General features: G+C 42.4%; 1 long non-coding RNA gene across 1 annotated transcript; it reads right to left on the minus strand.

Moving 5' to 3' along the window:
* Window positions 1-9643: 9643 nt before the first annotated feature.
* On the minus strand, window positions 9644-59556 carry LOC125484445. The gene is made up of 3 exons (XR_007263276.1): window positions 59475-59556; window positions 22011-22096; window positions 9644-11825 (listed from the first exon to the last, which is right to left on the minus strand). It is a non-coding gene; the product is annotated as an uncharacterized LOC125484445 (long non-coding RNA).
* Between the last annotated feature and the right edge of the window lie 84623 nt (window positions 59557-144179).

Raw genomic sequence — 144179 nt, forward strand, 5'->3', positions numbered from 1 at the left:
TTTCAGAAGGCTTTCAGTAAGGTTCCTGTCAGAAGATTTGAAAATTATATTAGTGCACATAAGACTGTGGGAAATATATGAGAATAAATGGAGAATTGGTTAAAAGACAGAGAGCAGAGTGTAAAGATAAACAGATCATTATCAGAATAGCACAATGTTACTATTGGGTAGCTACAAACATCAATGCTAGCTTCATAACTGTTCAAAATCTATAGAAATTATTTGGATGTGGGGACCATTTTTGGAAAATTCACCTAGCTGGGTGAAAATGTACATAGTAAAGAGAAAGTAAAAAGCGTCAAGATGACTTGGGCAGACTGGGACGTGGCAGATGGCATATAATTTGAATATATGTAAAGTTATTCACTATGTTAAAAACACAAAAAGATGGAATATTCTTCAATGGTATGTAACCCAAAAGGACCCAGGTGTCAGTGTTCTTGAGTCACTGAAAGTTACTTGGAATATTGTAAAATTTGTGGAGCCCTTGGGGTGGGGGTGGGGTGGAGAGTATTTTGGGCATCTAGAACCAAGGAACAGAGTCTCAGAATAAAGAATAATCCATTTAAAATTGAGATGAGGAGGAAGCTCTTCACTCAGAATCTTCAGACTTCTCTACGCAAAAAGAATGTGAAATTTCAGTCACTGAGTATGTTCAAGGCAGTGATAAGATTTTGAGTGATCAAGGGATATCACTGAAAAATGCATTGATGTGGATGATCACATATGACCTAGAAGGTAAAGTGCATTGAGAGACCTTCCTCTCTCATGTTCCTACATTCTATGGTTCTATGCCCTTTACACTTTTAGTATCCCGATCTTTACACAGATAACTAAAATCTAAAATCGTCCATTATAACTACACAATAATTCTTGCACCTTTCTGAAATTTCCTTAAAGTCTTATTCTTCTTCATCTTTCCCAGTAGTTGGTGGCCTCTGGACCACACTGAGTAATGTAAATATACTTTTTTTTCTGTAGCTCTAGCCAAATGGATTTTGTCCCTACACCTACGGGAGATACCCTCTCTCCAGCAATGCAATTTTCTTCTCAATCAATACTTGCAATTCTCCCTCTTTCCTATCTTTCCTGAACACCTTCTTTGGAGGAATATTCAATCTCCAGCCTTGTCCTTCTATGAACCAGCTCTCTGTTATCGACACATCATATTTCCATATTACAATCTGTGCCTGCAACTTACCAATTTCATTTCTCACACTCCATGCATGCACATAAATACACAACAACCCTATCTTAAAATTTAGTACTTTCCCTCGTACTCTGAATCGCTTTTGTCTTGATTCAGTAGGATAACACACCGAAAATCAGGACCCTCCATTTCCAAAATCATCATAAAAGTTAATGATTTTAAAATAAATATACAAAACATCACAATTTACCAGATTTTCAGACACAGGTTGATTGAAAGCACAGACCAGGTTTCTATATTTAGCACGAATTACTATTTATTACAAGAAATTAGACTCTAGCTATAAGCTACAAGATTGTGATGTGTGTGGTATGTAAAATGTGGGAGGTTTTGGATCACAGGACGTCCAGGACAGTCACATCTGCATGAAGTGCCAGAAGGCAGCAGGCCTTGAACAAAATGTGGCTGATTTGGAGCAGTGATTCTCTTCACTGCACACCACACAAGGAGAGAGGTTTCAAGAACAGTCATGCCAGAGGGTGGACACTCCACATCATGATAAGGAGGCAAGAATGAGTATACAGATGGCTGGAGAGTGGGTAACCATTTGCCAAAAGGAAAAGAGACACAGTCCAGGAAACTATTTATATAGGATATCTGGTCTGTTTCCATGCTATATATCTCTGTGACCCTATGACTCCTTGGATCTGTCTAAAAAGTATGAAATTTTAGATGTCTGTTTAGTGAGCAACACGACTGAGCAGGGGCAGATGACCGAGGGAAAACCACTGTACCATGGCCCCCAAGGCTACTCTGCCAAAAGAGAGGGGGACTGGCAGGCAGATTAGAAAAATGGTAGTAGTGGGTGACTCAGTAGTTTGAGGGACAGACAATATATTTTACAGCCGAGATTGTGAGTCCAATATTGATTTTTGCAACCTGGGTGCAAGAGTTTGGGACATAATGGAACAGCTGGATAAACTTCTGGAAAAGGAGGGTGAATAACCAGCGGTTATGATTGATATAGGAACCAAAGTCATAGGCAGAAGAAGTTTGGAAGTCTTGTGGGATCATTTTCAGGAGTAGGTTGAGATGCAGACCTCCAGGGTAGTAATCTCAGAAATACACCTGTGCCACGAATGTCATCATTTAGGCAAAGACAGATCAGGGAGGGATATGAGTGGTATGAAGGATGGTGCAGAAGGAGTTTAGATTTTGGACATTGAGATCACTTTTTGGAAAGGAGAAAGCTGTTCAGAAGAGGTCAGCTTCATCTACCCCTGCTCAACTAATCTCCTGGCTGACAGAGTAAATGGTGTATGCGGTGGATTTAAATTTGTAAGACAGTGGGGTAAGGTTTTGGAGTAGATTTGTAGCTTGGGGTTGTGGGTGTTGAGGTTGGTTGGCTCCCCGAGCTGGTTTGTTCCGCAGATGTTTCATTACCCTGCTGGGTAACATCATCAGTGCAGCCTCCGATGAAGCGTCGATGTGTTTTCCCACCTGGTTTTTAAACTCTGGAGTCCGTTGAGCTGGATTGCTTCACTTCCAGTTTTCCTTCATAGTGGAGTGTATGTGGGATCGAGTTCTATGTGTTTATTGATGGCTTTCTTCGTAGAGTACCAGGCTTCTAGGAATTTCCTTGCCTGTCTCTCCTTAGATTGTCCCAGGATCTTGGTGTTGTCCCAGTAAAATTGGTGGTTCTCTGTATCCATGTGGATTGAGATGAGTGAGTATTCGTCGTGCCCTTTTGTAGCCTGTTGGTGTTCGTGTACCCTTGTTGTTACTTTCCTTCCTGTTTGTCCCATGTAATGTTTCTCATAGTCTCTGCAGGGGATCTTATAGATGATATTGGTCCTGTCCATGGCGGGGAGTGGGTCTTTAGTTCGGGTGAGCAGTTGTCATAGGGTTGATGTGGGCTTGTGTGCCACTCTGATGCCCAGCAGTCGTAGGAGTCTTGTGGTTAGTTCCCATGTGTTCCTGATGTAGGGTAGTGTGATGAGTGTGTCAGGGCGTGTTGTTCACGCTACATCCCCACCTCCTTGGTCTGTCTGTCTTCTCTCCACCTATCTGCTCCTCCATCCACCTTCTATCATCGCCTCCCCCTCTATTTATTTGAGTCCCCTTCCCCTCCCCCATTTCTGAAGAAGGGTCCAGACCCGAAACATCAGTTTTCCTGTTCCTCTGATGCTGCCTGGCCTGCTGTGTTCATCCAGCCTACACCTTGTTACCTCAGACTCCAGCATCGGCAGTTCCTACTACCTCTGCGTTAAAAAGCGATCCTGTTCCAAGGAAAGGTCGCCGGAGCCGAAACATCAACTCTGTTTTTTCCCTTCACAGATGCTGCCAGACCTGCTGGGCTTTCCCAGCAACTTTGTTTTTGTTCCTAATTTACAGCATCCGCAGTTATTTTGGTTTTTAAAAAGGGAGATGGTGTGGCAGTCTTGATTAAATAGGGTTGTGATAGTTGGTGATTTCAATTATGTGAGGGTAGACTGGGAAAAAGACAGTGTGTGGAGTGCAGACAGGGAGAAATTCCTGCAATGCATGCAGGAGAACTTTTTTGGAACAGTATAATTCTAATCCTACCAGGGAGGAAGCTGGCTATACTAAATGAAACAAGCCAAAAAGAGAATGTCAGACTGACGGAGCATTGGGAAATAGCAATCATAATGCAGTAAAATTCAATATTATGTTGGTAAAGGATAAAAATCAGTCAAAGATTAAGATCCCAAATTGAAAAAGGATAGATTTTAGTGCTCTAAAAGTTGAACTGGAGCAGGTTGATTGCAAATGTATTTTGGTGGATTAAAAAAATAGACTTTCAAAAGAGAGGGTGCAAGCTAGGGTACATTCTCATGAGAATTAAATACCGGGTATCCAAAGCTAGAGTATCCTAATAACTAAGGGTATTGATGAGAAAATAATGAAGAAAAAGGAGGCATATGATCCATTTCATAATAATAATAATAGCAATAGAAATCAGTTGAGGATCTCAAATACAGGAGAGAGTCTAAGGCTGGAATAAGGAAGGCAAAGAGGAAGAATGAGGGAAGGATGGCAGGCTTGATATATATTAATAGTAAAAGATCAGTGCAGGATAGAGTGGGGCCCATATTGAACAAACAGGGGAAGTTTCTCACTGAAGCTAAGGGAATGCCAGAGATATTAAATGAGTACTTTGGCTTCTGTCTTTACCAAATTAGAAAATGGTGACATTAGCCCAGTTGAAAATGTAGGTGTTGAGCAACTGAACAGTACAGTGACAGAAAAAGAAGAGGTGCTAAAAAGGTATGGCAGTATTCCAGGTATAGAAGTTGCCAGGCCTGGTCAGGATGTATCCTACACTGATGAGAGACTTAAGAGAGCAAAGTGCAGAGACATGACAGAAATTTTCCTGGCCTCTCTGAATATAGAATTGGTCTCTGAGGACTGGAGAATTGCATTGTGATATTGTTGTTTAAGAAAGGGGCAAAGGATAACACAGTTTGGTATTATTGCTGGATTGTTAATGCAGAAACTCAGCTAATGTACTGGGGATATAAGTTCAAATTCTGCCATGGCAGACAGTGGAAATTGAATTCAACAAAGAATCTGGAATTAAGGATCTATTGATGACCATGAAACCAATGTTGATTGTCAGAAAAACCCACTGGTTCACTAAGATCCTTCAGGGAAGGAAAGTCATCCTTACCTGGTGTTACAGAGGGGGAATGGCCAAACCCCTCTGATAATTAAACCAAAACACAAGCCCTAATCTGTTATGACAGGAGTAGAGGTTCCCTTCTAATAACTTACCCCCCAAAAGCACCCAGAGAATTTTGCCTTTCTCCCATAATCTACTAAAAGAGTGGTTTAAACAAAGAAAATCGCTGATCCCCTTTATAGATAACAAGAAACAATTTATTTATTTAACCCTAACAATGAACAAATTAACAGAATTACTAACAAACTGAACAATTCCCTTCTAAGTACTAACTACACCCTAACTGGTCTAAATTCTACTGGAATGTTGTTCAAATAAACACAAGTTCCACTAATGTAAACCCCAATTAATAAGACAACAATAAATTGAAACCTAATCTCTGCAAGTTCGCACAGACTGTTTTCTGGAACTCTCTGCCTTGTCCAGCCTTTCCCCTGTCAATCTCACGTCACAAATGTCTTTCTTCCGCTGATTCTGCTGTCAGGGATGTTTTTCTGTTTAAATTGCTTCTGTGAGGACTTTTAGCTAGAAACGCCGTGTCAGCTTTTAATTAGACGGTGCTTTCTCTGAGAGCTAAAAGGTATTGTCACTTGGCAGTTGGCAGTTAGCTTTCCCCGATTTTCCAAATGCTCTCATCTTTCTATCCATGATGACATAACAATATTTCTTACATAGGATTGGTTTAATATTGTCAACACCCTCAGATTTAAATTTAATAGGTTTTTATTATCTAAGAGCTTGCTTTAACTTGATTGGCTAAATTTGAAAACTATTGTCTTAGTAAAAATGCTGCTTGGCTGTTCCATACAAAATGTTTCCATTTGGATGCTCTCTGTGTGCACCTGCTTGCAAACTTCCAAGCACAGACAAAGCACAATCTCTTAAAGGGATCACACACTGTTTTTCAATTTATGAGTATTCTACACAACTTTGTAACACTAGCTTGGCCTGCATGTGACTCCAGGCCCCCAGCAAAGTGGTTGACTCTTAACTGCCCTCTGGGCTATTAGAGATGGGCTATGAATATTGACTTAGTCAGTGAAGCCCACATCCCATGAATGAATAAAAAAAAGCCCAAAAGCCGAAACAACTAGGCCTGACATCAAATTGGCTAAACAGTTTCTGCAAGCAAAATCTGATGGAATGCAAAGAGGCCAACATCACCACAGATCAAAATAAGGACCAGTCCAGATCTGTCTTTTGTATTGAACAGGAGTCCTTGAAACTCATTATGAAGTACTCAGCCAGAACAATCAGGAAAGACATTACGCTTGTATATTCCCCAGTTTCCAACAGATCCCTTTGCATCATGGAGTAATCATATTTTGGAAAAGGGATGGGTATGCCTAAGATGCTTTGGCCTAACCTCATTGGGCCCTGTGATTCTTACCCTGCGGCTCTATTGGCTGAAGTCAGACAAGATTCCATAAGAAAGGGAGGATAACAAGGGATACTAGGTGGGCTTTCCCTCAGCAAAGACTCAGTTGACAAAAGGCGCCATGCAAGACCTACCTTCATATCAAGAAGACCTTGACTGCACCCATCGCCAGAGTTCTGTGAACTGAATCCAGCTGGCCAATCAAGCTCACCATAACAGTTGGTATATGTATTTTTCAGGCAGTCTAGTTTAGTGAAACATTTTTTTTGTATAGGGAGTTGTTTCTCTAACTTGCAAATGTTTTAATAAAACTAAATTTGAACCACAGTTCTTTGTTTGTCTCATGTAGTAAGAGCACCTGGGTAAATTCATTTCATTAGAAATAAACTGGTCGACTATCTGTTTAGGATATCTCACAGGCAACACTAGGAAGCTAAAGTCCTTTCAGCTTGACATCAATAGTGGGAAACTGATGGAGGCCATAATATGGGATATGATAAATATACATTTAGAGAAAAATAGCTTAATAATAGACAATCAACATGGCTTTGTCAAGGGCAAGTCACGTCTGACAAATTTAATTGAATTTTTTGACAAGGTGACACATTGGATGAAAGTAATGCTGTGGATGTTGTACACTTAAGACTTTCAGAAAGCATTTGATTTGGTGCCATATGGTAGATTGGTTATTACATTTGGGATTGATGGGTCCTTGGCAGCATTGATTAGAAGTTAATTAAAAGACAGCAATCAGAAAATTGGTAAAGATGGGCATTTCTCAGATGGGAGAGTTGAAAGTGGTGTGCCCCAGCAATCAGTGTAGGGACCCTTGCTTTTTCTGATTTATATAAACGATTTGGAGATAAGTATTGAGGGGAAAATCTGGAAGTTTTCAGATGAAACTAAGCTAGGGAGAATATTGAATTGTGAGGATGGCTCTGAGCAACATCAGAGGGACACTGACAACTATTCAACTTATCTGGTCACCTTCAGAGAATTATACACTTGAACCCTGGCGACCCTCTGCTCCAGTACTTTCTTTCAAAGTGTTGAACCTGTATTGTCTGTCCATGCTTCTCCTACTGACAAGTTACTTTAAGTGCTCTCTACCAGCACTAGTAAATTGCACAAAAAAGTGGCCCCAGCTCTGTTAAATGAAAACCTGTCTAGCTGATATGTTACACCTTCCCCAGAACCAGATTTCAAGCTCCAATGCATCAAAAGCCCTCCATACTGTACCAGCTTTCCAGCCAAATATTCATTTGCTTTATCATTTTATTTCTGTACCCACTTTTGCATGGAACTGGTTGTAATCCAGAGGTTACCCTAACCCTATCACTCATAAAGTTCGCAGCCTTGTACGTGCACCATGGTGATGCCATCTGCTGCTGAGCTTCAAAGCTCAGAGCTCAGGTTGCTGCCACTATTTTTTCATTATTCTTTCATGAGTTGTGGGCATTGCTGTTAAGGCCAGTCTTGTTGCTAATCCCTAATTTCCTTTGAGAGGGTGCTATGTCATTTTCGATGACTGTTAGGAGTCATTCATGTTGCTGTGGATCTGAAATCACATACGAATCAGATCAAGTAGGGAAGTGAGATTTCCCTACAGCGAACCAGATGTGTTGTTAAAACAATCAATGATAGCATCATCATCGCTATTCCTGAGACTATTTTCCAATTCTAGGTTAATTAATTGAATTTGAAATTCCACCAGCTGCCATTCCATCCCATGAAAATTAGCCTGGTTTTCAGGCCTACTCGTCGAATGACATCACCATGTAGTACCATCTCTCTAAAATGACAATGCTTCTTATACAAACATGGAAGTCCTACATGGCACAGGATGTGCACTCTAGAGGTTAGAGCAGCAATTTCTCATAGAAATCACAGAATTTGTACAGTGTGGAAACAGGCCATTCAGCCCATCAAGTCCACACTGACTCTCTGAAGAGCATGCCATCAGACACACCCCTACCTTATCCCTGTAACTCTGCATTTCCAATAGCTAATCCACCTAGCCTACACATCACTGGATACTGTGGGACAATTTAGTATGGCCTATCCACCTAACCTGCACATTTTTGGACAGTGTGAGGACTGTGCAAATTCCAACAGTCGCATGAGGGTGGAATCAAACCTAGGTCCCTGGTGCTGTGAAGTAGTAATGCTAACCACTGAGCCCCTCTGCTGTCCTCTATCCATTAGATAATAAACCTTCAGTTTATTTGGTGGATTTGAACTTGAATCTTGCTGAAAATTGAAACATATTACCGAAGATTTCTGCTTTGTACTCAGCAGAACAAATACAGGAATGCCAAATTTCAACATAGCAGAAAAAAATTATATTTTAACAGAAGTACAGCTGATTAGGTGGCAAGGTGACATTGACTGGCCAAGCCTTGTAGTGGAGAAAGTAATGGGAGCTTTTAAAAAGACGTCTTGAAAATATTACTTATTTTTAAAAAGAGAACCAGCCCCTGTACAAATGCATATTGCTTTTTGCAATTGTAAATTGCATGTTATGAGTTTGACTGATTATCTTAAATTGATTATGTATCAGTTAACATAGTGGGGATTGTTGAACAAGTAAATTCAGAATCACAGCTAACAGTGGATGTTTTAATTTGGGTTTTACAAACGCAAGCTAGTTGAGCAAGGTCTGTATTCTGCCTCTGATGAACAATCAAAGGAACATGGGTTTTGATTTGATCGAAAAGAGTGAGAAACTGACCTACTTAATGAGGGTGGAAGTGAGGATTCAACGAGTGAGAGCAGAGTGAGAAATGAGTCTATCCAATGATGGGGGAATGAGAACCTGGCACACCAAATGTTGGGGCCAGGGGGGTTTGTGAAAACCCGGCACACCACACTCAGTGAGGAGGGAGTGAGAACACAGTACACACAGTGAGAAGGGAGTGAAAACCTGAACCACCCAATGAGAAAGTGGGGGGAGTGCGAAACTTAGCCCACCCACCAAGCCAGGGAGCAATAAACAAGCCCACCCCAGACAGGGTGACTGAGAAACGAAGAGTTGGGTGTGGAATGTATATACAGGATATATATTCTGCATACCGAGCATCACATCAGCATTGAGACTACTACATAATCGAATGCCCCAGAATGCTGCCACTCCTGCTTCTCTACAGGTGATAGGCCCCGCACCAGGCATTCAATTTATTTTTTCCCTGATGTTCTGAATATCTTCTAGTCTGCTGTTGTTGTACCTGTCTCTTTCTACAGTTATTTGAAAGCCAATTAGCTCATGCCTTTTTGTGATGCCACAGTTTGATTTTATTCAATTTTATACTTGGTGTCCAATGCTCTTCAGAAAATATCAGGTCAAGGGATGTGAAATCCTAATACAGTATGCATCAACACATGAATGCAGATCAGTATTAAGTGTGCAAATGTCTTTTTTTTATTTCAAAAATATGCTTTATTTATGAAATATACATATATATATATAAATACATAGCTGCAAAAGCAGTTTAGTTCTGTACAGTAGCATGAACAGCACTGGAGTTTCACTCTATCAAACAAACCAAAGTCATCTATTACTTCCTCAAGATCAGATTTACATATATTTGAGGTATGGGAGGGTCTGTTAACTGAACAGACCCCCTTTTAACTTCAGCAGAAAGACCTCACACAGTGGTCTTTCCCTACTGTGCCTTGGCAGCAGCTGCCCCAAGCTTTAGTGTGTCCCTCAGCACATAGCCTTGGACCTTGGAATGTGCCAGTCTGCAACATTCCGTCAGGGTCAACTCCATGCTCTGGAAAGACCAACAAGTTTCGGCCAGAGCAAAGAGCATTTTTCTCTGAATTGATGGTCGTCCAAGCACAGTCGATGTTTATCTTGGTGTGCATCCTAGGGAACAAACTGTAGAGCGCAGAGTCCTGCATCATGGAGGTGCTTGGAATGAACTCGACAAAAACCACTGCATCTTTCTCCAGACAGTCTCTATCACTTGCAGCCACTTCAAGGGCGATGTGCGGGTGGTGCAGACAGACCAGGTGCAGAAGAAGGATCTTACAGGTAGTGCCCCTCTCACCATCAGTCATGCGATATCTTGGTGCTTGTTGGAAAGTTCTGGTGATGAGGCATTCTGCCAAATGACTTTAACAGTCTGCTCATGAACCATGTGACAAGATCCATCCTCTCCTTTCCCCTCAGGGTCTCAAGGATGCTACGTGCTGACCACTTCCTGATGGACATATGGCCAAAGGCGGATTTCTTTGCAAACATCTCCATGAGGGACAGATGACACAGAAAGGTCCAACTATTTGCAGCATTCCGCAGCAATGAGGCCAGTCCCATCCTTTACAACTGTGCATACAGGTAGAATCTCAGTACGTAGTGGCACTTGGTGTTTGCATATCGAGGATCCACACACAGCTTGTGAAAATGTCTTTTGTCAGCAGAACGTGAACTAAATGCTATCATGCAGGGATTGAGCAAGTTATGGAAGGTGTCGGGTGGAACTACAATACGGTAAATGTGACTGAATAATGCATTTGGATAGTTCTGTATCAATATTGGGTATAAGAAGCAATAATCTCAAACTCATCATATTGCAACACATAAAATCTGGAGGACAAAAAGATAAGTGCTTCAAAATTATGTAATTAACTATTCATGCTTAAGTATATTTGAGGAACTCGCCCTGTATTGATAAAGGTAATGTATACATCACACCACATGCAACCAGTGATACAGCACAGCAATTTTAGTTTCTCTGCAAGTTTGGACCATGATTAATTTTAAAACCATCACCTGTGATAGCTATGAATGGATTGAAAAGTTGAATTATAGTACTAAGGTTACAATGGACACAGTTTATATACCATTCATAAAAAAATTACAGCTTAATAAAGCTTTTGTTTATATAAAATTACAAAACTTATTATTTATATGTTTTAAAAAGAAATTTGTATAACTGGACTGATAAGGCAACCAGTCTTCGTTATCTGTTGCAAACCTCACAACCTTGTCTAAAAGTCAACTAAACACGCAATTCAATAATCAGTATTGCAATACAGTGAAAATAGAAATTTTATTCCTTTAATCATTTAGGAAATATGCACATCACTGACAAGGCACGATGGCTCTGTGGTTAGCACGAGGGACCCAGGTTTGATTCCACACTCAGACGACTGGCTACGTGGAGTTTGCACATTCTCCCTATATCTGCGTGGATTTCCTCAGGGTACTCTGGTTTGCTCCTACAGTCCGAAGATGTGCAGGCTGGGTGGAATTGGCTATGCTAAATTGCTCATAGCGCCGAGGGATGTGCAGGATAAGTGGATTAGCCATGGGAAACATAGGGTTGGGTCTGGTTGGGATGTTCTTTGGAGGTGTGCATTCGATGGGCCAAATGGCCTGCTTCCATTCTGTAGGGATTCTATGATCCCCAATTGTTCTTACATGGTTAGTGCCTTCTTAAATTGCTGTAGTCCATGTGGTGCAGACACACCCAAAGTATTATCAAGGAGTTGTTCCAAGATTTTAACACAGCAACAGTGAATATGACATATTTCTAAATCAGGATGGTGTGTGATACAGCAATTGTCAAAGGCAGAGGGCCAACATATAGCTGTGAAAGAACAAAAAAAAATTCCATATGATTTTAAAACATGCAGCAAATGAAGGCAGCAAACACAGAAAAGAATCTCTATTTCTTAGATAGGTTTAGTAACTGCTTCACTGCACACATTGCCAACATTATATTTTTTTAAAATTTACTCAAGGGATGCAGGTGTTACTGGCTAAGCCTGTATTTAATGCCCATCTCTAATTGCTCACAGGGCAGTTAAGAGTCAACCACATTGCTGTGGGTCTGGAGTCATATGTAAGTCAGACCAGATTTTTATTGAAATCAAATTCCACATCTGCCATTGCAGAATTTGAACCTGAGTCCCCAGAATGAGTTTTTAGATTAATAGTCTAGTGGTAATACCACTAAGTCATCACCTCTTCTTAGTCATGCGTATCTGTAGAAGAAGCTATAATTTAAATGGAATATTAGGGCTGAATCTTCATTGAGGCTTCAAGAAACCCAACCTGTGCATTTGCACAAGATGCAAACTACACAGACTGCACATGCATAACTTATAAAATCATAGAATTATAGTAGTTTACAGTGCAGGAGGCCATTTGACCTATTGTTTCTGTACCAGCTCCCAAAAGAGCTATGCAGTTATTTCTACTCTCCAGCCATATCTTCATAGCCCTCTAACTTCATCACTTCACATACCATTCTTGATTTTTCACAATAGATTCAGGTTAGCAGTGCAGTTTCAAGCAATGTTGGAGTGCATCAGCAGTGTGGGTGTAGAGGGCAGGTCAGAAGGCCCACCTCAATTATTCATAACATCATAAGAAATATGACATTTGGCCCCTCTAGCTTGCTCTACCATTCAATAGGATCATGATTGGATTGACATACCTCACATTCATTTTCTTGACCTTTCTCCTTAACCCTTGATTCCCTCACTGATCAAGAACCTATCTATCTTCGTCTTAAATTACGCATGGAATCTGCCCCGACAGCTCTCTGTGGTAAGGAATTACAAAGACTCAGGACCATCTGAGAGAAGAAATTTTTCCTCATCACAGTCTTAAATAGGTACCCCTTTATTCTGAGACTATATCCTCTGGTCCTAAACTCTCCCATGAGGGGAAACATCCTCTCAGGATTTACCCTGTCAAGCCTATTAAGAATCCTATATGTTTCAATGAGATCACCTCTCATTCTTCTCAACTCTAATGAGCAGAATTCCAACCTGTTTAATCTTTGCTCACAAGATGATCCTTCTATACCAAAGATCGCCTTAGTGAACCTTCTCTGAACTGCCTGCAATGAAATAACAGCTTTGCTTGAATAATGGGACCAAATAGTTCAGTTTTAATCTTCATGCACCTTGTACAATTTCAACAAGACTTTCCAACTCTTCTACTTCAACCCCTTAAAATAAGGGCCAACATTCCATTACAATAAATAACAAACTGCTAGACATCTGAGAAAAACACAGTTATTGCTGGAGAAACTCAGCAGGTCAGACAGCATCTGTAAGAAGAAAGTAAAGTTAATGTTTCAAGTCTGGTGACTCTTCAACAGAACTGTCAACAGCTCGGAAAAAAGTGGTATATTTCTCCCACAGATGCTGCCAGCCCTGCTGAACTTCCTCAGTAATTTTTGCTTTTGTTTCAACATTTTATTTGCCATTTCGATTAACTACTGCACTGTCAGAAGTCACATGACACCAGGTTACAGTCCAACAGGTTAATTTGAAATCACACAAGCTTTCGAAGTGCAGCCCCTTCATCAGGTGCAGTGAGCAAGGAGAGCACACAGACCCAGAGTTTATAGGCAGAGAGATCAAGGGCAGAGAGATCAAAAGATCATACAACTGGTGTAAGTGGAGTGTCAGATAATCCACTCTCATACACACACACACACACAAACACAAACACACGTGCGTGCGCGCAAATCTATGGGGTGAATCATTTGATCCAAGGTGTTTCTTTATTTGCAGATACATTCCATTTTGTTCAAAAAACACACAATTTATAGTCACAGTCAGTCAATGTGGGATCTTATAAATTCCTGCTTTCAGAATAAAGCCAGCCTGATTCCAGTTTAAAACTCTGAGACAGATTCTGAACAAGGCCTCACACCTACAATTCAGCGTCTGACCTGAGGTGTCACGTTCTGTATATTCCTATCGCTCTGCCTGATTATCATGACAGCACAATACTGACATTGACTTTATAAACACTTTACTCGCCATCTAACACTCTTGGTCACCTGCAGATTTATTATCTGACACCCACTCACACCAGTTGTATGATCTTTTGATCTCTCTACCCTTGATCTCTCTGGTGTCATGTGACTTCTAACTTTGTCCACTCCTGCCCAACACCGGCACACCCACATGATCGCTGCACCTGTATATTAGCTTTCCATGTTTCATGAAAAAGTACCTGAAAGTCCCTTTGTGTTGCAGCTTTCCTAAATTTATCTCCATTTAAATAATACCCTGTTCAGTTGTTCTCCATTCCAAAATGAACAACTTCACATTTTCCCACAGTAAACTCCATTTACCAACATTTTGCCCAGTCATTTAGCTGAGGAATATCTATCTATAAATTGTTTGTATCCCTCTCTCAATCTGCCTTTCCAATTATTTTTATGTCATCTGCAAATTTGGCTACAGTACATTTTCTTCCTTCTTCCAAATCATTAATATATATTGTAAACAGTTGCAGTCACAGCACTGATCTCTGTGGAACCCCACTGGTCACAGGTTCCAGGTCCCCAACCTGAGAAAGAATCCTTTATCCCCACTCCCTGGTTCCTGACCATTAGCCAATTCTCTACACATGTCAATATATCACCCAAAACACCATGGGCCCTAATGTTTGAACTTGACTTTTTATGAGGTACCCTTGTCAAGCACATTCTGGAAGTCCAAATATAGTACAACTACTATCCATTATCCTCTATTTCTATCTATCTCCATCTACCCTGGTTAAGACTTCCTCAAAAAATTCTAATAAATTAGTCAGACACAATTTTCTTTTAATGAAGTATGCTGACTCTGCTTGATTAGATTATGATTTTACAAATGTTCTATTATTATTTCCCTAATAATTAGATCAGAAGATCTAGGGGAAAATGTGGCCATTCTGCCCATTGAGTCTGCTCCGCCATTTGATCATGGTTGATATTTTTCTCAACCCATTTTCCTTCCTTCTCCCCATAACCCTTGATCACCTTACCAATCAAGAACCTATCTATCTCTGTCTTAAATGCACTCAATGACTTGGTCATCACAGTCCTCTGTGGCAATGAGTTCCACTGATTCGGCCACTCTCTGATTGATTGCAATACTTTGGTAATTGGCTTATAGTCATCCACTTTTTGATTCCCTCCCTTTTTGAATAGGCGTGTCATATTGGCAGTTATCAAATCCTCTCATCCAGAATTTAACGATTTTTGGGAAGTTACATCCAATGCATTCACTATCTCTGTAGTTACCTCTTTTAGAATCCTAGAATGCAAGCCATCAGGCCAGGAACATATCTGCCTTCAGTCCTATTAGTTTCTGTGATACATCTTCTTTAGGGATGGTGCTGGTACTTAAAACCACCCCCTTATTGTTTCGTATTGATGGGATGTTTGAAAGACTAATAAAGACTAATGAAAAATACCTGTTTAAATCCTCTGCCATTGCCTTGTTCCCCATAATCATCTCTGTAGAGTAATTGCCTGAGAGGCCTATGATCACTTTGACCTCATGCTTCCTTTTTATATATTTAAAGAAGCTCTGATTGTCTATTTTATATTTCTTACTAGTTTGTCCTCATATTACCTTTATTACCTTTTTAGTCTTTCTTTGCTGAATTTTGAATTTATCCCAGTCTTCTGCACTATCACTGACTTTGGCCTCCTTGTATACATTGTCTCTCAACTCAAGAGTCTCTGGAACTTTCTTGCTTAGCCATGGTTGGTTTATTCCTCTTTTAAAATCTTTCCTCCTTACTTGGTTACATGTTTGTTGAAAGTCATGAATTACCTGCTTAAATGTCGGCCAATACCTGATTACTGTCATTCCTGATAATCTATCCGGCAAATTCACATTAACCAACTCTAAATGTCATTTTATTGTAATTCCCTTTATTTAAATTAAACACAGTTGTTTCTGACCCACGTTTCTCATTTTTAAACTGAATATTGAATTCTATTATTTTATGATCACTATTTCCTTGGGGTTACTTCAGTCTGAGATCATTTCGCTTTATTACTCATTATTACATTCAAAATAACCTGGTTGACTTCATGGCATACTACTCCAGGAAACTGTCCCTAATGCAGTCAGTGAAATTATTGTTGTAGCTACCCTTTCTAATTTGATTAACCCAATCAATTATGAAGATTAAAGTCATCAATATGTAATCTGGAGATTATTACCTTTTTGGTTCTGCTTTATAATTTAGCCCTAGATGTCACATTCCCTCAGCAGAACCTCTTTCCTCCTCCAACCTATATCATTGATACTTACATGTATCACGACAACTGGTTCTTTCCCCCGTCACTCCAAATTCCTCTGCAGCTCAGATGAGATATCCTAAACTATGAACCAGCAGGCAACAAAGCCTCTGGGGCACTAGATTCTGCCTATGTTCTTGTCCATTCTATTCCCTCTTATAACCACATGTCTCTTTTCTCCCCACTTTTGACTGGCTTCCTGTTCCATGCTGCTGTGGTCCGTTTGCTCCCTATAGCCCCTACTGTCGACCACACAGGGAGCAAGAATCTCAAACCTGTTAGACAAGCTCAAGGGCTGAGGCTCCTGCAGCACTATCTCCTGGATCCCTCTACCTACCTCGCTTGTAGCCATGCACTTCTATCCCTGACCATTGAATGAATTTGAGATACTAATATAAGGGGTGTGGCTGCCTCCTGAAACACAGCATTCAGGTAAATTTCCCCCTTCCTTAATGTGTCACAGCATTCAAAACTCAGATTTCAACTAATCAACTCTGAGCCAGAGTTCCTCAAGCAACCAAAACTTGCTACAGATGTGCTCACTATCAACCACAACAGGGTCCACCAGCTCCCACATTATGCAGGTACAAGTCATCGCCTGGCCCTGCATCTCTATTTTATTTGTTTAGTTCTTAATTTTTTTTTAAATTTCCTATTGATCTTTTAGTTTTTATCTGTAAAACATTTCTCCAATTTACCTTTAATCTGAAAATAACTTTTCAAATTTTCAAATAAATAGCTGTTACTGACCAATGAAGTTACAGTTTTCCTGTGATGTCACTCAGATTTATGCTGGGACCCCACTCCTTGGCTTCAATTTACCATGTTAAAAGACTTTATAAATTATGAACCAAATAAAGCAATAAAAAAAAACCTCTTTCCCTCTGCACCAAATTCCCACACTGCTCCAAAATCCTGGAAATATATACTCACTCAAATTGTGCCTCATTCCAGATGTGAGCTCCCATAGCCCTAATTGTGCAAAGCCTGCTGATTGTGCGCTTTCAACAGCCACTCACGCAAATACAGCTGAGATGACAAGGATGTCTCAGAGCGGGTACAGAATATTCTGGAAGGGGAAAGTGACCAGCACAAGGTTGTTGTACATGTTGGTACCAATGATATGGTAAGGAAAGGAATGAAGTTCTGCATAGAGAATATAGGAAATTAGGCAGGAGGTTAAAATGTAGGTCTTCTGAAGGAGCTTCTGTAGTATCTGTACCAAGAAATAATATTTAGATTACCTGTGGTGCCATGTGTTGCGGAGAGTAGGAATAGGATAGGGCAAGTGAATGTGTAGCTAAGGATCTGGTGTAAGGGGCAAGGATTCACATTTCTGGACCATTGGGATTTCTTTTGATGTAGAACTGACCTGTATAAGAAGGATGGGTTGCACCTGCATTGGAAGGGACCAATATCATGGTGGGAAGATTTGCGAGTGCTACTCGAGAAGCTTTAAACTAGTGGGAGGGGGTTTGAGACCCAAAGAGATAGTGAGGAAAGAGATAAGTCTGAGGCTGGGACAAGAGCAAGATAAGAAGATAAGAAGAGCAGTTAAATAGTCAAAGCAGCCAAGAATACGGCAGAGAACGAGGTAAGACTGATAAATTAAACTATATTTGTTTCAATGCAAGAGGCTTGACAGGTACACAGATGAACTTAGAGCATGTTTGGGAACATGCGACTAGGATATCATAGCTACTACAGAAGCTTGGCTCAGGGAAGGGTAGGACTGGCAGCTTAATGTTCCAGGATGTAAAAGCTGCAAGAAGGAGAGAAAGGGGGGCAGGACAGGAGGGGGAGTGATGCTTTTGGTTAATAATGCAATTCTGGTTGTATAATTCCTGGGAGAAGGTCCAGTGAAGTTATATGGGTGGAACTGAGAAATAAGAAAGGGATAATCATCTTATTGAGATTACACTATAGTCGCCACCAACCCCGCTCCCCCCATAGTCAGCGGGAAATTGAGGAGCAAATATGTAAGGAAATCTCAGATATCTATAAGAATAATAGGGTTGTAATGGTAGGGGGTTTTAACTTTACAAACATAGACTGGGACTGCCATTGTGTTATGGGCTTAGGTGAAGAGGAAGTGTGTAAAAGAAAATTTTCTTATTGAATAAGTGCATGTATCTACCAGAGAAGGAACAAAACCTCACCCTATCTTGGGAAATAAAGCAGGGCAAGTGACCAATGTGTCAGTGGAGAAACACTTTGGGGCAAGTGATCATAATTGTACTAGTTGTAAAATTGTTATGGAAAAGGATAGACCTTATCTAAAAGTTAAAGTTCTAAATTAGAGCAAGGCAAATTTCGACAGAATTAGGCAGGAACTCTCAGAGGTTGATTGGGGATGCATGTTCACAGGTAAAAGGACGGTTGGAAGGTAGAAGGACTTCAAAACTGGGTTCAGAGACAGTATGTTCCTGTTACTGCACATGGCAAAGCTGGTAGGTGTAGTGGATGCTGGATAACTAGAAAAATTGAGGATCTGGTCAAGAAAAAGGAGGCATACATCAGGTACTGACAGGTGGGATTGAGTGAATCCATAGCGGAGTATTAAGGAAGTAGGAGTACGCTTAAGATGGAAATCAGGAGGGCAAAAAAAGGACATGATCTAGCTTTGGCAAATAGGGTTAAGGACAATCCAAAGAGAGTCTACAAATGCACTAAGGACAAAAGAGTAACTAGGGAGAGAACAGAGTACCTTAAAGATCAATGAGGCTGATAATGCGTGGAACCAAAGGAGATGGGTTAGTATTCACTGTGGAGAAGGATATGGAAGCTAGGGGACTTGGGGAAATAAATAGTGATGTCTTGAAAAGTGTCCATATTACAGAAGAGGTAATGCTGGAAATCTTAAAATGCATAAATGTAGGTTATGGGACTCCAGAAGCTGACCAGGTCTATCCCAGAATTTTGTGGGAAGCTAGGGAAATATTGCTGGGCCTTCTGCTGAGATATCTGTATCATCGATAGCCACGGGTAAAGTGCCAGAAGACTGGAGGGTGGCTAATGTGGTGTCATTATTTAAGAAAGATGGTAAGGAAAAGCCAGGGAACTACAGACCAGTGAGCCTGAAGTCAGTGATGGGTAAGTTGTTGAAGAAGATTCTTAGGGAGAGGACATACATGTATTTTGAAAGGCAAGGACTGATTGGGGACAGTCAGTATGACTTTGTGCATGGAAAATCACGTCTTACTAACTTGATTGAATTTTTTGAAGAGGTGACAAAGAAGATTGATGAAGGCAGAGCGGTAGACATTGTCTGTATGGACTTCAGCCAGGCCTTCAACAAGGTTCTGCATAGTAAGATGGGTTAGTAAGGTTCGATCACATGGAATCCAGGGCAAGCTAGCGAATTGGATACAAAATTGGCTTGAAGGTAGGAGACAGAGTGCATTAGTATAGAGCTGTTTCTCAGACTGGAGGCCTGTGACTAGCAGTGCACTGCAAAGATCGGTGCTGGGCTCATTGCTTTTTGTCATTTACATAAGTGATTTGGATATGAATATAGAAGGAGTGGTTAATAAGTTTGCACATGACACCAAAATTTGTGGTGTAGTGGCCAGTGAAGAAGGTTATCTCAGTGTAAGATGGGAACTTGATCAGATGGGCCGACGGGCCAACAAGCGGAAGATGAAGTTTAATTTAGATAAATGTGAGCTGCTGTATTTTGGTAAGGCAAACCAAGGCAGGACTTTTACAGGTGATGGTAGGCCTGGGGGTGCAGGTGCATAGCTCCTTGAAAGTAAAGAAGGCACTTGGCATGCTTGCCTTCATTGGTCACTGCACTGAGTATAGGAGATGGGATATCAAGTAACAGCTGTACAAGACATTGGTGAGGTCACTTTTGGAATACTGCATTCAATTCTGGTTTCCCTGCTATAGGAAAGATGGGTTATAGGGATAGAAGGGTTCAGAAAAGATTTACTAGGATGTTGCCGGGATCAGAGGGTTTGAGTTATAGGGAGAGGCTGAAAAGGCTGAGGCCTTTTTCCCTGGAGCATTGGAGGCTAAGAGGTGACCTTATAGAGGTTTTAAAAATCATGAGGGGCATGGATAGGGTGAATAGCCAAGTTTTTTTTTTCCCCCAGGATACGGGAGTCCAAACCTAGAGGGCAGAGGTTTAACGTGAGAGGATAAAGATTTAAAAGGGACATGAGGTGCAACTTTTTTCACGCAGAGCCAGGAGTGTGTGTGGAATGAGCTGGCCAAGGAGGTCGTGGAGGTGGGTACAGTTACAACATTTAAAAGGCATCTGGATGCATACATGACGAGGAAAGATTTAGAGGGATATGGGCCAAATTCAGGCAAATGGAACTTGATCAGTTTTGGATATCTGGTCGATATCGATGAATTGCACCAAAGGATCTGTTTCCGTGCTGTATAATGCTATGATTCTATGACTCATACTTGTTAAGTTTCAATACTAATCAACACCTATTAAGGCCTTGTTCAAGCTTTAGGTGATTGATTGATAACATAGTAGCCCAGCTCCTAATAGTGGTTAAAGGTCTCTTAAACTTCACCCCTTATCTCACAAACCCTTCAGCCCTACCAATGACTTGCCAGGTGGCATATGCCATCCTCTTCCACATTTATCCTCCATAGCCCCCCATATCACCCATTCCACTCCATGCCACTTCCAGGGCCTGTATGGCTATTCGGTATGTACTGTGCAGTGCTCAATTGCCATGAAGTTTGAACAGTACTGTAGTGATTGGAATGGGAGCCAAATGGATCTCATTGAATATGAGCTGCCTGATTGGGCTTGTTAACCTGGACCAATCAGGGAACCCTGGCTGACAAATATAAACAGATGTCTCAGAGATTCTCACTATTCTAGGGACTGGCTATGAGCTTGTTGGTCAGAGTCCATGTCCTGTGCACATGGTAATAAAGGGTGATTTGGTAACAGGATACTGGCCTCCGTGCAGTTATTCCAAGAACATATTTTACAACACTTTGGGGAGGAGAGCTCTAATAAAATGCTCCCAGTCATTGATAGCTACATTTAAAAAAATCTTGCCATGTAGAAAAACCTTGTAATCCCATTAACTTCTATAAACAAAACCCACATCAAAGGGGCAATTTGTTATTATAACTTTTTGTCATTTATACACAAATGCATGGAATACATTGCTTAAACACATTGTCAAGTGAAACCTAACTAAGCATTGATAATAGCCACAGCTGTCTACACAGTAAACTGCTCTCTGATGAAGGAAAAAACAAGAGTTCATTTCCATTTCAAAGAAAGGTACACATACAAAGTACATGGCAATTAATATACAGAGTCTGTGGTTATATTTTTTTAAGTGTCAAATCAAGTTTTTAAAAAAATAATCAGCCAGAGTCATTTTATAGATGCAGTTACAGGCTGACAGAACATTAATTTTTTTTCACTGCATTATGGTGCTTTCTCCATTGATAATAAATATTGTAATGCAGCTGAACGAATACATAAGTTTTGTCAATATAAAGATAAAATTACTTTTAAATGACAGATCCTTTGCACCACAAAAAGGTAAAAGTTGCTTTCCCCTTTTCTCTCTCATTGCTGCACTGCACATAGAACAGTGTAATAACCAGATGGTCTGTAAATTGTCTATTCAACAGCATTCAGGCATTGAGGTCATTCAACTTTTATCATTGATTTAATCTTCAAACTACCAGTATCTATGAGGAAAATATTACCAATTAGAAATAGATTACATGTTGTACCTGACACTTTCTGGTCTGGCAAACCTTGAGGGCCAGCACGCACAATCCTTCATGTTTTCTGAAGAATCTGTGGTGTTTCTGGTTTTCTGAAAAAGATGTGATTTAAAGTGCAGCAAGGAAGATTTCCAGGCATTTAACTGCTCCGAAAACGGTTTAGACACAGCAAGCAGAGTTTTGTGATTTAACTTTTGTAAAGGCAGTTCCCAGCATTTAAAGAGCAGCAAGCAAGAGTATTCAGCATTGATCAACTCAATGTAGGAGCAAATTACTGCAGATGCTGGAATCTGTACTGAAAACAAAGACAATAGAGATCACAGCGGGTCAAGCAGCATCCATGGAGAGAAAGCAAGTTCACATTTCAAGTCTAGATGACTCTTCATCAGAGCAGAAGTGAGTGATCAATTCAAAATGCAGTTCACAAATTTTAGAAATTTTAAAGAGCAGGCAGCAAACAAGAGCTCCCAGTACTGAATGCGTCAAAGTGCATTTTAAAGAGAGGCCATAAGCAACAGATAGTCATGGAGTTATACAGCTTGGAAACAGACCCTTCAGCCCAACTTGCCCGTGCCGACCTGATGTCTTAAACTGATTTAGTCCCATTTTCCAGCATTTGGAGCATATTCCTGTAAACCTTTCCTATTCATGCATCACCCAGATGCCTTTTAAATGTTGTAATTGTAATTGCATCCACCTCTTCCTCTGGCAGCTCATTCCATATTATGCACCACTCTTTGTGTGAAAAAGCTGCCTTTTATATCTTTCTCCTCTCACACTAAACCTATGCTGTCTAGTTTTAGACACCCCTATCCTGGGAAAAAGACCTTGGCTATTCTCCCCATCTGTGCCCCTCATGATTTAATAAACCTCTATAAAGTCACCTCTCAGCCTCTAACACTCCATGGAAAAAGGCCAAGCCTGTTCAGCCTCTCCCTATAGCTCAAACCCTCTGATCCCGGCAACATGCTTGTAAATCTTTTCTGAACCCTTCAAAGTTTAACAACAGCTTTCCAATAGCAGGGAGACTAGGATTGAACACAGTATTCTAAGAGTGGCCACATCAATGTCCTGTGCAGCCACAACGTGACATCCCAACATCTATACTCAATGTACTGACCAGTGAAAGTAAACGTGCGAAAGGCCTTCTTCACCACCCTGTCAACTTATGACTCCATTTTCAAGAAATTATGTACCTGCACCCCGAGGTCTCTTTGTTCATCAACACTCTCCAGGGCCCTACCTGTAAAGAGAAATCGGAGTTAACGTTACTGGTCAGAACTGGCAGTTCTGACGAAGGGTCATCGGACCCGAAACATTAACTCTGATTTCTCTTCACAGCTGCTGCCAGACCTGCTGAGCTTTTCTAGCAACTTCCATGTTTGTTTCTGATTTACAGCATCCTCAGTTAGAACATAGAATGTAGAACAAAAGTCCTGCCCTGGTTTGCCTTACCAAAATGCAACACATCACATTTATCTAAAATAAAATCTATATGCCACTTCTTGGCCCATTGGCCTATCTGATCAAAATCCCAGCACTGAACACCAAATGCATTTTAAAAATCAGACAGCAAGTGAGGGTTCTCAGCACTTAACACTTGTCACAGTTCCTGGCATCTAACAGTTTAAAATGACATTAAAGAGAGAAGGAAATCATAGACATGCGATTATCAAAACTGCAAAATGTTTATTTACTGAAAACACAAGACATGGGCACACAAGCACAGACCCTAAGTCTCATTAGTGGAGTATCCAAATGTGTGGTTTAAAGAAACAAAAGGGCAGGATTCTTAAGTTTTTTTTTACTAACAGTGAAAAATAAGTGATTTTGGTAGTGGACCCATGCATTGCTTTAGGCTTCATTGGAATTTTGAAATGACCATTTCTGGTGAGATGTTAATTTTCCAAGCAAAAATATTCCATGAAGACCTCAAACTGCATTATGTGTGAATATTCACTATAAAGGTTTAAGAACAGGTATGACATAATTCTGCAGTGTGCATAGTGAAAAAAGTGCAAATACTGAAGCAGCTGCCAAGTTCATGAAAGAATTTTCAGAATTACTTGGCACTGTGAAATGATCCCCTAAGCAGACATACAGTGTCGTCTGTTGATGTGTGTGTCTTACAAAATTTTAGCAACAGGGATTGAGGAGGTGCAAAATGCAGTGAAGGTATCAAAGAACAGTGTGATTGTTATTTGTTGTTGCAATGCTACAGGTAGCACAAATGCAAGCTCACTGTCATTTGCAAAAGTACAAACCCAAAGGCATTCTCAGTTATATATTATGGTAACAAGGAAGATTAAATGACCATTAAGTTATGTCTCAAATCGTTTGAGAAATATTTTGTACCAGAGGCTGTGGCGCACTGCACAAATATTGGGCCATATCCAACTTGCAAAATTTTGCTGATTCTTGATGATTTGTCTTCCCACACTGAGGCCAAACTGTTTACTAAAGACAATGTGGTGTGAATGTACTTAGCCCCTTACTATACCTCCCTGATTCAGCCATGTGATCATGTTACCTTATGATCTCTTAAGTCTATGTAAATTTATACACCAGTTGCATTTGGCAGTTAATACTAGGAGATTTGTGGTTACGTTTCAGGAAGAATTTAACATTAAGGATATGATTTGGACACTAGCTTCCACCTGGGAAAAGTGACACTGTATGCTCTCAAGGATGAGTGGCACAAACAGTGGCCAGCCTTAATGTTTGAGAACAGTATGGTATAGCTCAGGAGACTGACTTTGCTGGATTCAGGCTGTCTCAAGATGAACAAACAGATTTTCCACTGGTCAGACACTTCTGTTGAAATATATCAGGGTTGAGTAGGAGACGCTACATGATCCCCATCATAGCAGTCTCCTAAGGAATTGATTGGGAATTGACTTTTCTACTGGGCAATTCACTAAATCTACAATTTTACGGAAGTCTCTATAAAAATCAGATTTCAAATTATTCCAATGAAATTAAGTAAAATAATTACTCAAGAAAGTTAGACTCTTAAATATACAGTCTAACTCCTGACGAACTGTTAAACTGCCTCCATATTTACCTCACTTACAACCCCTAGACCCTTTACACACCAGATTCTGGCTCAACATCAATGAGGGAACCAATAATCTCCTCGGTGCCTTATATGAACCCACCTCATAACACAACACCCTTCATCCGCCTAGTAACCTGATATCCCCCTGCCCTAGAACCCAACATGCCCTCAAAAATGTCCCCTACCCTCCCACGCCCTCCCCTCTCCAACCTTGCTTGACACCCAAAACCTCTCGCTGCTGGCCCAACCCCTGCCACCAATATACTCTCCTAACCCACCTCCACCATGGGATCTGTGCCTTGTCCCTAGTGCCAGCACCACCAGACCCAATCCTCACTTGCACCCCCATCCTTGCCGGCAGACATGACCATCCTTTCCCCTCACCAGACCTAATTTGACTTGAATTCTCTCCCCTGACCAGACAGTCCCAGACCCAAATTTATCCCTCCCCACCCCCTACCAGACACTATTTTGCAACCCACCCCGAACTACCTTACAAACTTAACCGCTTCCTTGCCATCTTCATCCTACCCCCAATCAGCTGACACTCTACCTACCCTAGCTGGCAAATGAGCTAGTTGGCACTCTACTTACCTGGGTTCTACGCCCTTCTGATCAGACACCCTATTTACCTGGCACCCAACTCTCCCAGCACTCTAAAATCACACTTACCTTATGTACTTAGCCTTTTACAACAATTATCAAAATGGTTGTCAGGCCCTATACATTTCAGATTACAGCAGATGAATGCTGTGAAAAGAGAACATTGTTTGCCTTCCTCTGACAGCTCTATGCTACACAAGAATTGCTGAAATGAAATTACACCTCTGCATTTTTAAGGGAGCCCTGAGCAAAATCTCCTCTCAGGAGATGTGAAATGCAGAGGTAAGGGCACAACTGGAGTACTTTGCGCAGTTCTGGTCACCACATTACAGGAAGGACATAAGTGCTCTGCAGAGAAGTTTTAATTGAATGTTGCTATGGCTGGAGAATTGTAGTTACTAGGAGAGACTGGAGAGGCTGGGTTCTTTACCTTGGAACAGATAAGGCTGAGGGGCTACATGATTGAGGCATACAAAATTCTGAGAAGTAGAGTAGACAGGAGGAACCTGTTTCCAATGGCAGAAAGTTCAAAAACCAGGTGTCATAGATTCAAGCTCAGCAGCAGAAGGATTAGAGGGGATGTGAGGAAAAAAAGATTATGCAGATGGTGGTGGGTGTCTGGAATTTGTTGCTTGAGTTGGTGATTGAGGCAGTGACCCTAACCTCTTTCAAAAAGTACCTGGATCTGTTTAAAAGCTGCAGGTCTATGCACGCTATGCTATGTGTAGAAAGATGGGATTAGAAAGGGCATCTTGGTGATTTTAGGTTAGCACAGATAAGATGGGCCAAATGGCCCCATGCAGAACTCCCTTCTTTTTGTAAAAAGAGCTGGAATGGCAATCTGCTTGAGATTGCCACATGCTGGAAAATATGGCCCATTATTCCTAAATTGTTGGAGTATGGCAACAGTATATCCATCCCAAAAGTGCTTGAGGTGTTTAAAGATTTGAGAGAGGAGGATATACAGAACTGGATGGATGGTGACAATGATGTACCAATTGTCAATCAAATGATTGACGAAGAGATGTTGTGAATGGTATAGAATGGTGAAAATAAAAATTAAGAAGTCAGTGATGATGAAGATAATGAGACTGAAATTGCAAAAAAAAAGTTCAATTAATAAATGCATTCAGTTGGCCATAGATTTGATAAAATCATAAGAACCTAAGAAGTAGGAGCTGGAGTAGGCCATCTGGCCCGTTGGGCCTGCTTTGCCATTCAACGAGATTATGGGTAGTCTTTTCGTTGACTCAGCCCCACTTACCCACCTGCTCACCATAAACTGTAATTCTTTTTCAAATTCTGTTCAAAAATCTATCTTTGTCTTAAAAACATTCAATGACGTAGCCTTAACTGTTTCTCTAAGCAGGAAATTCCACAGATTCACAACCATTTGGGTGAAGAGGTTTCTCCTCAACTCAGTCCTAAATCTGCTCCCTCTTGTTTTGAGGCTATGCTCCCAAGTTCTAGTTTCACCCGCCAGTGGAAATAACCTCCCTGCTTCTACCTTGTCTATTCCCTTCATAATTTTATATGTTTCTATAAGATCCCCCCTCACTCTTCTAAATTCCAATGAGTATAGTCCCAGTCTACTCAATCTCTTCTCAAAAGCCAACCCTCTCAATTCCAAAACCTACTGAACCTCCTCTGCACACCCTCCAGTGCCACTATATCCTTTGTCAAGTAAGGAGACCAAAACTATACACAGTATTCCAGATGTGGCTTCACCATCACCCGACACAGCTACAGTATAACCTCCCCGTTTATTAAACTCCATCCTCTCGCAATGAAGGTCAAAATTCCATTTGCCTTCTTAATTACCTGCTGTCGCTGCAAGCCAACTTTTTGTGATCCACACACAGTGACACCTAAGTCCTTTTGCACAACAGCATGTTACAATTTTTCACCAATTAAATAATTGGTCAGGGTTAGTCAGCATGACTTTGTCAGAAGAGGGTCATGCCGAACAAATTTGATTTAATTTTTCAGAACATGACCAGGTATGTAGATGAAGGTGGTACAATTGATGTATTTTATATGGATTTCAGCAAAGCCTTTGACAAGGTCCCACATAGGAGACTTATCAAGAAGACAAATGCACATGGGATACAGGGTAATTTGATAAAGTGATTCAAAATTTGCTCAGTTGTAGGAGACGGAGGGTGATGACAGAAGACTGCTTTAATGACTGAAAGCCACTGTCCAGTGGCATACCACAAGGATCTGCACTATTATTTGTCATTTATATAAATGACATAGGTGACTGTGTGGGACGGTTGGATTACTAAGTTTGTGGATGACACAGAGATTGGTCAGGTGGTCAACAGTGAGGTTGTGTCTTGGGCTACAAGAAGATATAAACAGGATGGACAAATGGGCAGATAGTGGCAGATGGAACTTAACCCTGAAAAGTATAAAGTGGTGCACTTTGGAAGAAGTAATTTGACAAGGAAGTATTCAATGCATGACATGACACTAGAAAGTTCTGTGGAACAAGTGACCTTGAAGTGATTGTCCACAGATCTCTGAAAGCAGAAGGGCATGTTAGTAGGGTGGTGAAAATTGCATATTGAACACTTGCCTCGAGGCATAGATTACAAAAGCAGGGAAGTCATGTTGAAGTTCTATCTAACATTGGTGAGATCATAGCTAGAGTACTATGTGCAGTACTGGTCACAACATGACAGGAAAAATATGATTGCACTGGAGTGGGTGCTCCAGGATGCTGCCTGGGATAGAAAATTTAAGTTATAAAGAGAGGCTGTATAGGCTTGGGTCGCTTTCATTGGAGCAGAGGAGACTGAGGGGTGATCTGTTGGGTTATACAAGATTATGAGGGGCTGGACAGAGTGGATAAGGAGCAGTTTCACTCTCAGGCTGCGCTGTTGGATCCTCTTCTGAGTGGAAACATCTTCTCTATGTCCACTTAACTCAGCCCTCTCCGTATTCTGTAAGTTTCAATGACGTTCCCCCTCACTCTTCTGAACTCCACTGAGTACAGACCCAAAGTTCTCAACCGTTCCTCATTTGACAAGCCCTTCATTCCCAGGATCATTCTTGTGAACCTCCTCTAGACCTCCTTCAAGACCCGCACATCCTTCTTTCGACATAGGGCTCAAAGCTACTCGCAATATTCCAAATGTGGTCTGACCAGAGTCTTATACAGACTCAGCAATATATCACTGCTCTTGTATTCTAGCCCTCTCAAAATGAATGTGAATATTGCATGTGCTTCTGTAACTGCTAACTGAATCTGCATGTTAACCTTACAAGAAACCTGAACTAGTACTCCTAAATTCCTTTGTTCTTCAGATTTCTGAAGTTTTTTCCCCATTTAGAAAATAATCTATGCCTTTAGTCTTCCTTCCGAAGTGCATACCCTCATATTTTCCCACATTGTTTTCCATCTTCATTTTTTTTGCCCATCCTCTAAGCCTGTCCAAGTCTTTCTGCAGCCTCCCCACTTCCTTAACACTACCTGTCCCTCCACCTACCTTTGTGTCATCGGCAAACTTAGCAACAACGCCCTCAACTCCTTTGTACAGATCATTAATGTATAACGTGAATAGTTGTGGTCACAACATTGACCCCTGTGGAATTCCACTAATCATCAGCTGCCATCCTGAAAAAGACCCCATTTATGGCAACTCTCGGCCTTCTGACGGTCAGCCAATCCTTTATCTATGTCAGTACCTTGCCCCTAACACCACAGGCTTTCATCTTATGTAGCAGCTTCCTATGTGGTACCTTGTCAAGGTCTTCTGGAAATTCAAATACATTAAGTCCACGGCTCTCCTTTTGTCTGACTTGCTCAGTACCTCCTCAAAGAGTTCCAACAGATTTGTCAGGCACGATCTCCCCTTCACAAAGTAATGCTGACACAGCCCTATTTTACCATGCATGTCCAAGTATTCCGCAATCTCATCCTTAATAATGGACTCTAAAACGTTACCAATGACTAAGGTCAGGCTAACTGGCCTATAATTTCCCAACTTCTGCCTCCCTCCATTCTAAAGCAGGGGTGTTACATTAGCCATTTTCCAGTCAACTTCAGAAGAGTTCTGAGGAAGGATCACTCGACCCAAAACATTGACTGATTTCGCTTCACAGATGCTGCCAGATCTGCTGAAATTTTCCAGTAGTTTCTATTTTGGTCTGTTGCAATTCTATCAAATGCTATAAAGGTAAAAAATGGAATGAAGCTGGGTGGACCATCTGGCATCATCAAAGGCACTGAAAAAAACAACAGCAAACCCTGCAAAATCCTCCTTAATAACATCTGGGGGGCAAGTGCCAAAATTGAGAGACCTGTCTCATTGACTAGTTAAGCAGCAGCCTGCCAAAGGCATAGTCACGGACTCATACCTTACACATATTATCCCAGACAACACCATCTAACTGAGGTGACAGCACAGTGGTATACTGTGGTATTGATAAAGTTGGGATATGCCAGTCCAGGAGGTTGCAGTATGTGTTGCTGTTGTAATTTGGCCACTGCTGATGGCACATAGCACCTCATGACACCCAGTTTTGTTTGGTTTGGCCAGATCTATTCAAAGTCTATTCTTTTTCTTATAGTGATTGGGCCACATTGTTTTCAGTTCAATTCTAGGATCTGCAGTAATTTTCTCCTACCCAGAGTAAGACTGTGTTTAAGATCACAATCTGGCCACCTTGCATTATTCTAGTGGATGCACAAAACACTCAAACACCCTGTCAGTCAAGACTCTCAACTGCCCTCTGAAATGGCCGAGCAAGCCACTCAGTTGTACCAATCACTATAACGATTCAAAGAAACGAAACTGGACGGATCACCCGGCATCGACCTAGGCACCAGAAAAGACAATGGCAGAAACAGCCCTGTCGACCAGGCAAAGTCCTCCTCACTAGCATTTGGGGGTTAGTGCCAAAATTGGGAGTGCTGTCTCACAGACTACTTATAGTCATACTCACAGAACCATACGTTACAAACAATGTCCCAGGCACCACCATCACCATCCCTGGATATGTCCTGTCTCACCGGCAGGACAGACCCAGCAGAGGGGGTGGCACAGTGGGGTATAGTCGGGAGGGAGTTGCTCTAGGAGTCCTCAACATTGACTCTGGACCGCATGGCTTCAAGTTAAACATGGGCAAGGAAACCTCCTGCTGATTACACATACTGTCCTCCCTCAGCGGATGAATCAGTATTCCTCAATGTTGAACAACACTTGGAAGAAGCACTAAGGATGGCAAGGGCAGAAAATGTACTCTGGGTGGGTGATTTCAATGTCCACCACCAAGAGTGGCTCAGCAGCAGTGCTACTGATTGAGCTGTTCGGGTCCGAAAGGACATCCCTGCTAGACTGGGTCTGCGGCAGGTGGTGAGGGAACCAACAAGAGGGAGAAACATACTTGACCTCATCCTTACCAATCTGCATGCTGCAGTTGCATCTGTCCATGACAATTTCGGTAAGAGTGACCATTGCACAGTCCATGGAGACCAAGTCCCGCCTTCACATTGAGAACAACCTCCATTGTGTTGTGTGGCACTATCACCATGGTAAATGGGACAGATTTCGCACAGATCTAGCAACTCAAGACTGGGCATCCATGAGGCGCTGTGGGCCATCAACAGCAGCAGAATTGTACTCCAACACAATCTGTAACCTCATGGCCCGGCATATCCCCCACTCAACCATTACCCTCAAGCCGGGGGATAAACCCTGGTTCAATGAAGAGTGCAGGAGGGCATGCCAGGAGCGGCACCAGGCATACCTGAAGGTGAGGTATCAACCTGGTGAAGCCACCAAACAGGACTACTTGCACACCAAACTGCGAAAGCAGCAAGTAATAGACAGAGCTAAGCGATCCCACAACCAACGGATCAGATCTAAGCTCTGCAGTCCTGTCACATCCAGTCGGGAATGGTGGTGGACAACTAAGCAACTCGCTGGAGGAGGCTCCACAAATATCCCTATCCTCAATGATGGAAGAGCCCAGCACATCAGTGCAAAAGGTAAGGCTGAAGCATTCGCAGCAATCTTCAGCCAAAAGTGCCGAGTGGACGATCCATCTCAGCCTCCTCCAGTGGTCCCCAGCATTACAGATACCAGTCTTCAGCCAATTCGATTCAATCCACATGATATCAAGAAATGGTTGGAGACACTGGATACTGCAAAGGCTACGGGCCCTGACAACATTCCGGCAATAGTACTGAAGACTTGTGCTCCAGAACTTGCCAATCCCTTAGCCAAGCTGTTCCAGTACAGTTATAACACTGGTATCTGCCTGACAATGTAGAAAATTGCCGAAGTAAGTCCTGTACATAAAAAACAGGCCAAATCCAACCTGGCCAATTACCGCCCCATCAGTGTCCTCTCAATCATCAGTAAAGTGATGGTAGGTGTCATCAACAGTGCTAACAAGCAGCACCTGCTCAGAAATAATCTGTTCAGTGACGCCCAGTTTGGGGTCCACCAGGGCAACTCAGCTCCTGATCTCATTACAGCCTTGGTTCAAACATGAACAAAAGAGCTAAATTCCAGAGGTGAGGTGAGAGTGACAGCCCTTGATATCAAGGCTGCATTCGACCGAGTGTGGCATCAAGGAGCCCTAGCAAAACTGGAATGAATGGGTATCAGGGGGCTAGCGCTCCGGTGGTCGGAGTCATACCTGACACGTAGGAAGATGGTCGAGGTTGTGGGAGGTCAATCATCTCAGCTCCAGGACATCTCTGCAGGAGCTCCTCAGGGTAGTGTCCTAGGCCCAACCATCTTCAGCTGCTTCTTGAATGACTCTCCCTCCATCATAAGGTCAGAGGTGAGGATGTTCGCCGATGATTGCACAATGTTCGGCACCATTCATGACTCCTCAGATACTGAAGCAGTCCATGTTCACATGCAATATGATCTGGACAATATCCAGGTTTGGGCTGACAAGTGGCAAGTGACATTTGTGCTACACAAATGCCAGGCTATGACCATCACCAATAAGAGACAATCTAACCACCGCCCCTTGACATTCAATGGTGTTACCATCACTGAATCCCCCACTATCAACATCCTGGGGGTTACCATTGACCAGAAACTCAACTGGACTCACCACATTAACAGAGTGGCTACAAGAGCAGGCCAGAAGCTGGGAATACTGCGGCGAATAACTCATCTCCTGACTCCTCAAAACCTGTCCACCATCTACAAGGCACAAGTCAGGAATGTGATGGCATACTCCCCACTTGCCTGGATGAGTGCTGCCCCAACAACACTCAAGAAGCTTGACACCATCTAGGACAAAGCAGCCCGCTTGAGTGGCACTACACCCACAAGCATTCAATCCCTCCACTACCGACGCTCAGTCGCAGCAGCGTGTACTGTCTACAAGATGCACTGCAGAAATTCACCAAAGATCCTCAGACAGCACCTTCCAAACCCACGACCACTTCCATCTCGGAGGACCAGGGCAGCAGATATATGGGAACACCACCACCTCCAAGTTCCTTCCCAAGTCACTCAACATCCTGACTTGGAAATATATCGCCATTCCTTCACTGTCGCTAAGTCAAAATCCTGGAATTCCCTCCCTAATAGCATTGTGGGTCAACCCACAGCAGGAGGAATGCAGCGGTTCAAGAAGGCAGCTCACCACCACCTTCTCAAGGGCAACTAGGGATGGGCAAGAAATGCTGGCCAGCCAGCGACGCCCACATCCCACAAAATGAATAGAAAAAAATAAGACCAGTGATAATACCACTAGGCCATCACCTCCCCTATATCAGCTGCATATATCAGCACCCAACTTAGTACAACTTAGCATTGAAATGCAATTACATTTAGAATTCTGGACATTAGAGTGTAAGAGAGTTCAGTGGTGCAAAAAGAGAGAAGTATTTGAATATCAGCGCCGGTGTGATGCCAGATACACATGCCAACTGTCCCAAAGACTGGAAGATCACATCTAATGTTGTTCTTGCTTTTGAGCACCGCCTTTGCAGCTATAACCTTGTATGCCTCACTCTGTATAACCACCCTCTGATCTGTATGTCCTTGTATGTTATGATATGCCTGTACTGCTCACAAAACAAAACTTTTCACTGTACTGAGGTACATGTGGCAACAACAAATCAAATCAAACATCATATCCTTTTGGCTGTTTGCAGCAAGCAAGGTACTAATTGTACCCAACCTGCCCATGCTCGTAAAACTCAACAGAATGTCCAACATTAGATGAGATTCTCCAAGTCTACAACATTTGCTGGATAATCCTGAGTATGCAAATAATTATGCTGATATTGATTTTGGATTGTCAGTCAGCCTGACAGTCTGACGCACCTGCATGTACTCAGCAGACAGAAAGAACATATATACACAACACACTTGTTTCAACCCAAAAAAAAATGACAGCCATTCATTGGTTTATTTTTGAGGGAATCCTGTCACGAGTCAGAATCAAAATGCCTTGTTTAAAATTTAAACAAACCTGGCAGTTAAGTATCAATCAGCATTGATTGATGCAGTTTCCATGGTAACACATCTACGAATCAGAGTCCACTTGTCAAACAATCAGAACTCTACTGTCATGCAGTATAAATATTTGTTTATCCCTTGAATTGATATTCTTGTAAAAGTTGTGATAAGGGCAAGATGAAAAGCTCTTACAAAATGTGTCTTTTTTTTCAGCAATTTAACAAGATGTGTTGACCTTAATGTACTAATTCACACTTCTCCAAATATGAATACATTTATCCTGGTTTTTGTCTCCTGCTGTCAAAACTAAACTGATTGACCCATCATTGAAGTTTATCCCTCTCCCTGTTGGATAAGATCTTACAAAATTCTCGTACTCTTTATGTATTTCTTACTTAATTTGAACTAATAAGGAGCTGTGGTTTTGCAGAATAGTTTTCAGTCTGTGTTTGAAATCAAGAACATAAGAGTGCTTTTTCTCATTTCTGGTACAAAGTGCCCAAGGCAAAAAATGAATAAAAAGTACAGAGATTATGTCCCATATCCCCAATATCCTTGGTAATAAAAACCGAAAGAACTGCGGGTGCTGTAAATCAGAAACAAAAACAGAAATTGCTGGAAAAGCTCAGCAAATCTGGCAGCATCTGTGAAGAGAAATCAGAGTTAATGTTTCGGGTCTGGTGCAAGTTCTGAGGAAGGGTTACTAGACCCGAAACGTTAATTCTGATGTCTCTTCACAGATGCTGCCAGACCTGCTGAGCTTTTCCAGCAATCTCTAATTTTGAGCTTTGGTAATAATGTTGGGCTAGAACAATTCCCACAGGGAAAAGCATATTGTTCAAGAATTAGCAGTTAAATATGATGAGAATACTTGTAAGCCTGGAGAATGATAAAGTAGTCAACTTATTCAGCATGCTATAACAGTGATCTAAACTCAATGATTAGATTTCAGCCATGAAAATCCACTTTAGTATTGATTTGTAATGCATAACATTTAAAGTTATTGTTAGGGTTAATCTGTTCTGGTTAGAGAACTCCATATCCTGGAGTATAATGTATTCACACAAAAGATAGAGCTATTATGGCATCCTTAATGCAATGAATTACTGACTTAAAATGACTTTTACATTGCTTGGAGCAACTGAAGCATCTGCATCTGGATTAACAATTAGAACTCAATCCTTTCACTAACTAATAATATACTTCTAACAGTTTGAGAAAGCACTTGGATACAGCAAAACTTACATTTAACACTTGAAGTTATAGTGTATCACAGCCTGCAGTCAGTCATGCCTTCTTTCTGGGTGACTTTGTGGAGTTTGCATGTTCTCCCTGTGTCTGCTTAGGTTTCCTCCAGGTGCTCCGGTTTCCTCCCATTGTACAAAGACGTGCAGATTTAGGTGGATTGATCATGCTAAATTGCCCGTAATGTCCAGGGGTGTGCAGGCTAGCTGGATTAGCCATGGTAAATGCAGGGTTCTGGGGATGTTCTTCTGGGTGGGTTACTCTTTGGAGGGTCAGTGCAGGCTTGATGGGCTTAATGGCCACTTTCTGCACTGTAGGGCTTCCAGGATTCCGTGACGTTTCCTTGCCCATGTTTAACCTGAAGCCATAAGACTTAATGGGGTCTGGCTTCAATGTTGAGGGCTCCCAAGGCAACTCATTCCCTCCAATTGTATATATACAATTCTGCTGGGTCTTTCTTGTTGTTGGGACAGAACATATCCAGGGATGGTGGTGGCAGTGTCTGAAACCTTGTCGGTAAGGCACGGTTATGTGAGTATGACTGTGTCAGGCTGTTGCCTGAATAGTCAGTGAGACAGCTCTACCAATTTTGGCACTAGTCCCAGGTGTCAGGAAGGAAGTCTTTCAAATTTTTCCTCATAGCTCAGAAGTGTTAAAATGACATGGAAGCTTTTAAAGAACAAAACAATAAAGCCAATAACATGTGAAACACTCAAAACTGCTGAGAAATGAGATTGGTCAGTGGTTAATTGGGAATAAAATATGGCTGCAATACATCAGGTTAAGTAATTTCTGGAACACCAACTGCATAAAGAAAAACTGGACAGAATAAGCAGGAATGAAAGACACTGTTACTGATTAAAATAAAAATCAATGGAACTCCCAGGCAATTTTATGATCATGCGATGTGGAAGATTCAGCAAATTACCTATATTTTGTGAGACTCAAAGGCTCACTTGTTAGTGTAGATAATGTAGAAAAGGTTTAAAGGTTATTATTATTCTTTAGAAACTTGGATTTTAGAGTTAAAATGGTTTGATGATTTTCGTCCTGTGAAGGTGACTTGTGATTTTTTTTTAAAACGGTTGGAAAATAATTTTTAGAACAGGGAGTTTGAAACAAGCTTAACAACCAAGCACATAACTTGAGCGAAATGATGAGGAAGCTGACTAGATGGAGAGATAAATGCTGAAGTGTTTAAAAAGTTGACCTTTTATGATCTACAGAGACAGATGGATTTGGGCTAAAAACAAGGTGAATTTAGAAGAAAAGATCCATACCAAAAGAAGAGAGATAACAAGGTGTAGAACTGGATGAACACAGCAGGCCAAGCAGCATCAGAGGAGCAGGAAGGCTGACGTTTCGGGCCGAGACCTTTCTTCAGAAAGGGTCTTCCTGCTCCTTCCTGCTCCTCTGATGCTGCTTGGCCTGCTGTGTCCATCCAGCTCTACACCTTGTTATCTCAGATTCTCCAGCATCTGCAGTTCCTACTATCTCCCATACCAAAAGAAGAGCTGTTTTCATTTTGTCGAAGTTCCAGGCCTTCAGTGTTAGAAAGATGACTTAACCTGTCTTTAGCATTCAGTGAAAAAACTCAGTGTGTTAGTCTGCGTCTTGTGTGTCTCAGGAGATACTAATGGAACGCTTGAGATCTCATCAGTTGAAGAAGATATTTTAAAGCGAAGGCAGGAGTGATACTTTACTATGGTCCGCGGTAATGAATATAGCTGGGAAAAAGTGATGAATCTTTACTTCTGCTGTTTATACAATCTTTCAGACTTTTTTTCAGATTTTTGTGCGATAGACTTGGATTCTCAAAGTACATTGACGGCTTTGTGTGAATATATTCAGCAACTGACCGTCATGGTAACCAAATTGCAAAAATAAAACAGAAAGTCTGAAGGCAGCTGATCTTTTGCCATTATTTAAGAAAGGCTGCAAGATAAAGCCAGGGAACTACAGACTGGTGAACCTGATGTCAGTGGTGGGTAAGTTAGAAAATAGAACATAGAACAGTACAGCACAGTACAGGCCCTTCGGCCCACGATGTGGTGCCGAACTTTCACACTAAACCTAAGGTGTATCTAACCTTCACCCCTACCTTATACTATCATCCACGTGCCTATCTGATAGCCGCTTAAATGCCCCTAATGAGGCCGACTCCACTACCCTGTCCAGTAATGTATTCCACACCCCTACCACTCTCTGAGTAAAGAACCTACCTCTGACGTCTCTCCTATATCTGCCTCCACTCACTTTAAAACTATGCCCCCTCGTAATACCTATCTCTACCCGAGGAAAAAATCTCTGGCTGTCCACTCTATCTACACCTCTGATCATTTTGTACACCTCTATCAAGTCACCTCTCATCCTTCGTCGTTCTAAAAAGAAAAGCCCTAGCTCTCTCAACCTTTCCTCCATTCTTCTCTGCACCTTTTCCAATGCTTCCACATCTTTCCTGTAATGAGGTGACCAGAACTGGACACAATACTCCAGATGTGGCCAATCCAGGCTTTTGTATGGCTGGAGCATAACTTCACGGCTCTTGAACTCAATCCCTCTATTAATGAAAGCTAACACACCAATACACCTTCTAAACAACTCTATCCACCTGGATGGCAGCTTTCAGGGAACTGTGGACATGAACCCCCAGATCCCTCTGCTCCTCCACACTGCCAAGAATCTTTCGGTTAACCCTGTATTCTGCTTTCAAATTTGTCCTTCCAAAGTGAATCACCTCACACTTCTCAGGGTTAAACTTGATCTGCCACTTCTCAGCCCAGCTCTGCATCCTATCAATGTCCCTTTGTAACCTAAAACAGCCATCCGCACTGTCCACAACGCGACCCACCTTCGTATCGTCTGCGAACTTACTAATCCACCCTTCCACTCCTACATCCAAATCATTTACAAAAATCACAAATAGAAGAGGACCTCGAACAGATCTTTGTGGTACACCACTCGTAACTGAGCACCATGGTGAATATTTTCCGTCCACTACCACACTTTGTCTTCTAAGGGTCTTCTGAGGTAAATTGCTGGAGGATTCTGAGAGACAGGATCTACATGCATTTGGAAAGGCAAGGACTGCTTAGGGATAAGTCGGCATGGCTTTGTGCGTGAGAAATCATGCCTCACAAATTTGATTGAGTTTTCTGAAGAGGTCACCAGGAAGATTGATGAAGGCAGAGTGGTAGATGCTGTCTACATGGACTTTAACAAGGCCTTTGACAAGATTCTGCATGGTAGACTGGTTTGTAAGGTTAGATGACATGGGGTCCAGGGAGAGCTAGCCAATTGGATACAAAATTGGCTAGACAGTAGGAGACAGAGGATGGTGGAACACCCTTGTTGTTCAGACTGGAAGCCTGTGACCAATGAGGTGCCACAAGGATTGGTGCTGGGTTCAGACCTGAACGCCGGGAGGAGCCATGCCTTTGCTGCTGCTGCTGCACTTTCACCCTATTTACTGCTATTTTCCATGCCAGCATACTCTTTCTCTTGCTATCCCACAATGGCTATTGTTATCCAAAGAAGAATCCTGTGAGTCTGCCATATTCTCTTGCTTTGTAAGCCTATGTTTCCCCTCTCTCAAACCCTCCTTCCTTATAACTAGTTTAAATCCCTCTCTCCAGCCCGAGTTACTCAATTTGCCAGCACTCTGGTTCCAGCATGCTTCAAGTGAATCCCCATTGCAGCATGCTGAGGATAGTGAAGTGAGACTGTCCGTTCTTTCCAGTCTGGCAGTTCTGCCATTCTCACATTCCAATCACTTAATCTGAACTATCAACATCTTTTCTCCCCCAGCACCCCAACCTCCCCACTCCATGCTCCCCCTCAACAACTACTGCATAAATGCTGCCCCCTCCACACTTCACTTCAGCTCTGATAAAGAGTCATCTACATTTAAAACGTTGGCTTTCTTTCTCTCCATGGATGCTGCCTGACCATTGTGATCTCCAATATTTTTGTTTTCAGTCACAATCTAATGCATAAGCAGTTTTTATTTTACGAAAAGAGATATAATGCCACTGGAGACTTAAACACAAACCGAAGACATTTATTTAAAGACTTATTATTTCACTAGTCCTACTTGCCAATCAGTTTCTTTCCAAAGAATCACCAAAAATCTGCCCTAGTCCACCCAATTCGTTGCACAACAAGAAAGCACAATGCCTCTGCTTTCTCAGGAGGCTATGGAAATTCAGCATATCCACAAAGGCTCTTATCAATTTTTACAGATGCACCATAGAAAGCATCCTATCTCGATGCATCATAGTCTGGTACGGCAACTGCACTTCCTAAGATTGCAAGAAATTACAGAGATCCGTGAACACAGCCCTGTTTATCACGCAAACTAGCCTTCCATCTATTGACTCCATCTATACTTCCTGCTGCCTCCGGAGTGCAACCAAAGTAATCAAAGGCCCCTCCCACCCTCTTCCATTGGGCATACGATACAAAAGTTTCAATACACGTACAAACAGATTCTACAACAGTTTCTCCCCGCTGTTATCAAACTTTTGAATGGACTTCTCAAATGTTCATGTTGATTTCTCGCTCTGCACCTTCTCTGTGGCTGTAACCCTGCATTCTGCACTCTGTTCTGCTACCTGATGCACTTTGTATGATACGATTTGTCTGTCGTGCACACAAAACAACAATTTTCATTGTACCTCATTACATGTGACAACAATAAATCAAATCAAATCAAATTTTCTTTATGGAGAATTTACCTCTTGCAATAAACCTTAGTTAAAGCACCTCCACTCTCTTTTGGACCAAATTTCCACTTTGAACCAAATTTTCAACAAGAAAGAGAATCAGTAACTCACTCAGCTTTCGTCTCACTCTGTTTCAGTCCCACACTGACCATGCTCCTTATTAGAAACCTATTTGGTTTTCTAACGATCTTAAGAGAAGGAAATCTACTGCCCTTATCAAGGTTTTTTAAAATTCACTCAGGGGATCTGGTTTCATGGATGGGCCAAGATTTAATGCGCATTCCTAGTTGCCTTTGAGAGGGTGGTAGTGAGTCGACTCCAACTCCTGCAGTACATCAGGTGTAACTATACCCACCGTGCTGTGAGGGAAGGAATTCTAGGATTTTTACCCAGCATCAATGAAGTAAAATAATATAGTTCAAGTCAGAATGTTGAGTGCCTTGGAGGGCAACTTGCACATGGCGGTGCTCCCATGTATCTGCTGCCCTGGAGGGTTTGAGTAATAAGGAGTCACTGGATAGCTGGGATTTTTTTCACTGTAGTGTACAAGGTTGACAGGTGACCTTATAGAGGTTGAGAAAATAATGAAGGGTATAGATAAGGTAAATGACAGGTATCTTTTCCCTAGGATGGGGAATTTCAAGATAGAGGACATATTTTTAAGGTGAGAGGAGAAAGATTTAAAAAAGACCTGGGGGCAATTTTTTAACACAGTGAGTGGCTCGTGCATGGAATGACCTTTCAGAGGAAGTGGTGGATGCGGGTAGAGCTACAACATTTAAAAGACATTTAGATAAGTAAATGAAAAAGAAATATTTGGAGGGATATGGGCCAAGCGCAGGTAGGTTGAACTAGTTTAGTTTGGGATTATGGTCATCATGGACTGGTTGGACCGATGGGTCTGTTTCCATGCTGTATGACTCTCTAATGACGCTAGATTGTAGAACTCATAGGATTGAAAGCAATTGTCTAAGGAGCTTTGGTGAATTTCTGCAGTGAATCAAGTGATTGGTAAACACTGTATTTATAACGCGTGAAAAATGGAGGGTGTAAATATTTGAGGATATGGTTCCAAACAAGTGGGTTGCTTTGCTCTGGATGGCGTTGGATTTTTAGAGTTTTGTTGAAGCTGTACCCATCCAGGTAAGTGGAGAGTATTCCATACACTCCTGACTTGTGCCTTGTTGATGTAGGCATTGGGAAGAGAGGAGGTGCATTATTCTTCTGGATATCATCAAGATTTTGCTGTATAATGTTGCAAAGTTGGTGTGTGTAAAGTTGTAAAATGGGGGAAGCGTTGTGTTGTCCCTTTAAAAGATAGTGTTTTTTTTCGGTGCTTAGCGTTAAAATGGATGTCTGAACAGCAGCTTAAAGTGCAGGTGCACTTTGAAACATTTTGTATCGAACAGCCATGCAGTATTTGAACATGTCTTTTCAAATTTAGCCAATCAATTTAAACCAAGCCCTTAGGTACTAAAAACCTACCAAATTTAAATCTGATGGTGTTGACAATGTAGAACCAATCTGATTGTAAAGAAATTAATAGATCATTAAGGGTATAAAGATGAGAGCATTCGGAAAATAGGGGAGAGCCAACAGCTATCTGAAGCTCAAGAGTCCTCACAGAGGAAATTGTAGAGCAACAGCCATGACAGCACGATCAGCAGAAAAAAAACACTTGTGACTTGACATCATCAGAAGAAAGGCTGGAGAAGGCACAGTGTTCCAGAAGACACAGTCTGTGCGAACTCAGAGAGATGACGTTTTAATTTGTTCTTGACTTCTTAATTGAGTTTATATAAGTGGGACTTGTGTTTATTTGAACAGCATTCTAGCAAAATTTTGTTCAGTTAGGGAATAGTTAGGAATTAGCAAGGAATTGTTCAGTTTGTTCATAATTCTGTTAATTTGATCTTTGTTAGGGTTAAATAAATAAATTGTTACTTGTTATTTATGAAGTGAATAAGGGACTTTCTTTTAACCATTCTTTAGACAGATTATGAGGAGAAAGGCGAGCATCTCTGGGGTGTTTCAGTTTTAATTAGAAGGGAACCTCTACTCCCATCATAACAGATTGGGACTTGTGTTTTGGTTTAATTATCAGAGGGGCTCGACCTCCTCCTTCCTAACAAGGGGCACTGGCTGCTTTAATATTTGAAGAGTCATGAACAGCGGGCATTCATCAGCAAGCAACACCACTTCTTGCCTTATAACAAAGGGAAGGTCATTGATGAAGCAGCTGAAGATCATTCAGCATTGGCATATCCTTTGGTAAAGGGCTGTTGTCATACAGTGGTAGCATTTCTAACTCTAACCTAGGAAGCACAGTTTCAAGTCCCACATGACATGTATGAGCAGTTTGATTAGGAAATAGCAACTCCGAGGAAATCCTGTGGCAAAGACCTGGGAGTGTGATGACTGACCCCCAACAACCACTTTCCTTTGTGCAATGTATGATTCCAACCAGTTTCATTGTCAACCAATTCCATTTTCCACTGGATCCCCACTGACTACAGTTCTGCTACAACTCCCTACACTTGCTATTCAAGAGGAGGGAGAAACAATGTAGTTGTAATTGGGGATAGTATAGTCAGGGGAATACATAGTGTTCTTTGTTGCCAGAATTACAGCCCGAAGGCTGTGCTTGCCTGCCTGGTGCCCAGGTTCAGGATATGTCATCTGGGCTGCAAAGGAACTTGGAATAGCAGGGGAAAGATTTGATTTGATTTGATTTATTGTAGTCACATGCACCTAAGTACAGTGAAAAGCTTTGTTTTGTGAGCCGTACAGGCAGATCATAGAGATAGTAAGAACTGCTGATGCTGGAGTCTGAGATAACAACGTGTAAAGCTGGATGAACACAGCAGGCCAGGCAGCATCAGCGAAGCAGGAAAGCTGACGCTTCGGGTCTGGAACCTTCTTTAGACCCGAAACATCAGTTTTCCTGCTCCTCTGATGCTGCGTGACCTGCTGTGTTCATTCAGCTCTACACCTTGTTATCTCACACAGATCATAGGGTGCTTAGACAGAGCAAGGCATACAGGTTACAGCTGCACAGGAGGTGTGCAAACCAAGATCAACACGAGCAAGATTAACACTATTTGAAGTTAGAGAGAGTCTGATAACAGCAGGGAAGAAGCTGTTCTTGAACCTGCTGGTGCATGCGTTCAAGCTTCCATATCTTCTGCCTGATGGAAGAGGTTGTAGGAGAGCATTACCAGAGTGGGATGTTGGCAGCCTTTCTGGTACCAACAATACAGGCAGAAAGAGGGAAGAGGTTCTGCTGAGGGAATATAAGCAACAAGAGTCTAAATTAGAAAGCAGAATGAAAAAGGGAAAAATCATACATCACAAGCTAATTGGCACAGGGTCAACAAGATTAAAGAGGTAAATGTGTGGCTGAAAGATTGGCGTGGAAGAAACAAACTCAAATTCATGGGACATTGGCACCAGTACTGAGGAAGGTGAGAGCTTTTCAGAAGAGACAGGCTGCACCTGAATTATGCTGGAACCAGAACCCTGGTGATTTTTTTTTCCTGGTGTCACTGGCTAGGCAGCATTTATTGCCCAGAGGGCAGTTAAGAGTCAACCACATTGCTGTAGGTCTGGAGTCACATGTAGGCCAGACCAGGTAAGGATGGCAGTTTCCTTCCCTGAAGAATATGAGGGAACCAGGTGGGTTTCTCCCAACATTCGACAATGGATTCACAGTCATCATTAGGTTCTTAATTCCGAATATTTTATTGGATTCAAATTCCACGATTTGCCACGGTGGGATTCGAGCCCAGGTCCCCAGAACATTATCTGGATCTCTGGATTAACAGTCTAGCAATAATACCACGAGGCCATCGCCTCCCCTTAGAATCACGTAACTAGGGCTGTAGGTAAACTATAAGTAGTTCAGGGACAAGGGGGATTGCATGGAAAATTATGGGAAAATTAAAGGGGGTGGGGGGGAGGGCTTATCAGAGATTATTAAATTTTCCAGAACAAGTGATACAGCAGAGAGTATGGAAAGCAACAGGAATCTTATTTCAGGCACACCAGATAAGGGAACAACTATGAGGAGGGGGGCAGTCAATTCAGGACTGAGGGTGTTGTGCTCAAATGTAGTGTATGAAAGAAGGGAAATGAGCTTGTAGCGCAGTGAAATTGTCAGGCACCATGTTGTGGGTATCACAGACACATGGCTACAGGGGATCAGGGCTGGGAAATAAATATTCAAGGACACACATCCTATCAAAAGGACAGACAGATGGGCAGAGAGGGCAGATTTGCCTGATAATAAGAAACTAAATTAAATCAATAGCAAGAAGTTGGGAGGTGTAGAATCTGTGTGCAAAGGCAAAAAAGATCCTAGTGGGAGCTGTGTACAGGCCCCCTAGCAGTAGTCAGAATGTGGGAAAGAAAATAAATCAGGATATAGAAAAAGTATGTAAGAAATGACATACAATAATAATGGGACACTTAAATATGCAGGCTGACTGGGAAAATCAGGTTCGTAAGAATCTCAAGAAAAGGAATTCATGGAATGTCTACAAGATGTTTTTTTGAAGCAGCTTATGGTAGACCCCACTAGGGGGCAGGCAATTCTGGTTGGTGATGTGCAGTGAGGCAGACTTGATTGGTGAGTGTAAGGTAAAGGAACCCCTAGAGCCAATGACCATAATATGATAAACTGCAGGGTGAATTCTGAGATGGAGAAGGTAGAATTGGATGTAACATGTTACAACTGAGTAAAGGTAACTACAGATATCAGGGAACAGCAGGCAAGAGTTGATTGGAAGGGGAGCCTAGCAGGAAAGACAGTGGAGCAGCAATGGCAGGAGTTTGAGGGTAATTTGGGAAGCAGAGCAGAAATTCATCCCAAGGAAGAAGAAACATACTAAGGGGAAGATGAGGCAACTGTGGTGACCAGGGAAATCAGGGACAGCATAAAAGCAAAAGTAAAAGCAGATAATATGGTGAAGATTCATGGGAGGCCTGAGTTTTGGGAAGCCTTCAAAAAACAGCAAAGGATAATTAAAATAAGTAATAATGGGGGAGAAAATGAAAAATGAGGATGAACTAGCTAATAATGCAACAGAAAATTGCAAAAGATTTTTTAAGATATGTAAAAGGTAAGAGAGAGGCAAGAGTGGATATTGGAGTGCTGGAAAATGAGGCTGAAGTCGTCGTAATGGGAAAAAAGAAACAGCAGAGGAACTGAATAGGTACTTTATATCAGTTTTCACAGCGGAAGGCATCAGTAGCATATTAGAACTTCAAGAGAGTCAGGTGACAGAGGTAAGTGCAAGAGCCATCACTAAGGACAAGGTATTGAGGAAGCGGAGAGATCTGAAAAGGATAATTAACCCAGACCGGATGGACCACACCCCAGGGTCCTGAAGGAAATAGCTGAGGAGGTTATAGAAGCATTGGTGGTGATCTTTCAGGAATCACTGGAGTCAGGGAGGGTTCCAGAGGACTGGAAAATGGCTAATGTAACATCCCTGTTTAAGAAGGGAGGGAGGGAGAAGACTGGAAGCTATAGGCTGTTAATTCGATCATTGTAAAGATCGTAGAGTCCATTATTCAGGTGGAGATTGCGGAGTACTTGGATGTGCATGCTAAAATAAGGGCTGAGTCAACACGGCTTTGTCAAGGGGAGGTCATACTTGACAAATCTGTTTGAATTCTTTGATGAGGTGACAAACAAGTTAGACAAAGGAGAGTGAGTGAACGTGGTCTAATTGGAATTCCGGAAAGCCTTTGACAAGGTGCTGCACAGGAATGTGCTAAATAAGATAAAAACCCATGGTATTTGGGGCAAGCTACTGGCATGGATAAAGGAATGGCTGACTGGCAGAAGGCAGAGAGTCGGGATAAAGGCATTGTTACTGAATTTGCAGATGACACAAAAGAAGATGGAGGGACAGGTAGTGTTGAGGTAGCAGACAGGCTGCAAGAGGACTTGGACAGGCTAGGAGAATGGGCAAAGCTGACTGGCAGAAGGCAGAGAGTCGGGATAAAGGGATGGTGGTAGGTGACTAGTGGAGTTCCACAGAGGTCAGCGTTGTGATCATAACTGTTCATGTTATACATTACCAATCTGAATGAAGGAGCTGAGGGCATTGTTACTGAATTTGCAGATGACACAAAAAAAGATGGAGGGACAGACAGTGTTGAGGTAGCAGAGAGGCTGCAAGAGGACTTGCACAGACTAGGAGAATGTGCAAAGAGGTGGCAGATAGAATACAATGTGCGAAAATGTGAGGTTGGAAAATTAGAGGCATAGGCTATTTTTTAAATGGGAGAAGGTTTCGGAAATCTGAAGCACAAAGGGACTTTGGAGTCTGAGTTCAGGATTCTCTTAAAGTTAATGTGCAAATTCATTTGGCCATTAGGAAGGCAAATACAATGTTCACTTTCATTTCAAGAAGGCTAGAATACAAGAGCAGAGATGTACTGAAGTTATACCAGGCTCTGGTCAGACCACATTGAAATGCTGTAAGCAGTTTTGGGCCTCAAAGTGAAGGGGTGATCCTTTAGAACTGAGAGGAGGACAAATTTCTTCAGCCAGAGGGTAGTTAATTAGTGGAACTCATTGCATGTGTTTAAGACAGATAGTTTCTTGATTAGTAAAGGGATCAAGGGTTGTGGGGAGAAGGCAGGAAAATGGGTTTGAGTAACATAACAGCAACGATTGAATGGCGGAGCAGACACGATGGGCTGGATGGCCTAACTTTGTTCTTTTTTGTTTCATCTCATGTCTGTCTTATGTGGCTGAGTTGGAATCCTGGAATTCCCTGTCTGAAGGCATTGTGAGTCAACCTACAGCACGTGGACAGCAGCAGTTCAAGAGGGCAGCTTACCAGTACCTTCTCACTGGGGATGGGCAACGAATGCTGGCTGGCAAGGGATATCCACGTCCTATGTGTAAACAAATTTTTTTAAAAGTGCTGGAAAATGGATTTAGAATAGTTCAGCATTTACTTTTCTCTGGTGCGGACTGAATGACAGACCCAAACTGTCCAATCTTTCCTCATAAGATAACTGATTCCTGCAGTATAGGGGTTAAGTGAATTTTCTCTGAGCTGCTCATAATGCTACTCATCAAGGAAGATCAAAACTGTACAAAGTACTCCTGATGTGGTCTCAACAATTAATAATGAAAGCAATGTCAACTGATTTTTGTTTTGTCATTACATTAGTTAGATCACTTTTTAAGTGGCCATGAAAACCTAGTAACAAATGTACCCTGAAATATTTGATACATGCTTATGTGGAAATGGTTTGAACTACAAAGCAGAAATAGAAAGATGCTTGCAAGACCCTTTATTTCTTAAAACACAGATCAAACAACTGATAGACAAAAAAACATTTATTTTCCCAGAATCTTACTCCTAATGACAACCCCTGGGATCGAAATTAAGTGGATTCCACAGATGCAGAACTTCAGAGTGATTGCACTTCAGCAGTTATGCCGATATAATAAGGTGTTTGCACAGTATGAATCCAGAGTAAATATCTCTTGAATCCATATGTGAAGAGCTTCAAATATTTAGAGACGTCAACAAAAATGTAGGACTCCATCAGGTGCAATTTTTTCAACTAATTGCAGTTAATCATAGTGCACCAAATTCAGAGAACTCAAAACTTTGGTTTGGTGAAGTAGCCTACTCAAAGGTAATGCTATGGATATCTGTATGAATCCTAGATATGCCTGTCTCTTTGTAGGGTATGTGGAACATTTGTTCTTCTAGTCATACTCAGGATCCATCCTACAATTCTTTCTCCAGGACACTGATGATGTCACAAATGCTGCTTCCTTCTCTCACCTGGAACTGCAAAAAATCATCAATTTTGCTACCAATTTCAATCCTTCTCTCAACTTCAGCTGGTCCATTTCTGACTCTTCCCTTTCCTTCCTTGATTTCTTTGTTTTCATTTCCATCCACAGTTAGACTACAATTTTTCACACCGTGTTTCCTGTAAGAACTCCATCCCATTTTCCAAGATTCTCTGTGCCCATTGCATCTGTTCTGATTATGTCTACTTCCTGAAGGGTAGCTCTGACACACCCTCTTATTCCTGAATCTAGGATTCTCCCCCACTATGGTTGACAGAGGCCTTAACAATGTTTGACTCATTTCCCATACAACTGCCCCCATTCCTGTCTCCTTCCTCCAGAATAAGTAAATTCCCCTTGTCCACACTTTCTACCTCACTAAATTTCTTTGCCATTTCTGCTACCTCCGCAGGTATCCACATGCAATTGCAAAAACTGTAATACTTGCCCATTTACCTGCTTCCTGTTCACAGTCCAAGGCCCCAAATAACAGCTGTTGAAACAGCAGCTTATTTGTATTTCTTTCAATCTAGTCTGCTTTAATTCCTGCACACAACTTGGCCCCCTCTATATTGGTGAGACCAGATGCAGACTGAGTCACCACTTTGCAAAACACCTCCACTCAGTCCATAAGAGTCACCCCAACCTTCCAGTTGCTCGACATTTCAAAGAATCATTTTGCTCTCATGCTAACAGTTCAATCCGAGGCATGCTTTACTCTAGTGAAGCCCAACCCAAGCTGGACAAAAGATCTCTCTTTTTCTGCTTAGGAACTTTACGATTTTCAGGACTTAACATTCAATTCAACAACTTCAGGGCACGAACACTGTCCTCCACTTTGATTAAATTTCTTTCCACCCCAGATATCCAATGTTGCTCCCATGTCTTGTTTGAACAGATTTGATCTCGGCAAAGCTGACCTATTTTCTATGATTCACACATATCATTAACACCATTTTGCATCAACATCCTTCCTGTACTCTCGTTGGTATTTTACTCAAGGCACTTCTGTCCTTGGTGCCACTCGCAACTCCTGTCTCTTTGTCAATGGCAGAAAAATGCATCATTATCCGACTCCCTTCATTTCCAAAGAGGTCATATTGACTCCAAAAATTAAAACTGTTTCTTGTTCCACAGATGCTGTCAGACCTGCTGAGTTTCTGTAGCACTTTCTGTTTTTATTTCAGATATTTAGCAACTTCTATACCTATTTTTTATTATATTAAATCAAAATTCATAAGCAGTGATTTTAAAAAATGCTGCAATTAGCTTTCTATAAGACCATAAGGCATAGGAGCAGAAATTAGGCCATTTGGCCCATCGAGTCTGCTCTGCCATTCGATCATGGCTGATAAGTTCCTCAACCCTATTCTCCTGCTTTCTCCCCATAACCCTTGATCCCTTGATAATCAAGAACCTATCTATCTCAGTCTTAAATGTACTCAATGACCTGATCTCCACAGCCTTCTGTGACAGTGAATTCCATAGATTCACCACTCTCTGGCTGAAGAAATTTCTCCTTATCTCCATTCTAAAAGGTCTTCCCTTCACTCTGAGGCTGTGCCCTCAGGTCCTAGTCTCTCCTACCAATGGAAGCATCTTCCGAACAGCTACTCTGTCCAGGCCATTCAGTATTCTGTAAGTTTCAATTAGATCCCCCCTCATCCTTCCAAACTCCAATGAGTATAGTCCCAGAGGCCTCAAACGTTCCTCATGTGTTAAGCTTTTCATTCCTGGGACTATTCTCGCGAACCTCCTGTGAACACCCTCCAGGGCCAGTACATCCTTCCTGAGATATGGGGCCCAAAACTGTACACAATACTCCAAATGTGGCCTGACCAGAGCCTTATAAAGCCTCAGTAATACATCACTGCTTTTATATTCAAGTACTCTCAAAATAAATGCCAACATTGCATTTGTCTTCCTGACTACTGACTCAACCTGTAAGTTTACCTTGAGAGAATCCTGGACTAGAACTCCCAAGTCTCTTTGCACTTCAGACTTCTGAATTTTCTCCCCATTCAGAAAATAGTTTATGCTTTTATTCTTCTTACCAAAGTGCATGACCTCACACTTTCCCACGTTGTACTCCATCTGCCACTTCTTTGTCCACTTTCCTAACCTGTCCCAATCCTTCTGCAGCCTCCCTACTCCTCAATACTACCTGTCCCCCCACCTATCTTTGCATCATCTGCAACCTTAGCCAGAATGCCCACTGCTTCTTATTCTAGATCATTAATGTGTAAAGTGAAAAGCTGTGGTCCTAACACTGACCTTTGCGGAACACCATTGTCACCGGCTGCCATCCCGAGAAAGACCCTTTTATCCCCACTCTCTGCTTTCTGCCAGACAGCCAATCTTCTATCCATGCTAGCACTTTGCCTCTAACATCATGGGCCCTTATCTTACTCAGCAGCCTCCTGTGTGGCACCTTGTCAAAGGCCTTCCTGAAGTCCAGGTAGATAACATCCATTGGCTTTCCTTCATCTACACCCTGCTCATTACTTCCTCAAAGAATTCTAGCAGATTTGTCAGGCATGACCTTCCCTTGATGAAACCATGCTGACTTTGCCCTATTTTACCATACAATTCCAAATATTCAGAAATCTCATACTTTACAATGGACTCCAAAATCTTACCCATGACCGAGGTTGGGCTAATCAGCCTGTAATTTTCCGTCTTTTGCTTTACTCCCTTTTTAAACAGGGGTGTCACGTTAGTGATTTTCCAGTCCTCTGGGACCCTCCCTGACTCTAGCGATTCCTGAAAGATCACCACTAACGCTTCCACTATCTCTTCAGCTATCTCAAGTAGAACTCTGGGGTGTAGACCATCTGGTCCTGGTTATTTATCCACCTTCAGGCCAATCAGTTTTATTAGCACCTTCTCCTTGGTGATGGCCACCATACTCAGCTCTGCCCCCTGACTCTCTTGAATTTTTGGGAGATTACTCGTGTCTTCCACTGTGAAGAGTGACGTGAAGTAATTATTCAGTTCCTCAGCCATTTCTTTGTTCCCCACTACTATCTCTCCACCATCACTTTCCAGTGGTCCAATGTCCACTTTTGCCTCTCTTTTGCCCTTTATATACCTAAAGAAACTCTTAGTCTTCATTCATATTACTGGCTCCCTTCCCCTCATATTTAATCTTCTCCCTCCTTATTTTTTTTTGTTGCCCTCTGTTGGTCTTTGTAAGCTTCCCAGTCCTCTGGTTTCCCACTGCCCTTCGCCACATTATATGCTTTCTCTTTTGCTTTTATGCTATCCTTGACTTCCTTAGTCAGCCATGGTTGCCTCATCCTCCCTGTACCATGCTCCCTTTTCCGAGGGATGAATTTTTGCAGTGTGTCCTGAATTACTCCCAGAAACTCCATTGCTGTTCCACTGTCTTTCCTGCTCGGCTCCTCTTCCAGTCAATTCTGCCCAGCTCCTCCCTCATACCTCTGTAGTCGCCTTTATTCATCTGTAATACCGTTACCTCTGATTCTATCTTCTCCCTCTCAAATTGCAGAGTAAATTCTATCATCCTATGATCCCTGCCTCCTAAGGGTTCCTTTACCTTCTAGATGATATAAAGTTAAGTTACAATTAATGTTCAAGGTGGCATGGGGGTATTCAAGTATATAGATAAATGCCACAGGTAGAAACAGAAAATAATTAAGAAAGCTAATGGAATGCTGACCTTTATATCCAGAAAGGTTATACAAAAGCTTGGTTAGACATCACCTGGAGTAATATGAGCAGACCTCGGCACCGCATCTTAGGACGAATATATTGGGAAAGGTGTTAGAATTGATCATTAAGGAGGTTACAGTTGGGGACGAAGATATTCAGAAAGAGATTGCATGGTTTTGTGAAAGAGATATCACATTTAATCAATTTATTAGAATTATTTCAAGGAGTAATCTGGCACAGTTACAGTGGTCTAGTGGTGAGCATAGCTGTCTTCCAAGCAGGTTGACCTGGGTTCCATTCTTAGTTATTGCAATGTTCCAATTTTTAAGTCTTCAAAAGAAAAACCACCAAGGCAAAATTAATTAGATCAGTCACTGAAATGCTCCAAAATTAAAGTGCTCCAAACAAGTGTTTCAAAGAGTAACCTGCTGTGGATAAAGGAGAGCCTGTGGACAGTATTACGGTCCTGTTTTGAGAGATGTTGCCAGGTTTTCTTTGGTTTTAATGAAATGGTCTTTCACTGAAACACGGACAAGCAATGGTGCATGTTTGGTTTCAACAATATTTAGCCATGGGAAATACAGGGTTACAGGGAGAGAGTAGGGGGTTGGGTCTGGGTGGGATGCTTTCTAGAGGGGGTGTGTGGACTTGTTGGGCCAAATGGCCTGTTTCTACACTGTACATAGAACATAGAACAGTACAGCACAGTACAGGCCCTTCAACCCACGATATTGTGCCAACCTATTATCCTACTCGAAGATCAAACTACCCTGCATACCCTACATTTTACTATCATCCATGTGCCTATCCAGGAGTCGCTTAAATGTCCCTAAAGTATCTGACTCCACCACCACTGCCGGCAGCACATTCCACGCGCCCACCACTCTCTGTGTAAAGAACCTACCTCTGACATTTCCCCTATACCTTCCTCCAATCACCTTAAAATTATGCCCCCTCGTAATAGTCATTTCCGCCCTGGGAAAAAGTCTCTGGCTATCCACTATATCTATGCCTCTTAACATCTTGTACACCTCTATCAAGTCACCATTCATCATTCTTCAGTCCAAAGAGAAAAGCCCTAGGTCCCTCAACCTTTCCTCTTAAGACCTGCCGTCCAGTCCAGGCAGCATCCTGGTAAATCTCCTCTGCACCATCTCTTAAGCTTCCACATCCTTCCTAAAATGAGGCGACCAGAACTGAACACAATATTCCAAGTGTGGTCTAACCAGGTTTTTATAGAGCTGCAGCATAACCTCGCAGCTCTTAAACTCAATTCTCCTGCCAATGAAAGCCAACACACCATACTCCTTCTTAACAACCCTATCAACTTGGGTAGCAACTTTGAGGGATCTATGGACGTGGACCCCAAGATCCCTCTGTAGGGATTCTATGATATGATACAAACATCAGACATTTGTGTTTATTTTCTGCCATTGGTTAAAAACAATCTGTTTGTAATAAATAGCTGCTTTCTTATTAAGTACAGAAACCTGGCATTTTCTTTTAACGAGTTCATCAGTCTGAATTTGAGACAAAAAAAAAGAGTTGCTGGAAAAGCTCAGCAAGTCTGGCAGCATCTGTGAAGTAAAAAACAGAGTGAACGTTTCAGATCCGGTGACCCTTCCTCAGAATTTTGGGAAGTTTGATTGAATGTTTTCACATCTGTGATGATCTCAGTTTGATTTCCAGTGTATTACTGCAGTGACTCATGGCAGGGCTTTTACTTGCATGGTGCACACATATAGGTTACTAGCTATCTTTTACCAGCCAGGGAGTTCTCCATTCTAGCCTAGAGTTCAGGGTGTTCATTATTGTAAATATAATATTGAATTAAGCTGCATTGACATTCTGTTATTTCAAAACTGTATTGTTAAAAAGGTATTTAGGTGTAAATGTTGTTTGAATGCCTACAGCTTTGTTGGTGGTGGGTGGGATCTTACTCTGAGCTATGGTGACTCCTGCTAGCAGCCCATTGAGCTGTTGGTATTGCAGATGGCATGTAAGTGTTCGTAGTGAAGGGAGGGGGCAAATAACTTTGTCTCCTGTGCCACGGTATTGCCAGATTACAGCCATTAGGTACTTGAGAATTTTGGAAAAGTACACTCTTAGGAAGGGAATTCTCGTATTTTGGCTCAGTGACATTGTAGGAACCATGATATAGTTCCAAATCAGGATGTGAGTAGCTGGGGAACTTGGTGATGTTTCCATGTATTTGCTGCTCTGTCATTCTAAATGGTGTGCAAGTTTGGAAGGTACTAAGAAGCTTTGGTGAATTTCTGCAGTGCCTCTTGTAGATACTGAGTTTTGATGGTATAGGGAGTGAATGTTTGTGAATGTGGTGCCAATTTGTCCTGGAAGGCGTCAAGCTTCTTGGGTGTTGTTGGAGCTGCACAGTGGAGAGCATTCACACATTACTGACTTCTACCTTGTAGATAGCTTGCTCTCTGAGCACTTATTCACTTTGTATCTAATTGGATGCTCATCGCATATATGCTTTGCCTTTTTGTTTTGCCCAATCAGCAAGAGTTCATAGTTCCTTGAAGTGGAATCGCTGATAGATGGGACAGTGAAGGTGGTGTTTGGTGTGCTTGCCTTTATTGGTCAGTGCATTGAGTAGAGGAGTTGAGAGGTCATGTTGCGGCTGCACAAGACATTGGTTTGGCCATTTGTGAAGTATCGTGTGCAATTCTGGTCTCCCTCCTATAGGAAGGATGTTGTGAAATTAGAAAGGGTTCAAAAAAGATTTATGAGGATGATGCAGGGTTGGAGAATTTGAGCTTTCGCGATAGGCTGAATAGGCTGGGGCGTATTTCCCCTGGAGCTTCGGAAGCTGAGGGGATGACCTTATAGAAGTTTATAAAATCATTCGGGACATGGATAGGGTAAATAGATAAGGTCTTTTCCCTGGGGTGGGTGTCCAAAACTAGGTTTAAGGTGAGAGAGGAAAGATATAAACGGGACCTAAGGGGCAACTTTTTCACATAGAGGGTGGTGCATGTATGGAGTGAGCTGCCAGAGGAAGTGGTGAAGGTTGGTAAGATTACAACATTTAAAAGGCATCAGAATGGGTATATGAATAGGAAGGTTTAGAGGGATATAGGCCAAATGCTGGCAAATGGGACTAGATTAATATAGGATCTGTCGGCATGGACAAGTTGAACCGAAGGGTCTGTTTTTCTGCAGTCTATCTCTATGACTCTATGACTCTGAGAGCTTAAAGGTTCACAGTCCTTCTTTCTTGCTTTGCTGCTTAGTGCAGGGGAGGTAACAGCCTCGTGGTATTATTACTGGACTGTAATCCAAAGACCCAAATTATACTTTGGGAAACTAGGTTTGAATCCCACCATGGCAGATGGTGGAATTTCAATTCAGTAAAAATCTGGAATAAAGAGTCTAATGATAACAATTGCTAATTGTCAGGAAAAACCTGTCTAGTTCACTGATGTCATCTAAGGAAGGAAGACTTCACATGGTCAGACCTACATGTGACTCCAGAGCCACAGCAATGTGGTGGAGTCTTAACTGGGGATGGGCAATAAATGCTGGCCTAGCCAGTGACGCCCTCATCTCTCATGAACGAATTTGGCGGCACAGTGGCTCAGTACTTAGCAGTGCTGCCTCACAGTGCCAGGGACCCAGGATCAATTCCAGCTTCGGGCAACAGTCTATGTAGGGTTTGCACAAGCCCATGAATGTGTGAGTTTCCTCTGGGTGCTCTGGTTTCCTCCGGGTGCTCTGGTTTCCTCCCACAATCCAAAGATGTGCAGATTAGGTGGATCGGCCATTCTAAATTGCCCAGTGTCCAGGCATTTGTAGGTTAGGTGGATTAGCCATGGGAAATGCAGGGTTTCAGGGATAGGGTGGGGGTTTGAGTCTGGGTGGGATGCTCTTCAGAGAGTTGGTATGGATTTGGGCCGAATGACTGGTTTCCACACTGTAGGGATTCTATAAAAAAGGAAAGCCAGACAGCTTGTCATATTTGTCAGCAGTCATCAGTCAAAGGCCTGGTCATGTTGCTACATACCTTCATGTTACATCAAACTTACATGTGTATCATCTGCCAGCAGCAAACATGTGGCAAACACAGCATGGATACCAAACAACTGGCCATATCTCAAACTCTTAATGGAGTACTCAGTCATGCCAAAAGTGATAGCCTTCAGACAGGGGATCCAACCACAGTAAGTGAAAGATAGTATCCAATATCAGTGCAGGGGCTTAGACATGGTCAGTTAGTTGCTTGAGGCATCTAGGGTATTTCTATCACAAAGGGGAGTGGGCTGTGGTCCATCCTGCAGGCCCAATGCAACCAATTTGAGACTAATGGCAAGTTGGTCAGTTACAGGTCTGGTCAGTCATCTGTCGGAGCTGCCCATCCAGTTCGGTCAGGGGAGTGAACCACAATTAGTCCTGGGGGGCAAATCAATGAAAGTCAAGAAAGCTTGCTGGGGGCCACTGGCACAATATGGAAGTTGGGCAAGTCCATACTGAAAGCTATTGGAGGTCTCGGGCTCCGGGGTAATTTTGGAAGATGAAACCAGAATTCAAAGAGGTAATGTGGTAACATGTAGAAGCTTAATATTCATGGGCTCATCAAGGAGGCCAAGACAAAAAGATACATGGTGTTTTGGGAAGGGAGATTATTGATTACCACGCAAAACCTCGAGATTCACTGTACTAAGCAAAACCTATGCTACCTTCTATCCTCATGCAAATCATAAATATGTACTGGAAGTGGAAAATGGCTACAGCCACACACAGAGTGGGTGGAGTAAGTTTTTTTTTTAGCCAGAGCATAAAAACTCTACTTGAGAGCAATGTGAGGACCTTCAGAAGACAAATGCATTTATCAGGCACATTCACAGTACAGGGTAGTCTCTGTAATCTCTACATCCAACTGGCAAAGTTATTCTTTTATACTTTTTTTTTTATTTATTCATTTTGTGGGATGTGGGCATCACTGGCCAGCCAGCATTTATTGACCGTCTTTAGTTGCCCTTGAGAAGGTGGTGAGCTACCTTCTTGAACCGCTGCAGTCCACCTGCTGTGGGTTGACCCACAATGCCATTAGTGAGGGAATTCCAGAATTTTGACCCAGTGACAGTGAAGGAACGCTGATATATTTGCAAGTCAGGATGGGGAGTGGCTTGGAGGGGGATTTGAAGGTGGTGCTGTTCCCATATATCTGAAGATGTTTGGTGAATTTCTGCACTGAATCTTGTAGATAGTAAAAAATGCTGCGAGTGAGTGTCGGTGCTGGAGGGAGTGGATGCTCATGGATATGGTGCCAATCAAGTGGGCAGCTTTGTCCTGGATGGTGTCAAGCTTCTTGAGTGTTGTTGGGGCTGCACTCATCCAGGCAAGTGGAGAATATTCCATCAAGTCCCTGACTTGTGCCTTGTAGATGATGGACAGGCTTTCAGGAGTCAGGAAGTGAGTTACTCATTGCAGTATTCCTAGCCTCCGAGATGCTCTTGAAACCTCTGCATTTAGGAGTTGAGTCCAGTTGAGATTCTGATCAATGATAAACCCTAAGACGTTGATAGTGGGGAATTCAGTGATGGTAACACCATCGAATGTCAAGGGGCGGTGGGTAGATTGTCTCTTATTGGTGATGGTCATAGCCTGGCATTCGTGTGGTGTGAATGTTATTTGCCACTTGGAAGCCCAAGTCTGGATATTGTCCAGATCTTGTTGCATTTGGGCATGGACTGCAATGTCTGAGAAGTTGCGAATGGTGCTGAACATTGTGCAATCATCAGCGAACATCCCCACTTTTGACCTTATAATGGAGGGAAGGTCTTGATGATGCAGCTGTAGATGTTTGGGCCAAGGACACTACTCTGGGGAACTCCTGCAGAAATGTCTTGGAGTATTACTCTAACCACCAGAAAGTTTGCCCCCGGATACTCATTGATTCCAGTTCTGGTAGGGCTCCTTGATGCCACACTTAGTCAACAGCAGCCTGCATATCAAAGGCTGTCACTTTCACCTCTGGAATTCAAGTCTTTTGTCCACGTTTGAACCAAGGCTCTAATGAGGTCAGGAACCCAAACTGGGCATCACTGAGCAGGTGATGCTCAATAGCACTGTTGACACCTTCCATCACTTTACTGATGATGGATAGGAGACCGATGGATCAGAAATTGGCTGCGTTGGATTTGAATCATAGAATCATAGAATTCCTACAGTGTGGAAGCAGGCCACTCAGCCCATCAAGTCCACAGCAACCCTCCCAAGAGCATCCCCTCCAGATCCAGGCCCATCCCTGCATAAACCACCCTAGACACTATGGGCAATTTAGCAAAGCCAATCCACCTAACCTGCACATCTTTGGACTGTGGGAGGAAACCGGAGCACCCAGAGGAAACCCACAGAGACATGAGGAGAATGTGCAAACTCCACACAGACAGTTACCCAAGGCTGGAATCGAACCCAGGTCCCTGGTGCTGCGAGGCAGCAATGTTAACCACTGCGCCACCCCTTAAATGTCCTGCTTTTTATGTACATTCTCAATTTCAAAATGTCTGCCCCAGGCTTTTTCTGGATATTCTAAAATTTCTGCCTGTAAAGTTCAGGAATCAATGCTTACACACCAAGAATAGTCTTATTTGCCACCTCAATCTGTAGAAGCCTCCTTAGAAAACAACAATTGTGAGCTCTGCAAGAGCAATGTCAAGTTTTCTTTTGTCTCAGCATTTCTTGTACCATGTTTCTAGAATGTCTGTGCAAATTTAGAAAACTCCCTATGCGAGTTTGGTCTAGATTTTGGTCTTTTCCTATCAGAACTATCCCTGGAGTCAGTGGCCTCTTGTTTTAGTTCCAACATTTTAAGCTACTATTCTCTATTTCTCTTGCCTGAAATGTTCTTTCCCTTTCTTTTACCTGCATCTGATGTGCTTCTCTTTTAAGTTCTAGTTCATTAAGTTCAAATTCTCTTTCCTGCTCCAGAGGAGGTGGTGGAGGTGGATACAATTAGAACATTTAAAAGACATTTGGATGGGTATATAAATAAGAAGGGTTTAGAGTGACATGGGCCAAATGCTGGCAAATGGGACTAGATCAGATTGGAATGTCTGGTCAGCACTGACAGAAAAATCTGCTTCCGTGTTGTATGACTCTATGACTCCATTATCTTTCCTCTTTCAAGCTGTATCACGTACAATTAAATTCTTGCCAAATCAATTAATTCACCATTGAGTTTACATTATTATTCTTCCAAATTCAAATGTTGTGCTATTTCCTTATTTATTCTGCCTACCCAACTCCTACTTTTAACTCAAACCCAAACTTCCCAGCCAATTCAATTAGTTGACTTTGCTTATTCTTCACAAATCAATAGGGATAAATTTTCTTTTCTAAGTCTTAGGAACTTTCAAAGCCATTTTGATATAATAATGCACAAGAAATCTCATTTTGCAATTATTAGTTCTTCACTTACTATTAAACTTACAACATCTTCAAAGGGTATTCCATAAAAGCCTATGCACATTTTATATTATGACCAATGCTGAAAGAGTGTATTATTGTTCTTGCCCAAACTTCATGGGTCACAACATAAAATAAAAATATTTTTTCCAATTACCAAGATAGATTATTAAATACCTTATCTATATCTAGTTTTAATGAACAACAGATCACAACCAGGTTTCTTATGACTTACAATTATTAGTTTATGAGAAAACTAAAACTTATTTGGAAAAGAATAACATTAATAGAAAAGAACAACTCTGTTCCAGTTGACACACTGTCAAAAGGTACAATTTTGTAAATGCCTTGCTCTGCCTCTAATATGTGATTTCATTTTTCGGTATCAAAGTCATAAAACACACCAGAATAGATAACTGCCTCTCTAAAATATTAGCAACAATTTAAAAACTAAGGATTTACTTGCTGTAACACCAGGATCACTTGACGTTTACTGAATCATTTGTCTTCAAAATTCCATCTCAAATGATTTTTCAAAACTTCACCCAACAAACTTAAAATATGAAATAAGTTATCATGTTTCATATGAACTACGTAAACAAAAAAATAACCATCTGGGAGTTCAATCTTCCACAACCAGGTAATGAAACCTCTTGATTGCTATCTATTAAAACTACTTCATAGTTTTTATAGTTTTTTTTAATAGTTGGTGAAAATATCCGAGCTCTGGATCTCCTTCTTCCTCCATGCAAAGGAAGCAGCTAGCCTGCATTTTCATTGACACTGTTGACTCCAGTCCACTCACTGAAGTCTTACCATCTCGTGAAATGTTAAATACTTGTTTGGCCTTAATATTTCATACGAGAGAAACTGTTCTTTTACTGTATCTTTCTTGAACTTTTGGAACGTGTGTGAATTAGTGATAAACCTTTCTGAGAAAAGTGTATGTGAATAAATAATGCACTCACAGATAATAAGAACTGCCGACGCTGGAGTCAGAGATAACACAGTGTGGAGCTGGAGGAGAACAGTAGGCCAGGCAGCATCAGAAGAGTAGGAAAGTTGATGTTTCAGGACAGAAGGGTCCCGACCCAAAATGTCAACTTTCCTGCTCCTCCGATGCTGCCTGGCCTGCTGTGCTCCTCCAGCTCCACACTGTGTTATCTGTGAATAAATAACACACCTGATTTAAAAATCCAAGCAAGTTTGGTGTTAGTGATTTTCTAAAAATTGACTACATACAAAGAGGGATTTGGAATAAATGCAGCCATTTCAAAACTAAAATACACTGAATATGCACAAAAGATTAAAAAAAAAATTTCTGGGTTTTTCAAAAACGAAAGTAGAACTTGCTGGAAAAGCTCAGCAGGTCTGGCAGAATCCGTGAAGATAAATCAGAGTTAATGCTTCAGGTCCGGTGACCCTTCATCATAACCCTTCGAGTCTGGTGACCCTTTGGAGGAAGAATCACCAGACCCGAAACCTTAACTCTGATTTCTCTTCACAGATGCTGCCAGACCTGCTGAGCTTTCCCAGCAAATTCTGTTTTTATTTCTGCTTTATAGCATCTGCAGTTCTTTTGGTTTTTAACTGGGCTTTTCAGTCTGTTTCGCTCTCCTGTACTAAACAGACAAAATTATAAAAAACTCAATTTTGTGTGATGTATAGAAATTTAACAATCATCTTTAGTCAGCAAGTCACATGAAAACAAATAAACTAAGTCCAAATTAAAACTTATTCCCAAATACCTGGGTTGAACGAATGATAAAATTTCTTGCTGGAATAATCTTAATAGAATTTTTTTTACAAGAAACAAATAAAGGGAATGACAGAAGAATTAGTAGAATCACTGAACTGGTACGGTGCAGAAAGAGGCAATTCGGTGCTTCATGCCTGTAACGGCTCTGTTACCTAGTGCCAATCTCCTGCCTTTACCCCATATCAGTTCACACCATTTCTGTCCAAATAATTATCCAATGCCCTTTCGAATGCCTCAATTGAACCAGAGTTCCCCACATTTCCAGGCAGTGCATTCCATACTCTTACCACTTCGCTGTCTGAATTTTAATTCACATCACTATTGTTTTGTTTGTACATCACTTTACGTGTAGGCCATCTCTATTTTTCTTTTATCCCCCATTTATTCCATCTAGCCCACTCATGATACTGAAAACCTCTATCAAGTATCTTCTCAACATTCTTCTCTCCAAGGGGAACAGTGTAAACTTCTCTAATCTATCCTCATAATTGTAGATTCTCTTTCCTGGAATCATTCTTGTAAATCTCTTCTGCACTTTTTCCAATGCATTCACATCTTTCCTTTAATGTAGCACCCACGCAGCACACAGTATACCAGCTGAGGTCTAATGAATATCTTGTACAAGTTCAAAATCACCTCCCTGCTCCCATACGCTTTGCCTATATTAAAAAAGCCAAAAAAATGTTATGCCTTATTAACCGCGCTCTCTCCAACTTCCTGCCACCTTCAATGATCTGCGCACATATACGCCCCCAATTGTTAATGCACCTTCTGAAAATTTCTCATTTTCAAGGAGGCAGGATTGAGGGTGGTCTTATTCATGTTCTTATTATTTATTGGTCTTATTCACAGTTCCTGGAGGCAGTTGGTCATTTAAATGATCAGCTTCCTCAGCTAAAATCAGATTTTAGAATCCCTCGAGTGTGGAACTCAGATTGTGGAAATTAGAACAGGCTTGATCTCAGCACCTTCTCAAGGGCAACTAGAGACACATAATAAATGCTAGCCAGCCATAAAGTCTACGTACCAGAAATGAATAATAATTTTTTTAAAAAGTATATTTCCCTTGAACTAGCATGGTACCTCTTTGGAGAAGACTTTAAATCTGTACTTGGGACAATATTTGGAGGGTTAAATTCCTCTTTGGTGAAGGTTAGGCATGCTTAGTGGAGGTTGAGGTACTATTTGGGATTGTGGGTAAAAAGTGCATAGACTCAATGGGGCTATCAAGGAGCTGCTAAAACTGTCAAGGAACTGTCCAAAACAACAAGTGGAGTTGAAAAAGATTGTGCTTGGTACTTCAGTGTGCCTGTTGACACAAACCTTTATAGGATTTGTGCTACTGATTTTGCAAATATTACTTTCACAATAGGTTACCTCGCTAATGAGTATTTGGGTGGAGAGTGCCAACTGCTTGTAAAATGGAAATGTTTGTTTAAACAAGGGAATACAGATTGAAGTGAAAGATTTGTTCTCTGGAGGGATTATTTGAAGGAATCTCAAAGCAAAGAATGTTTTTATACCAATAAAAGTATTTAATTTTTAACAGCAACTTCATCAATGGAAACACAAATTCGTTTTCTGTCAGCAGGCCTCCTGACAAGTTGGAATAGGCACTACAAATGACCATGGAGATAATGGAGGGAAATTGGGCGACATAGAGGGTGTAACCGGCTATGGATTTAGGTAGGTAGGTATATGAGATATGAGGGGCCATTGCATCTTGAATATAGGGGCATAGGTTTTCAGAGTATGTGAGATACGGAGGTGTTCATGGGGAATTAAAGGCATAGAGAGAGTGATAGAAGTAATAGGGTCACAGCAGGATGAATGTTATATACTTTAATAATTAACTTTGAACAGTGTCAGAGTCCCCAAAAAGGCTTTTCACTGAGCCCGATTCAGGAGATGGCAGCCTCCTCCACTTTTCCTGGCTTTGCTGATCTAACTCCTAATCAAGCATAGCCTCACAGTGAACAGAAAATGGAATATTCAGGTCTGTAGTTCTAAAGGTTGGGGTTGCAGAGCCAGGAATTCTGCCTCTCGGCATCCAACTTGGGAACAAAAATTGAGGCCATCAACTGCATTCCATAGAGACATACAGCACAGAAACAGGACCTTTGGTCCAAACTGTTCATACCAAACATAATCCCAAACTAAACTAGGCCCACCTGCCTGCTTCTGGCCCACATCCTTTGGATTCTGCCATAGCCAGTCAGGTCCTGACCTTACCATTGCCTTGGTTCAAATATGGACCAAAGAGCTGAGTTCCAGAGGGGTGGTGAAAGTGACTGCTCTTGACATCAAGATTGTATGTGACAGTGTGGGGCATCAAGGAGCCCCAGCAGAACTGGAGTCAATGAGAATCGAAGAAAATCTCTCTACTGGTTGTAGGCATTTCTACCACATAGGAAACTGGTTGTCGTTGTTGCAGGCTAATCATTTCAGCTCCAGGACATCTCTGCAGGAGTTCCTCAGGATGGTGTCCTAGACCCAACCATCTTCAGCTGCTTCATCAAATGACCTTTCCTTCATCATAAGGCCAGAAGTGGGAATAGTCACCAATTATTGTACAATGCTCAGTACCATTTGCAGCTCCTCATATACTGAAGCTATCCATGCCCAAATGCAGCATGACCTGGACAATACCAGCTTGGGCTGAAAATGGCAAGTAACCTTCATGTCACATAAATACTAGGCAATAACCATCTCCAACAAGAGACAATCTAACCATCACCCGCTGACGTTCAATGCAGTTCACATTACTGAATCCTCCACTATCAATATCCTGCGGGGGTGGGGGGTAAACATTGACTAAAAACTTGTCTAGACTTGACATATATATATATAATTTTGTGACTACAAAAGCAGATCAGAAGCTAGGAAAACTGTAACAAGTAACTTACCTCTTGACTCCCCTAAACCTGTCCACCACTGACATGACATAAATCAGGAGTGAGATGAAGTACTCCTTACTTGCCTGGATGACTGCAGCTCCAACAGCACTCAAAGAGCTTGACACCATCCAGGACAAAGCAGCACATTTGATTTGCAGCACATCCATAACATCCACTTTCTCCACCACTGATGCTAAAGTAGCAGCAATGTGCACGGTCTACAAATTGCACTGCAGAAGTTCACCAAAGATCTTTAGGCATCAATTTTCAATCCCACAATCACCACCATCTACAAGGACAAGGACAGAAGATAGATGGGAACACCACCACCCACACAAATTCCCTTCCAAGCCACTCATTGTTCTGATTCGGAAATATATTTGTCACTTCTACAGTGTCTCTGGGTCAAAATCCTGGGCTACAACAGCTCAAGAAGGCAGCTCACTACCATTTTCTCAAGGGCAAGTGAGGATGTGCAACAAATGGTGGCAGAGCTGATGAAATCCAGAATTGGAATTAGAATTAGAATTAGCTTTATTGTCATATGTACTCAAATGAGTACAGTGAAAAGTGTGCAAGTCACACTTATGGCGCCATCTTAAGTACAAAGTTCCCTAAATACCACTTTTTCAGTTACAGTTCTTGGAAAAACAGAGAAGTAGAAAAGTCCAGCATTGCAGATTTTAGGAATGAATTATAAAATGGAGAAAAGCAATTTCAGAACAAGGGTCTTCCAACCCAGTTCATGCTGGCACCGAGCTTTGACTCCAGACCACGCCAGGCTTCACCTCAGGCTGGGAGATCATTCTAGTATCATGCGAAGTCCATGCGAGCCATGCCAAGCTGAGAGACTGCCATATACTGCCTGAAGATCACCATGCTGAACCGCTCGGAAATCGCCATGCCACGCCTAGAGGATGCCATGCCAGGCCAAGAGGACTGCCACGCCAGGCGTGTGCTGAGGCTGAGAGTTCTGGGGTCGAAAATTCTGAGGCCACAAGGTTGGAAGCCACGAGGTCTAAGGCCGGGAAGAGAGGAGGAAAAGAAAGACAAAAGAACATTTAAAAAAAAGAGAAAAGAATAAAAGCAATGGATGGAGTGGACGAGCTCTGGCTGAAGCATCCTACTCTTTAGTGGTGTTGTTGATACCGAGGAGGATGGTCTCGGGCTACAGTCTGACATTGATCAGCTGGTAAATTGAGCAGAGTAACGGCAGATGAAACTTAATCCTGATAATTATGAGGTAATGCATTTTGCAAGGTCTAAAACCAGAAGGACATACACAATGAAGGGTCAATCCTGAGGAAGTAATGAAGAATAAAGGAATCTCTGTGTATAAGTCAACAGATCCCTGAAGGCATCAGCGTAGGGAGATACGGTGGTAAAAGTGACATACAGGATGCTCATCTTCATCAGCTGGGATGTAGGCTACAGGAACAACGGATTCTTGTTACAACTTCATAAAACATCAGTTAGGCCACAGATGGAATACGATTTGCAGCTCTGGTTGCCACATTATCGAAGGACTTGCCCGCACCAGAGAGGTGGCATCTATTACTAAAGAATATAGACAGACTGATGAAATAAATAAGCAGTTGTCAAATATAGTTTAAATGAGAAAGGTATGAAATGATGCATTTTGGAAGAAATAGTGTTAAAATGCAGTCATATGGGGAGAAACAAGTGTAGAGGAACTTAGGAGTCCATTAATTATTAAAAAGGTAGCAGGTAAGCGATAAGGTGGTTAAGAAAGTGAACAAATATAGTTTTTAACATCCCTATGTACAAAAAACCACAAATCATAGCGTGATAAAATTTTTTACAGTACAGAAGACCATTTATCCCATTGTGGTCGGGCTGGTTCTCCTAAGAAACAGCATGCATATTGCCGATCCCCTGCCCTTGTCTTGTTGGAATTGCTGTGTATTAGCCAAAAAGGTTCTCCTGAATGCACTTCAAGGATTCTATTCCCTCCATTAAGAAGTCCTGTCAAATCTATAGATATCACCGGTTAGGCCTTAAATGGAGTACTGTGTACAATTTTGGGCACCATGCATTAGGAAGGATGTCATAGTCCTAGAAAGAGGTATTATACCAGGATAATACCACAAATGAGATATTCAGTTATGTGGAAAGACTGCAGAAGATGGAATTGATGTTGTTATAGCAGAGAAGATGAAAAGGAGGTTCATGTGCATGATTCTCTGAAGGTGGCCACACAGTTGCAACAGTTATTAAGGCGGCTTACAGGATCCTTGGGTTTGTAAATGGAGGCATAGAGTATAAAAAGCAATGAAGTGATGCTATACCTCTACAAATCATTGGTCCGACCACATTTGGAGTATTATCTTCAGTACTGAGTCCTACATAACTGGTCTGCAAACTTCTTGATCGTGCTCCCTATCTAAATCATTAAAATCCTAATCATTAAAATATACCACAAAAATGAGGGAATCTAGTACTGAGCCCTCCAATTGCTACTCTGAAAACACCCTTCCAGTCTCAAAAATATCTTTGTTTCCTGACACTGAGCCAATTCTATATCCAGTTTGCTACATTTCCCTGAATGAGCCGTTTTAAAAGCAATTTGCCTGTGGGACCTTATCAAAAGCCTTGCTATATCCATCAACAGCACTATGCTCATCAATCTTCCTTGTCACCTCCTTAAAAAGATCAAACATGGTATTCAGGCTCAGTCTTCCCTTAACAAATTCATGTTGGGACTGACTGGTCAGTTGATACCTTGCTCAACAACAGTACGACATTAGCAGTTCTCCAATCCTCTGGCACCACACCCGCATCCAGCGAAGATTGGAAGATGTTAGTCCAAGTATCCATTTTTTCCACTACTTGCATCATTTTAACTGGTGGGACATTTCATCTGGCCCTGGACTTAATCTCTCCCTATGTTTATCACATACAATATTTCAGACTTTCCCTCTTTAATACCTGTAACCTCCCTGATATCCAAAGGGCCTATCTTTCTGGAAAAAATTTACTTTGAACCCCAAGAATCTGAACTTGGCATGTCTCCCACTGCTCTAACACCAATTTACCTTCAAATAACTCTATCCCGTCCACTTCTGTTAAATCACTTCTCAGATTAATAAAATTGGCCTTAACCCAAATTAGAACTTTAGCTTCTGTTCTATCTTTGTCCTTTTCCATAATTATGTTTAAATCAGCTGATTTATGATCTCTACCACCAAACTGTCACTTCCATTCCTTCATCTGTCCATTTTTATTTCCTAAAATTAAGTTCAGAACCTTGTCCTGTTGGAATTGCTACATATTGGCCAAAAATGTTCTCCTGAATGTACTTCAAGGATTCTATTTCTTCCCTTCAGAAGTCCAGTTAAATCTATAAATATCACTCGTTAGGCTTTAAATGGAGTACTGTATACAATTTTGGGCACCATGCATTAGTAAGGATGTCATAGTCTTAGAAAGAGGTGTTTTACCAGGATAATACCACAAATGAGACAGTTATGTGGAAAGACTGCAGAAGATGGAATTGCTTTTCATAGAATCATTGAATCACTGAATCACTACAGCATGGAAATAGGCCATTTGGCCCAACAAGTCCACACCACTCCTGCAAAGAGCATCCCACCCAGACCCAGACCCATTCCCCTGTATTTCCCATGTCTAACCCACCTAACCTAAACATCCCTGGGCACGATGAGCAATTTAGCATAGCGAATCTGCCTACTCTGCACATCTTTAGGATGAAACCGGAGCACCCAGAGGAAACCCACGCAGACACGGGGAGAATGTGCAAATTCCACACACACAGTCGCCCGAGGCTGGAATCGAACCTGGGTCCCTAGTGCTGTGAGGGAGTAGTGCTAACCACTGAGCCACTGTGCCATCCTTTTGTCATAGCAGAGAAGATGAAAGCGAGGTTTGATAACAGGTATTTCTGCTACAACACGCATTCCGTTAATGCGAATTGACTAACGCGATTGATGAATAGTGGATGTAGTTTGGACAATGCAAACTTTCTACTGCACAGTATAGCGATTTTCGATAACAATTTCCCTCTAATGCGATTTTCTATGACTTTTTTATAGCTATCAATTTGGACCAAAAAGCAGAGTACCATGATTGTTATACTTGATAATATGACAAGGCCAAATATTTTTCAATGATCCCATAATGATGACATAAATGACTACATTAATTATTACATAAATGATACTAAATTGAGTATATATACAAAAGCAAAACAGCTGGATAAATCACTTGTGTCATCTTTGTGCTCATACTTTTTAAAATTTTTCCTCGTGCTACATCTAGGCGCAATGCCCCATCAACAGCAGCTGAAATGGAGGAAGCTCAGTGTTTCCCTCAGTGATGCTTTAATGCCTTGGATTGAGACAAGAGGCATTAAGAGCACCAGCCTACTGTGACCCGAGACCACTGTTGTTAAATCAACTACTTGTATCATTAGCAGTAGCAAAATTTGTAGACATCTGAGATTTTCATTGAAGGTGGTTTCTCCAATCACTTCAACTTCATGAGGAAGAGCAAGCCTTCCAAATTTGCTGTTACAAATACCTTCATTTTCTTCTGTCAGCTGCCTTGCCAAGCAGCTACTGAAACATAGTTTATTTATGTCTTCGCGAATCTGAATTCATTGTCATTCTAAGCCGATAGTTACAGGCAACCTTCCAAATCCAATATATGCAACTCATCAGACAAATGTCAAGTAAAACGAGATATGACCTTCTTGATGTTGGCTTAGTTGATTGACTCAATGATTTTAGTTCAATCGATTGTTTTTTTTCCACCCATACGTTCTTGTACTTACTGCACACAATGGCTAAGTGATTGCTGCAGCAATCTTTGTCCACATTTCTTCCTTTCTAAAAACATTTTTAGTTAAGGAAGATTTCAGGTATTGAAATGAGATACTAGAAATTGAAATTTGATAGTCCATGTTTTACCTCTATTGTAACAAAAGTTGCAATTAAATGCCCAAGACATGAATGAACTCAGGACTTGTATGGATCTTCCATACAATAGAAAAGGACAATACAGTATAAACCTCACTTTGCAGGACAATAAAAATTAACATAGAGAGAGAGAGAGACATGGAGGTAGTAGCCAGTTTAGTTCCCTTAAAAACAGATAAATTCATAGGCTTTGATGAGATCTATTCCAGGCTGTTGATGGAGTTAAGGGTGGAGATATCAGTGGCCCTGGCAGTGATTTTCAAATTCTCTCTGGCCACAGGTGCAATGCCAGAGGATTGGCAACTGCAAACATTGTCCCATTATTTTAAAAAAAGGAGGAAAGGGCAAACCAAGAAATTATGGGCCAGTTAGTATAACCTTGGTGGTGGGGAGGTTATTAGAAAGAATTCTGATAAACAGAATCTATATGCACAGATTAATCAGCGATTGTCAACATCATTGTGTTAAAGGAAAATTTTTTGAGGGAATAACTAGGAGTGTTGATCAGAGTAACGCATTTGGCCTGTATACATGGACTTTAGCAAAGCTTTTGAATAGGTCCCTCATGGCAGACTGATAATGAAAATAAGAGTCCATGGCGTCTGTGTGTCACTTTTGAATAAAAATTGGGTGACAGGCAGGTAGAGGAATTTTTCTGTGACTAGAAGTCTGTATCCAGTGGGGTTCTACAGGTTTGGCGCCAGGGTCCTTGCTGTTTATGGTGTATATTAATGATCTGGAGCTTGTATGGAGTACAATCAAGAAGTGTGCTGATGCCACAAAAATTGGTAGGGTGTTGAATACTGAGGAAGATAGCTGTATACTGCAAGAAGATGCAAATGGACTGGTCTGGGGTCAGGGCAAGGCAAACAGAATTCAACCTGGAAAAATGCGAAGTAATCTGCTTAGGGAGGGCTAACAAGGTAAGGAATTACACGTTGAAGGGTAGGATCTTTGAAAGTACTAAAACTCAAAAAGGACCTTGGTGTGTATATCCACAGTTATTTGCAGGTAGCAGGGCAAGTAGATAAGTTAGTTAAGAAGGTGATGGGATGCTTGTATTCTATTCTTTGGTTAATAATGGAAAGCGGAAGGAGGCTATATTGGAATTATATAAGATGCTGGTTAGGCTACAATGGAATACTGTGCACAGTTCAGGTCACCACATTACACGAAAGATGTGTTTTCACTAAGAAGCATGTAGAGGAGACATACCTAGATGCTGCCGGAGTTGGAGGGTCCAAATGATGAGAAATATTAGATAGGATTTGTCTTGTTTTGTTGTTTCCCTTAAAGCAACAATGGTCGAAACGAAATCTAATAAAAAGTGTAGAAGATTATATAGAGCACTGTCAGGTTGGACTGGAAGGCAGTTTTTCCATCAGCAGAGGGGTCAATAACTGGGGGCATAAAATTTAAGGAAGGGGCAAAAGGCTAACAGGAGAGTTGAAGAAAAATGTTCTTCAATAGGTTGGTAGGAATTTGGAACTCTAAAATATTAGAGACTCTTGAAACATTTAAGCAATATTTAGATACCTGAATTGCCATAACTCCCACGGTGATGAGCCAACAGTTGGAAAATGAGATTAAAGTAGTCAGACCTTTGTTGACAAAATGGACACAATAGGCGCTTTGTTCTTAGCAGTCCTTGAAGTGTCTGTCATATTATCCCAAAGCTGCTGGGATGGGTCTGCACTGTGCTCATTATATTTTGCTCCCAAATCTACAGAAGAACCCTCCATGAACTACGTGGGTTTAACTGTGAGCATACGTTGATGATGAGACAGTGCAATCTCTAAAAGACTGGCTTCATCCTCCCTAGAACTGGCGTCTTCAAGTTTCTGGTTTAACTGTAGCCTGGTACTTGGATGTACAGGACCTGTAGTGGAGAACAAACAGAATCACATTAAGAATTATCACGGTTTCAGCACCTCATATTTCATAGTGTCCATCCTGTGTGCCAATTTGCCACCAGCAGAATGGTTGCATTATGACAGGCTGGTTCCGTCTCTGTGCCTCCTTCCTGACCAGTGATCTCTAATGCCTCTTCTCTGATGGCTGTCAGAAACAGAAACTCCTCCTTGTTCTTGACCTTGAATGGGTTGTGTGTCTGTTTATCCTGCATGATAAACTGCTAAGTCAGTGATATATCAAGTGGTATCTAAATGCTTGCCTGTAGGCATCCCCATCACACATGCCAATGTCAGTCCCACATTGGGTTCCAGTGCACGCAAAAGGCAAACTTCCAAACACTTTGGCCTGAATTGCCCTGGAGCACTACAGTTGATAAGGATCTCTGCCGACATAATAGCATATATACATTATCGATGATCTCAAAAGAGACTTTTATCGAAGATGTGATACTGGCATTTACTCTGGCAGATCATTGATGTGTCTCCTGAGCTGAACATTGGTCTGTGCCGGAACCCATGGCTGTTCTCCCCTTTTGCCATCTCCATCCAGGCCACCTTGTCAGTTGGGTGAAAGTTTCCGAGACCATCTGCAGAAAACAGCATCTCTTGTCTTTCCCTGACAACCTGAAGAAGGATCTGTAGCGAGCAATCAGGGTTATGGGGCTCGGCTGGTTGGGCATTGTTTAATAGAGGATTGTTGAAACAATAGTCAAGGTAGGGAGAGGGATGAAGAAATAAGTCAAAGCCTTCTTCCAATAGTCTGTAAACTCATCACCAATGAATCCTTCAAGGCTGCAATGTGGGACCTCCCTGTTTGCTCATGAGGTTCTTTTATAGCTCACCAGTATCTGCAGTATTGTCAGCTGATGGTATCACCAAGAAAAAGTATCCCACTGCATGGAATTTTGTTTCTTTTTTCCCCCCACAAGATGTGGGCATTACTTGATAGGCCAGCTTTGATTGCCCATGCCTAATTAAGTATTTTTTTTTCCATGCATCCTTCTGTCACGGTGCAACACTTAATATTTTATTTAGAATTCCATGGAAAAGAGCAAAAAGCAAGACAACAGAAAAGTGGTACACTTCCAGTTACACTTCACAGAACAACAGGTTGCGCACAAAATCCCCTGTTACAAACTGATGCTTTACGCAAAACTATTGAATGAATTTTCAGAGGACTGAAAACATATTCAAGTGACTATAAATAACAGCTTTTTCAAATAACATTTGAATCACTGTACCTGACAAATTCCAAGGCCCTTAAGTACAGCTGATTTGCCTAAAATAACCTGTCTAATTCGGAGTTATAAGGAGAGGTTGGATAGGCTGGGACTTCTTTCCCTGGAGCATAGGAGACTGAGTGGTGACCTTATAGAGGTATATAAAATCATGACAGGCATAGATAGGTAGAAAGCGGACAGCTTTTCCTCATGGTAGGTGAGTCTAAAACTAGACGGCATAGGTTTAAGGTGAGAGAGGAGAGAAATAAAAGGATTCAGAGAGGAAATCTTTTCAAAAAGGGGTGGAGTGTGTCTGGAACCAGAGGTAGTGGTGGAAGCAAGTACAATTTTGTTATTTACAAAACATTTAGACAGTTACATGGATGGAATAGATATGGAGGGATATGACCAAATGCAGGCAAATGGGACTAATTTAAATTGTGAAAACTCCGCAGCATGGGCAAGTTGGGCCGAAGGGCTTGTTTTCAGGCTGTAGACTTGTATGATTCTATGACTGTAATTCATTTACCTCAGATGATGTGAATGCATCATAGCTCCAGTTCACATTCAAACGGAATCCAACCCAAGATGGTGTGAAATCAGCTTTAGATATAAAAGCAAAATACTGCAAATGTTAGAAATCTGAAATAAAAAACCCACAGAAATTGCTGGAGAAATTTAGCAGGTCTGACGGCACCTGCAGAAAGAGAAACAGAGTAAATATTTTGAGTACGAAATGAGTATTCTTCAGAATGCTTAATAGTAAGTCTATCCGAAGCAACTGCAGATGATAAACAGCCTGTGATTGGAAGAGATAGAATAGCAAGGCCTCAGATTCTGTATCTTTCATGTCCAGGAGTGAGTGGCTTTTGTCTGACCAGCTGTCCCAGCGATCAGATTTTCCCAAGCATGTTTTGGGATTTTGAGGGCAAATGCTGCTCTCATGTATTTGCAGCCTTGCAATGAAAGATTAGAGAGATGTTGTGGTGACACAGATGTGGACACCATTGATATACTAATGTTTCAGACGTCACCAAAAGCAGGTAAGAAATAAAAGGGGCCAAAGTCTGATCCTTGCAAACACAAGAGGTTAGAATGCAACAGAAGAAAGAGAAGACATTGCACTAATTCTCCCGTGATGATGAGTTAGAAAAGATTTGAACCAGATCTACTTACCTGGATGAAAGAGACAAGTCACTGAAGAAGGATGGTATGATCAACCAAAGGCAGGTCAAGAACCACCAGGCATGAGAGCTACCACAGTTGCATTCATTTTAGATGTCATTTGTGAATTTGACAAATGCAGTTTCAGTACTATGCAGGGGGTGGAAACATATTTGGATGAATTTGCATTGGCATACCAGAAAAGATGGTCATGGATTTGGGAGATGACAGCATACATTAGAACTTTGGAGAAGAATGACGTAGAAAATAGAGCAACAGATTGTAATGACAGATGGATTGAGACTTCTAAAGAAAGGAATGATGATGTTAGATTTGAACAAAAGGGAGATAGTATCTGAGTCAAGTGAATTGTTAACAATATCAGGTAACATGGAATACAGAAAATTAAACTGGGTAGTCAGCATTTTAGGGGGGATTCAACCAACGAATCAGGAGATGGGTCTCATGGACATGCAAGAGTGGTGAGGAATGAGGGGAGATAGAAGAGAAATTAAAGAATTGTAAGAATTCATTCCTAGGGCAGGGCAACTGTTAAATGAAATAAACTTCAAGAATGCTGGAGAAACTCAGCATCTTTGGAGAGATAAAGAAAATTAGAATTAGAATAAGCCTTTATTGTCATACATACTCAAACAGTAATAGTGAAAAGGTTATACGTCGACACTTACAGCACCGAACCAGGTACAAAGGTACCTAGGTGCAGCTTCTTCAGTGATGAGATGTCAGATAAGAGAGAAATAAAATGTCCAGAATTGCGGACCACGCTGTTACAAGCTTCCAGTCTGCACTGGTACCCTGGGCTTTACCTTGGGGCTCATGAGGCTGGGAGGTCACTTCGTACCGCCACGTCGGGCCGAGGACACCATGCCGGGGGGCTGCTGCAATAGGCAGGGAAGCTGCTATACTAGCCAGTAGGTCGCCACACCATGCTGGTTGGCCATTGTGGGTGGGGACCACTGCGCCAGGTCAGGAGGCCACCATGCCACACTAGGAGGCTGCTGCACCAGGCCGGAAAGTCAGCAGGCCACTGCTGTGGGAGGCCATTGCACCAGGCCAGGAGGTCACCACGTCAAGCTGGGAGGCTGCCGCACCAAGCAGGGAGATTGTCATGGCTTGAGGTAGGCAATGGCCTAATATTATTATCGCTAGACTATTAATCCAGAAACGCAGCTAATGTTCTGGGGGACCCAGGTTGAAATTCCACCACAGCAGATGGTGGAATTTGAATTCAATAATGAAAACAAAAATTTGGAATGAAGAATCTACTGATCACCATGAAATCATTGCCAATTGTTGGAAAAACCCATCTGGTTCACTAATGTCCTTCGGGGAAGGAAATCTGCCACCCTCACCTGATCTGGCCTACATGTGACTCCAGTCCCACCGCAATGTGGTTGACTCTCATTTGCCCTCTGAAATGGCCTAGCAAGCCATTCAGCTGTATCAATCACTACAGAGACTCGATGAAATGAAACTGGACGGATCACCTGGCATCGATCTAGGCACCGGAAACAACAATGGCAGAAACAGCCCTGTCAACCCTGCAAAGTGCTCCTCACTAACAACTGAGGGCTGGTGCCAAAATTGGGAGAGCTGTCTCACAGACTAGTCAAGCAACAACCTGACATAGTCATACTCACAGAATCATACCTTACAGACAATGTCTCAGACACCACCATCACCAGCCCTGGATATGTCCTGTCCCACTGGCGGACAGACCTAGCAGAGGTGGCAGCATAGTGGTATACAGTTGGGAGAGTGTTGTTCTGGGAGTCCTCAACATTAACTTTGGACCCCATGAAGTCTCATGAATTCAGGTTAAACATGGACAAAGAAACCTCCTGCTGATTACCACATACTGTCCTCCCTCAGCTGATGAATTAGTACTCCTCCATTTTGAACAAAACTTGGAGGAAGCACTGAGGATGGCAAGGACAGAAAATGTACTCTGGGTGGGGAATTTCAACAGCCACCACCAAGAGTGGCTCAGCAGCAGTACGACTGATCGAGCTGGTCGGGTCCTAAAGGACATAGCTGCTAGACTGGGTCTGCGGCAGGTGGTGAGGGAACCAACAAGAGGGAAGAACACACATGACCTCATCCTTACCAATCTGCCAGGTGCAGTTGCATCTGTCTATGACAGTATCGGTATGATTGACCATAGTACAGATCTTGTGGAGACGAAGTCCCGCCTTCAAGTTGTGAATAACTTCCATCACGTTGTGTGGCACTATCACCACACTAAATGAGACAGACTTTGCACAGATCTAGCAAATCAAAACTCAGCATCCACGAGGCACTCTGGGCCATCAACCACAGCAGATTGTACTCCAGCACAATCTGTAACCTCATGGCCCAGCATATCCCCACTCAACCATTACCATAAAGCCAGGGGATCAACTCTGGCTCAATGAAGACTGCAGGAGGGCATGCCAGGAGCAATACCAGGCAGACCTGTAGATGAGGTATCTACCTAGTGAAGCCACCAAACAGGACTACATGCGCACCAAACTGCAAAAGCAGCAAGTGATAGACAGCTAAGCGATCCCACAACCAACAGATCAGATCTAAGCTCTGCAGCCCTGCTACATCCAGTCGTGAATGGTGGTAGACAATTAAACAGCTCACTGGAGGCAGCAGCTCCACAAATATCCCCATTGTCAATGATGGAGGAGCCCAGCACATCAATGCAAAAGAAAAGGCCGAAGCATTTGCAGCAATCTTCAGCCAGAAGTACCAAGTGGATAATCTATCTCGGCTTCCTCCAGTGGTCCCTTCAGCCAATTCGATTCACTCCACCTGATATCAAGAAACAGTTGGAGACACTGGATACTGCAAAGGCTACGGACCCTGACAACATTCCGGCAATAGTATTGAAGACTTGTGCTCCAGAGCTTGCCGCTCCCCTAACCAAACTGTTCCACTACAGTTCCAATGTTGGTATCTACCCTGCAATGTGGAAAATTGTCCAAATCCTGTACACACAGGACAAAAGCAGGACAAATCAACCAGGCCAATTACCACCTCATTAGTCTACTCTTGATCATCAGCAAAGTGATGGAAGGTATCATCAACAGTGCTATCAAGCAGCACCTGCTCAGCAATAACGAGCTCAGTGATGCCCAGTTTGGGTTCTGCAAGGCCACTCAGCTCCTGACCTCATTACAGCCTTGGTTCAAACATGAACAAAACAGCGGAATTCCAGAGGCAAGGTGAGAGTGACAGCCCTTGATATCAAAGCTGCATTCGACGGAGTGTGGCATCAAGGAGCTTGAGCAAAACAGGAATCAATGGGTATCAGGCAGCAAGCTCTCCAGTGGTTGGAGTTGTACCTGATGCATAGGATGATGGTCGTGGTTGTTGGAGGTCAATAATCTCGGTTCCATGACACCTCTGCAGGAGTTCCTCAGGGTAGTGTCTTAGGCCGAACCATCTTCAGCTACTTCATCAATGACCTTCCCTCCATCATAAGGTCAGAAGTGGGGATGTTCACCGATGATTGTATAATGTTCAGCACCATTCGCGACTCCTCAGCTAATGAAGCAGTCCATGTTCAAATGCAACAAGATCTTAACAGGCTTGGGCTGACAAGTGGCAAGTGACATTCATGCCACAAAATGCCAGGGTATGAAAATCATCAATAAGAGACAATCTAACCACCATCCCTTGACATTCAATGATGTTACCATCACTGAATCCCCCACTATCAACATCCTGTGGGTTACCATTGACCAGAAACTCAACTGGGCTCACCACATTAACAGAGTGGCTACAAGTGCAGGCCAGAAGCTAGGAATACTGCGGTGAGTAACTCACCTCCTGACTCCTCAAAGCCTATCTACCATCTACAAAGCACAAGTCAGGAGTGTGATGGAATACTCCCCACTTGCCTGGACGAGTGTAGCCCCAACAACACTCAAGAAGCTTGACACCATCCAGGACAAAGCAGCCCACTTGATTGGCACTACATCCACAAGCATCCACTCCTTCCATCACCAACGCTCAGTAGCAGCACTGTGTACTGTGTACCATCTACAAGATGCACTGCAGAAATTCACCAAAGATCCTCAGACAGCACCTTCCAAACCCACAACCACTTCCAACTAGAAGGACAAGGGCAGCAGACATATGGGAACACCACCACCTCCAAGTTCCCCTCCAAACCACTCACCATCCTGACTTGGAAATATATTGCCGTTCTTTCACTGTCACTGGGTCAAAATCCTGGAATTCCCTCCCTAAGGGCATTATGGGTCAATCTACAACACGTGGAGTGCAGCAGTTCATGAAGGCAACTCACCACCACCTTCTCAAGGATAGCTAGGGATGGGCAAGAAATGCTGGCCAGCCAGCGGTGGACAAATCCCACAAACGAATAGAAGGAAAAATGCTGGAAGGCCACTACGCCAGGCCAGATCGTCACCACGCCATGCCAGGAGGCCGGTGACAAGTTAATATCTCGAATTCAGTATGAATTTTTCAGAACACACTTTGCTTTTTACCCTTAAAAGGAGTTTGACACTGAGCTAAGGAAACGTAGGAAAATGGCAGCTGAATTGAAGGGCTCAATCTTAGTGAGGAATAGGTCCATGAACTCCTCACATTTGTTCGGACTGAGGTGGAAACAACAGAAATGAGCAGGGGTCAGTTTTAGGGAGAAAGATTTTAATGGAGAAGCCTGGAGTTTCTTTTACATCCCAGAATGATCCTATAACAGTTGGTACTTGTGGCAGAAGAGTTAGACCTGGTAATGGTTTGTGTGGCTCAGCTAGATCTGGTGATGAATAGCTCAAACAGTTGATGGCCGCATACATTCAAGTCTGCAGCTCTTGGGAGGGAGGGCAGGAGGGGGTGGGGGTTGAGGAGAGAAGAGAAGGAGAGTTTTAGTGAGGGCTAGGGCATCAATGGTGGATGTGAGGGTGCAGTTGGTCAGATGGATATCTAGAAAAATGTTGCAATTAATAAAATGCAGGCCACAAACTTGGCTCAGGCTCCCAAAATTCCTGGGAGGCCCAAGAGTTCTAGTCCATGTGTGAAGTACAGCATCATAAGCTCCTTGAATTATTTTCCTGCACAGATGATGGATTGAGCCAATTAAAGAGAATACTGCACCTCTGTATTGGAGACTTTGAGACCTGGTATGGCAGTGTAAAAGATAAGTCCTATGCCACGTTTGGCAGAGATACATAACATAAAAGAGCCTAGAGAAAGAGAACCGCAACTTTTAAAGCACTATTAACAGCCTCTGAGCAGTTATGGCTCAGGGATGCCCTGGTAGCCATCAGGGCAGCCAAATGTCTGGATTAGAGCTCAAGAGAAGTCCTGAGATATGATCAATGCCACTGAAGCTTAGAAGACAACTTTATGAGCTATGAAAATGACAGAAGATCTTTATTTCCATGTTGATAACTGGTTGAGAAATCGCAAACCTTTGAAGAAGTGGTGCTTTGCTCAGAATTGCAAAAAAGCACTAGTTGTATTACCATGAGTTGATACTGGACTGCAACCTTGGGACTCCAGGGGAATTCAGTTACAGGAGAACAGAATGAACCACAGAAAGGGTAAATTGGCATCAAGACAGTCGAAGTTGGAACAGCTCGTAGAAAGATTCCGACCCGAAACGTCAACTTTCCTGCTCCTCTTATGCTGCCTAGCCTGCTGTGTTCCTCCAGCTCCACGCGGTGTTATCCCTATCTGTCCTGTATCTGCTATTTGGTGTGCTTTTGTGAGGTGATTAAGCACAAAATTCACACTAACTTGGTGTTAATTGTTTTGTTTTTCTAACAATGTTTGGTAAAGTTTATTCTGTTTGTCCAATAAGTGGACTTTTCTGTTTTTATCGTCCTAATAGATGCCTGGGATTTAAGGTTTAGTCTATTTCAAACAAAAATATCACAGCTCCCAACTAGATCTAAACATAAATTTGCCTCTCTCATCTGGGATCATAACATAAATTTGCCAGTCCTGTTTAGGATCATAACAAAGTGCAGATATATGTAAATTGGAAGAGAATTTTTCAGGGGCAGACACAGTAAGAAATAAAGTTGCAAATGGAAATGGGGAATGAAGGTGGAAAATCATCCAAGGAAGTTCATCGTTCCTTGGAAGTGAAGTCGCAGGTAGATAGGATAGTGAAGAAGTCATTAGCTCATAAGACATAGGGACAGTATTATGCCATTCAGCCCAAAGTCCGCTCTGCCATTCAATCATGGCTGATATGCTCCTCACTCCCATTTCCCTGCCTTCTCCCCATAATCCTTCAATCCATTACCAATTAATAATTTGTAAGTCCTCCTGAAATTTACTCGAAGTCCCAGCATCTACCACACTTTGGGGTAGCGAATTCCACAGATTCACAACCCTTTGGGAGAAGTAGTTTCTCCTCAGCTTTGTTTTAAATTTGCTACCCCTTATCCGAAGGCTATGACTCCCTCATCCTAGAATGCCCCACAACAGGAAGCATCCGCTCCATGTCTATGTTATCTACACCTTTTATCATCTTGAATACCTGAATTTGATCTCCCCTCATTCTTCTAAATTCCAGCGAGTATAGGCCTAAACTGTTCAATCTCTCTTCATACAACAAACCCCTCATCTCTGGGATCAATCCAGTGAACCTCCTCTGAACTGCCTCAAATGACACTACATCTTTCCTCAAATAAGAGGACCAAACTGTACACATTACTCCAGGTGCAGTTTCACCAATGCCTTGTATTGTTGCAACAATACTTCCTTACCTTTATATTCTATTCCTTTAGCTATAAAAGCCAACGTTCCATTCGCTTTCTTTATTATCTGCTGTACACACATGCTAGTTTTCTGTGAGTCATGAAGGAGGACACCCTGATCCCTCTGCACTCCCTCTGCACCCAAAGTCTCTCCCCAGACTGGTATGCTTGCCTTTATTGGTCAGTGCATTGAGTATAGGAGTTGGGAGGTCATGTTGCAGCTGTACAGGGTGTTGGTTTGGCGTATTGTGCGCAATTCTGGTCTCCCTCCTACAGGAAGCATGTTGTGAAACTAGAAAAGGTTCAGAAAAGATTTACGAGGATGTTGCCAGAGTTGGAAGGTTTGAGCTCTAGGGAGAGGCTGAATAAGCTGGGGCTATTTCCCTGCAATATCAGAGGCTGAGGGGTAACCTCATAGAGGTTTATAAAATCACAAGGGGCATGGACAGGGTAAATTGGCAAGGTCTCATCCCCAGGGTGGAGTCGTCCAAAGCTAGAGGGCATAGGTTTAAGGTGAGAGGGAAAAGATATAAAAGGGACCGAAAGGGCAACTTTTTCATGCAGAGGATGGCGCGTATATGGAATAAGCTGCCAGAGGAAGTGGCAGTAAAAGGCATCTGGATGGGGACTTGAATAGGAAGCATTTAGAGAGACATGGGCCAAATGCTAGCAAATGGGACTAGATTGATACAGGATATCTGATTGGCATGGACAAGTTGGTCCGAAGGGTCTGTTTCCATTCTGTATATCTCTATGACTCTTAAGTAATCAGATGTGCCATTATTCATGATTAATACAATGGGAGTAGTGGGACACCAGAAACATCAAGGTCAATGGGTGGCTGTGAATATGGGTAGCAAAGATTAAATGGATGAAGAGTTTAAGAGAGAATAGAAGGGAAATGAGATCAGAGAACAAAGAACAATATAGCATAGGAATAGGTCCTTTAGCCTATCAAGCCTGCGCCAATTTCTAATCCTTTAGATCCCTACTTATTGCTCATGCACAGTTTCTTTCCCTCTGTTCACCTCCCGTTCAGATCTCTGTCAAACCTTGTTAATGTGCTTGCTTCCACCGCCTCCACTAGCAGTGTGTTCCAGACTCCCACCACCTTCTGTGAGAAAAATTTTCCCCTATCTTCTCCCCTAAACATTCCCCCTCTCACCTTGAACCTGTGCCCTCTTTTAGTTGACCTCTCCACCCTAGTAAAAGCCTCTGACTATCTACCCTATCTACGCCTCTCAATTTTATAGACGTCTATCAGGTTGCTCCTCAGCCTCCCTTTTTCCAATGAAAACAATTTGAGTCTATCCAATCTCTCCTCATATCTGAAACCCTCCAAACCAGGCAACATACTGGTAAACCTTCTCTGCACTCTCTCCAAAGTATCCACAACTTTCAGGTAGCGTGGTAACCAGAACTGCACGCAATATTCCAAATGTGGCCTAACTAAAGTTTTATATACCTGTAACATAACTAGCCAATCGTCATATTCGATGCCCCGGCAGATGAAAGCAAGCATACTGTATGTCTTCTTGACCACTTTATCCACCTGTGTTGCCACTTTCAGGGATCTATGGACCTATACGCCCAGATCCCTCTGTATGCCAATGCTCCCAAGGGTTCTGACATTTATTGCATAATTCACATGAATTTGATCTTCCAAAATGCATCATTTCGCATTTGTCTGGTCAAACCTGCAATCTATCTATAACCCACTGCATCATTTGACAATTCTTTTCACTATCTGCAACTCTGCCAATTTTGGTGTCATCCAGAAAGCCTACTAATCAGACCACCTACATTTTCCTCTACATCATTTATGTGTATTACAAAGATCAAAAGGTCCCAGCACTGATTCCTGCAGAACACTACTAGTTACAGATCTCCATTCCAAAAAGCATCCTTCCACCTTTACTCTGTGTTGTATGACTAAACCAGTTCTGTATCCATCTAGCCAACACATCCCGGATCCCCTGAGACACTACCTTTGGTACCAGCCTGTCATAAGGTACCTTATCAAATGCCTTATTAAACTCCATGTAGACAACATCCACTGCCCTTCCCTCATCTACCATTCTTGTCATCTCAAAAACTCAATCAAGTTGGTGACACGTGACTTTCCCCACACAAACACATGCTGCCTATCACTAATAAGTTCATTCACTTCCAAATGTGAATAAATCCTATCTCTCAGTATCTTCTCTGACAGCTTCCCCATCATTAATGTCAGGCTCACCGGCCTGTAATTACCTGTTTCCCTTCTTAAACAAACAACATTGGCCATTCTCCAGTCCTCTGGAACTTCACCTGAAGCCAAATTGGATGTAAAGATATCTTCTAAGGCCCGAGCTATTTCCTCCTTTGCCTTCCAGAGTATCCTGGGATAGATCCCAACTGGCCCTTGGGACTTGACTACCTTAATGCATTTGACCTGCCCGAGAGTATTCACACACCTTTCCCGAACCTCAACATCTCTCATGTCCCTCTCTTTGGTGAATACCAATGTAAAGTACTCATTAAGGATCTCATCTATGTCCTCTAGCTCCACACATTCCCTCCCTCCTTTATCCTTGTGTGGCCTACTTTTTCCCTAGCTGCCCTCTTGCTCCTAATATATGTATAAAATGCCTTGGGATTCTCCATAACCCTGCTGGCCAAGGACATTTCATGGCCCCTCTTAGCCTTTCTAACTCCCCGTTTGAGCTCCTTCCTACTTGCTCTATCATTTTCAAGGACATCCTCTGTTTTTAGTTGCCTAGACCTTAGGTGTGTTTCTTTTTCAGAAGTCACACGACGCCAAGTTATGGTCCAACACATTTATTTAAAATCACAAGCTTTCGTAGCGCTGCTCCTTCATTAGATGAAGTGGAGAGAAGCGTGCAGGCACAGAACTTCTAGGCAGAGAGATAATGGCAAGATAATTCCAGGTTATGGTTAAGCACAAAAAGAGCGTAAGTAGTGTCAACAAGCTGAATAACCAATCTTTGCTGGTAATCTTACATCCCAATGATCTACATATCTGAAGCCCACCCCTACACCAGTTCTTTAGCCATGCGTTCAACTGAACTATGTCTTTGTTCCCAGCCTCAGTAGCACATGGCACGGGAGTAATCCTGAGATTACTACCATAGAGATTCTGCTTTTTAATTTACTGCCTAACACCCTGAGTTGTTGTTGCAGGATCTCGTCAATCCTCCTATCTATGTCATTAGTACCAATGTGGACAATGTCTTCTGTCTGTTTACCCTCCCGTTTCAGGATGCCCTGTACACGTCCACAACCCTGGCACCAGACAGGCAACAAACCATCCTGGAGTTTCTCTCACAGCCACACAAGCACCTATCTCTGCCTCTGACTATTGAATCTCTAATTACCATTATTCTACTATGCTTTGTATGGCAGTTGCTGCTGTCACCAGATGAGGTCATGTTGCAGCTGTACAAACTCCGCACTGTCCACAACGCGACCCACCTTCGTATCGTCCGCCAACTTACTAATTCACCCTTCCACTCCTTCATCCAAATCATTTACAAAAATCACAAATAGAAGAGGACCCAGAACAGATCCTTGTGGTACACCACTCGTAACTGAGCACCATGTTGAATATTTTCCGTCCACTACCACCCTTTGTCTTCTAAGGGTCAGCCAATTCTGAATCCAATCGGCCACATTTCCCCTATCACATGCCTCCTTACTTTCTGCATGAGCCTACCATGGGGAACCTTATCAAATGCCTTACTTAAATCCGTGTATACCACATCCACTGCTCTACCTTCATCCACGAGTTTGGTCACCTCTTCAAAGAATTCAATAAGGTTTGTGAGGCATGATCTACCCCTCACAAATCCATGCTGACTATCACAAATCAAACTGTGCCTTTCCAAGTGATCATAAATCCTATCTCTCAGAGCCCTTTCCAATAATTTGCCCACCACTGACGAAAGACTAACTGGCCTCTAATTTCCAGGGTTATCCCTGTTCCCTCTTTTTGAACAAGGGAATGACGTTTGCCTCTCTCCAATCTTGCGGCACTATACCTGTGGACAGTGAGGACAAAAAGATCATCGCCAAAGGCCCTGCGATCTCTTTCCTCGCTTCCCATAGAATCCTTGGTAAATCCCATCAGACCCCAGGGACTTATCTATCTGCACCTTCCTCAAAATTCCTAGCACATCTTCCTTACTAACAGTGACCTCCTCTAGCCTACCAGCCAGTTTCACACTGTCCTCCTCTACAACTAGGTCCCTCTCAGTTGTGAATACCAAAGAAAAGTATTCATTAAGGACCTCTCCTATCTCTTTAGGCTCCGTGCACAAATTCCCTTGACCATCCTTGATCGGCCCTACCCTTTCTCTGGTCATCCTCTTATTCCTCACGTACATGTAAAAAGCCTTGGAGTTTTCCTTGGTTTTCTCATGCCCCCTTATAGCTGTCCCAAGCCCTTTCTTCAGCTCCTTTCTGGATAACTTGTATCCCTCCAGGGCCTTTTTCCGTTCCTTGTTTCCTAAACCTTACATAAGCATCCTTCTTCCTCTTAACCAGTCATTCGACCTCCTTGAGAACCAAGGTTCCCTCACTCGCCCTCATCTTCCCTCCCTGCTAGGGACAAACATATCGAGCACACGCAGTATGCATTCCTTAAACAATCTCCACATTTCAATAGTGCTCTTCCCTGACAGCATCTGTTCCCATTTTATGTTACCCAGTTCTTGCCTAACAGAATTGTAATTACCCTTCCCCCAATTACTAACCTTACCCTGCTGTACGTACCTATCCTTTTCCATGACTATTGTAAAAGTAACAGCGTTATGATCGCTACCACCAAAATGCTCTCCTACCAACAGGTCTAACACTTGGCCCGGTTCATTGCCAAGCACCAAATCCAAAGTGGCCTCTCCTTGTGTTGGTCTATCTACATACTGTGTCAGGAATCCTTCCTGAACGCATTGGACAAAATCCACTCCATCTAAACTATTACAACTAAAAAGTTTCCAATCAATATTTGGAAAGTTGAAGTCACCCATGACTACAACCCTGTGACTTCTGCACCTTTCCAGTATCTGCCTCCCAATCCGCTCCTCCACTTCTCTGCAACTATTAGGGGGTCTGTAAAAACGCCCAAAGTGACTTCTCCTTTCTTGTTCCGGACCTCAACCCAAACTGACTCTGTAGACATATCATCCTCGAAATGCCTTTCAGTAGCTGCTATACTAGCCCTGACTAGCAATGCCACTCCCCCGCCTCTTTTTCCACCTTCCCTATTTCTTTTAAAGCATCTAAATCCCGGAACTTCCAACAACCATTCCTGTCCCTGAGTTACCCAAGTTTCTGTAATGGCCACAACATCGTCGTTCCAAGTACTGACCCATGCTCTAAGTTTATTCGCCTTATTTCTGATACTTCTAGCATTGAAGTATATACACCTCAAACCATCTGTGTCCACAATTACGTTCCATCGACCACATTTCTTTATTAACAACCTCACTCCCTGTTGAGTCTTTTAGAAAGCTGAATACCTCTTCCTCTGAATTACAAATCCAGTTCCCCACCCCTTGCCAATCTAGTTTGGACCATCCCATACAGCTGGAGCAAACCTCCCTCCCAGGATATTTGTGCCCTTCCGGTTCAGGTGCAACCCGTCCTTACTGTACAGATCCCACCTTCCCCAGAATGTGCTCCAATTATCCACATAATGGAAGCCCTCCCTCCTACACCAGCCCTGTAGCCACGTGTTTAGCTGCACTCTCTCCCTATTTCTTACCTCATTATCACGTGGCACTGGTAGTAATCCAGAGATAACTACCCTGTTTGTCATGGACTTCAGCTTCCAACCTAACTCCCTGTACTTGTTTTTCCACATTCTCTATCCTTTTTCTACCTATGTCATTGGTACCGATATGTACCATGACTACTGGTTGCTCACCCTCCCCCTTCAGGATCTTGAAGGCACGATTCAAAGAAAAGAGAACAAAGAACAAAGAAAATTACAGCACAGGAACAGGCCCTTCGGCCGTCCAAGCCTGCGCCGATCCAGATCCTCTACCTAAACCTGTCGCCTATTTTCCAAGGATCTGTATCCCTCTGCTCCCTGCCCTTTCACGTATCTGTCTAGATACATCTTAAATGATGCTATCGTGCCCTCCTCCAGCAACGCGTTCCAGGCACCCACCACCCTCTGCATAAAGAACTTTCCACACATATCTCCCTTAAACTTTTCCCCTCTCACCTTGAAATCATGACCCCTCGTAATGGAGTCCCCCACTCTGGGAAAAAGCTTCTTGCTATCCACCCTGCCTATACTTCTCATGATTTTGTAGACCTCAATCAGGTCCCCCCTCAACCTCCATCTTTCTAATGTAAAAATCCTAATCTACTCAACCTCTCTTCATAGCTAGCGCCCTCCACGCCAGGCAACACCCTGGTGAACCTCCTCTGCACCCTCTCCAAAGCATCCACATCTTTTTGGTAATGTGGTGACCAGAACCGTACGCAGTATTCCAAATGTGGTCGAACCAAAGTCCTATACAACTGTAACATGACCTGCCAACTCTTGTACTCAATACCCCGTCCGATGAATGAAAGCATGCAGTGTGCCTTCTTGACCACTGTATCGACCTGCGTTGCCACTTTCAGGGTACAATGGACCTAAACACCCAAATCTCTCTGTGTATCAATTTTCCCCAGGGCTTTTCCATTTACCGTACAGTTCGTTCTTGAACTGGATCCTCCAAAATGCATCACCTCACATTTGCCTGCATTGACCTCCATCTGCCATTTCTCCGCCCAACTCTCCAATCTATCTATATTCTGCTGCATTCTCCGACAGTCCCCTTCACTATCTGCTAGTCCACCAATCTTAGTGTCATCTGCAAACTTGCTAATCAGACCATCTATACCTTCCTCCAGATCGTTTCTGTAATTCACAAACAACAGTGGTCCCAACACGGATCCTTATGGAACACCACTGGTCACAGTTCTCCATTTTGAGAAACTCCCTTCCACTACAACTCTGTCTCCTGTTGCCCAGCCAGTTCTCTATCCATCTAGCTCGTACACCCTGGACCCCATGCGACTTCACTTTCTCCATCAGCCTACCATAGGGAACCTTATCAAACGCCATACTGAAATCCATGTATATGACATACAGCCCTTCCTTCATCTATCAACTTTGTCATCTTGGACCCTCTCACCCGGGAGGCAACATACCATCCGTTCATCTCGTTCACGCTCACAGAACCGCCTATCTGTGCCTCTTACTATTGAATCCCCCACTACAATTGCTCTGTTATTCTCCCCACTTCCCTTCAGTGCCACAGGGCCAGGCTCAGTGCCAGAGACCTGTCCGCTATGGCCTTCCCCTGGTAGGTCGTACCCCCAACAGTATCCAAAATGGTATACTTATTATTGAGGGGAATGGCCACAGGGGATCCCTGCACTGTCTGCCTATTCCCTTTCCCCTTCTTGACAGTCACCCAGCTGCCTTTCTCCTGTACCTTGGGTGTGACCACCTCCTTCTAACACCTCTCCATCACCCCCTCGGCCTCCAGCTCCAGTTCCAGTTCCCTAACGCGGTTTTTGAGGAGCTGGAGTTGGGTGCACTTCTCACAGGTGAAGTCAGAGGGTCACAGATCACAGAGGCTGAGAAGTAGCTCAGTGCAGAAGCTGAGAAGTGGCTCAGTGCAGAGGCTGAGGGAGGACAGTGATGAAAATATGACAGTAAAAAAAAAAAATTGGTATAGGACTTGGACAGTTAGTAAAAATTGAGAATTTTGAATAAAATACTCAGAGGAAAAGGTGATGGAAGAGGAAGGCAACAGAGAACTGCAAAACATAGCAGTAAGAATGCAATGAAAATGAAGTATTGGATTGAGGTGAAGTGACAGCAAACACGAGCACACAGTGGACACTTAAAAGACCCGTTGAAGAAGCAAGATTCAAACACTGGTATCTGGGTAGAAAGAAGACCATTGTTTTGTAGGTTTCGTAATTTTGATGGGCTTGAGTTTGAAGGGTTGTGGATATGTCAACATTTTTTCTTAAAAAGGTCAAACAAAGGCAGTCGAACATTTGCACTTGAATTGTCATAACATTCAAGGCTATGAGCCTGGTGCTGGAAAGTGGGACTACTTAAGATTTAGTGTATTTTTGGCAATAGACATTCAATGGGCCAAAGGGCCTCTTATGTTCTGTATGATTCTGCAACTCGGTATAAGGTGTCTCTCCACCTTGTGCCCCCCCCAAAAAAAAAGTGAATCTCTGCTGAAACAGAGGGGAAAATCTGTTTTCTTTTTCCCCTATTGCCTGTTATGTATATGTGTCAGAGGGTTAAATATTAATACTTTCATATTACCTGTGCATGTTAACCAGTTTTGCATGATCATTAAATGAGCTATGTTATTTAATGAACCAATCATTTTGTGTTTATTAAACAAGCCCAGTTGATATTTCTCATCTAAGTTCCAGGTTGGAGTCATACCGAGCAGGAAAGGAAGATTGTTGTGGCACGGTCAACAGTTTTGGGTCCCTTATCTAAGGAAAGATAGACTGACATTGGAGGTAGTCGAGAGAAAATTCTCCAGGCTGCTATCAGGTATCGAGGGACAATCTTATGAGGATAGGCTGAGTAGGTTGGGCCTGTACTCATTGGAATTTAGAAGAATGGGCGGCGACCTTATTGAAACATTCAAGATTTTTAGGGAACTTCACAGGGTAAATGCAGATAGATTGTTTCCTTTTGTGGCAGAGTCAAGGAACAGAAGGCATCACCTCAGAATAAAGGGTTGCAAATTTAAAACAGAGGTAACGTGGAATGTCTTTCAGAGGGTAATGAATCTGTGGAATTCTTTACCACCCCTGAGGACTGTTGAGGCAGTGTCTTTAAGTATATTCAGGTTAAGACAGATTTTTAATCAATCAGTATTGGAATCAAAGGGTATGGGAAAAATCCAGAAAAAGTGGAGGTGAGATTCATTATACCAGCATGATCTCATTGAACAGCGGAGCACATGATGGGCTGAATGGCGGACTTCTGCTCTTACAACTTATGGTCTCATGGTCATCTCAGCTCCAGAACATCTCCGCATGAGTTCTTCAGTACAGTATCCTAGGCCCAACCATCTTCAGCTGCTTCATCATAAGGTCTGAAGTAAGGATATTTGCTGATGATTACACCATCTTTAACACATTCACAACTCATCAGATACTGAAGGAGTCCATGACAAAACACAGCAAGACCTGGACAATATCCAGGCAAGTAAAATTTGCACCATATTAACATCAGACAATAATCATCTCCAAGGAGAGAATCTAACCATCATCCCTTGACATTCAATGGCATTACCATCACTGAATCCTCCAGTATCAACATTCTGGAAGATTAATATTGACTGGAAGCTGAGCTGGACCAGCTACATAAACGCTGTGGCAACAAGAGCAGATCAGAGGCTAGGAATTCTGCAATTCTACCCCACCTCCTGACTCCTCAAACTCTGCTCACCATCTATAAGGCACAAGTCAGGAATGAGATGGAATACTCCTCAGTTATCTGGATGAGTGTAGCTCCAACAACACAAGAAGCATGACACCATCCAGGACAAAGCAGCTCACTTGACTGGCACCACATCCACAAAAATACACTCCCTCCACCACCAATATTCAGGAGCAACAATGTATCTCACAAATGGTAGGCAATGTAGAAATTCATCGAGGTTCCTTAAACAGCACCTTTCAAACTCATGACCACTTCCATCGAAAAGGACAAGGACAGTGCACATATGGGAACACCACCACTTGCAAGTTCCCACCAAGCCTCACACCATCCTTTCTTGGAAATATATTGCCAATCCTTCAGCGTCACTGCGTCAAAATCCTGGAATTCCCTCTAAAAGGCACCGTAGTTCTACCTACAACACATGGACTTCAGCAGTTCAAGAAGGCAGATCATTATCACTGTCTCAAATGCAAGGAGGGTTGGGCATTAAATGCTGGCCAGACAGCAATTCTCACATTTGTGATTGAATTTTAAAAAAAGCTTATGATTGGTCATTTCAGAAACATATGAAATAGTAGGATTGGAGAATATCAGTGCATTTCATTTAGAACACAACAGACTAGAGACAATGGGAGAGTCCAGAGTTGAATTCAGAGGTCCCAATGATCAAAGGTTTAACTGCTCACCTTGTTCCCACAATCCCATTCATTTGAACACAAGGTCAAGTTTCAGTTCACTGGGAAAAAGAAAACTTTCACATGACATGACAAGTATTCTTTTGAAAAGTGCCATGATTGGTCATAACTGCAATAAGACTTGGGGCAGCACGAAGGCTCAGTGGTTAGCACTGCTGCCTCACAGCACCAGGGATCCGGGTTCAATTCCACCCTTGGGCGACTGTCTGTGTGGAGTTTGCACATTCTCCCCGTGTCTTTGTGGGTTTCCTCCGGGTGCTCTGGTTTCCTCCCGCAGTCCAAAGATGTGTAGTCTAGGTGGATTGGCGATGCTAAATTGCCCCGTGTGTTTAGGGATGTGTAGCTTACGTGGGTTATAAGGGGATGGTTCTGGGTGGGATGCTCTGAGCACTTGTTGGGCTGAAGGGCCTGTTTCCACACTATAGGAATTCAATGTCAATGTTTAAAGACTTAGAGTCGTAGAACCATACAGCAGGGCTGTAGTCAACATGTTTTTTTGCAGGAAATCATGTCTCACCAACTTGACTTGAATGTTTTGAAAAAGTGACAAAGAAGACTGATGAAGGCAGAGCAGTGGCTGTTGTCTATGTGGACTTCAGCAAGGCATTAGATGAGGTTCGGAATGGTAGACTGGTTAGCAAAGATCACATTGAATCCAGGGAGGGCTAGCCACGTGGATACAAAATTGGCTTGAAGGTAGGAGACAGAAGATGGTGGTGGAGAGTTGTTTTTCGGACTGGAGGCCTGCGGCCAGAGGTGTGCCACAAAGAATGGTGCTCAGTCCACTGCTTTGTCATTTATATGAACGATTTGGATGAATATAGTAGGTATGGTTAGTAAGTTTGCAGATGACACCAAAATTGGTGGTGTGATGGACAGTGAAGAAGGTTACCTCAGAGTACAATGGGACCTTGATTAGATGGGCCAGGGAGTGGCAGATGGAGTTTAATTTCGATAAATGTGAGGTGGTGCAGGATTTATATATTTAAATGGTAGGGTCCTAGGAACTTAGCGAACAAAGAGACCTTGAAGTAGAGGTTCATAATTCCTTGAAAGTGGGTCACAAGTAGACAGGGTAGTGAAGGTGGTGTTTGGTTTGCTTGCCTTTATTAGTTAGTGCCTTGAATGTAGGAGTTGGGATGTCATGTAGCGGCTGTACAGGACATTGGTGAGCCCACTTTTGGAATACTGCATTCATTTCTGGTCTGCCTGCTATAGGAAAGATATTGCTATACTTAAAAGGATTCAGAAAGCATTTGTGAGGATGTTGTCAGGGTTGGAGGGTTTGAGCTATAGGGACAGGCTGAATCGGCTGGGGCTATTTTCCCTGGAGAGTCAGAGGTTGAGGGGGTGACCTTATAGAAGTTTAGAAATTCATGAAGGCCATGAATAACCAAGGTCATTTTTCTTTTTCCCAGGGTAGGGGAGTCCAAACTAGAGGACATAGGTTTAAGGTGAGAGGGGAAAGATTTAAAAGGGATCTATGAGACAATGTTTTCATGCAGATGGTTGTGCAGGTACGGAATGAGCTGTCAGAGGAAGTGGTGGAGGCTGGTAGAATTACAACATTTAAAAGGCACCTGGATGGGTACATAATAGGAAGGGTTTAGAAGGATGGGGCCAAATGCTAGCAAATAGGACTAGATTAATGTAGGATATCTGGACGGCATGGACTAGTTGAACCGAAGGGGCTGTTTCTGTGCTGTCTGATTCTATTCATATACCCGTCCAAACATCTTTTAAACGTTATAATTGTATCTGCATCTGCCATTTCCTCTCGCAGTTCGTTCTACATACGGACTACCCTCGATGTGAAAAAAAAGTTGCCCCTCTCGTCCCTTTTAAATTCTTCTCCTCTCTCCTTATTAATATGCCCTCTAGGTTTGAACTACACTACCCTAAGGAAAAGACCTATGCTACTCACCTTATCTATGCCCCTTGTGATTTTATAAATCTCTATAAAGGTCACCCCTCAACTTCCTGTGCTCCAGTAAATACTATCCCAGCCTATCCAGCCTCTGCTTCTCACTTAAACTCTCCAGTCCCAGCAACATCCTTATAAATCTCTTTTGAACCCCCTTCAATTTAATATCCTTCCTATAGCAGGGCTGTATCCCAAAAGTAGTCTCATCAACATCCTGTACAACCTCAACATAACATCCCAACTCCTGTACTCACTGGTCTGAGCAATGAAGGCAAGCATGCTAAATGCCTTCTTAACCACCCTGTCTACCTGTGACAACTTGCAAAGAACTATGTACCTGAAACCCAAGGTCTCTGTTTGACAACACTGCCCACGGCCCTACCATTAACTGTACAAGTCTTGCCCTTGATCATGTTATCAAAATGCAATACCTCACATTTATCCAGATTAAACTCCATCTGCCACTCTTCAGCCTATTGCACCGAAAGATAAGACCCCTTTGTAATCTTAGATACCCTTCTTCACTATCCACAGATTTTTTATTTAAAAAAATTATACACATTAAATGACATAGTTAGAAAGTAAGCTTGTTATCTACCAATTAACTGATGCTCACACCACAATTAAATGTGTGAACCAATTGTGGTAGGAGTGGATATTTATCTAAATAAACGCACAATTTTGACCATTCAAACATTCAAAATACACATTCATGGAAAATCAAGGAGGATTCCCTCGTCTTCACTGCTATTTAGATCTAAGAATGGGGCAAGTGAGATATTTGCAAGGGAATGCTATTTGACCAGGACACAGGACACAGGACACAGGACACTACAGCGCAGTACAGGCCCTTCGACCCTCGATGTTGCGCCGACCTGTGAAACCAATCTGAAGCCCATTTAACCTACACTATTCCATTACCATCCATATGTTTATCCAATGACCATTTAAATGCCCCTAAAGTTTGCAAGTCTACTACTGTTGCAGGCAGGGCATTCCACGCCCTTACTACTCTCGGAGTAAAGACTTCTTTATAATAACTTCTATAATAACTATATAAATAACTTCTTTATTTTTGTTCACTTATTACAAAAATAAGCACACAACTATCTCAGGAGGCCACATAACATATTCAAATTAAAACAATATTAATCACCAAACACATGTAAAGATAGAAATTGTCAGCGCCTATTTAAAAGTCAACTGCAATTGTTAGCAGGAAATCAATGTATTAGCAATTTGTTCAGAAATTTTCAGGCCAAATATCTTCTACCCAAAAGACAAATTGGCACTTTAAACTGCTACAGATGTAAAGGTTTTGCAGAGGCAGCAATCTTCCAGTCATAGAGTAGTACAGCATGAAAACAGGCCCTTCGGCCCATGCTAACCATGGTGCCCATTTGGCTAGTTCCAATTGCCAGCATTTGGTCCATATCCCTCTAAATCCTTCCCATCCAGGTACCTATCCAAATGTTTTTTTAAATGTTGCTATTGTATCTGCCTCAACCACTTTGTCTTGCAGCCCATTCCACATACGCACCACTCTCCACATTAGAAGTTGCCCCTCAGGTCCTTCTTAAATCTTTTCCCTCTCATCTTAAACCTATGACCTCTAGTTTTCAATTACTCATTCTTGAGAAAAAGACTATATGCATTCATCCTACCTATGTCCCTATAATTTTATATACCTTAATAAAGATCCCTCATTCTCCTACGTTCCAAGGAATAAGGTCCTATCCTGGCCAACGCGTCCCTATAACTCAGGCCTACAAGTCCTGGAAACATCCTCGTAAATCTTCTTTGCACACTTTACAATTTAACTATGTCTTTCCTATAACAGGGTGACCAAAACTGTACACAATACTCCAAGTGCGGCCTCACCAACGACTTATACAACTGTAACATAACGTCCCAACTCCTACACTCAATGCCTCGTTTGATGAAAGCCAGCATGCTAAATGCCTTCTTCACCACCCTATCCACCTGTGACACTGTTTTCAATGAACTATGTACTTGTACTCCTAGGTCCCTCTGATCCACAACACTCCTCAGGACCCAACCATTTATTGTAGAAGTCCTACCTTGGTTCGACTTTCCAAAATGCAACATCTCATTTATCTGTATCGAATTGTATTTGCCAATCCTCAGCCACTTCCCCATCTGATCAAGATCCCTCTGCAATTTTTGATAACCTTCCTTGTTATCAACGATACCTCCTAATTTTGTATCATCCACAAACTTACTAATCAAGCCTTCAACATTCACATCTCGATCATTTATGTCAAATAACAAATAAAAAAGGTCCCAGCCCCGCCCCCTGTGGCATACCACTAGTCACAGGCCTCCAGTCTGAGAAACTACCTTCAACCATCACCCTCTGCTTCCTACCATCAAGCCAATTTTGAACCCAATTAGCTAGCTCTCCCTGGATCCCGTGTGAGCTAACATTCATGAGTAGCCTGCCGTGCGGAACCTTGTCAAAGACCATACTAAAGTCTATATAGAAACATCCACTGCCCTACCTTCAGCTATCCTCTTGGTTACCTCCTCAAAAAACTCTAAAAGATTTGTCAGACATGACTCCCTGTGCACAAATCCATGCTGACTACCCCTAATCAGACCTTGACTATCCAAATGTTGGTTGATCCTGTCTCTCAGTATCCTCTCCAATAACTTGCCTACCACTGATGTCAGGCTCACTGGCTTGTAGTTCCCTGCCTTGTCTTTGCTACCTTCCTTAAATGTTGGAACAACATTAGCCATTCTCCAGTCTTCCAGAGCTTCACCAGTCGCTGAAGATGAAGCAAAAATCTCTAAGGGCCTCTGCAAATTGTTCCCTAGCCTCCCACAACAGCCGAGGATGAACTTGATCAGGCTCAGGGGATTTATCCACCTTATTGCGCTTTAAGGCTGCAAACAGCTCCTCTCTAGTAACATGTATGTGGTCCAAAACATCCCACGTGTTTCCCTTATTTCCTTACCATCCATGATTCCTTCCTCACTAAACATGGAGAAATATTCATTAAACATCTCCCCCATTTCCTGTGGCTCCACACATAGACAGCCATGCTGATCTTTAAGGGAGCCTATTCTCTCCCTAGCCACCCTTTTACTCTTGGGATTACCTTTAACCTTATCTGCCAGATCCATCTCATACCCTCTTTTTGCTCTTATGATTTCCCTCTTAAGTCATCCATTTTTTATCGTCATCCAGGGATTCACTTGAGCCGGACAGCTTAAACCCAATGTATGCTTCCTTTTTTTTTCCTGACCAGAGCCTCCATATCCGTCATCAGCCAGGGATCTCTAAACCTGCCAGCTTTTCCCTTCACCCTACCAGGGACATGTGGTCCCTGGACTTTTGATATCACTCTTTTAAAAGCCTCCCATTTACCCGTCATTCCTTTTCCTTCAAACAGACTCAGCCAAACAGATCTGCTTGATCCGGCCTTATGGCCTCAAAATTGGCCCTGCTCCAGTTTAGCATTTTAACCTGTGGACCTGTCCTATCTTTTTCCATAACTATGTTAAAACGAAGAGAGTTATGGTCACTGGACCCAAAGTGCACTGTGACTGACACTTCAGTCACTTGCTCAACCTCATTTCATAAGAGTTGGCCCAGTGTTACACCCTCCCAAGTAGGGCCCCCTACATATTGATTTAGGAAACTTTTTTGGACACATTTGACAAATTCCACCCCATCTGGGTCTTTCACACTCTGGGTGGCCCAGTCAATACAGGGGAAATTAAAATCTACAACCAGTACTACTTTATTCTTCCTACTGGTATCTGCCATCTCTCTATACATCTTCTCCTCTAGTACCCGCTGGCTATTTGGGCGGCTATAATACAGTCCCAACAGAGTGACCATCCTCTTCTTGCTTCTAAGTTTTAACCATATGGCCCTATTTGATGACCCCTTAAGAATATCCTCTCCAAGCACTGTTGTTCTGTTAGTGCAGACAGAAATTTTGCTAGAAGAGATCATATTAAGTTGACCCCAGGAAATTCATAGAGATCAGTTATGCACTCCAGGTTAACAAATTAACATCTGTACTTTAAAGTACAATGATAGACTTCTTCAGTGTAACTAAATACAACTTTTAATTCAAACCACTATGTCTGTCCAGAGTCATATGAACATATTGTGTTATATTCCCTGTTTGGGAATTGGAGTTCTGCTTCAGTTATAAGTAGACACATTTAGAGAGAAGCTCAATTAGGAATCAATTATTTTAAAAAAGGACGTTTACTCAGGTCTGTCCTTTAACAGGTTTAATTGTATGAGGTCAATTATAGGTGAACTGTAATTAGTGAGGGAAGCTTTTATATTAACAGATACTTTAAAATTTTCAGTTACACAACAGATAAAACAAGTGAGAACTGACTGCATCTATTGCTTTTAACACTTAGTGATATTTGAATGTGACATTCTAATTTAGGACAATCTAAAACCATTACAACCATGGCCTCTCCTGTGACATTAGTCTGGAGTTAACTAGAGATTATTTATACTATTCTGAGAATATTCCACTTTCTATGTATATTGCCATGACACCTTTGGATAAAGTGCTGGAAATCAAACCCCACTATTCGTCAAGTCATCACAAGTGTGAAAACTTGGTGAAACTACCGAACAACCCCAATTTCACCTAAATGACTACTTCGGGCTGCAAGAGTATGCATATCAGCCTTTTATAATTTACAAGAAAATCATGATTTATTACAATCAAACAGTTTTAACCAATGGCAAGAAGGAAACATGAATTGTTAGCATCTAACTCTAACTTAAAACACTGCCCTTTTTAAAAACATATACATGTACATACAAACAGATCCACTAAGAGACAAGTCAAGGCACAGGTATTATAGATGGGTTAGGAACAAAAAAGGTTAGTGAGACACAGTTCTGATACAAGTTCATGTTAAAGATGTCAAGCAGTTTTATATAGTCTTTACACAGAGAGTGGTGGGTGCGTGGAATGCGCCCGGCAGCGGTGGTAGTGGAGTCAGATACCTTAGGGACATTTAAGCGATTCTCGGATAGGCACATGAATGATAGTAAAATGTAGGGTATGCAGGATAGTTTGATCATAGAGTGAGATAACAGGTTGCCATAACATCATGGGCCGAATGACCTTTTATGTTCAGTTGCTTCCCTTAATTTCCTCTCTGGCTCCTTTCAACTTTTCGATAAGACACAAGTTTTTGAACAATTTTCGATCTTTCAGGAACTGATAACTGATTTGCCCTTTACTATCTCTAAATGCTGCTTTTACTTTTTCCTTTCAAGAAGGGAATTTTTGTGTACTTCTCCACTCAAAGGAAGGAAAGAGAGAGGGAGGAATTTAAGTGCTTTCTTCCTCAAAAGTGAATGTTTCTGCTGTATTGTCCAAACACCAAGCTGTAACCACTTGCACAGGAACCAACTAAAGAGGTGTTACTATGTTAAGCAATTCTGAACATACAACTGGTCCTGGTTGAAAAACCAACCAACATTTGTCACTGAGCAAAACTGTTCTGAACGCACGCTTATGAAGTGAAGGTGTCTAGCATTCTTCCCCATTGTTTGAATAAGGCAATTACGGCACTTAAGTTTAACATTTAATTCATATTTTCCCATTTTTTAGTCCACAGTCCAAAAATAATTAGCGGGATTTACACAATGGCTCAGATATTCCAAACGAAGTTGAAAATTCCATTTGGTTCGATTTATTTATTATTGTCACCTGTTGAGATACAGTGAAAAGTATTGTATTGCACACTACAAACAAATCATACCTTACATTAGTATTTCAGAGTAAATGTGTCCCCAGTCAGAACTTTAAAAATCTTACCCACTTACCTTTAGATGCCTTTTGTGCTGCAGATTCTCGGACAGGGGTCTCCTGTTGTGAACCTCTTCAAAAATTCAGCAGCGAAGAGATCATCTAAAAGCCACACCCTCTTATGCGGCAAAGTACTGTGTTGTGATTGCTGTGCTACTGGATATTTCAATCACTTTGACTAATGCTATGAAATGATAAATATACTAGTAAATGTAGGGTTAGGGTACTTGTTGGTTTGGCATTAGGCTTCCAGGTGGATAATATGTCAGGGACAAAAACAGAGTTGCTGGAAAAGTTCAGCAGGTCTGGCAGCATCTGTGAAGGAAAAAAACAGAGTTAATGTTTCGGGTCCGGTGACCCTTCAAGGGTCACAGATGCTGCCAGACCTGCTGAGCTTTTTCAGCAACTCTGTTTTTGTTCCTTATTTACAGCATCCGCAGTTCTGTCAGCTTTTATTTTGAATAATATGGCAGGATTGGGTTGGGATGGTGGAAACAAATTGCATCTGTTATCAGGGTGTATTGGATCGGGTGGCAAAGTTAGGTTATCAGTGGTGAATCAGGGGTCAGCTTAATAATTACCCAGGAATTAGAGTAGGTTTCTAATCCGCTAAGTTGTATTGGGCAACTATCAGCTTAAGTGAGCATGAATCTTTTGAATTTTCAAATATAACATATCCTTTCGGAGGTGCAAGGGAATTGTTCATCAAAAAATTCCATTTCCTGGGCAATTTCCATAGAGTCAGCCAGGTCCAGAATTCAGCATTGTCCTGACATGCAACTCCATTCTAAGCTGCACTAATAATTCTCTGGCATTGGAATATCGGGGCCTTGTTTTGCAGTGCAATCAGTCAGATAACAATAAAACTGATCGAAATTACTTCTAAAACAAGGAAAGAATGAGTACAATTAAGTAACTAAAGGACACCTGAAAGACCTGAGATATTCGGGGGTGGGGGTGGTGTCTAATGTTGTGTCATTATTTAAGAAAGGCTGCAGGGAAATTCCTGAGAACTATAGACCGGTGAGCCTGTCTGTGGTGGCTAAATAGTTAGAGGGGATTCTGAGAGACAGGATCTACAAGCACTTGAAAGTCAAGGACTCATTTGGGAAAAGCATGGCTTTATATGTGGGAAATCATGTCTCACAAATTTGAATGAGTCTTTTTTGAAGGGGTGACCAAGAAAGTAGACGAGCAAAGTACAGTAGACGTTGTCTACATGGACTTTAGCAAGGCCTTTGACAAGGTACCATATGGTAGATTGTTGAGTAAGGTTAAATATCATGGGATCTAGGGAGAGCAGGTATGACATTGTGGTGGCAGAAAGTTGTTTTTCAGACTGGAGACCTGTGACCGGCTGTGTGCCACAGGGATTGGTGCTGGGTCCGTTGTCATTCATCATTTCTCTAAATGATTTAAATGAGAATTTAGGAGGTATAGTTAGTAAATTTGCAGATGACACCAAGACTGGAAGTATAGTGGATAGTGAAGGTGGTTTGTGCAAATGCAGTGGGATCTGGATCAACTGTGCCAGTGGTCTGAGGAATGGCAGATGGAGTTTAATTTAGATAAATGCAAGGTGTTGCATTTTGGTTAGTCAAACCAGGGCAGGACTTGTACAGCCAATAGTAGAATCTTGTGAAGTGTAAAAGAACAATGAAATCTAGGTTCACAGATTCATAGCTTCTTGAAAGTGGAATCACAGGTAGACAGGGTGGTGAAAGTGGCTTTTGACATGCTTGCTTTCATCAGTCAGAGCATTCAGCATGAGTTCTCATGTCTTGTTGCAGCTGTACAAAACGTTGGTGAAGCCAAATTTGGAGTACCCCATGCAGTTCTGGTCCCCCTACTATAGAAGGATATTATTAAACTAGAAAGAGTGCAGAAAAGATTTACTAGGATGCTACCTGGACTGGAGGGTTTGAGTTATAAAGGAGAGGTTGGATTGGCTGGGACTCTTTTGCATGGAGCGTGGGAGACTGAGGGGTGACCTTATAGAGGTCTATGAAATAATGAGGCGCTTTTCCCCATGGTAGTAGATTCTAAAATTATAGGGCATAGGTTTAGGGTAAGAGGGGAAGAGATACAAAAGGGTCCAGAGGGGCAATTTTTTAACACAGTGTTGTGAGCATCTGAACCGGCTGCCAGAGACAATGGTGGAAACAAGTGCAATTTTGTCATTTAGACAAGTACATGGATGGGACTGATAAGGAACAAATGCAGGCAAATGGGACTTATTTAATTTTGATAACTGGGCAGCATGGGCAATTTGGGCCCTCGACCTTGCTCCGCCATTCAATAAGATCATGGCTGATCTTTTTGTGGACTCAGCTCCACTTACCTGCCTGCTTAGTATAACCTGTAATTCCTTTACTGTTCAAAAATCTATCTTTGCCTTTAAAACATTTAACAAGGTAGGCCCAACTGTATCACTGGGCAGGGGATTCCACAAATCCACAACTCTTTGGGTGAAGACATTCCTACTCAACTCGGTCTTAAATCTCCTTATTTTGAGGCAATACCCTTAGTTCTAGTTTCATCCACCAGTGGGAACAACCTCCCAATCCTTATCCAATCCTTTCATAATTTTATGTTTCTACAAGATGCCCCCCATTCTTCTAGATTCCAAAGAGAAGAGTCCCAATGTACTCAATCTCTCCTCATAAACCAACCCCCTCAACTCCAAAATCAAACCAGTGAACATCCTCTACACCCACTCCAGTGCCAGTACATCCTTTCTCAAGTAAGGAGACCAAAACTGCACACAGTACTCCAGGTGTAGCCTCACCAGCACCCTACACAGCTGCAGCATAACCTCCCTGTTTTTAGACTCCAACCCTCTAGCAACGAAGGACAATATTCCATTTGCATTCTTAATTATCTGCTACACCTGCAAACAAACGTATGCATTTCACACACAAGGACACTCAGGTCCCTCTGCACAGCAGCATGCTGCAATTTTTCACCATTTAAATAATAGTCCATTTTGCTGCTATTCCTATCAAAATGGATCAGTTCACATTTACCAACATTGCACTCCATCTGCCAGAACCTTGCCCACTCACAACCTATCCATATCCCTCCACAGACTTTCAATGTCCTGTACATACTTTGCTCTGCCACTAATCCTACTGTCGTCTGCGAACTTTGACACACTACACCTCGTCCCCAAATCCAAATAATCTATGTGAGTTGTAAACAATTGCGGTCCCAACACTGATCTCCAAGGCACACCTCCAGTCACTGTTTGCCAACTAGAAAAACACCCATTTGTCCCCATACTTTGCTTTCTGTTAGTTAACCAATCCTCTATACATGCTAATACATTACCCATGACGCTGTGCACCTTTATCTTATGCAGCAGCCTTTTGTGCAGCACCTTGTCGAATGCCTTCTAGGAATCCAGATGCATCACATCCGCTGGTTCCCCATTGTCCACTGCATTCGTGATGTCCTCAAAGGATTCCAGTAAATTAGTTAAACATGACCTGCCTTTTGTCAACCCATGCTGCATCTGCCTGATGAGACAATTTCTATCCAGATGTCTCATTATTTCTTCCTTAAATGACAGATTCAAGCATTTTCCCGACTACCAAAGTTAACGGGCCTATAGTTATCTGCCTTTTGTCTACCTCCTTGTTTGAACAGTGGCAACACATTTGCTGTTTTCCAATGATTAATGATCAATGCCAAGGGGCCTTGCACCACTAGATTGTTAATTCCTTTCTCATGATGGTTCCTTAATGTATCGATCCAGAGAACAGAGAACAATCTTGTGTGTACTCGTGAAATTCTTCCTCTATAACATTGTCACTGGATTTGGACTCAATCTATATGCAAGTTAAAGTGGCCTATAATTACAGCTATACCTTTATTAACATAGGAACAGGCTATTTCGCTCCTCGAGCTTGTTCCACCATACAATGAGATTTTGTGGCCTAACTCCATTTATAAACCTTCAGCCCATATCCCTATAATACCTTAATATCATTAAGATTAATAAAAAAGCACTGGGTCAGGAGATAATGTAGTGGCAAGGATTAATGATTAGTTAATAGAAAATGAACAGTATGGAATAATTGGGTCTTTCTCACGTTTGCTTGCTGTCACTAGTGTGGTATTGCAAGCATTAAAAATGCTGTATGACCCTACGATTCATTGGTGGTCACCTTTCAAGATTCTACAGACTCTGGAGGAGCTCCTAAGGATTGAAGGGTAGGTAATGTAAACACAATCTTTAAAAAAAAAAAGGAGGTATAGAAAAAAAAACAGGAAATTTATAGATCAGTTTAGCCTGATATCAGTAGTGGGGGAAACGCTGCAGTCAATTGTAAAGGACACTTGGAAAACAGTGACAAGATCGAAAAGAGTTTGCATAGATTTATGAAAAGGAAATCACACTTGACAAATCTGCTGAAATTTTTCAAGAACGTACCGAGCAGAATTTATAAAGTGGGAGCCAGTGGATGCGGTTTACTTGGACTTTCAGATTGCTTTCGATAAGGTCCTACATAAGAGATTAGCGTAGAAAACCCAAGGAAAGGTCTAGGCCCGAAACATCAGCCTTCTTGCTCCTCTGATGCTTCTTCGCCTGCTGTGTTCATCCAGCTCTACACCTTGTTATCTCTATGCATAGAATTGGGGTAGTGTACTGGCATGGACTAAGAACAGAGCAACAGACTGGAAACAAAGAGTAGGAATAAATTGATCTTTTTCCAAGTGGCAGCAGTACATTGCAGAAAACAGCACTTGGCCTGCAACTATTCACAATATATTTTAATGATTTAGGTGAAGGAACTAAATAGAATATCTCCAATTCTACAGATGACGTAAAGCTGGGTGAGAGGGTGAACGATGAAGAGAATGCTGAAATGCTCCACTGTGACTTGGACTAGTTGAGCGAGTGGGTAAATGCATGGTAAATGAAGTCTAATGTGGATAAACAAACGCAAGGCTTTCCACTTTGGCAGCAAAAACAGGGAGGCAGATTATTATCTGAATGACCGCAGATTGCGAAAGGAGAATGATGCAATGAGACCTGGATGTCCTTGTACACCAGTCATTGAAACTAAGCAGGCAGTGAAGGAGGCAAATGATGTGTTGTCCTTCATAGTAAGAGAATTTGAATACAAGAGCGGGAAGGTCTTACTGCAATTGTAAAGGGCCTTGGTGAGACTACATCTGGAGTGTTGTGTGTAGTTTGGTCTTGTTATCAGATGAAGGATGTTCCTGCACTGGAGGAAGGTTTACCAGACTGATTCATCGGATAGCAGGACTAATGGATAAAGACGGATCGGTTCAGATTATATTCATTGGAGTTTAGATGAAAAAGAAATCCTTAAATTTCTAACAGGATTGGACAGCATAAACATGGGAAAGTTGTTCCTGATAATAAGAGTCCACAACCAGGTATCACAGTTTAAATTACAGAATAGCGCTGAGATGAGGAGAAATTTTTGTCACCCAGAGCATGGCGAGCCTGTGAAATTCTCTGCCACAGACAGTAATTGAAGCCAAACATTGAACATTTTCAAGAAGGACTTAGATATAGTTCTTAGGGCTAAAGGGATCAAAAAAGGTATGGGGACAAAGCAGGAACAGAGTACTGAGTTGGTTGATCAGCCATAATCATTTGAATGGTCGTGCAGGCTCAAAGAGACTGATGGCCTAATCCTGCTCTGATTTTCTACATTTCAATGAATGGTTTTGATAGGGTGGACATAGAAAGGATACTTCCTCTTATGGATGAGTCTAGAACTAGGGGACACCATTTTAAAATTACAGTTCACCTTTTAGGACAGAGATGAGGGAATTCTTTCTCTCAGATCAGGAATACATGGGAATTGTGGAATTCAGAACACAAATAGATCAACAATTATCTCAAATGGCAGAACATCCTTGAAGGGTCTCATGGTCTACTTCTGTTCTTAATTTGTAAGTTACGTCCTTGACCTTGATCAGGGACATGTTATGGACCAGACCAAATCCCCTCAAAACATTCAGAAATAGTCTAGACCCTAACCTTTTCTTATTTTAAAAGATAAATGTAAGGTGTTGTGTTCCAGATGCAATCCGATTCCTTAATCTATCGGATTTAAAGCAAAACACCCTTTATTGATCCATTATAGTTAAATTACAACAAAAGATGGAATTGGAACACAACTCCAGTGGAAAACTTAACAGAATGATACATACTGTAACTATTACTAATTAACTGTTCCAATATTGTAACATCCCATAAATATATCTTTGGCAAAAGGCAAATTCAGAAAACAGATTGTCTGACATGTAACTCCAGTAGCAGGAAGAAAACTTCCAGTTTTTGGCTGTAACCAAAACAGGGAAAAATAGCTTCAATTTCTTCAAATCCCAACAACTGCTGAAAGCTAAAAGTCATGATTCTGTGGGAGATGGATCACGCCCATTCAGGGTGCTTCTTTTGTTCCAACTTTTTAAAAAAATCCAAGGCCTCAAAAGCTCTTTACTCTAGTGGCTCTAGTAGACTGCTCGGTAACTCTGCCTTAAAACTTCTCTTCAAAAAAAAAAAAATGACAAAATACACCTCTTAAAGCCACAGTATGGTCACAGATGTTATAGAGTTAATGTAGGATTTATTCTTCTAAGACAGAGTGAACAGCCATAAGTTGTGACCCACATTGGCAGTAATGACATGGGTAGGAAGAGGGATAGAGACTGAATGCAGATTTTGGGGATCCAAGGAAGAAATTAAAAAGCAGGATGCCAAAAGCAGTAATGTCAAGAGTGAGAATAGGACGGAGTGGTTCAACATGTGGTTGCAGCTGTGATGTAATAGAGGGGGTATCAGATATCTTAGGCACAGGGACATGGGGAGGTGAGACCTGGACAAGGTAGATGGGTTGTATCTTTCAAGGACTTGGGCGAATATTCTCAGAGAAATTTGCTCAAACTGTTGGGGAGGGTTCAAACTCGATTGGTATAGGAGCACATGAGAAACAGACCCAAACCAGACAAAAGCAAAAACCTAGCAAGCAAAATTAGGAGAAGATAAAACAAAGGCAAGCATCAACTGGGATCACAATGTGAAAACTGATTTAAAAAATAAATTTAAGTGCACTGTGAGATTAAAAATGAAATCATCCATAATTTTAAGAAATCGTAGAGCAGGGCCAAGTAGCTGAACAATAACTCTTGCTTCTTCTTCATAAATTTGTTTGACTCAACCACAGAAGTGGATCCACAGTGACCAGGACGTGGAACCAAATATTCAGGAATGTTTGTGATTTAGCAAAGATTGGTATGGGGAAAATGAAGTGGAAGGCAATGTTAATAAAGGACTATCAATATAATACTGAGAATGAAAGAACTGCGGATGCTGTAAATCAAAAGCAGTCACTGCACATCCCTAGTTCTCTTGAGAAGTTAGCCGCAAGCTGCCTTCTTGAACCCCTGCATGCACGTGTGTGGGTTGATCTACGATGCTGTTAGGGAGGGAATTCCAGAATTTTGACCCAGAAACACCGAAGGAATGGAAATATATTGCCCAGTCAGGTTGGTGAGTGGCTTGGAGGGGAACTTACAGGTGGTGGTGTTCCCATGTATCTACTGCCCTTGTCCTTCGAGGTAGAAGCGATCGTGTGTTTGGAAGGTACTGTCTGAGGTTTTTGGTGAATTTCTGTATTGTGTCTTGTAGATAGTACACACTGCTGTTACTAAATATCAGGGGTGGAAGAAGTAGATTCTTATTGATGTGTTGCCAATAAAGCAGGCTCCTTTGTCCTGGTGGCGTCAAACTTTTTGAGTAGTGTTGGAACTGCATCCATCAAGGCAAGTGGAGAGTATCACACTCCTGACTTGTGCCTCATAGTTGATGGCTTTGGGAAGTCAGGCGGCGAGATACTTGCCACCTTAATAAATGCCTTCTGAAAATCCAAATGTATTACAACCGCTGCTTTCCTTTTATCTGTCCTTTTTGCTACTTCCTTAGAAGAATTCTAATAAATTTGTCAGGCACAATTACTCTGTGCCGACTCTGCTTGATCATAGTAAGTATTTCTAAATGCTCTGCTATTACATGGTTCGTAACAGACTCTAACATTTTCCTAATAACAGACTTGATAATTATAAGTGATTTTAATCTCCATATAGATTTGATGAATCAGACTGACAATGGTAACCTGGCAGATGAGTTCATAGACTGTGTTTGAGACAGTTTTCTGGAGCAAGGTGCGTTACAACCAGCTCTGGAGTAGGCTACTAGATCTGGTGAGTGTTTCTTCTTATTCACTTTTGGGACATTGGTATCATTGGCTTGTTAGCTTTTTTTGCTCATCCCTAGTTGCCCTTGAGAAGGTGGCAGTGAGCTGCCTTCTTAAACTGCTGCAAGTCCATATGGGGTAGGTTGATCCACAATGCCCTTAGGGAGGGAATTCCAAGATTTTGACCCAGTGAAGGAACAGTGCCATATTTCCAATTCAGGGTGGCGAGTGGCATGGAGAAGAACTTTCAGCTGGTGGGTATTCCTATGTATTTGCTGCCTTTGTCTTTCTAGATGGCTGTGGTCATGGGTTTGGAAGGTGCTATTTAATGATCTGCAGGGGATTTCTGCAGCGTATGTAAATAGTACATACTGCTGTTACAGAACGTTGGTGGTGGAGGGACTGGATGCTGTACCAATCAAGAGCGCTGCTTTGTCCTGGCTGGTCTCAAGCTTCTCGAGTCCTGTTTGAGCTGCACCCATCAAGGCAAGTGGGCATTATTCTATCACACTCCTGACTTATGCCTTGTAGATGATATACAGGCTTTGGAGTCAGGAGATGAATTACTTGCCGCATTATTCCAAGCCTCTGACCAGCTCTTGTAGCCATTGTGTGAATGTGATGAGTCCAGTTGAGTCTTTAGTCAACGGTAACCCCAATGATGTTGATAGTGGTGGATTCAGTGATGATAGCACTATTGGATGTCAAGAGATGGTGATTAGATCATCCTTATTGGAGATGGTCATTGCCTAGCATTTGTGGTGCAAATGTTACTTGCCATTTGTCAGCCCAAGTCTAGATATTGTCCAGACCTTGCTGCATTTGAACTTGACTCCTTCAGTATCTCAAGTCATAAATAGTGCTGATGACTGTGCAGTCATCAGCAGACATCCTCACTTCTGACCTTATGATGGAGGGAAGGTCATGAAACCATTGCCGATTGTCAGAAAAACCCATACGGCTTGCCGATATCTTTCAGGGATGTAAATCTGCCATTCTCACCTGGTCTGGCCTACATGTGACCCCAGACCCACAGCAATGTGGTTGACTCTCAAATGTCCTCTAAAATGGCCAAGCAATCCACTCAGTTGTATCAATCATGATGAAGTCTCAAGAAAAAAAAACTATAAAAACCACCTGGCATTCGCCTCGGCACCAGAGTAGACAATGGTAGAAACAGCTCTGTCAATCTGCAAAGTCCTCCTTATGAACATCTGGGGGCTGGTGCCAAAATTGGGAGAGCTGTCTCACAGACTAGTCAAGGAACAGCCTTACATAGTCATACCCATGGAATCATACCTCACAGACAATGTCCCAGATGTTATCATTACCATCCCTGCTTATGTCCTGTCCCACCAGCAGAACAGATCCAGCAAAAGTGGTGGCACAGTGGTATACAGTCGAGAGGGAGTTGACCTCAGAGTCCTCAACATTAACTCTGGACCCCACGAAGTCTCATGGCTTTACATTAAACATGGGCAAGGAATCTTCCTGCTGGTTACCACATACCGCTCTCCCTCAGCTGATGAATTAGTACTCCTCCATGTTGAACAACACTTAGAGGAAGCACGGAGGGTGACAAGGGCACAAGTTATACTCTGGATGGAGGATTTCAATGTCCACCACCAAGAGTGGGTCAGCAGCAGGACTACTGATTGAGCCGGTCGGGTCCTTTAGGATATAGCTGCTAGATTGGGTCTGCGGCAGGTGGTGATGGAACCAACAAGAGGGGAAAGTATACCTGACCTTATACTTACCAATTTGCCAGCTGCAGATGCATCTTCACATGACAGTATCAATTGGAGTAATCACCACACAATCCTTGTGGAGATAAATTCCTGCCTTCATCTGAATAACTTCCATCGTGTTGTATGGCACCACACCATGCCAGATGGTACAGACTTCGAACAGATCTAGCAAATCAAGACTGGGCATCCATGAGGTGCTGTGGCCGTCCTCAGCAGAACTGTACTCCAGCACAATCCACAACTTCACGGCCCAGCATATTCCCCACTTGACCAATTTCACCATCCAGGGGATCAACACTGGTTCAATGGAGAATGCAGGAAGGCATGACAGGACCTGCACCAGGCATACCTGAAAATGAGAGTCAACCTGGTGAAGGTACCAAACAGGACAAGCAGCAAGTGACTGACAGATCTATGTCATCCCACAACCAATGGGTCAAATCGAAGAAATGTAGGCCTGCCATATCCAGTCCTGAATGGTAGTGGACAATTAAACAACTCACTGGAGGAGGTGGCTCAATAAATATCCCATCCTCAAATGATGGACAAGCCCAATATGCAAGTGCAAAAGATAAGGCTGAAGGATTTTTGGCAATTTTCAGCCAGTAGTCCCCATCATCTCACACACCAGTCTTCAACCCATTTGATTCACTCCACATGATATCAAAAAATAGTCGGAAGCGCTGCATGCTGCAAAGGCTTTGGAACCTGACAACATTCCAGCAATAGTGCTGAAGACTTGTGCTCTACAACCTGCTGGATCCCTAGCCAAGCTGTTGCAGTACAGTTACAACACTAGCATCTACCCAAAAATATGGAAAATTGCCCAGGTATGTCCTGTATACAAAAAGCAGGACAAATCTAACCCAACCAATTACTGTCCCATCATTTTACCCTCAATCTTCAGTAAAGTGACGTAGGGTGTTATCAATAGTGCTATCAAGCCACACCTGCTCAGTGGCACCCAGTTTGGGTTCTGCCAAGGCCACTCAGCTCCTGACCTAATTACAGCCTTCGATCGAACATGGACAAAACAGATAAATTCCAGAGGTGAGGCGAGAGTGACAATCTTGACATCAAGGCCATGTTCAACCAAGTGCAGCATCGAGGAGTTCTCGCAAAACCGGAATCAGTGTGAATCGGAGTGGGGAGGGGGGAGTCTCTGCTGGTTGGAGTCATCCCTGCCTCATGGGAAAATGGTTGTGGTTACTGGAGCTCAGTCACCTGAGCTCCAGGACACCGTTGCAGGAGTTCCTTAGGGAACTCACGGTCCTATCCCAACCATCTTCAGCTGCCTTATCAATGACCCTTCCCTCAATCTAAAGGTTCACTGATGATTGCACAATTATCAGCACCATTCATGACTCCTCAGATACTGAAGCAGTCCATGCTCAAATGCAACAAGACCTTGGTGATATCCAGGCTTGTGCTGACAAGTGGCAAGTAACATTCGCATGACACAAATTTCAGGCAATGACCATCTCCAATAACAGATAACCTAACCAATGCCCCTTGACATTCAATGGTGTTACCATCACTGAACACCCCACCATCAACATCTGGGGGTTACCATTAAACCAGAAACAGCAATGGACAAGCCACATAAACACAGTGGATACAAGACCAGGTCAGAGGCCAGGAATAATGCAGCGAGTAACTCACTTCCTGATTCCCCAAAGTCTGTACACCATTTACAAGGCACAAGTCAGGAGTGTGATGGAAAAATCCCCACTTGCCTGGAAGGGTATAGCTCCAATAACATTCAAGAAATTTGACATCACCCAGGAAAAAGCAGCCTATTGATTGGCACAGCATCCAATCCCTCCACACTGATGCACAATAGCAGCAGTGTGTACTATCTGCAAGATGCACTACAAAAATTCACCAAATATCCTGACACATCATCTTCCAAACCCGGAGCATCTTGAGTCCGGAAGGACAAGGGCAGCAAATAAATGGGAACATCATTACCTGAAGTTCTCCTCCAAGCCACTCACCATCCTGACTTGGAAATATATTGCAACTGTCACTGGGTCAAAATTCTGGAATGTCCTCCCTATCTGCATTGTGGATCTACCTACCGCAAACAGACTGCAGTGTTTCACCACTGACTTCTCAAGAGCAACTAGGGTCAAGCAATGAATGCTGGCCAGCCAGCAACTCCACATTTGACAAGATAATAAAAAATAGTGGATTTCTCTTCCCCTTCTCCCTCATTCTGTACTGAAACTATGCTATCATACTTTGAGAACGTCAGCTCATTCTTAGCTGATTACTATCCATTGGATTACAGAAATAGATTATGCACACAATTATAGACGTTCCAGTTCTGCCTTCAACTGTATCCATCTTTAGGAATTTTTTTATTACAAATTGTCCCCCCTTAGCCTTCAATCATCCTGAACCAAAGTTATTTTTATTTTAACTTTTATACTCTCTCACCATTACCATATTGATTGTTTTGAAGTCAGGTTCTCTTTGGATTATGTATCAATGCCCTCTCAGTTAAACTGTTTTCTTCCTCTTCAGGTCACAATAATCAATTTTCAATTGCTGTACTTTTGAGGCCTATGCTTCAGTGTATTCTCACCATGCATTCTTTAAGTTTGTTACATCTGACGTATCTATCACTTCTGCATGCTTACACCAGTATCCCAAGATCATGTCACACAATCGTGACTTTCAGGTGATCTTTTTGAAAGATTATAAGTTGGGGTGGGCATGTGTATCGTTCCCACTTGGTCTCAATGTTTTGGTTGGTGGCCAAATCATCCAATTCAGTTCTCTTTAAACAAAAGCTCATGGGAAATTGTTGTACCTTTGCCTAAAAGAAAGCTGTTAAATAATTTGTTTTATCTTCACTTCCCTTTCACCTGACATATTCCATTTGACTATAATTAAGGGGAGTCATTCCTATGCCATTTGATTTTGCGCCACTTTTTCCATGTCACTATTCTTTTGTTCTAAGTGGGCATACTATTAATTACCAATCTCTCTGATTCAGGAATTCTGAAGAAACCTTGCTCTCCATTTACAAAAGGTGTTTTCATAATATCTTTAAAACAGAAATAAAACATTACTGAGAGATTCCAGGCATTACTAAATTCTTCTTGTTTGCTCATTCTGACAAAAAGTACATATATTTTTCTCCAAAGTAATTGGCTGGATTACGCTTGACTTTTCCTTCTTTCAACATTAATCCAAATTCAAATATGGTACCAATTGACTTCAGGGTTCTTTTGTCTACAGCCTCAGCAGCATTGTTGGCCTAATAAATTTAATGAGTGGTCAACTGTTTTCTTCCCAGACAATCTTTCCAATTTTTAAGACAAATTGAAACCACCTGGGCTGTTTCCATAGACTCTTGTTTCAAATTAAAATGTAAAAATGTAAAAATTTAAATTTATTTGACCCTTTAAATTACAATAACATTTCTGAATGTGAGCTTGAACTAACTGCTTGTATCAAGTTATTTTATCAATTAGCAATTTCAAAAACCATTACATACAGGCTTGGGATAACAAGATGTAGAACTGGATGAACACAGCAGGCCATGCAGCATCAGAGGAGCAGGAAAGCTGACGTTTTGGATCTGGACCCTTCTTTAGAAATGGTGGAGGGGAAGAGGATTCTGAAATAAATAGAGAGAGATGGGGGAGGTGGATGGAAGATGGATAAAGTAGCAGACAGGTGGAGAGGAGTCAGACAGGTCAAAGAGGTGGGGATGGAGCCAGTAAAGGTGAATGTAGGTGGGGAGTTGGATGGGGATAGGTTAGTCCAGGGAGGACGGACAGGTCAAGGAGGCGGGATGAGGCTGGTAGGTAGGAGGTGGGGGTAGGGCTTGAGGTGGGAGGAGTGGATAGGTGGGAGGAAGGATGGACAGGTTAGGGAGGCGGGGACAAGCTGGGCTGATTTTGGGATGCGGTAGGGGGAGAGGAGATTTTGAAGCTTGTGAAGTCCACATTGATACCGCTGGGTTCCCAAGCGAAACGAGGTGCTGTTCCTGCAACCTTCGGGTGGCATCGTTGTGGCACTGGAGGAGGCCCACAATGGACATGTCGTCCAAGGAGTGGGAGGGGAAGTTGAAATGGTTCGCGACTGGGAGGTGCAGTCATTTGTCGCGAAACAAGCGTAGTGTTCCACTAAGCGATCTCCAAGCCTCCGCTTGGTTTCCCCGATGTAGAGGAGGCCACATCGGGAACAGCGGATACAGTATACCACATTAGCAGATGTGCAGGTGAACATCTGTTTGATGTGGAAGGTCTTCTTGGAGCCTGGGATGGGGGTGAGGGGGGAGGTGTAGGAGCAGGTGTAGCACTTCCTGCGGTTGCAGGGAAAAGAGCTGTGTGTGGTGGGGCTGGTGGGGAATGTGGAGCGGACAAGGGAGTCACGGAGAGAGTGGTCCCTCCGGAAGGCAGATAAGGGTGGGGAGGGAAAAGTGTCTTTGGTAGTGTGGTCAGATTGCAGATGGTGGAAGTGCCAAAGGATGATGCATTGGATCCGGAGGTTGGTGGGGTGATACGTGGGGACGAGGGGGATTCTGTTTTGTTGTTATTGCAGGGACAGGGTGTGAGGGATGAGTTGCGGGAAATGCGAAAGACATGATCGAGGGCGCTTTCGACCAATGTGGAGGGGACGTTGCGGTCCTTGAAAAACAAGGACATCTGGGATGTCTGGGAGCGGAATGCCTCATCTCAGGAGCAAATGCAGTGGAGGCAAAGGAATTGGGAATAGGGGACGGCATTTTTGCAGGAAGGTGGGTGAGAGGAGGTGTATTCTAGGTAGCTGTGGGAGTTGGTAGGCTTGAAATGGATATCGGTTTCCAGGTGGTTGCCAGAGATGGAAACAGAGAGGTCCAGGAAGGAGAGAGAGGTATAGGAGGTGGTCCAGGTGAACTTAAGGTTGGGGTGGAAGGTGTTAGTGAAGTGGATGAACAGTTCGAGCGCCTCGTGGGAGCACGAGGTGGCACCGATACAGTCATACAGGCTTGATTGTTTAAAACAGTGTTTTTATAATGAAGAGAAGTGGTTGTAGTCAGTTCATTGTTCTCTTGTTCTCAAACATTCTGCCTCAGCAAATTCCTGAGCATTCTTAAAACCTGTTTAAAACAAATATAAAATCCACTGTGGCTCTGGAAGAAGTCCAATAGGTTAATAATGTCCAAACATTATCTGTAAATTTAGCAACCAAATGTACCCCGTCCAAAAATCACACATGGAGCCACACAGGTATGTGATGAGATTTTCAAAAACTGTCAGCAGGAAAAGTTCCCTTAACTGTTCTAAGAGGAGGTGGGGCCCAACTCATCAGGTGACATCCTTATACTCGATGCCCCTTCCAATGAAGGCAATCATGCCATAGGCTTTTGTTTACTAGCCTATCTACTGGGACCTGCACACCCAGATCCCTTTGAACGTCAATACTCCTAAGGGTTCTACCATTCACTGTATAATTTCCACCTGTACTTAACCTTCCAAAATGCATCACTTCACATTAGTCTGGATTAAACTCCACCTGCCATTTCTCTGCTCGTGGATCCAACTGATGTATATCCTGCTGTATCCTCCGACAATCCTCCTCACTATCCACAACTCTTGATGGCTTGATGATAAGAACCAGAGAGTAAGAGTGGAAGGGTGTTTGTCGGACTGGAGGCCTGTGACTAGTGATGTGCCTCAGGGGTCAGTCTGGGCCCATTGCAGTTTGTTATAGAGTCATAGAAGTCAAAAGGCACGGAAACAGACCCTTTGGTCCAACAAGTCCATGCCGAACATCATCCCAAACTAAACTAGTCCCACCTGCCTGCTCCTGGCCCATATCCCTCCAAACCTTTCCTATTCATGTATCTATCCACATGTCTTTTAAACGTTGTACATGTACCTACATCCACCATTTCCTCAAGAAGTTCATCCTACATGTGAACCACCCTCTGTGTAAAAAAATTTGCTCCTCGTATCTTTTTAAATCTCTCTCCTCTCACCTTAAAAATGTGCCGTCTAGTCTTGACATCCCACATCCTAGGGAAAAGACAACTACCATTAACTCTATCCATACTTGTCATTATTTTATAAACTTCTATCAGGTCACCTCTTAACCTCCTATACTCCAGTGAAAAAGTCCCAGTCAATCCAGCCTTTATAACTCAAGCCTCCACACCCGGCAACATCCTGGTAAATCTCTTCCGAACTCTCTTCCTTCTGGATATATGTCATCAACTTTTTTTGTGCTGCTGAAAAAGTGGACACGTTTTAACATTTTACCAGAAAAACAGGTTCAAAGGCTTGCAGAAAAGACTTTTGGTTCAAGCAGATTAAGTTTGCATTAGTTTTGACAATTGGAAGCCTATATCAATGATTTGGATGAGAATGTACAAGGCATGATTAGTAAGTTTGAGGATGACACTAAAATAGGTGGTATCGTGCACAGTGAGAAAGGTTATCAGAAATTGCAGCAGGATCTTGATCAGTTGGGAAAGTGGGCCGAGAAATGGCAAATGGAGTTTAATATTGATAAGTGTGAGGTGTTGCATTTTGAAAAGTCAAATCAAGATAGGAGTTTCATGGTGAATGATATGGCCTTAAGGTGTGTGGTAGAACAGAGGGACCTTGGAGTTCAGGTGCACAGTTCTCTGAAAGCGAAGTCACAGGTAGACAGTGCAGTGTGCTTTTGGCACGCTGGCCTTCATCAGTCAGGGCGTTGAGTATAGAAGTTGGGAAGTTATGTGGTAGTTGTACAGGATGTTGGTGAGGCCGCAGATGGAGTATTGTGTTCAGTTTTGGTCACCTTGCTATAGAAAGGATGTTATTGGACAGGAAAGGGTGCAGAAGAAATTAACAGAATGTTGCCAGGACTCAAGGGACTGAGTTATAAGGAGAGGTTGGACAATCTAGGACTTTTTTCTTTAGAGCAAAGGAAACTGAGGTGGGGGGTCTCATAGAAGTGCATAAGATCACGAGAGGCACGGATAGGGTGAATGCACTCAGGTTTTTTTCCCCAGGGTTGGGGAAATCGAGGACTAGAGGGTATTAGTTTAAGATAAGAGGGGAAAGAATACATGGGAACCTGAGGGGCAACTTTTTTACATGGAGGGTGGTACGCAAATGGAATCAGCTACCAGCGGAAGTGGTTGAGGTGGGTACATTAAACAACATTTTAAAAACATTTAGACAAATACATGGATAGGAAAGGTTTAGAGGGATATGGGTCAAGTACAGGGAAATGGGGTTAGCGTGGAAGGACATTTTGGTCAGCCTGGACCAGTTTGGGCCGAAGGGCCTACCTCATGCTGCAAGACTTGATGATTCTATAACTCTACCAATCTTTGTATTGTCCACAAACTTACTATTTAGACCTGCCACATTTTCCTCCAAATCATTTATGTCAATCACGAACAACAGAGGTTCCGGCACTATTCCCTGTGGAACACCACAAGTTACAATCCTCCATTCTGAAAAGCATCCTTCCACTGCGACCAGAGATAACAAGGTGTAGAGCTGGATGAACACAGCAGGCCAAGCAGCATCAGAGGAGCAGGAAGGCTGACATTTCGGGCCTAGACCCTTCTTCAGAAAGCATCTGCAGTTCCTACTATCTCTGAAACAATTTTAACCCCATTGCGAAGCCTCTTCTAAGGATGCCTACCCTCTCTGATGCTGCTTGGCCTGCTGTGTTCATCCAGCTCTACACCTTGTTATCTCAGATTCTCCAGCATCTGCAGTTCCTACTATCTCCTTCCACTGCGACCCTCTGTTTCCTACGACTAAGCCAGTTCTATATCCATCTTGCTAGCTCACTCCTGATACCATGTGACTTCACCTTTTATACCGGTCTACCGTGAAGGACCTTGTCAAAGGCTTTACAGAAGTCCATGCAGACAACATCAACCGCTTTTCCCTCATCAATCATTTTCATCACCTCCTTAAAAACCTCGATCAAGACAGTGAGGCATGACCTCCCCCGCACAAAACCATGCTGTCTGTCACTAATAAGTCCATTGGATCTAAATGTGCATAGATCTTGTCCTTCAGAATTTTCTCCAACAATCTCTTTCCCTACCACTGACGTGAGCCTCAGTAATTTCCAAGATTATCCCTGTTACCCTTTTTAAACAATGGGACATCATTAGTTTATTTCCAGTGCTCTGCAATGTCACCTGTGGCCAAAGAGGATATCAAGATGTCTGTCAATGTTCCAGCAATTTGTTCTCTTGCCTCCCTCAATATTCTAGGACAGATCCCTTCAGTACCCAGGAATGTATCTGCCTTAATACTTTAAGACACACAACTCCTCTTCCTTTTTAATAGCAACTGGGGTTAGAAATTTAATACTGCCTTCCACGGGATCATCATCCACCAATTCCTTCTCTTTGGTGAATACTGACACAAAGTATTCATTCAGGACCTCACCTACCTCTTCTGACATAGATTCCTTCTTTAGTCCTTGATTAGGCCAACCCTTGCCCTGGCTACCCTCTTGCTTTTAATATACGTATAAAAAGCCTTGGAACTCTCCTCAATTGTTTGCTAATGCTTTTTCATGACCCCTCTTAGCCCTTCTAATTGATTGTTTAAGTTCTTTCTGATTTTCCTTATATACTTCAAGGGCTTCATCAGTTCCTATCCTCCTAAACCTTATGCACGCTTCCTTTTTCTTTTTGACCAAGGTCATAACATCCCCAGTCATCCGAGGTTCATGTAACCTGCCATACCTCTTCATGCAGGAACGTGCTGCTCCTGACACTTATCAACTGCCGTTTGAAATACTCCCACATTACCGATGTGGACTTACCCTCAAACAGCTACCTCCAAATCAAAATTCTCCAGTTCCTGCCTCATATTATTGTAGTTTGCCTTCCCCCAATTTAACACCCGAGTACTGCTGTTATCCCTACCCTGGGTAACAACACTCACAGTATCATAGTTACTACTTCCAAAATGCTTCCCCGCTGAAGTTTGACTCACCTGGCCAGGCTCGTTTCTCAAAACCAGGTCCAGTATAATCAGTTATTGTTAAGAGGGGTTAAGTGTTAAATTGACCCTGGTGATTTTTTGTAGTTTATAAAAACTAAGCATCATTATTGTGAAGTGTAAACAACAAGTAATCTCAATTAATATACAAATTAAATCAAATTAGATAGTGATGGCAAGATAGGTGATGTGTTGCTGCTGGACTTCAATATCAGCCAGAGTGAAAACATCTGTACTAAGTGTTTGCATCAAGGAACTTTGGATTTGATTTGAGGAAAATCAAATCCATCAGGTGAGGTCATTCAAAATTGGTCTGAGATCAGGGACAAGAGGGTGTGACTGCAGGTGGGGCAGGTATGAGGGCCTGGGAGTTAAAATTGAGAGCCTTAGTCCCTGTATTTGTCAACAGGTACAAGGTTCTTGCAAGCTCTATGGATAAGAATGTGGACCACAGGGAAAATGAGCATATCGACCATGGCACATAGGTAGAGAGAACCATTCAAGTTGGGGGGAAGAAAATGTAACATTGTGTGGTAGGGGTCAGTATAATTAGAGGGATACTGTTCTTGTCACTGTGAGCATGAGTCCCAAAGGCTATGTTGCTTGCCCAGCGCTCATATTAAGGAAATCTCCTCAGGTTTAGAGAATAATTTGGAGGAGGAGGGGAGGGATCCACTCGTTGTCATTCATATTGGTTCCAATAGCATCAATAAGTCAAGAAAGGAAGTTAAGCAGAAAGCTGGGGAGGCGATAGCCTAGTGGTGTTATCACTGGACTGTAAATCCAGAGACCCAGATAATGTTCTGGGGACCTGGGTTCGAACCCTGCCATGGCAGATAGTGGAATTTGAATTCAATAAACATCTGGAATCAAGAATCTGACGATGACCGTGAATGCATTGTCGATTGTCAGAAAAACCCATCTGGTTCATCAATGTGCTTTGGAGAAGGAAACTGCCATCCTTGCATGGTCTGGCCTACATGTGATTCCAGACCCACAGCAATATGGTTGACTCTTAACCGCCCTCTGGGCAATTGGGGATGGGCAATAAATGCTGCCTAGCCAGTGATGCCCTCACCCCATGAATGAATAAAGAAAAAAATATTGAACAGTTAGGAGTTAAATGAAGAAAAACAGAACCTCCAAGACATTAATCTCTAAGCCATGGACAAACTGGCAAAGGGTAATAAAGTCAAGGAGCTATACGTGTGGTTCACGCATTGGTATGGATGGAACAGGTTTCAATTCATGGCACCAGTACTGGCATAGAAGGAAGTCGTTCTGGTGGGATGGACTTCACTTGAATCATGCTGGGACCAGTGTCCTAGGGCTATAGGGAGAAATTTAAATTTATGGGGGCTTTGGAAGAAGGGAAATCTAGACTTAGAAAGCAAGAGGATATGGCAGCATTATAGGGCAGATATCCAGATAGCTAGAGCCAGAGTGGTACAGGAGGGACAGACAGTACAAACATAGAAAAACAGCAAACAACAGGGTCGAAGGGGGAATAAAAAGGAACATTAATGGCTTTTTACTTGAACTTACATAATATTTGGAAAAGAAATGCATCACCAAAACAAATATGTATGATATTATAGCAATCATGGAGATATGGTTTCAAGGAGATCAAGGCTGGGATCTAAATATTCAGGGGTACACAACTTATTGAAAGGTCAGGTAGGAAGGAAAGGATGGAAGGGTAGCATGGTATGGGATCAAATAAATAAGACAGCAAGAAATGATCTGGGATTGGAAGACGCAGAATCCATACGGGTGGTGATTAGAAATGAAAAGGGAAAGACTCTGCTAGGAGTAGCCTACAGCGCCCCCACCCCCAAAACAATAGCTATAATGATGTGACAGGGAATAAATCAGGTGATAATGATATTAAGTAACAAAGCCAGTATATTAAGTATGACTTTAATCTTCATGCCAATTGGGATAGTCAGATTTGAAGAAAAAGACATGGAGAAGAATTAATTGAGTATATTTGGGACAGTTTCCCAGAACAATGTGTCGTGGATCCAACCAGGGATCAGATATTTTTGAACTGATGCTGTGTAATTAGGTAAATTAATTAATAATTAATAAATGATATCACAGTAAAAGATCCTCTCGAAAACAGTGACTATAAAATGATAAATTTAGTATTCAGTTTGAAAGGGAGAAACTTGGCTCAGAAACAACTGTGCTGAGCTTAAATAAGTGTCATTACAAAGGAATGAGGAAAGAACTGGCTAGAGTAAAATGGGAAAGGAGTTTAGCACCAAAGATGGTTCGAGAACAATGGTAGAAGTTTAAGAAAATAGTTCACACCTCAAAGAAACAACATAATGCAGTAAGGAAGAAGGATTCCAGCAAGGGGATAAGCTAATCATGATTAACCAGGGAAGTTAACAACAACATCAAATTGAAAGGAAAAATGTACAATGTGGCAAAGATTAGACGTAAGCAAGAGGATTGGGAAGTTTTAAAAGTCTACATAAGTTGACCAGAAAAAATATAAAGACAGAGAAAATAAACTTTGAGGGTAAACTTGCAAGTAACATCAAGACGGAGAGCAAGAGCTTCTTCAAATATATAATAAGCGAGAGTGAACATTGGGCCCACAGAGAACAAAGCTGGGGAAATAATATTAAGAAACAGGAAATGGCAGAGGAGTTGAATAAATACATCAGTCTTCATGGAAGAAGAAACTAATAGTATTCCACAATTACTAAATAATCATGGGACAAAAAGGAAAAGGAAATAAATATAATAACTATCACGAGGGACAATGTGCTTGGGAGATTAATGCAGTTAAACACTGATAGGTCCTGTGGACCAGAGGAGATGCATTCGAGGATGTTAACAAAAATAGTTATAGTGGATGCATCAGTAATAATCTTACAGGGGTCCTCAGATTCTTGAAAAGTCCTGTACGATTGGAAATCTGCCAATATAATAACTTTATTTGACAAGGCAAGCAGACAAAGGAGATAACTATAGGCGAGTTAGATTAACATCTGTTATTGGAAAATATTAGAGTCTACGATAAAGGATGTAATAGCAGAGCATTTAGAAATACATAATATGATCAAGCAGACTCAACACAGCTTCATGTCTGACAAATCCTCAGCTTCCCACCCCGCAGAGTGCAATCAAGAAGGATGGGTGACAATACCTCCTCCATGATGATCCTCAATTGGTGCCCCGCAAGGCTGCATACTTAGCTCCTTATACACATACAGCTATGTGGCCAAATTCAGCTCGAACTCCATTTACAAATTTGCTGATGACACCACCATAGTGGGTTGGATCTCAAACAATGACAAGACAGAGTACAGAAAAGAGACAGAGAGCTTAGCGATATGGTGTAAAGGCAAGAATCTCTCCCTCAATGTCAGAAAAACAAAGGACATGGTCATTGACTTCAGGAAGCAGAGTGGAGAACATGCTGCTGACTGTATCAATAGTGCTGAGATGGAGATGGGCATAAATATCATCAATAATTTGTCCTGGTCCATCCTTATCGATGCTATGGTCAAGAAAGCACACTAATGCCTCTACTTCCTCAGAAAGCTAAGGAAATTGGGCATGCCCACAATGACTCTTATCAACTTTTACAAATGCACCATAGACAGCTTCCTATCTAGGCACATCACAGCTTAGTGTGGCAATAGCTCTGCCCAAGACCGCAAGAAATTACAGAAATGCAGCCCAATCCTTCACAAAAACCAGCCTTCCTTCCACTGACTCCATCTACATTTCCCGCTATCTTAGAAAGCGGCCAACATAATCAAAGACCCCTCCCAGCCCAGTTATACTCTCTTCCACCCTCTTCCATCAGGCAGAAGATATAAAAGTTTGAAAACACATACCAACAGATTCACATGCCTTCTTGATTACCCACTCGAACCTCAAACACTAGCTTTTGGCGATTCATGAACAGGGACTCACAAATCCCTCTTTTTTGCAGTCTTTCTCCATTTAAATAACAGTCAACTCCTCAAATCTTCCTGCAAAAGTGCATAACCTCATTTTCCATCTGCAACGGTTTTGCCCACATGCTAATCTGTCTATATCCCTCTGCACACTCAGTGTCATTCTTACCATTTGCCTTCCAACCGATTTTTGTATCATCTGAAAACTTGGCTGCGGTACATCCACTTTCCTCATCTATCTCATTACTGTAAATAATTGCAGCCCTATGGCAGTCCACTAGTTACAAGTTGCTATCTTAAAGCTTACTCGCCAGTCAATTTGATGTCAGTTTAGTTTTATATCAAGAATTTCATTAGCAACATAGCATTCTTTCATCACTATAACAAATAATTTACTAGAGAGGAGTTTACTGGAGCCAGTACCCTTTTGACCCAGAGATAAAATTAAAATTTCAAATCCAATACGGTTCTTATTTGGAACAGTTCTGAAGAGTCATAAAGGAATCAAAACATTAACTTTGTTTTTTTGCCCACACCTGCTGCCATTCTTGTTGAGCTTCTCTAGCACTTTCTGGTTTTACTTCAGACCTCCAGTAAGCTGTGGACTTTGCTTTTCTTATAATAAATTCCCATCAATGGCAATGACCCCGAATGAAATCAAAGTCAAATAAATTGAATGCAAGAATGTCTGTTTCTTCTCCCAAAGAATACTTTGACCATAGTGATGCAACTGAATTTCACCTGTTGCACAACTGCGCAGGAGTCCATGAAGCTGGGACTCACTTTCAAGGCCAACTCTTTACACTAAACCTGCATCGTGCCCTTTAAGAGCCTTTTTCCCTCCAGTACAAGATGGTAAACCATTCTTTGCCATATTTCACACAATAAATATCAAAACATAGCAGTCACTGCATTTAGGAACTTGGTGCACTGAAGACCCACCAGCCTCTGACATTGTACTAGTTTAAACTGTTTGTTACAGAATGGTCACCAGGGTTATTTAACGTGGTTGCAACAGCACAGAATTTCTCTTTCCTCCCTCAAAAAGAACACAGCAAAGATACTGGGAACCAGCAGTAAACATTAAAATAAATTTGGCCGAGAAAAATTGGATGAATCATAATGGGATAAGAACTGAAAACAAACCTGAAATAACACCATGTCACAAAATCTAGATCTTCTACTCTCCAAAAATTTCACACTGTACTTTATAGCAGTTTTATACTGTTTGCGTGGAGAGAAAACACCACAGGCTGATTGTGCTGACCAAACTGTCGCTGTATCCAATTCCTACGTAGATTTTTTAAAAATCAACTTGTTTAGAGATGTTATCTTACACTTGTGGAGCAGGTTAGACTTAAACTAAGGACTCTGGGTTCAGAGATAAAGTTGCGGTACAAAAGCCCTTTCAATTCCTATGTATTCTTTGTATGGGCTCAGTTAGTTCAATTGGGGGATTGGCCAGTTTGTGATGCATAGACTGAAGTTATCATGAAGATCTCTCCTTCTGATCTCCCCTTGATCTGCCCTTGCCTGAAGTGTGCAGACCCTCCAATAAGACTACCAATCATCTCTCTAGTGGGAAAGCAGCCCTATGGTCAGGTTGGATAAAGGCTACTGGTACTTTTTATCCCTTTGTATAAGCAAAGCAAAATTCTTCAAGCACAAGAGAGAGCACTATTTGAATGGCTCACTGAGGCTCTCTAGTGGCCCAAATCAGTAATGCAACATGAGAAAACTATATAAATTGCCCGAGGACGAAATCTTCTGACAGTTAAATCCTGGAACAATAAGTCTTCCTACTTCTGGAGGGAAAATGCATACATCATGATGTCAGTCTTTCTCCTAGCCCCTAGATTAAGTGTATTACATTAGCAGACTAAGCTTGCTTCCCACAGTGGGAACTAAACTGGAATGGCATGCTACCCTGTACAAATTAATCATAACATTACATAAAATAGTGATTATAAATTCAAAAAGGATGAAAGTGATCTGGAGCAACTTTAGATAGCATTTTCTTTGTCCTTTTCATGCAACAAAATAGACAAGAATAAAATGGAATTTACATTTGTGACACTATCTGATTTTGCTACATGTTGACTTCAATCTTTAAGCAAACAGAAACAGATCAGAATTCAGAAAAACATTTACATTGGAATGTACCTGCGAATATCAGTAGCATTTTTTAAAGTAGAAAGCTTGTTCAAATTAGAGTGGCACAAACTGATTTTAAAAAAGAACTAAAGTTTGGAAAGCATACAAACTGTTGGGGCCTCTCGATTTTGCAAGTCACGTACAGCAATGATGTTCTTGCCTCCATTTTTTTTACCACTGAAAATACATTTAACTTTCTGAATCTTTTTCTGTGTAAGACTGAATAATTTTGGCTGTGGTACACAGCAATGTTATACTCCCTGCTTCACTTGAAATGAGGTTTAAGGTGAGAGGGGAAAGATATAAAGGGATCTAAGGGGCAGCTTTTTCCCTCAGACGGTGGTGTGTGTATGTAATGACCTGCCAGAAGAAGTGGTGGAGGCTGGTATGATTACAACATTTAAAAAGGCATCTGGATGGGTATATGAATAGGAAGAGTTTAGAGGGATATGGGCTAGATACTGGCAAATGGGACTAGACTTATAGAACATAGAACATAGAACAGTACAGGCCCTTCGGCCTACGATATTGCACCGAACTTTTACCCTAATCCTAAGGTCTATCTAACCTCCACCCCTACCTTATACTATCATCCATATGCCTATCTAAAAGACACTTAAATGACCTTAATGAGGCCAACTCCACTACCCTCTCCGGCAATGCATTCCACACCCCGACCACTCTCTGAGTAAAGAACTTACCTCTGATGTCTCCCCTATATCTACCTCCACTCACTTTAAAACTATGCCCCCTCATAATAGCTACCTCCACCCTAGGAAAAAGTCTCTGGCTGTCTACTCTATCTTTACTGCTGATCATTTTGTACACCTCTACCAAGTCACCTCTCATCCTTCATCTTTCTAAAGAGAAAAGCCCTAGCTCTCTCAACCTTTCCTCGTAAGACCTTCCCTCCATTCCAGGCAACATCCTGGTAAATCTCCTCTGCACCTTTTCCAACGCTTCCACATCTTTCCTGTGATGAGGCGACCAGAACTGAACACAATACTCCAGATGTGGCCGAACCAGGCTTTTGTATAGCTGGAGCATAACTTCACGGCTCTTGAACTCAATACCTCTATTAACGAAAGCTAACACACCATACGCCTTCTTGATAACTTTATCCACCTGGGTGGCAGCTTTCAGGGGACTGTGGACATGAACCCAGAGATCCCTCTGCTCCTCCACATTGCCAAGAATCTTTCTGTTAACCCTGGATTTTGCTTTCAAGTTTGTCTTTCCAAAATGAATCACCTCACACTTTTCAGGGTTAAACTCCATCTGCCACTTCTCTGCCCAGCTCTGCATCCTATCAATGTCCCTTTGTAACCTAGAACAGTCCTCCGCACTATCCACAACGCGACCCATCTTTGTATTGCCCGCGGACTGACTAATCCACTCTTCCACTCCTTCATCCAAATCATTTACATAGGATATCTGGTCGGCATGGACAAGTTTGGACCGAAGAGTCTGTTTCCGCGCTGAATATCTCTATGACTTTATGTTTCATTATCCTTCTTCTCAATTTTGTTTGGTCTCAATAATAGGCTCTGGATAAATCTTACATCTTTATTTTCAATGTCACATTTCAGCAACACATCTATTAACTTTTGGTGATAAACACCATCAAGTGTCTTTTTTCATAGACTATGAAGCAAATCTAAACATTTTTGTTTACTTCTAGATATTTAATCAAAGATGACTCTTATTAGATATTTCATCTCTTGTTCCTACTTCAGGTCCAAATCCAAATATGTTATCATTTCTTTTTAATATGATTTTCAAACTCAATTAAATAAGATGACTCAGTAAGCTAATAGTTTTAAAATGATTTCATTCCATTGCTTTAGGTTTCTTAGGTAACTGAAGAAATAATAAATGCCTCAACTCACTTGGACAAATGATAACATAATAGTGATGCAGAAGTTAGAATAATTTTGTGAAAATAAGGATGTGTTAAAAACAAGAAAATCCAATTCAAGGAGTAACAAGGAATAAATAATCTTAAAATACTACATTCATCCACTTCCCTCAAAGTCTCAGAAACCAGTGAACAAGTAAATATCTACAGAAGAAAGTAGAATCCTTTGAAATATGGATGCCAAGACTTATGCAAAAATATCCAAATACAAAATATTAAGAAATGAGGTATTGAAAATGCAGGAGCAAAAAACTGTTAAAAAGTGTCAGTACCATCTACTGCAAAAAACTAGTTTTGAAAACTGTAATCTCTTTTTGGCTTAGGCAACTGGTGACAAGTCCTTGATCACTAAAAATTTGCAAATTATAACAATGTGAAATCAAAGTTGTTTGACTTGGTTCTGTGTACTCCTGATGATTTGAAATAGTTCAGTTAAACGGCATAGTAAGTAGAACTGTCAAATCACTACTCGTAGAAAAGCGTTGCAGTTTAAGGTAGGGTAAAAAAAAAACCAATTTGCTGGAAAAGCTCAGCAGGTCTGGTAGCATCTGTGAAGAAAAAAGACAGACTTAACATTTCGGGTCCGGTGACCCTTCTTCAGAACCCTTCCTGTTCTGTTCTGTTTTTATTAAGGTAGGGTAAAAGTGTTTCACACGTTTAAACAACATTTTTCTAAAACAACCTCCTCCACTATCAGCAACCAACAGCTCAGTCTCTCAACAGAAAATAAATTCTCTTAAAGTAGGTAGAGGCTTATTTTAGTTCTCTCTTTTGAAGCCAAGAATACTTTTTTCTTGACAAGCTCCTTAACAAAAATCCATCATTAATTTCCACTTGTAATTAGAGGTGTTATACTGTTAGAGTCTGTTACTCAGTGATATAGCAATTGTATTGAAGAAATCAGGAACTCATTCCAATACTGAATTCTCACATAGCACAGCCTCTGCAGAAAGAAACTAATACCCTGTATGGAAATAAAGAGAGGATAATATGATCCAGATTCTACCTTTATTTCTAAAGTTTTTCAGGACATCAGCAGTTTGGATATAAAACAATTGAAGTCAACTGCATATTATCAGCAAACACAGAAAGCTTTGGAGAGATACCATTTAACTCTCAAAACCATGATTAACACATACTGTGATGAGATCTGGCAATGGAATGTGTGAGCCGAACATCGCCAGAATGTGCAGCTGGGTTCAGTCACGATGCGCTGGCCAGCTGTCTTGGGGTGTGGGCAGACTGGGACAAGATTTCTTACTATTTGCTACCAGAGATATGCCAAATGAACTTACTGAGTTTAGTCTGTTTGAAATGACTTATAGCCATGAAATTAGAGATCCATTACAATTGATTAGGAAGAAGTTATTAAGACAAAAAGATTAATCCTCAAGGACTTAAGTGTCCATATTTCTGGAACGACTCACAGGTGCATGTAAGATAGCATGTAGACTTCACAAGCATCGAAAGGGGTGACCTTACAGAGGTTTATAAAATCAAGAGGGTCTTGGACAGGGTGAATAGCCAAGGTCTTTTTCCCAGGGTAGAGTGCATAGGTTTAAGGTGAGAGGTGAAAGATTTAAAAGAGACCCGAGGGCAACTTTTTCACACAGAGGGTGGTGTGTGTATGGAATGAGCTGCCAGAGGAGGTGGTAGAAGCTGGCACAATTACAACATTTAAAAGACATCTGGATGGGTAGATGAATAGGAAGATTGAGAGGGATATGGGCCAAATGCTGGCAAGTGTGATTAGATCATTTTAGGATATCTAGTCGGTGTGGATGAGTTGGACAAAAGGGTCTGTTTGCATGCTGTATAACTCTATTATCTAAAGGGTTACCACTCACTAACTCTACCACAGCACATACATCTCACCATAGCCCAGAGTGCACACATCCTGTCCTATTGATGTATCTCACCCACCTCGCCTCACTAACTCTTTCCACTCATTCTATTCACTCACTTGGGGACATCTCACCTTCTCTCCTGCTCCTTCATCACCACTAACTGCTCTTCCATCCACTTTCATCATAATTTGTTTCACTGCAGGACAAATTGGACTGAGAGAGCCAAGACCAGTAGAGGTAAGTCAAAGTCCTGGAACTCCAGCCTCACAGTATTGAGGGTACCTATACCAAATGGATTGCAGCAGTTCAAGGAGGAAATTCACCACCGCTTTCTCAAGGGCAACTAAAATTTGTTGGCCCAAGACAGCAGCACCCACATCTTATGAATAAGAAAAAAAAAGCATCAAGCTCCTCTTTCTTTTTAACAGCAATATTATATTTCACAGATAATAGCCCAATTACTCTTGTGGAGATGGGGAACATCAATGACAAACTAACTCAGTCAGCTTCACTGTGCTATGCAACACTGCTCTCCCATTATGACTGATGCTAGCCCAATCATAATCTGTACAAGTTTTTATCCCTTTTTAAACACCAATTCCCTCTAATATGGAAGAGCTAGTAGTACCCAGTGATCTTAACCTGGAAGAGGCTAGCTCAGGAGAATCTCAACTCCCTCCAGCTCTGAAGAGAAAGCCACTCAACCTTCAGAGGATGCATAAGCCAAGGTTTTCATTTGCACCCTACATCAGCTTAGAGGGTTTCATCTCAGTTGGTGTGGTCCCGAGTCTAATCTGAATAGAACAATCTGGTATGCATTTCACTGCCACATTTCTTCAGCTGATCAATGAAAAAAGCCTCAGGTCCCGGACACTCAGGAGACTGTCAGAAAGTGCAGTCTATTGTATCCATTGTAAAGCTCTCATGCTTCAGATCTTTGCAAATCATGTGATGCCGAAGGTCATTGAGCTCGCCAAAGTGAGAAATCTGGTTCCAGAGATGCAATCAAATAAGAAGCACACTGACAGCAACAGCAGGAATTGGGCCAGAGATTAAGTTAACAAGTTTGTCTGTTTCATCAACCTATGAGATTTTCAAATAAATTGACCTACACCACTAATCAACCCATTATGAGAGTAGCATTCTTCTGTCAGGGAACACAAAACAAGAACGTGACACTATAATAATAAGAACACACATTATAAAAAGTAGGAGTAAGCCATTCAGCTTCAAGAAGTCATGTCTGACAAATTTATTAGAACTCAATGGGCTGAGGGACTTTTTCTGTACTATTGATGTCTATGACTGTATGAGAATTGTTTGAGGAAGTAACAAGCAGGGTAGATAAAGAAAAAACAGTGGATGTAATATATTTGGATTTCAAGGTATTTAGTAAGGTACAATACACGAGGGAACTCAATAAAAGCCCATAGTCTTGGGCATAGTACATGAGCATAGATAGAGGATTGACCAATTAATAGAAGTGTTTTAGGAAAAGGGGGCATTTTCAGGATAGCAACGTCTAACTAGTGGAGTACCACAGGGATCAATGTTGGAGCCACAATTAGGTATACAACATATATGAGTGATTTGGATGAGACAAGTGAATGTATCACAGCCAAGTTTGCGGAGGACATAAAAAAAAGTGGGAATGTAAGTTGTAAAGATGACACAGAGTCTGCAGAGAAATATTGGCAAGACAATATATAAGAAACTGGCGAATAATATATAAAGGTGGGAAAATGTGATATTATGTATTTTAGCAGCAAGAATAAAGGATAAATGAAGAAAGTCTGCAGAAACCTACAGCAAAGGGTTTTGACAGTCATAGAATCACAGAATCCCAACAGTGCAGAAAGAGGCCATTCGACCCATCAAGATTGCACTGACACTCTTAACAGTATCCCACCACCCCATCTCCATAACCCCACATTTACTACAGCTAATCCAACTAGCCTGCACATCCCAAGACAGTACAGGGCAATTTATCATATCCAATCCATCTAACCCGTACATCTTTGGACTGTGGGAGGAAATCAGAGCACCCAGCAGAAACCCACGCAGATACTGGGAGAACATGCAAATTCCACATAGACAGTCACCCAAGGCTGGAAATAAACCCAGGTCCCTGGCACTGTGAAGCAGCAGTGCCAACCACTGACTTTAGATATATTAACTATGTTTAATTTATATTAACCTGCAACATTACTTTCAGTGATTTGTGTATCTCCATTGGTCTTTTGCTCTGCTAACCTTTTATTACCCCAACTATGTGGCCGTTTATTCTGTCTCCCAAAATTTATTGCCTCAATTATTTGTACTGATCTTACACTTACAGTATCGCAGAGTGGTGCAACACTGTTGTGTGTTCAACAATTTTGTTCCTGTCTTGGCTCTTTGTAAAAGTTTTCCAATTAGCCCTGCTCCCAACCCTTTTTTGTCTCAAGTATTTATCAAATTGTCTCTTGAAAGTAACTATTGAAGCTGCTTGCATTCCAAATTACAACCATTCACAGTTATCATTAACTGGTGTATTTTCCATGAAATGCCGCTACCAATCAGAGACCACGCCAACCAAGCAGTATACTCTTCTCATACACTATTGAAATATTCTCTCTCATCACAGTGGAATTTCTTACAAACCATCTTGTCGGGCACATCACAAGGAATGTCCTTTTATCAGGAGTATAACACCTAGCATCCAAGTTCATCAGGTAAAATGGAATGTTGACCTCTATTTAAAAGGAAATGGGGTATAAAAATAGGGAGATTTTGCTAAACCTATGCAAGACACTTCTCAGATCATAGCTAGGAATAGTGTGAACAGTTTTTGTGCCCCTTATCAGGGTAAGGTATATTGGGATTGGAGGTGAACCAAAGATGACTCGCTAGGCTGATCCCAGGTATGGAGGGACAGTTTTATGAGGAGAGATGGAGTAGGTTGGGCCTGTACTTATTGAAGCTTAGAAGAATGATGGGCAACTTTATTGAAACACACAAATTCTTAGGGGACTTCACAAGGTAAACATGGACAGGTCATTTCCCTTGTGGGAGTCAAGGGTCAGAAGACAGGTGTCAATCTCAGAAGAAGGGTTTTCCCACTTAAGATTGGAATGCAAAGCAATTTCTTCCTTGAAGGTACTGAATTAGTGGAATCCTTTACTGCAGAGGGTGTCAAAGATGTGTCAATAAGTATATTCAAGCCTAAGATAGATATTTATTCAATAAGGGAATCAAATGTTATGGGGAAAAGGCAACAGAGTTGAGGATTATCAGGTCATCCATCAGTTATTTAAATATCTGACTAGCCTTGATGGGACGAACAGCCTACTTCTATTCCTCTGGCTTACTGCCTGAAGTCAGAAGTCACACGACATCATGTTATAGTCCAACAGGTTTATGTGAAATCCCAAGCTTTCGGAGCACTGCTCCATCGTTAGGTGAAGTCTGATAAAGGAACAGTGCTCCGAAAGCTCGTGATTTCAAATAAACCTGTTGGATTATGACCTGGTGTTGTGTGACTTCTGACTCCATCCCAGTCCAACACCAGCACCTCCGTTTCATTACTGCCATAAGACTCCTTGAGTCTGCTTCACCAATGATTACAGCTGATCTCCTACTTCAAGGACATTTTTCTACACTATTTCTCTGTCTTCATGTTTTTAATATGTAGGAATTTATTCATCTCAGTCTTGAACAGTCAATATCTGAGCCCCCATGGCTCTCATAGTCAATTTCAGAGACCCCATGGTTCTCAGAGGCAGAGAATTCCAAAGATTCACCACCCACTGAGCGAAGTAGTTCCTCAATCCTAAGTGGCCTGCCCTTAATTATAAAATTGTGTCCCAGGTTCCAACATTTCCGAAAAGGAGGAACTATCCTTCCTTTATGCACCTTGTTTATCCCAGTCAGTAGTGTGTACACTTGAATGGAATCATCTCTCATTCTTCACCACACCAGAAAATATAGGGTCATTTAAATTAACAATTTCTCAAAGAAAAAATAACATAGAACAATACAGCACAGGAACAGACCTTCAGATCTCCAAGCCTATACTGATACATTTTGCCCTTCCATTTTAAAACTATCTTCACGTACAGGCTCTGAATCCCTCTGTTCTCTTCCTATTCATGTATTTGTCCAGGTGCTTCTTGAATGTTGCTATTGTGTCCGCTTCCAAGGCCTCCCCTGGCAGTGCATTCCAGGCACTCACCACCCTTTGTGTGAAAAACTGCCTCGCACATCTCTTTTAAACTTCCCTCCCTTGCACCTTGAACCTGTGTCCCCTAGTAATTGACCTCTCCATCCTGTAAAAAAGTCTCATACTTTCCACTCTATCCATGCCATTCACAATCTTATAAACTTCTATTAGGTTGCCCCTCAACCTCCTGCGTTCCAATGAAAAAACCCAAGTCAATCCAACCTTTCTTCATAGCTAAAACGCCCATACCAGGCAACCTTCTGGTAAACCTTTTCTATACCCTCTCCAAAGCATTCACATCCTTCTGGTAGTGTGGTGACCAGAACTGTATGCAATATCCCAAGTGTGGCCTAACTAAAGTTCTTTAAAGCTGCAGCATAACTTGTCTATCGTTATACTTAATGTCCCTTCCAATGAAGGCAAGCATGCCATAGGCCATTTTTACTAACCTATCTACCTGCTCTGCCACCTTCAGTGATCTGTGGACCTGCACACCTAGATCTCTCTGCACATCATAGGATAATATTTCTGAAATCACTCCAGAGAGACCGGTATCCCGTCACCAAATCACCCTCTATTTACATGTGAAAAGTCCTTCACACTGATCCAGCTAGCTCAGAGTCAATTCTGAGTGAGCAGAACCTCTGACATTCCTGCTTATATCTGTCAGTCAGGGGTCCCTGATTGGGGCTGTTAACCTGGTCCAATCATGGAACTCATACTCTATGACCTCATCACAATCACTATATCCCTCCCCCTCTGAGACCGAAGACATAGGCCAAGTCTTTTTTTTTGAAAAAGCTTCTCCCGGGGCGTTTTAGCACCAGGTCAGCTTTGTCCAACTGTGTGGTAGTTCGCCTCGTCTCAGAAGAAATTCATTCTTCTCTTCAGGCAGCAAAGGCATCAAGGTAGCAAAATCCACCATATCCAACTCAGATTCTATCTTCAGCACTTGATGGACAGGGAGAACGCATTGTTTCCAGAACAATCAGAAAGTCAGTCAAGAAGCCAGGCATAATTTGCTCCCACACCATTTGCAAGTTTACGGCTTTCATATGGTCTACATGCTTGTTCACGACCGTCGCACCTGCCCAAACTTTATACATCACTGGACCTGACCCCGTATCAACCATGCCTCTTATCCATGCAAGGCCAAACCTGTGGTTCCTACGCCAAACTTCATCACCTGAAGTAAACTGTCTCTCTCACTCATCAGAGTCTTGTGTCTGGCATCGGCAGTCCTAATACCATTTCCCCCTTCCCCCACCAGGTCTGAGAAGATCAGATTTAACCTGGTGTGCAGTATTTTCCCCATTAGCAACTCTGCTGGAGCTATCCTTGTAATTGCATGAGGGGTGGTTCTATAATCAAATAGGAACGCGGATAGTCTGTATCTAGTGAATTTGTAGGCTGTTTCTTTAAGCCTGCCTTCAAAGTTGGGACATCTTTCAACTTTAGGAAATTCTCAAATTCTCTGCTGGTATTCCCTGCTAGTAAACAATGGCCCATTATCTGTGATCAACACTTCCGTGAGTCCATATATTGTAAAAGATGCACATAGTTTTCCTATCGTCATTCCTCTGTTTGACAAATGAGCTCTTATGCATGTCCAGCCACTTTGAGTGGGCGTCCACAATGACTATGAGCATTGAGCCCATGAAAGAACCTGCATAATCGACAGAAACCGAGTCCAGGCTTCACCTGGCCATCCCGACAAACATGGGGGAAGCTGCCAGCGGTAATTTTTGTCCTTGTTAGCACTCTAGGCACTACTATGTCTGCATCCAATTCTGGCCACCAGACATAAAACTTCTTGCCAACATCTTCATTTGGAAACACCGAGATGACCCTTGTAGAGTTCAGCCAGTACCTGGCAGTGACCTTTGCTCAGAACAATCAGTTTTCTTGCTCCTCTATGCCGTCCTCTCCTGTGATCTGGTCTCTCCGGTTCCAAAAGGGTTTCGATTCTGGTTGTGACTGCCCTTTGGTTTTCTCCATCACCACCAGCTGTTTCAGTTTTGCCGGAACTGGATCTTTCTACTTTGAAAATCTGATATTCTCAGCTGTGACTGTAAGTCTGTCGAGAAAACTTAAAACTATCATGCACTCCAGTGGCGATATCACTGGTGGTGTACCTGCCAGCGTGAGGTGGCTCAATGCATCCACATTTGCTACTTGGCTTCAAGTATTCCAACTTGTAACTCTGCAAACTCAGAATAAGAGCCCACTGCTGAATTCTACCTGAAGCTATGGGTGGCACTGCCTTGTCCTCTTTAAGTAGACCTAGCAAGGGTTTGCTATCACAAATTTATTGCTATCACAAATGCCATTACTATCACAAATTTATGTCCATTAAAGATATTGGTGGAACTTACTCACACCAAAGATGACCATCAAATTTTCCTTCTCTAACTGAGCATATCGTCGTTTAGTATCAACGAAAGTCCAGGAAACATAGATATCGGGCGTTCCTCTCTGCTGGGCCAACAGTGAGCCAACATTACTCTAATACTATACAGGGAGGGGGGGGCATCACATGTCAGCACTACATTTTGCTTGGGATTGTAGTGTGCCAGCATCTTAGATGAAGATAGTTGCTTCTTCACTTCCCTAAAAGCTACACCTTGGCATCAAGACCATTTCCAAGGCTGACCCTTTTTCAATAACAAATGTATGGATACCAGGGTGGGGACCAGGTTATGTATGAATTTTCCATAATAATTCATCTATCCAAGGAAAGACCTAAGCTCTGGTACAGATGTGGGAGTCTGGGCACCTCTCATCACCCGCACTTTATCCTCCAACAGCTGTAACCCGGTCTTATCGACTCTGTGCCCATGTAAATCACTTGGGGTGCCTGGAAAACACATTTTTCCCTTCTAAGGCTATGCCCGCCTGAGAGAAATTTTTATGGGACAATGTCCAAGTTCTCTCGGTGCTCCTTATTTGTCTTCCCTGTCTCAATAATTGGCAACATGGGACAGGCCTTGTAAAATGTTTTCCAACGCCTGCTGAAAAATTGCACAGGCTGATTACACCCAAAATGGCAGTCTCGTAACTGGTACAAACTCTTATGGGTATTAGTTGTCACACACTTCTGAGAGTCCTTATCTAATTGCAATTGCAAGTACGCATGGCTCATGTCCACCTTCATGAAGGACAGCACCCCTACCACCTTTGCATATACATCCTCTATATAAAGGACTGGCGATTTATCCAGTTGCAAAAAGCAGTTTACTATTTGTTTTACAATCCCCACAAAGGCCATTGGGTTTCACAATCTGTATGACTGGTTCTGCCCATTCCGGAAATTGGACTGGTTTGATGATTCCTTCACCTTCCAGCCTTCCGATTTATCCCTATTTCTCTCTCGACTTTTGCCCGTAAAGCAAATGGCACTGGGTAGGCCTTGCAGAATAATGGAACTGCTTCCTGGTCAACATGCAAGGTGACTTTGGCTCCTCTGATAGTCTCTAGACCTTCCTGAAAAACTTCCAGGTATTTAGTTAGGACTTCACGCAGACAGTCATTTTCATTACCGAAGAACATTGAGCCAAATCTAGGTAAACCTTTCTCAACCAATTTCGCCCCATCAGCTTCAGCACAATACCTTCACTACAATCAGTGGTAACTGTACCAGCTGTTTCTCAAAAGAGACCAGAACCAAGGTTATACTCTTAATTTGAAAAGGTTCCCCAGTACAGGTTCTCAGTCGAGCAGAGGTATTGCAAAAACATAAGGGTTGGAGTCCAGAACGAATTTTGTTAAAGTTCTGCAATCACTGAAACGGCCACATCAGCATCAACCTCCATTAGAACTGGGTGACGATTTACCCAGACATTTAATTGGATTGGTTCGGATTTGGACGTTGCTAAGCAACTTTACTGATCCAACCCAGATGAAGGTGGACTTTCCAGGGTGTGCACTCTCCTGGACACGAGGAAATAAGTTTTCTTACTCAATTTAGGGCTAGTGGGACTCTTTTGCTGTCTTGGGTCTGCATACCAGCAGCAACAACTTGCTAGTATGGATCCTGAGGAAAATGTTAACCATTTGGCTTTGTTTTGGGGTTTGCTGTGGGCTGACCTAGAGCCCCTCTGTTCAGGATATGTCCTGAGTGAGCCAATGCAATTGCCTTCACTCAAGTGGTATCCCCCAAGCTCAGTTGGACCAACAAGGGTGTCCACTTCCATTGGAATACCTGCAATTCATATGCTCCACTTTCTGCATTTTTTCAATGATAACGCCTGTTGAAGTTCAACTGGGCTTCAGCTAGTAGGCACTTTAGCATGGTTACATCATTAATCCCACTTCCATCATCACTGAAATAACTCCATGGAGGCTGGTATCCTGTCACCAAAGCACCCTTCATTTACACATGGAAAGTACTTGACACTGATCCAGTTTCCTCAGGGCCAGTTCTCAGAGACAGCAGAACTTCTAATGCTCTTGTTTATATTTTTCAGCCAGGGCTCCCTGATTGGACCAGGTTAACAACCCCAATGTTCTATGAGGTCCATCTTGCTGACCATGTTACAGTCATTACAATCTCTATCCTAGAAATTGATCTTCGCACTCCCTCTATTACAAGTATATCTTTCCTGAGGTAAGGAGGCCACACAATGTGGTGTCACCAAGGCTCCATAGAATTCTAGTAAGACAACTGTACTTCTAAACTCAAATCCTCTTGTAATAAGTGTAAACATACTAATTGTCATCTTAATGGATTACTGAACAAGGTGTGTTGACTTTCAAATGATTCATGAACCAGTTCACTCAAGTCCCTTTGAAATTTGATACTCTCCAAGCCCTCTCCATTTAAAAAGGACTCTTTTATGTTTATCTGACCATTTCTGAGAAAACGTCTCAATCTGAAATGTTAACTCAGTTGTTCAGTTGACAGATCTGCTGAACGTTTTCTGATTTTCATGCCTCTGCAAAGTGTGGAATAACAGGAGGTGCCTGGTTAGAACTTCACTCAAGTACTTGACTCTGTTGAGTAAGTAGGAAACAAATGGAGATAAGCTGTAGAGCTGGATGAACACAGCAGGCCAAGCAGCATCAGAGGAGCAGGAAGTCTGACATTTCGGACCTAGACCCTTCTTCAGAAATGGGGGAGGGGAACGGGGTTCTGAAATAAATAGGGAGAGAGGGGGAGGTGGATAGAAGGTGGATAGAGGAGAAGATAGGTGGAGAGGAGACAGACAGGTGAAAGAGACGGGGATGGAGCCAGTAAAGGTGAGTGTAGGTGGGGAGGTAGGGAGGGGTTAGGTCAGTCCAGGGAGGAAGGACAGGTCAAGGGGGCGGGATGAGGTTAGCAGGTAGGAGATGGGAGTAGGGCTTGAGGTGGGAGGGAGGGATAGGTGGGAGGAAGGACAGGTTAGGGAGGCGGGGACAAGCTGGGCTGGTTTTGGGATGTGGTAGGGGGAGGGGAGATTTTGAAGCTTGTGAAGTCCACATTGATACCATTGGGCTGCAGGGTTCCCAAGCAGAATATGAGGCGCTGTGCCTGCAACCTTCGGGTGGCATCGTTGTGGCACTGCAGGAGGCCCAGGATGGACATGTCGTCTGAGGAATGGGAGGGGGAGTTGAAATGGTTCGCAACTGGGAGGTGCAGTTGTTTAGTGCGAACCAAGCGTAGGTGTTCTGCAAAGCCTCCGCTTGGTTTCCCCGATGTAGAAGAGGCCACAACGGGAACAGCGGATACAGTATACCACATTAGCAGATGTGCAGGTGAACATCTGCTTGATGTGGAAAGTCTTCTTGGGGCCTGGGATGGGGGTGAGGGGGAAGGTGTAGGGCCAGGTGTAGCACTTCCTGCGGTTGCAGGGAAAAGTGCCGGGTGTGGTGGGGCTGGAGGGGAGTGTGGAGCGGACAAGGGAGTCCTGGAGAAAGTGGTCCCTCCGGAAAGGAGATAAGGGTGGAGAGGGAAAAATGTCTTTGGTGGTGGGGTCGGATTGCAGATGGCGGAAGTGTCGGAGGATGATGCGTTGGATCCAGGAGGTTGGTGAGGTGGTACGTGAGGACGAGGGGGATTCTGTTTTGGTTGTTATTGCGGGGAGGGGGTACGAGGGATGAGTGGCGGGAAATACGGGAGACATGGTCGAGGGCGTTCTCGACCACTGGAGGGCTTGGGGAGTTGCGGTCCTTGAAAAACGAGGATATTTGATATGTACGGGAGTGGAATGCTTCATCCTGGGAGCAGATGAGGCGGAGGCGAAGGAATTGGGAATAGGGGATGGCATTTTTGCAGGAAGGTGGGTGGGAGGAGGTGTATTCTAGGTAGCTGTGGAAGTCGGTGGGCTTGAAATGGATATCGGTTTCCAGGTGGTTGCCAGAGATGAAAACAGAGAGGTCTAGGAAGGAGAGAGTCTGATACTCCGACACTTCCGCCATCTGCAATCCAACCCCACCACCAAAGACATTTTTCCCTCTCCACCCTTATCGCCTTTCCGGAGGGACCACTCTCTCCGGGACTCCCTTGTCCGCTCCACACTCCCCTCCAGCCCCACCACACCCGGCACATTTCCCTGCAACCGCAGGAAGGGCTACACCTCCCCCTACACCTCCCCCCTCACCCCCATCCAGGCCCCAAAAAGACTTTCCACATCAAGCAGATGTTCACCTGCACATCTGCTAATGTGGTATACTGCATCCGCTGTTCCCGTTGTGGCCTCTTCTACATCAGGGAAACCAAGCGGAGGCTTGGGGACCGCTTTGCAGAATACCTACGCTCGGTTCGCACTAAACAACCGCACCTCCCAGTTGCGAACCATTTCAACTCCCCTTCCCATTCCTCAGACGATATGTCCATCCTGGGCCTCCTGCAGTGCCACAACGATGCCACCCGAAGGTTGCAGGCACAGCACCTCATATTCTGCTTGGGAACCCTGCAGCCCAATGGTATCAATGCGGACTTCACAAGCTTCAAAATCTCCCCTCCCCCTACCGCATCCCAAAACCAGCCCAGCTTGTCCCCGCCTCCCTCACCTGTCCTTCCTTCCGCCTATTCCTCCCTCCCACCTCAAGCCCTACTCCCATCTCCTACCTACTAACCTCATCCCGTCCCCTTGACCTGTCCATCCTCCCTGGACCGACCTATCCCCTCCCTAACTCCCCACCTACACTCACCTTTACTGACTCCATCCCCGCTTCTATGGCCTATCTCCTCTCCACCTATCTTCTCCTCTATCCATCTTCTATCCGCCTCCCCTCTCTCCCTATTTATTTCAGAACCCCGTTCCCCTCCCCCATTTCTGAAGAAGGGTCCAGGCCCGAAACGTCAGCGGTCCTGCTCCTCTGATGCTGCTTGGTCTGCTGTGTTCATCCAGCTCTACACCTTGTTATCTCAGATTCTCCAGCATCTGCAGTTCCTACTATCCCAGGAAACAAATGGAGTTTGAGCTTGTGGACAAAATTCATCCACTTACTGAGTCAGGTGGCTAGCATGTTTTAGGGTATCAGGATGAAGGTTTTGAACAAATCAGATGCACTATAAGATAAGATAAGGCAAGAAGACACTTCGGTTTTGTACACATGGGCATAATGCTGGCAGGAGCTTACCACCTATCTGCCTGAAGCAGCTGAATACTGCAAATTACTCTTCGCAGTAACCTATTAGGTCGCAACTTAATGATTTGTTGAAACTGAAACTTACTACCTACACACTGTAATGTGCTGATTTCTCCTGCGTACCAATGGTGCTTCCCAAACTATTTCTATAGTGATCCTGTAGAAACCTGCCAACACATTTCTGTTAGCACTTCCTCATCAATAGCCTTTACCATCAGCAGAATAAAAACAACATACATGTTAACACCAGCACCAGAAAGTTTCCATCCAAGACACACATCATTCTAGCCTGGAACTCTATTACCATTCCTGATAAACTCTTGTAATTCCCTCACTAACAGCTGTAAGTACACTTAAAGGATTGTAAGTACTGCAAGGATTGTAGCACTCCAAGAACATGGCTCACTGGCACTTTTTTAAGGGGCTTTAGACCTGGCTAATAAATGCTAGTTTTGTTAATGATGTCCACATCCCTTGAATGTATTAAAATAAACTGGATTGCTATGTCCTGGATGTTGTCATGCTTCTCAATTGCTGTTGGAGCTGCATTCATCCAAGCACGTCATAGGATTATCGAATCCCTTCAGTATGAAAGCAGACGATTCAGCCCATCAAGTCCATACTAACCCTCAAAATGGCACCCCATCCAGACCCAACACCCACCCTATAAACCCTGCATTTCTCATGGCTAATCCACTTAAACAGCACATCTTTGGGTTGTAGGAGAAAACCTGAATACGCGGAGGAAACCCACACAGTGACAGGGAGAATATGTAAACTCCACACAGACAATCGTCCAAGGGTGGAATCGAACCTGGGCCTCTGGCACTGTGAGACAGCAGTGCTAACCACTGAACCATGGTGCTGCCCCCCTGTAGGGAGGGCTTTTTGTCACAATCGTCACATGTACCTTGTACATGGTAGAAAAGCCATGGGTACAAAAGGGAGTCACATGGTATCAGAGGTGACCTGGCAAGATGGATACAAAACTGGCTTAGTCATAGGCGACAAAGGGTTGCAGTGAAAGAATGCCTTTCAGAATGGAGGACTGTGACTAGTGGTGTTCCACAGAGATCAGTGCCAGGACCTCTGCCGTTCGTGATCTACATAAATGATTTGGAGGAAATGTGGCAGGTCTAATTAATAAGTTTACGGACGATAAAAGGATTGATGAAGTTGTGGATAGCGAGGAGGATTGTCAGACGATATAGCTGGATATACATCAGTTGGAGGCAGGGGCAGGAAAATGGCAGGTTCAGTTTAATCTGGACAAACGTGAGGTGATGCATTTTGGAAGGTCAAGTACAGATGGAAATTATGCAGTGAATAGCAGAACCCTTAGGAGCAGAGAGATCTGGGTGTGCAGGTCCACAGATCACTGAAGGAGGCAGCGCAAGTAGATAAATTAGTACAAAAGGCCTACGGTATGCTTGCCTTCATTGGAAAGAGCATAGAGTATAAGGATAGACAAGTTATGCAGCAGCTTTATCGACTTTTAACAAAGATCTATAGCTCGGGCTGTGGGGAAGGTTGTTGACTTGCTCGCCGAGCGGGCTTGTTTCCTCGTTCAGGCTGGTGACTAAACATCTGAACGAAAACAAGCCAGCTTGGCAAGCAGCTGTAGAGAACTTTATTTAGGCCACGCTTGGAATATTGCGTAAAGTTCTGGTCACCACACTACCAGAAGGATGTGCATGCTTTGGACAGGGTACAGAAAAGGTTTACCAGGATGTTGCCTGGTATGGGGGATTTTAGCTATGAAGAAAGGTTGGACAGACAATTTGTTGAGGGATGACCTGACAGAATTATAAGGTTGTGAATGGCATGGATAGAGTGGAAAGTATGAGGCTTTTTCACAGGATGGAAAGGTCAATTACTAGGGGACACAGGTTCAAGGTGCAAGGGGGAAGTTTAAAAGATATGCACGAGGCACACTTTTCACACAAAGTGAGGGTGAGTGCCTGGAATGCACTGCTAGAGGTAGTGGTGGAAGCAGACACAATAGCAGCTTTCAAGAAGCACCTGGACGAATACATGAATAGGAAGGGAATAGAGGGATACGGATCCTGTCAGTGAAGATAGTTTTAATTTGGAAGGGCAAAATGTGTCCGGCACAGGCTTGGAGGTCCGAAGGGCCTGTTCCTGTGCTGTACTGTTCTTAGTCTCCTGACAAGAACAAAGAACAAAGGCACAGGAGCTGAACGAGACCATTCAGCCCATCCAGTCTGTTCTTCTATTCAAGATCACAGTCGACTTGGTAGAAAGTGAATTACTTGTCAGAAAATTCTCAGCCACTGACATACTCTTGCAGCCACAGTTAATTTCTTGCCAAATGATGATTAAGGATGGTTGCAGTTTAGCAATATTGATGCCATTGAATGATTTGGTTTGATTTTTCATTGTTGGAAATATAAATTTCCTCACATTTTTGTGGTGTGACGATTGCTCACCAATTATCACCCAAAGTCTGAATGAAGTTCAAGCATTGCTGATTGCTTCATTACATGAGGTGGTAAGAATGGAACTAAATATTATGCAGTCATCAAGCCTTTTCTGAACTTGATGATAGAAAGGTCACTGATGAGGCAGTTGATGATAGTTGGGCCCAAGACACAGTCCTGAGTTTGTCTGATGGATTTTTATTGTCACATGTACCAAAATAGTGAAAAGCTTTGTTTATGAGCCATACAGGCAGATCACGGCAAGCAAAGGATGTACAGATCAAAAAGACTTAGAGGTATACAAAGTTACATTGCAGGTTACATTATTTGAGGCTAGAGTTCATTTACAGTCTGATAACGGCCGGAAATAAGCCGTTCCTGAACCTGCTTGGGCCTGTGTTCAGGCTTCTGTATTTTTTGCCTGATGGAAGAGGTTATAGGAGATCATTACCAGGGTGCAATGCATCTTTGATGAGGTTGGCTACCTTTCTGCGGCAGCGAGCCGTGTAAATAAGGTCTATGGAATGGAAGGGTGGCTTCCGTGATGGTCTGGGCTGTGCAATAATATTCCAGGCTGAGATGCTTCACCTTCTGACTCCAACAAAAACCGAAAGAACTGTGGATGCTGTGAATCAGGAACAAAAATAAAGTTGCTGGAAAAGCTCAGCAGGTCTGGCAGTATTTGTGGAGGAAAAGTCGAGTGGCCCTTTCTCAACTCAGCATTAACTCTGTTTTTTCCTCCACAAATGCTGCCAGATCTGCTGAGCTTTGCCAGCAATTTTATTTTTGTTCTCTTCTTTATCATGCTGCTTTGTGCCATACACAAATGTTGCACTGATCTCAAGGACAGTCATTCTCACCTCACCTCTGAAATTCAATTCTTTTGATCACATCTGGACAAAGACTACTAAAATCTAGAACCAAATTGTGGTGGAATCCAAATTCAGCAAGTTATTGGTGAGCAAATGCTGCATGATAGTGCTGTCAAAAAATCATCTGTCACTTTGCCAATGATTAACTGTGGGCTGAGAGAGTGGCAGTTGAAAAGACTGCCTTTCACTGCATTTTGAGGGCAGTTTCCACATCTTCAGTTACTGAAATTTGGCTAGAGGTCAAACTGGCTCCAAAGCCCAATCTGCAGCACTACAGCCAGGGTACTATCTTGGCCTGGGGGATATATATTCAACTGTTTCTTGATATCGCATGAGGTGAACCAAATTGACTAAAGACTGGCTTTTGTAATGTGGAACCCTCAAAAGAAGGCCAAGATGGATAATCTACCTCACTTCTAGATGAAGTTGGTTGCAAATTCTTCATCCTTCTCACTTTTTTTCTTTCTTGTTTTTGGCACCATCATCATTGGAAGAGAATCTTCATGAAGCTTCGTCCTTCCTTGAGTGGTTTAATTGTCCTCCATGATTCATTGTCATAAGTGGAAGGCTTTGCCAAGTTTTCATCTGATTTGTTGATTGTGGATTCACTTATTGTTGTTTAGCATGCATGTAGTGCAGATTGGCACCTCATTTTCAGGGATGTTTGATGCTGCTGCTTCGGACATACTTTTTCACACTCCTATTTCAGTTTTGTCTTAATTGTAATCGTTGACTGAGAATTAGATAAGGCTAGGAGGCCACAGATAGTGACTGAATATAATTTTGCTGCTGCAGATGCATGGTATTTCCTGGATCTTGAATTCTGAGCTGCCAGATCTGTTGTCAGTCTTTCCCATTTAGCACAATAGAGTGCACCTGTGATGTAAGGATTCTTTGTCTCCAAGAGAACTGTGAGGTGTTTACCACTACCAATACTGACAATAGGCAGGTGCATTTGCAGGTCAGCAGTACTGAGGTTGAATAGTTTGTTTTTTAACGTCCCTTTGTTTTGACTCTCTGATCAGAGATCAAGTCTGGTTTTCCTTCAAGACTTGGTGAGTTCAGTCAGTAGTTCAGCATGAGCAGTTGGAAAAGAATACATCCTGAGTGAGAGACAGTAACAGTGGGATAAGGAATTTGGAGCACAGTGGGAATCAGGTGCTTATTGCTTTTTGCATTTTTGGTTTTAGTTTGTAAAGACTATATTGTACACTAACAAGGACCATGGAATAAGGGACGTAGAGTAATTGATATAATTTTAAATTAGGCATCTTCCAAAAGGTTTAATTTGAAAGAGGTTGGTGATAGTAGGGGAGCTGTAAGTTGTGGTGTGCTCTTCCTTCTCTATGTGGGAAGCCAGGAATACTTCCAGTGTCTGGGGCCAGCATGTGCATAGGAAGTATCTGCAGCTGCAGCTTTGTTTTATTCATTTGTGGAACATGGGTGTCATTGACTGGCCAGCATTTATTGACTGCCACTAGTTGCCCTTGAGAAGGTGATGATGAGCAACCCTTCTTAAGCTGCTGCAGTCCACGAAGTGGAGGTTTAACAGGTTTATTTGAGATCACAAGTTTCGAGCAGGTGAAGTGGAGGGAAGAGCATAGATACAGAATTTATAGACAAAGAGATAACCGCAATATAATAAAGGAGCAGCGCGCCAAAGGCTTGTGATTTCAAATAAACGTATTGGACTATAACCTGGTGTTGTGAGACCTCTGACCTTGTACACCCCAGTCCAACACCAGCACCTCTACATCATGAAAATAATCATGGCAACTAAGGGAATGCTAGCCTTTATATCTAGAGGAGCAGAGTATAACAACACAGAGGTTACGATGCAGCTATACAAAAACCCTAGTTAGATTCCACTTGGAATATTGTGGGTAGATCTGGGTATCACACCTTAAGAAGAATGTAATGAACTTGGAGGGAGTACAATGTAGGTTTACAAGAATGATGCCTGGACTGCAGAGGTTAAGTTATGAGATTATACAAATCAGATCTATTTTCTCTAGAAATATAGAAGGTGAAGAAAAGATTTGATCAAAATATTAACAGAAAAAGAGTGGTTAATAATGACGTTGAATATCTTGAGCTACGAGAAAATATAAATGAGATGATCAAATGCGCAGCTAAGTGGCAAAGTATAAGATGATATACTTTGGAAGGAGTAATCTGACAAGGAAATATTAATAAATGGCATGACAGTAGGAAGTTCTGTGGAACAAAGGGACCTTAAAGTGTTTGTCCATACACCCCTGAAGGCAGAAGGACATGTTAGTAGGATAGTGAAAAAGGCATATGGGACACTTGCCTTTATCAATCGAGGAATATATTATAAAAGCAGGGAAGTCATGTTGGAGTTTTATGGAACTTTGGTGAGACCCCAACTAGAGTACTGTGTGTGTTTCCGGTTGCTACATTACAGGAAGGATGTGATTGCACTGGAGGGATGCAGACAAAATTCACCAGTACGCTGCCTAGGATGGAAAACTTAAGGTACGAGGAAAGGTTGGATAGATTTGGGTTATTTTCATTGGAACAGAGAAGACAGGGCAGGGAGGTGGGGGATGTTATTGAGGTGTACACAATTATGAGACGCTGGACAGAGTGGATAAGGAGCAGCTTTTCACCTTAATTAAAAGGTCAGTCATGAGGAGACACAAGTTCAAAGTGAGAGGCAGGAGT

This window comes from Rhincodon typus, chromosome 11 (assembly GCF_021869965.1).
Source record: "Rhincodon typus isolate 14 chromosome 11, sRhiTyp1.1, whole genome shotgun sequence".
Lineage (NCBI taxonomy): Eukaryota > Metazoa > Chordata > Chondrichthyes > Orectolobiformes > Rhincodontidae > Rhincodon > Rhincodon typus.